General features: G+C 44.1%; 1 protein-coding gene and 1 pseudogene across 1 annotated transcript; one reads left to right on the top strand and one right to left on the bottom strand.

The window, feature by feature from the left end:
- Window positions 1-56198: 56198 nt before the first annotated feature.
- Window positions 56199-138945, top strand: LOC134577641 (phospholipase A2 inhibitor and Ly6/PLAUR domain-containing protein-like). Its single transcript, XM_063436501.1, has 5 exons — window positions 56199-56500; window positions 117361-117480; window positions 130579-130725; window positions 137068-137208; window positions 137354-138945. The coding sequence occupies exons 1-5, from the start codon at window positions 56449-56451 to the stop codon at window positions 137548-137550; spliced, it is 657 nt and encodes a 218-aa protein (XP_063292571.1). The 5' UTR covers window positions 56199-56448; the 3' UTR covers window positions 137551-138945.
- Window positions 135500-135618, bottom strand: LOC134578212 (5S ribosomal RNA; annotated as a pseudogene).
- Window positions 138946-144179: the final 5234 nt, after the last annotated feature.

Raw genomic sequence — 144179 nt, 5'->3', positions numbered from 1 at the left:
CAGTATATTATAAAGGGTTACAGTGAGTGTCTCTCTCAGTATATATTAAAGGGTTACAGTGAGTGTCTCTCTCAGTACATTATAATGGGTTGCAGTAAATATATCTACCAGTATATTATAAAGGGTTACAGTGAGTGCCTCTCTCAGTATATTATAAAGGGTTGCAGTAAATATCTCTCCCAGTATATTATAAAGGGTTGCAGTAAATATCTCTCACAGTATATTATAAAGGGTTACAGTGAGTGTCTCTCTCAGTACATTATAAAGGGTTGCAGTAAATATCTCTCTCAGTATATTATAAAGGGTTACAGTAAGTGTCTCTCTCAGTATATTATAAAGGGTTACAGTGAGTGTCTCTCCCAGTATATTATAAAGGGTTACAGTAAGTGTCTCTCTCAGTATATTATAAAGGGTTACAGTAAGTGTCTCTCTCAGTATATTATAAAGGGTTACAGTGAGTGTCTCTCTCAGTATATTATAAAGGGTTACAGTAAGTATCTCTCTCAGTATATTATAAAGGGTTACAGTGAGTGTCTCTCCCAGTATATTATAAAGGGTTGCAGTAAATATCTCTCTCAGTATATTATAAAGGGTTACAGTGAGTGTCTCTCTCAGTATATTATAAAGGGTTACAGTAAATATCTCTCTCAGTATATTATAAAGGGTTACAGTGAGTGTCTCTCTCAGTATATTATAAAGGGTTACAGTGAGTGTCTCTCTCAGTATATTATAAAGGGTTACAGTGAGTGTCTCTCTCAGTATATTATAAAGGGTTACAGTGAGTGTCTCTCCCAGTATATTATAAAGGGTTGCAGTAAATATCTCTCTCAGTATATTATAAAGGGTTACAGTGAGTGTCTCTCTCAGTATATTATAAAGGGTTACAGTAAATATCTCTCTCAGTATATTATAAAGGGTTACAGTGAGTCTCTCTCTCAGTATATTATAAAGGGTTGCAGTAAATATCTCTCCCAGTATATTATAAAGGGTTACAGTGAATGTCTCTCTCAGTACATTATAAAGGGTTGCAGTAAATATCTCTCCCAGTATATTATAAAGGGTTACAGTGAGTGTCTCTCTCAGTATATTATAAAGGGTTGCAGTAAATATCTCTCCCAGTATATTATAAAGGGTTACAATGAGTGTCTCTCTCAGTATATTATAAAGGGTTACAGTGAGTGTCTCTCTCAGTATATTATAAAGGGTTGCAGTAAATATCTCTCCCAGTATATTATAAAGGCTTACAGTGAGTGTCTCTCTCAGTACATTTTAAAGGGTTGCAGTAAATATCTCTCCCAGTATATTATAAAGGGTTACAGTAAATATCTCTCCCAGTATATTATAAAGGGTTACAGTGAGTGTCTCTCTCAGTACATTATAAAGGGTTGCAGTAAATATCTCTCCCAGTATATTATAAAGGGTTACAGTAAATATCTCTCCCAGTATATTATAAAGGGTTACAGTAAATATCTCTCTCAGTATATTATAAAGGGTTACACTGAGTGTCTCTCTCAGTATATTATAAAGGGTTGCAGTAAATATCTCTCTCAGTATATTATAAAGGGTTACAGTGAGTGTCTCTCTCAGTATATTATAAAGGGTTGCAGTAAATATCTCTCCCAGTATATTATAAAGGGTTACAGTAAATATCTTTCCCAGTATATTATAAAGGGTTACAGTGAGTGTCTCTCTCAGTACATTATAAAGGGTTGCAGTAAATATCTCTCCCAGTATATTATAAAGGGTTGCAGTAAATATCTCTCCCAGTATATTATAAAGGGTTGCAGTGAGTGTCTCTCTCAGTGTATTATAAAGGGTTGCAGTAAATATCTCTCCCAGTATATTATAAAGGGTTACAGTGAGTGTCTCTCTCAGTACATTATAAAGGGTTGCAGTAAATATCTCTCCCAGTATATTATAAAGGGTTACAGTGAGTGTCTCTCTCAGTATATTATAAAGGGTTGCAGTAAATATCTCTCCCAGTATATTATAAAGGGTTACAGTGAGTGTCTCTCTCAGTATATTATAAAGGGTTACAGTGAGTGTCTCTCTCAGTATATTATAAAGGGTTCCAGTAAATATATCTCCCAGTATATTATAAAGGGTTACAGTGAGTGTCTCTCTCAGTACATTATAAAGGGTTGCAGTAAATATCTCTCCCAGTATATTATAAAGGGTTGCAGTAAATATCTCTCCCAGTATATTATAAAGGGTTGCAGTAAATATCTCTCCCAGTATATTATAAAGGGTTACAGTGAGTGTCTCTCTCAGTATATTATAAAGGGTTACAGTGAGTGTCTCTCTCAGAATATTATAAAGGGTTACAGTGAGTGTCTCTCCCAGTATATTATAAAGGGTTGCAGTAAATATCTCTCCCAGCATATTATAAAGGGTTGCAGTAAATATCTCTCCCAGTATATTATAAAGGGTTACAGTGAGTGTCTCTCTCAGTATATTATAAAGGGTTACAGTGAGTGTCTCTCCCAGTATATTATAAAGGGTTGCAGTAAATATCTCTCTCAGTATATTATAAAGGGTTACAGTGAGTGTCTCTCTCAGTATATATTAAAGGGTTACAGTGAGTGTCTCTCTCAGTACATTATAATGGGTTGCAGTAAATATATCTACCAGTATATTATAAAGGGTTACAGTGAGTGCCTCTCTCAGTATATTATAAAGGGTTGCAGTAAATATCTCTCCCAGTATATTATAAAGGGTTGCAGTAAATATCTCTCACAGTATATTATAAAGGGTTACAGTGAGTGTCTCTCTCAGTACATTATAAAGGGTTGCAGTAAATATCTCTCTCAGTATATTATAAAGGGTTACAGTAAGTGTCTCTCTCAGTATATTATAAAGGGTTACAGTGAGTGTCTCTCCCAGTATATTATAAAGGGTTACAGTAAGTGTCTCTCTCAGTATATTATAAAGGGTTACAGTAAGTGTCTCTCTCAGTATATTATAAAGGGTTACAGTGAGTGTCTCTCTCAGTATATTATAAAGGGTTACAGTAAGTATCTCTCTCAGTATATTATAAAGGGTTACAGTGAGTGTCTCTCCCAGTATATTATAAAGGGTTGCAGTAAATATCTCTCTCAGTATATTATAAAGGGTTACAGTGAGTGTCTCTCTCAGTATATTATAAAGGGTTACAGTAAATATCTCTCTCAGTATATTATAAAGGGTTACAGTGAGTGTCTCTCTCAGTATATTATAAAGGGTTACAGTGAGTGTCTCTCTCAGTATATTATAAAGGGTTACAGTGAGTGTCTCTCTCAGTATATTATAAAGGGTTACAGCGAGTGTCTCTCCCAGTATATTATAAAGGGTTGCAGTAAATATCTATCTCAGTATATTATAAAGGGTTACAGTGAGTGTCTCTCTCAGTATATTATAAAGGGTTACAGTAAATATCTCTCCCAGTATATTATAAAGGGTTACAGTGAGTGTCTCTCTCAGTATATTATAAAGGGTTACAGTAAATATCTCTCAGTATATTATAAATGGTTACAGTAAGTGTCTCTCTCAGTACATTATAAAGGGTTGCAGTGAGTGTCTCTCTCAGTATATTATAAAGGGTTACAGTAAGTGTCTCTCTCAGTATATTATAAAGGGTTACAGTAAGTGTCTCTCTCAGTATATTATAAAGGGTTACAGTAAGTGTCTCTCTCAGTACATTATAAAGGGTTACAGTAAGTGTCTCTCTCAGTATATTATAAAGGGTTACAGTAAGTGTCTCTCTCAGTATATTATAAAGGGTTACAGTAAGTGTCTCTCTCAGTATATTATAAAGGGTTGCAGTAAATATCTCTCAGTATATTATAAAGGGTTGCAGTAAATATCTCTCCCAGTATATTATAAAGGGTTACAGTGAGTGTCTCTCTCAGTATATTTGAAGGGTTGCAGTAAATATCTCTCCCAGTATATTATAAAGGGTTACAGTGAGTGTCTCTCTCAGTACATTATAAAGGGTTACAGTAAGTGTCTCTCTCAGTATATTATAAAGGGTTACAGTAAGTGTCTCTCTCAGTATATTATAAAGTGTTACAGTAAATATCTATCCCAGTATATTATAAAGGGTTATAGTAAATATCTCTCACAGTATATTATAAAGGGTTGCAGTAAATATCTATCCCAGTATATTATAAAGGGTTGCAGTATATATCTATCCCAGTATATTATAAAGGGTTACAGTGAGTGTCTCTCTCAGTACATTATAAAGGGTTGCAGTAAGTATCTCTCTCAGTATATTATAAAGGGTTACACTAGATGGCTGTCTCAGAATATTTTAAAGGGTTACAGTAAATATCTCTCAGTATATTATAAAGGGTTACAGTAAATATCTCTCAGTATATTATAAAGGGTTGCAGTAAATATCTCTCCCAGTATATTATAAAGGGTTACAGTGAGTGTCTCTCTCAGTATATTTGAAGGGTTGCAGTAAATATCTCTCCCAGTATATTATAAAGGGTTACAGTGAGTGTCTCTCTCAGTACATTATAAAGGGTTACAGTAAGTGTCTCTCTCAGTATATTATAAAGGGTTGCAGTAAATATCTCTCCCAGTATATTATAAAGGGTTACAGTGAGTGTCTCAGTATATTATAAAGGGTTACAGTGAGTGTCTCTCCCAGTATATATTAAAGGGTTACAGTGAGTGTCTCTCTCAGTATATTATAAAGGGTTACAGTAAATATCTCTCTCAGTATATTATAAAGGGTTACAGTGAGTGTCTCTCTCAGTATATTATAAAGGGTTACAGTGAGTGTCTCTCTCAGTATATTATAAAGGGTTACAGTGAGTGTCTCTCTCAGTATATTATAAAGGGTTACAGCGAGTGTCTCTCCCAGTATATTATAAAGGGTTGCAGTAAATATCTATCTCAGTATATTATAAAGGGTTACAGTGAGTGTCTCTCTCAGTATATTATAAAGGGTTACAGTAAATATCTCTCCCAGTATATTATAAAGGGTTACAGTGAGTGTCTCTCTCAGTATATTATAAAGGGTTACAGTAAATATCTCTCAGTATATTATAAATGGTTACAGTAAGTGTCTCTCTCAGTACATTATAAAGGGTTGCAGTGAGTGTCTCTCTCAGTATATTATAAAGGGTTACAGTAAGTGTCTCTCTCAGTATATTATAAAGGGTTACAGTAAGTGTCTCTCTCAGTATATTATAAAGGGTTACAGTAAGTGTCTCTCTCAGTACATTATAAAGGGTTACAGTAAGTGTCTCTCTCAGTATATTATAAAGGGTTACAGTAAGTGTCTCTCTCAGTATATTATAAAGGGTTACAGTAAGTGTCTCTCTCAGTATATTATAAAGGGTTGCAGTAAATATCTCTCAGTATATTATAAAGGGTTGCAGTAAATATCTCTCCCAGTATATTATAAAGGGTTACAGTGAGTGTCTCTCTCAGTATATTTGAAGGGTTGCAGTAAATATCTCTCCCAGTATATTATAAAGGGTTACAGTGAGTGTCTCTCTCAGTACATTATAAAGGGTTACAGTAAGTGTCTCTCTCAGTATATTATAAAGGGTTACAGTAAGTGTCTCTCTCAGTATATTATAAAGTGTTACAGTAAATATCTATCCCAGTATATTATAAAGGGTTATAGTAAATATCTCTCACAGTATATTATAAAGGGTTGCAGTAAATATCTATCCCAGTATATTATAAAGGGTTGCAGTATATATCTATCCCAGTATATTATAAAGGGTTACAGTGAGTGTCTCTCTCAGTACATTATAAAGGGTTGCAGTAAGTATCTCTCTCAGTATATTATAAAGGGTTACACTAGATGGCTGTCTCAGAATATTTTAAAGGGTTACAGTAAATATCTCTCAGTATATTATAAAGGGTTACAGTAAATATCTCTCAGTATATTATAAAGGGTTGCAGTAAATATCTCTCCCAGTATATTATAAAGGGTTACAGTGAGTGTCTCTCTCAGTATATTTGAAGGGTTGCAGTAAATATCTCTCCCAGTATATTATAAAGGGTTACAGTGAGTGTCTCTCTCAGTACATTATAAAGGGTTACAGTAAGTGTCTCTCTCAGTATATTATAAAGGGTTACAGTAAGTGTCTCTCTCAGTATATTATAAAGTGTTACAGTAAATATCTATCCCAGTATATTATAAAGGGTTATAGTAAATATCTCTCACAGTATATTATAAAGGGTTGCAGTAAATATCTATCCCAGTATATTATAAAGGGTTGCAGTATATATCTCTCCCAGTATATTATAAAGGGTTACAGTGAGTGTCTCTCTCAGTATATTATAAAGGGTTGCAGTAATTATCTATCCCAGTATATTATAAAGGGTTGCAGTAAATATCTCTCCCAGTATATTATAAAGGGTTACAGTGAGTGTCTCTCTCAGTACATTATAAAGGGTTGCAGTAAGTATCTCTCTCAGTATATTATAAAGGGTTACACTAGATGGCTGTCTCAGAATATTTTAAAGGGTTACAGTAAATATCTCTCAGTATATTATAAAGGGTTACAGTAAATATCTCTCAGTATATTATAAAGGGTTACAGTAAATATCTCTCCCAGTATATTATAAAGGGTTACAGTGAGTGTCTCTCTCAGTATATTATAAAGGGTTGCAGTAAATATCTCTCCCAGTACATTATAAAGGGTTGCAGTAAATATCTCTCCCAGTATATTATAAAGGGTTACAGTAAGTGTCTCTCTCAGTACATTATAAAGGGTTACAGTAAGTGTCTCTCTCAGTATATTATAAAGGGTTACAGTAAATATCTCTCCCAGTACATTATAAAGGGTTATAGTAAATATCTCTCAGTATATTATAAAGGGTTACAGTGAGTGTCTCTCTCAGTATATTATAAAGGGTTGCAGTAAATATCTCTCCCAGTATATTATAAAGGGTTACAGTGAGTGTCTCTCTCAGTATATTATAAAGGGTTGCAGTAAATATCTCTCCCAGTATATTATAAAGGGTTACAGTGAGTGTCTCTCTCAGTATATTATAAAGGGTTATAGTAAATATCTCTCAGTATATTATAAAGGGTTACAGTGAGTGTCTCTCTCAGTATATTATAAAGGGTTGCAGTAAATATCTCTCCCAGTATATTATAAAGGGTTACAGTGAGTGTCTCTCTCAGTATATTATAAAGGGTTGCAGTAAATATCTCTCCCAGTATATTATAAAGGGTTACAGTGAGTGTCTCTCTCAGTATATTATAAAGGGTTACAGTGAGTGTCTCTCCCAGTATATCATAAAGGGTTGCAGTAAATATCTCTCTCAGTATATTATAAAGGGTTGCAGTAAATATCTCTCCCAGTACATTATAAAGGGTTGCAGTAAATATCTCTCCCAGTATATTATAAAGGGTTACAGTAAGTGTCTCTCTCAGTACATTATAAAGGGTTACAGTAAGTGTCTCTCTCAGTATATTATAAAGGGTTACAGTAAATATCTCTCCCAGTATATTATAAAGGGTTATAGTAAATATCTCTCAGTATATTATAAAGGGTTACAGTGAGTGTCTCTCTCAGTATATTATAAAGGGTTGCAGTAAATATCTCTCCCAGTATATTATAAAGGGTTACAGTGAGTGTCTCTCCCAGTATATTATAAAGGGTTACAGTGAGTGTCTCTCTCAGTATATTTGAAGGGTTGCAGTAAATATCTCTCCCAGTATATTATAAAGGGTTACAGTGAGTGTCTCTCTCAGTACATTATAAAGGGTTACAGTAAGTGTCTCTCTCAGTATATTATAAAGGGTTACAGTAAGTGTCTCTCTCAGTATATTATAAAGTGTTACAGTAAATATCTATCCCAGTATATTATAAAGGGTTATAGTAAATATCTCTCACAGTATATTATAAAGGGTTGCAGTAAATATCTATCCCAGTATATTATAAAGGGTTGCAGTATATATCTCTCCCAGTATATTATAAAGGGTTACAGTGAGTGTCTCTCTCAGTATATTATAAAGGGTTGCAGTAAATATCTATCCCAGTATATTATAAAGGGTTGCAGTAAATATCTCTCCCAGTATATTATAAAGGGTTACAGTGAGTGTCTCTCTCAGTACATTATAAAGGGTTGCAGTAAGTATCTCTCTCAGTATATTATAAAGGGTTACACTAGATGGCTGTCTCAGAATATTTTAAAGGGTTACAGTAAATATCTCTCAGTATATTATAAAGGGTTACAGTAAATATCTCTCAGTATATTATAAAGGGTTACAGTAAATATCTCTCCCAGTATATTATAAAGGGTTACAGTGAGTGTCTCTCTCAGTATATTATAAAGGGTTGCAGTAAATATCTCTCCCAGTACATTATAAAGGGTTGCAGTAAATATCTCTCCCAGTATATTATAAAGGGTTACAGTAAGTGTCTCTCTCAGTACATTATAAAGGGTTACAGTAAGTGTCTCTCTCAGTATATTATAAAGGGTTACAGTAAATATCTCTCCCAGTATATTATAAAGGGTTATAGTAAATATCTCTCAGTATATTATAAAGGGTTACAGTGAGTGTCTCTCTCAGTATATTATAAAGGGTTGCAGTAAATATCTCTCCCAGTATATTATAAAGGGTTACAGTGAGTGTCTCTCTCAGTATATTATAAAGGGTTGCAGTAAATATCTCTCCCAGTATATTATAAAGGGTTACAGTGAGTGTCTCTCTCAGTATATTATAAAGGGTTATAGTAAATATCTCTCAGTATATTATAAAGAGTTACAGTGAGTGTCTCTCTCAGTATATTATAAAGGGTTGCAGTAAATATCTCTCCCAGTATATTATAAAGGGTTACAGTGAGTGTCTCTCTCAGTATATTATAAAGGGTTGCAGTAAATATCTCTCCCAGTATATTATAAAGGGTTACAGTGAGTGTCTCTCTCAGTATATTATAAAGGGTTACAGTGAGTGTCTCTCCCAGTATATCATAAAGGGTTGCAGTAAATATCTCTCTCAGTATATTATAAAGGGTTACAGTGAGTGTCTCTCTCAGTATATATTAAAGGGTTACAGTGAGTGTCTCTCTCAGTACATTATAATGGGTTGCAGTAAATATCTCTCCCAGTATATTATAAAGGGTTACAGTGAGTGCCTCTCTCAGTATATTATAAAGGGTTGCAGTAAATATCTCTCCCAGTATATTATAAAGGGTTGCAGTAAATATCTCTCACAGTATATTATAAAGGGTTACAGTGAGTGTCTCTCTCAGTACATTATAAAGGGTTGCAGTAAATATCTCTCTCAGTATATTATAAAGTGTTACAGTAAGTGTCTCTCTCAGTATATTATAAAGGGTTACAGTGAGTGTCTCTCCCAGTATATTATAAAGGGTTACAGTGAGTGTCTCTCTCAGTATATTATAAAGGGTTACAGTAAGTGTCTCTCTCATTACTTTATAAAGGGTTACAGTAAATATCTCTCCCAGTATATTATAAAGGGTTACAGTGAGTGTCTCTCTCAGTATATTATAAAGGGTTGCAGTAAATATCTCTCCCAGTATATTATAAAGGGTTACAGTGAGTGTCTCTCTCAGTATATTATAAAGGGTTATAGTAAATATCTCTCAGTATATTATAAAGGGTTACAGTGAGTGTCTCTCTCAGTATATTATAAAGGGTTGCAGTAAATATCTCTCCCAGTATATTATAAAGGGTTACAGTGAGTGTCTCTCTCAGTATATTATAAAGGGTTGCAGTAAATATCTCTCCCAGTATATTATAAAGGGTTACAGTGAGTGTCTCTCTCAGTATATTATAAAGGGTTACAGTGAGTGTCTCTCCCAGTATATTATAAAGGGTTGCAGTAAATATCTCTCTCAGTATATTATAAAGGGTTACAGTGAGTGTCTCTCTCAGTATATATTAAAGGGTTACAGTGAGTGTCTCTCTCAGTACATTATAATGGGTTGCAGTAAATATCTCTCCCAGTATATTATAAAGGGTTACAGTGAGTGCCTCTCTCAGTATATTATAAAGGGTTGCAGTAAATATCTCTCCCAGTATATTATAAAGGGTTGCAGTAAATATCTCTCACAGTATATTATAAAGGGTTACAGTGAGTGTCTCTCTTAGTACATTATAAAGGGTTGCAGTAAATATCTCTCTCAGTATATTATAAAGGGTTACAGTAAGTGTCTCTCTCAGTATATTATAAAGGGTTACAGTGAGTGTCTCTCCCAGTATATTATAAAGGGTTACAGTGAGTGTCTCTCTCAGTATATTATAAAGGGTTACAGTAAGTGTCTCTCTCATTACTTTATAAAGGGTTACAGTTCGTTCTCTCCCAGTATATTATAAAGGGTTACAGTAAGTGTCTCTCTCAGTATATTATAAAGGGTTGCAGTATATATCTCTCCCAGTATATTATAAAGGGTTACAGTGAGTGTCTCTCTCAGTATATTATAAAGGGTTGCAGTAAATATCTGTCCAAGTATATTATAAAGGGTTACAGTGAGTGTCTCTCTCAATATATTATAAAGGGTTGCAGTAAATATATCTCCCGGTATATTATAAAGGGTTACAGTGAGTGTCACTCTCAGTATATTATAAAGGGTTGCAGTAAATATCTCTCCCAGTATATTATAAAGGGTCACAGTAAGTTTCTCTATCAGTACATTATAAAGGGTTACACTAAATGGCTGTCTCAGAATATTTTAAAGGGTTACAGTAAGTGGCTCCCTCGGTATATTATAAAGGGTTACAGTAAATATCTCTCAGTATATTATAAAGGATTACAGTAAGTGGCTCTCTCATTATATTAAAAAAAGGGTTATAGTTAGTGATGTCGCGAACATAAAATTTTCCGTTCGCGAACGACGAACGCGAATTTCCGCAAATGTTCGGGAACGGGCGAACCGGGCGAACCGCCATAGACTTCAATAGGCAGGCGAATTTTAAAACCCACAGGGACTCTTTCTGGCCACAATAGTGATGGAAAAGTTGTTTCAAGGGGACTAACACCTGGACTGTGGCATGCCGGAGGGGGATCCATGGCAAAACTCCCATGGAAAATTACATAGTTGATGCAGAGTCTGGTTTTAATCCATAAAGGGCATAAATCACCTAACATTCCTAAATTGTTGGTGGGGGCCATAAATCACAATGGGGGGGACCTACTGAGTGGTATTAATTAAAAATAATGAGGGGGGGACCTACTGAGTGGTGGGTGGGGGCCCTAAATAAAAAATACCCCCCCCAATCAAAGGTGACTAGGGGTCCCCAAGCCCCTAGTCACCCACTACCCTACCCCAAAGAAAGTTACCCCCTACCTACCCCCCTCACCCTAAACAATAGTGAGGGGGGAATACAATAACTAAAAACTGTAAAGAAAAATTCAACTTACCATGTGACATCTTCTTTTTTTCTAAAATCTTCATTTTTCAGCCCCAAAAAAGGCCAAATAAAAAGCCATCATACCCATCGAATTTAAAATAAAATAAAAAAAACCCGAGCGGGGGGGGCGGGGCCGGGCCGCCGAGCCGAGCGGTCGCAGGGAAGAACAGCTCCTGCTCAATATGCTCAAACTATACGATAAATCAAGAATTTAGCTAAATTCAGCGGCAAATAACCCCGACCTGCACAGTATATGGGCTACCGGGGCCGGGAAGAGGCTCGCTCCCGGAGTTCCAGTCCCCCGGAGGAAGGATCCCCTGCAGCATTCAGCGGGTACCTACCTGGCGGTGAGTGGGGCGGACGGCCGCCGCTCCACTATCCTGCCCAACGGAGCCCGGAACGCACATGGCACATCGACGGCCCCGGTCCTGTTCCCCCCCCTCTGGACCGGGTAAAATTACACATAGCACTGTGATTGGATGGATTTCAAGCCACCCAATCAGAGTGCTTTGTGTCATTTTACACAGCGTGGGAAAGTTCTTTGGAATTTTCCCACGCTGTGTAAAATTACAAAGAGCACTCTGATTGGCTTAAACCAGCCAATGAGAGTGTTCTTAGCCTAATTGCAGGGCGTGGCAAGGCTTTATAAGGCTCCCCTCGCCCTGCAGAGCTCAGTCTGCACGGAGCCCTCCATGGGTGAAGATGGATTAATTTTTTTAGCGTCGGGTTTTTTCTTTTTCGTCAGGATTATTTTTTGCGCTCAGCTTTTTTATTTTATTTTAAATTCGACGGGTATGATGGCTTTTTATTTGCCCTTTTTTGGGGCTGAAAAATGAAGATATTAGAAAAAAGAAGACGTCAAATGGTAAGTTGAATTTTTCTTTACAGGTTAGTTATTTTATTCCCCCCTCACTATTTTTTAGGGTGAGGGGGGTAGGTAGGGGGTAACTTTTTTGGGGGTGGGGGGTGGGTGACTAGGGGCTTAGGGACCCTTAGTCACCTTTGATTGGGGGGGGGTTATTTAGGGCCCCCACCCACCACTCAGGGGTGGGGGCCGGGAGGTACAGTAGGTCCCCCCTTATTGTTTTTTTTAGGGCCCCCACCCACCGCTCATAGGTGGGGGCCAGGGGGGAGGACAATTGGTCCCCCCTCTCATTATTTTTATGGCCCCCACCCACCGCGCAGGGGTGGGGGCAGGGGGGGGAGGACAGTAGGCCCCCCCCTCATTATTTTTATGGCCCCCACCCAACGCTCACGGGTGGGGACGGGGGGGAGGACACTAGGTCCCCCCATTGTGATTTATGGCCCCCACCCACCGCACAGGGGTGGGGGCCAGGGGTGAGGACAGTAGGTCTCCCCCCTCATTATTTTTATTCCCCTATATAACAATGTTTGGTATTTAGTGAATATTCTCCTGTATAACAATGTTTGGCATTTAGTGAATATTCCCCTATGTAACAATGTTTGGCATTTAGTGAATATTCCCCTGTATAACAATGTTTGGTATTTAGTGAATATTCCCCTGTATAACAATGTTTGGCATTTAGTGAATATTCCCCCGTATAACAATGTTTGGTATTTAGTGAATATTCCCCTATATAACAATGTTTGGTATTTAGTGAATATTCCCCTATTTAACAATGTTTGGTATTTAGTGAATATTCCCCTATATAACAATGTTCGGTACTTAGTGCATATTCCCCTATATAACAATGTTTGGCATTTAGTGAACAGTATTCACCACTTCTGGCCCTTTAAATACTATGGGGAAGGATTGGTACTTTTTATATGGCACTTCGGATGCAGCCGAAGTGCTGAAGGTGTCGAAGTGGCCGCCATTCGACAAAGGAACACGTGGCGGCGGTGATTTTAATTTAGTCGAACGCGGTCAGCGGTGTATGCTAAGAAATCCATGGAACTAAAATCGGCTACACAAATACACGAACACCGCTGACCTTTACCGTCTCCTCCACTTCGACGCTTCGGTTAAAGTAGAAGTGCATTCGACAATTCGAACACCATGTTACACTGTACTATTTGCACGAACGGGACCGTTCGTGCATTCGAATGGGACTTAGTAGTTTTTCTAAGTGAACTGCCTTTAACATCGTAAATTGACCGGCCGCACAGCCCAAATCTATGGAACTGTTTTGGGCAGGAAAATGTGCTTGCGGTCGGTCATAAAGGACTTCCGTCTAACTTTTTATCCACTGGAGGGATTGGTATGATTTTTGAGAGTGTTTATGTTTAAAGTATGCTGCGTTCAAATATGTAATTTCTATGGAGATTTGATGTATGGTTTTAAAGTTACAGTGTATGTGTAAAAACTGTATTTTTACTGTCTGTGATAATTATGTTAACCCATTGTGTAACATAATTATATCACAGGCAGAGGGGAGGATTTTGTGTGTAATTGCTGGGAGTGTTTTCTGTAATGTACGTGTATGATTAGTTGTTTTGTAAAACCCTATGGGTGGTCCTATCTAAGGGAAACCTGCATAAAAGAAGGTTCTTTTGGTGCCAATAAAACAGAATGACTTGACCCTCTAACTTGCAGCCTTGACTCATGTTTGTAGGGGACAGCTATAATCACTACAGGGATTGCTATGCTCTTCATACTCCCTTAGCTACTGAGCTCTTGTAAGAGCTCTTGTTCCTGATCCTGCTTTGCTCTACAGAAGGAAGAGGTTTACCTACTGGAACCTGGAGCCTGGTCGTAGGTCCAGGGTGGATAGCAGACGGCGAGATCCTAGCCCAGCAGCGGCGGTTCGTGGAGTCTGCAGTACTTATGGTGTCTACGCAGTAGTTATGGTGTCTACGGTGCTGATGAACCTTTGGTGAGCGCTAGGAGCATCCTTTCTACGGTCCAACTTCCAGCCAGCCTGGAGGCAACCGTAACAGTAAATATATCTCTCAGTATATTATAAAGGGTCACAGGAAATATCTATCTCAGTATATTATAAAGGGTTACAGTAAATATCTCTCAGTATATTAGTCAGGATATTTATATCGGCAGACATTTTGCACTATGATAGAATTTAAAAGTTTATACTGCCTGAATCACTCAGAACAGAGCAGACTCCATCTTGGATTTCAAGCTAACAAAGACACAAATTTCTATCCTTTCTGTGACTAACCTAGCCGGAGCTAAAGAATGCATTGTATATACAAACCAAGTGATAAGACATGAGAACGGGGGATGGAAGACTGTCTAAATGTTAATGGAATAGAAATAATTCTAAACCCAGACATTAGTGACAGAGAAGATTAGTAATTAATTTTACTTTCTAAATTTTACAAGATTCCCATTGTAAGTGAAAGGTGAGACTAAGTTTCTAACTGTCATTTTAGAAATTACAGCAGGAATTGGAGACACACTGTCTGAAGAAAATTCAAAGAAACTCTTTGAACTGACAGAAAACGTAAGTTATAGATAACCATAAAGATAAGCTAAATAACGTCAGAATAGCCACCAGGAAAAGTTAACTCTTTCCTGGATAAAAATGTTTAGTGGGACGAGACTGCCCTCTATAGACCAAATGGAAGGTAACCACACCTCCAGTTTTCTATTGGTCTATCACCTAGTGACGAACAGATATTTTTTCTCTTTAAAAAGTTAAGACAAAGGGAAGAGAGGGGCGAAGTCAAAGAGTCGGAGTTGAAGTGAGTTGGAGTTTGGGTTTCAGATTCGGCCATGCAGAGAAATCCATGACAGATATCCACTCCAGGGCACTCAGAATTTCTTACACACCAATCACACATCCATTTAGTTCCTGAGACTACCTACTCATCTGATGAGAATGTCGACTCAACTGGTAATTATACTGGTTTAATTTAATTAATCTAAATGTATTACAAATTTTCTAATAGCATGATATATGACTGGATAAATCACAATCAGATTTCGATATTTAGAAATCTTAGTTACTAAAGAATATATAGTTATAGCATCCCATTCTGCAGGTGGGAAAATAATAATTATATATTAATGTGGTTACAATCACGTTAGCATATTGTGTTATTTATCCAGGTGTATTAATTTGCGCTAAATTAAGACAAGATATCTTTTTAGGCAAGTTAAAATTCAGCTTATAGAATTTGGTAGATTTCTCTTAAAATGTTATGTTATTTAAAATTACATGAGAATAGATCTTATATGTCCAGAAAGTTCTAACCAGCATTGAAAGGGTTACTCAGTTATTCAGTTAACTGCTAGCTAAAGTTTTATGGCCTTACGCTGCAAGCTGTGTGAACGAAAGCTTTTCTGTGTGTGTAACTTTCACTTTCGTTCTCTGTGAAGCCCGTCATAAATCTTGTCTTGACAGCTAATGTTGTAGATTATATACTGTGTCAGCCATTGGAATGTATTGCCATTTGTATTGCATACTCATGTTATACTGAATATTCATTGATTATTATCACGCATGTTACATATTATTATTATTTAAATTATTACAATAAATTGTATCAATTTTTATAACAAATTGTGATTTTTATTTATATGGAATACATTTCACTTACATGATAACGATCTTTGGGATCTGAGAATTGAAATAGTGGGCAATTCTCAACTGTTTATTATTATTATTCCATAAATATCCCCACATATTATAAAGGGTTACATTAAGTGTCTCTCTCAGTACATTATAAATGGTTGCAGTAAATATATCTCCCAGTATATTATGAAGGGTTACAGTGAGTGGCTCTCTCAGTTTATTATAAAAGGTTACAGTAAGTGGCTCTCTGTACATTATAAATGGCTACAGTTAGTGGCTCTTTCAGTATATTTTAAAGGGTTACAGTAGGAGTTTTTCTCAGTGTATTATAAATGGTTACAGTAAGTGGCTCTCTCGGTATATTATAAAAGGTTGCAGTAAATGGCTCTCTCAGTATATTATAAAGGGTTACTGTAACGAACCTGGGTAACCCTGCTGGTCACCTCTGCTATCAATGAAAGAAGAGACCCATTTCCCCCACTAACTCGACGATACACAACAACCACTTTATTGGCCACACTTGGCTTTATACTTTCCTCATGCAAGAGGTGGATCACACACAACGACAATGTCCTCCACCACCCCGGTGTCACATAACGGAACCGGAACCCCAATCCCTCTGTCCCCTGTTCCTGCCACCCAGCCTCAGGGTTTACCACCTCCGGTGGCCAGGGGGTCTTCATCCCATGAGCTCTATACCTGGGACTCCCAGAGCGGGAAAGCTTCCCGCCTCTGTGTCTCCCAGCCACAGAAAGCCCGCCAAACCACCACTGTCCCCAAGAGAGAGTGTCCCCACCAATCTCAGGGACCCCCAGAGTGGCAACGGCCTCCGTTCGTGGGATCCCTGGTTGAAGTCAGGCAAGAGAAGCATCTCCCTTCGGGACACAAATCTCCCCCACCCAGGGAAGCACTCCTTAAATGGGTTAGCTCTCTGTGGGGTGTAGAGTGGGCACAAAGGTGGAGATGAGGGGTCCCAGGTCGTTTCACCTCAGCGGGTAGCCGATCCATGAGTAGCCTTCTACCACCCGGTCCCCGGTGCCCCAATCGACGTGGATATAGGCTGTGGGTAGGTTGTAAACGTGGCCCTCGGCCACTGGGACAGCCACTGTTCCTCCATTCTGGTAGGCTTCATGCTGGCTTTGGACGAGAGTCAGAGTGGCCCCAGTGTCTCGTAGCCCCTGGACCTCACATCCGTTCAATTTGACTGGCTGTCGATGGTGTGCCCTGTTGTCGTGGGCTGCCTGGATGGGGTTGGCCTTGTGTAGGATGGAGTATCTACCCTCACTGGGGGAGGTTGATCATGGGGATAGCCTGGTAAGAGTGGGCTGTGGCCCTTGGGGGTTGTCCAACTATGAGGCGAAGCCAGCCAGTGTTATTCAGCTTTGGGGATTCCTTCATGTAGTGGTCAGGCTGTCGGCAGTGGAAGCAGGGGGAGGTCGATGGGGCCACCCTCCTCTGGGGTGGGGGGGCCACAGCCAGTTTGCTTCAGGGTGATGGGTAGTTGACTGAGGCTGTGGGATGCAGGGGAGGTCGGTGGGCATCAGTGGCAGCTGGGCGCTGTGGACGTCGGATATTCATCGGCCTGCTGGGCTGCCTCCTTGAGGGTCTTGGGCTGTCGATCTCTCACCCATTCTTGTATGTCGATGGGGAGCCCATTATAAAAATGTTCCAGCATGAAAAGCTGGGTGATCTCTTCAGGGGACTTGGCTTGTCGGGAGTTGATCCAGTTCTGGGTGGCCCGTGTGATGCGGCATGCCCTGAACTTTCGGTGGTATTGTTCCATCCAGGGGTTAAAGAGTTAGCTGGAAGTCCTTTATGACCAATCGCAAGCAAATTTTCCTGCCCAAAACAGTTCCATAGATTTGGGCTGTGCAGTCGGTCAATTTCACACTGAAAATTCGTTCGTGCGTTCGAAGTCTCTGTGGCGGAAAACTCGGTGCAGAAGAAGGTAAGGATAAGCGGTGTTCGTTGAAATGTGTAGCCGATTTCAGTTCCATGGATTTGGCTACACATACTGCTGACCTCGTTCGAATGAACAAAGATGGCCGCCGCTACGTGTTCGTTTGTCGAATTGCGGCCACTTCGACTACTACGGCACTTCAGCTGCATCCGAAGTGCCAATTTAAAGTTGCAACACTGCTCCAAAGTAATTAAAGGGCCAGAAACAGCATTATAAAAATCCATTATGCCCAAATACAGTTCTTAAAGGGTCAGTAACAGTATAATATAAGTCCATAAGCCCCAACTCAGTTCCTTAAAGGGCAATACATCCCAGGGCCATAGTCGCAGGGCAGGAGGAAGGCAAACAGGCCCCTCCAAAAACCAGTGGCGAGGTTACTTTCGCCACACCCGTGAGGAACTTTTCCAGAGGCAAAAAACACAGTCAGGGACCGGGAAACCAGTGTTACATTGGTGGCAAGCAGTGGGATGTCGTCCTAGTGCGCGGAGAAGCAGCTCAGAGACACTGGTAATGCTATGGATTTACAATAGAGGGATAGAGCTAGCTATTGTGCAGCATCCCTATCTACAGCAATATGGAAGAGGTGTTCCATTGGAGATTGCAGGAGCTCCTGTCCCTGCAGGATGGGCCTATATCAGAAGGGGCTATGATGGACTACCGGGAGGCCACCAGAAAGGAACTTTGGGATGAAGCCCTGGAGGATGTGCAGCATCAGCGAGGTGAGAGGCTCCCCAGAGAAGAGCAGTGGCAAGAGAGGCAAGTGGCTCTACAAATGTCTTTCCTAGGAGAGCAGCCCCTGGACGAGTGGGTAACAGAGCTCAATAGACTGGTATGGAAGGAGATTTGGCTGGAGGACGCCTACCAGGCCCTCTGGTGGTATACAGTGCAGCATACCCCAGCACAGAGGAGTTCCGATTCTGGGACATCCTTGACTACCGGATGGGCATGCACGTTTGGACTGACGATGACGAGGTGAAACCAGACATGATGCATCTTGTAAAACATGGAGTGGGAACTGGAGCAGGCCTACCAATGCCGTCCTTCCTCCCCAGCGACAGTGTGAGTTCCAGGGAGCCGAAGGTGTCATCCTTCCTCCCCAGCAGCAGTGTGAGTTCCAGGGAGCCGAAGGTGTCGTCCTTGCTCCCAAACGGCAGTGTGAGTTCCAGGGAGCCGAAGGTGTCGTCCTTCCTCCCCGGCGGCAGTGTGAGTTCCAGGGAGCCGAAGGTGTCGTCCTTCCTCCCCAGCAGCAGTGTGAGTTCCAGGGAGCCGAAGGTGTCGTCCTTCCTCCCAGCGGCAGAGGGAGAGGAGACAACCGGTTTCTCTCCCCAGCGGCAGTGTGCTCCCCAGGGAGCCCAGCGGCAGAGTGAGTTCCAGGGAGAGAAGACAACCGGTCTTCCTCCCCAGCGGCAGCTTACCCCACAAAGGGGAGACACTAATCTCCCAGACGGTACAGATGGGACCGTGGTCTCTGCACCTGACCTACAGGGATGTTGGACAGCCTGTCCAGATCCCCAACTACCCTCGCAGGGACACCAGGAGGAGGGGGTAAGTACTATTCCCCTCCCTAGCCAAGGCCTAACCCGCTGCCCCAACAGAAGCGCTGACATCGGGGCAGAGCGCAGCGGGCCTCTGTCCCCCAAGTACCCGTTTGTTGTGGGGGGGCTCTTCTTGTACTTTGCTGTTGTGGGTGGGTTGTCAGACTAACTCAGGCACCGACCGACAGAAGGTCAAGTTACTGTTTAGTCTACCCCCCAAAGGGGAGATATGTGGCAAAAGTGACCACGCCACTGGTTTTTGGAGGAGCCTGTTTGCCAGCCTCCTGCCCTGCGACTATGGCGCTGGGATGTATTGCCATTTAAGGAACTGATTTGGGCATATTGTATTTTATTATGCTGCTGCTGGCCCTTTAAGAACCATCTGGGGACATACTGTGGAGTTAGTGGGTGGCCACCATTTCATGTATCAGAGGCACATGGTGAGAACAATGGATGAAGCACATGGTGAGAACAATGGATGGCGGCCATTTTAACTCACAGACGCTGTTTTCTACATAGTGCACAAAGACATCGTTCAGTAGTTTTAAACTACAGAACAGGGGACACATTTAACAGTAATTATTTTTCATATAGCCTGTATATGTTCTGCAGAATCTGCATTAAACTGTATCTTCCAAACTACTGAACGGATCTGGGTGAATTTTGGATATGTAGTTCACCCAGATCCCCCGGTTCCACATGTTATTGGGGTTATTGCATGTTTTGGGGTTCCTGTGATATGTTTTATAATACTGTATTTTCTTGCCTGTGATAATTAAGTTAGTCTATTGTGTTGAGATAATTGTATCACAGACAGAGGGGAGGATTTCTGATGTAATGCATGGGAGTGTTAGCTGTGTTGTAATGTGTTGATTGGTTGTTCTTCAAAACCCTGTGGGCAGTACTATGTTTTTAGAATGTGAATAAAAGAGGCTGTATGTGCCAGTACAGTCAGTTCTTCTTCCCCCTCAACACGTAGTTTTGTCTCGTGATTGGAGGGGACAGCTATACTCACTGGGGATTGCTATGCTCTGCATACTCCCCTGAGCTTTAATCACTTAGCTCTTTTAAGAGCTTGTTCCTGTTACCCTCTCCTGGAGGAGAGGTCTTCACCACACTGTCCTGGAGGACAGAAGTTGATCCAGGAAGAGACTCCAGTTAAGCTACGGCGGTTGTGGAGTCTCCGGTGGTTGTGGTGTCCGGTGCGGTGCTTGTGGTCCTCAGCGCAGGCTAGGAAGCATCCATCAACGGAAGGTACTCGGTTGGAGTACGGGGAGTTCCGTTACAACCAGGAACAACAATGCGACCACACAACTACTAAAGACAATACCCAAGAAAGTGCTCACACCATTAAGACACTAGAAAACCGACCTTGGCACTCTGGGAACACTGACCAGACCAAACCAGACCACATCAGACGACTCACATGACACAAGTCGGTTCCGTGGGTGCAGAGGTCTGAAGATCTAACCACCTCCTGCTCAGAGTCCTAACACTGACAGCTTAACCATGGGTTTCCAATTACCAAGTTTTTAAGAGTTGCCATACCTGTCGATCCCAAGAGACAGCTCATTCCTGTCATACCACCAGTAGTTATGTTATTATAGTCAGCTAATAAGTTGCTTACCAAACGTTGTTCATTTATCATAATTTATCATAACTAATTGAAAAGTTGGATGATGATGCAATAAACTCAATAAAATATAAATTGAAAAACAAAAAAAACTTCCACCTATCGCCCGAACTCCTGAACCAAATTGTGTGATTTTTTTAATATGTTTGTCCCCTAGTTATGCTTGTTCTGAAAATATATGTTTTATGAAGATTGGATGTATAATTGTGAAGTTATAAAAAGTGTATAAAAAAGCATATTTTTCGCTTGGAGATAATTGAGTTGATACAGTAATTAACTCAATTATCCCCGAAGCAGAGGGGAGGAATTTACTGTTGCCTCCTCCTCCTACTCCGCTTCCTCCTCCTCTACCACCACCTCATCCGGGCAGCATAACACCTTCACCACCAACTTCAGCACAGCCAGGGGGAAACTACAGCAGACTGTTTTAAAACTTATATGTTTGGGGGGAAAAAAAACACACCGTGCAGGAGCTGTGGACGGGCATGGAACAACAGACCGATGAGTGGTTGTTGCCACTGAGCCTCAAGCCCGGCCTGGTGGTGTGCGATAATGGGCGAAAATCTCGTAGCAGCTCTGGGCCTAGCCGGTTTGATGCACACCCCTTGCCTGGCGCATGTGCTGAATTTGGTTGTTCAGAAATTCATGAAAAACTACCCAGATACCCAGATATATCAGAGCTGCTGCAGAAAGGGCTTAATGATGAATGAGACCTCTCCCAGTTTTTGTAATCTAATTATTGTGAAGTTGGCTCATCCACCCTGCCTGTATATAGTTTACATCACTATTATTGTTTTTATTTGGTCACCTAATCATTGTTTATTTGTTTAGATCTCATATTGATATCCATTTGATTGATGGGGACACTGGACGTATGGACTTATGGTATAAACTGGATTGAAGGATGGAATCGGGATTCATTTGAAAGATTTGATACTGGATTCCCCCCTGCATAATCTGCGGAAACAAAGAATTTTAGCCTGTTTTGGGCTTTGTGTAATTGAGAATCTAGATTGTATAATTGTAATATACTTTGTTTCTTTAGGGATATGTACATACGTCTTTTGATGGTTAAATATCATTGCAATTTGAGAATATACTGAAGATTCCGAATGAATATGGTTTAATGATTAAGTAACAGAGACACAGGTTTTATACCCCATCGAGTAGTGGAGGGAATATATATATATATATATATATATATATATATATATATATATATATATATATATAGTTTTATATATGCACAATGACCGTTCTACATCTATGCACTTCGATATGTAGCCCATGGAGCAGCGTAGCTAAGGGGAGTGGGCCTTGACATTGCCAGGAGACAGGCCATCTAGGGGTCAGTGGTTAGGGATGGGCCTAAGGATATGGAGTGGGGTGGAGTTATAAGGGGAGTATAAGTAGTGGCCATTTTAGATCTAAGGATCACTTTTAATCTAAAGTTACACTTACCTGTTGTTGTAGCAGGATTTGTGTGGCTTTGTTTCTTCTTTTGTCTCCTCTGCAGGTTGTCAGCATGATGGAAGATTGGCTGGAAGGAGTCCGGGCTGCTGTGCAGGAGAGGGGTGTCGAGTGGCTGAGGGACCGTCTTGGAGATGCTCTGCCATCCGGTTCAGGAAGCTCCCAGGGTCAGAGGCCAGTTAGGAGGAAGAGGCCCCCGCAGAGATTGAGCCCCAGTGCGGTTCCAGGTTCCCGGCGTCCGAGGAGCCCCTCTGGAGGTCGTCTGGGCGGCAGTGAGGCTGCTGGCGAGAAGGCCGCAAGTGGAGGAGGTCGCCGGCGCCGTCGCAGTGTGGCCGCACGAACCCGCCATCAGGCAAGGCTGGGGCTACAGGCTGCGAATCGGATACTGCCGAACGTTCTGGGAGCGAATGTGGAGGTAGGAGTATTGGTGACCGGACGGAAACTGACGAACGTTCGGGAGATGAACGTGGAGGTAGGAGATCTGGCGAATGGGCGGAAACTGACGAACGTTCGGAAGACGAATGTGGAGGTAATACTACTGCCGAACGTTCAGGAGTTGGACAGGGAGCCATTTGGCTGCCGAACGTGGAGGCAGCAAAACTGCCAAACATTCGGTTCTTGTGTCCTCTTTTACAGGAAGGGAAGGAGAAGTGGCTGCTGGTGACAGGAGTTCAGAAAAGGGGCCATTACAAGTGCAGGCCAGCGGAAGAAGGAGGAGCGGTACGGCAGGCTTGGCAGAAGGTCCAGGGAACGCTGGAAGTGCTGTTGGATGAACAGGAACAACGGCTGCGCATCGCTCCGGTGAATCGCCCTCTGACGCTACTGCCCCTTCAGTTGCTAGTCCACGGGTTACCCCGGGAGTGGGTCCCAGTGCTGGCATGGCTGGTGACGACAGGGTGGCAGGTGGCAGGCAGGGGACTGCTAGGGCACAGAGGGGACCGGAAGGGTTTAGCACCATGAGACGCCATAGAGTGTCCCCAGTCAGCGGGCGGGAGTGCAGCGCTTCGCCAGGGTCTCCCATAAGACTAGGCCGGGGACGATGACAGGCTGGTCAGGAAGTTGGGGATGTATCCGAAGGGAGCGCCAGCGAGGGACAGCGCAGGAGGTCGGCACCCTCCAAAGGGATAGCGCGCAAGGCTATAGCGAAGGGTGCAAGGAGGCACAGGTCACGGAGCAGCCACCGGAGGGGGACGGACGGAGGCGACAGGGACCCCTGCGAGGTTGTCCTCACCCGGGGGCGGCGTAGGGTGCCCCCTGTCAGGATAAGGGGATGGAGGCAGCGGGACGATAGTTCCATGAGCGGGAGGGCGGACGGCTAGAGGGGAGATGGGTTACAGTTCCCAGGACGAGAGGGGACAGGGCAGGGTTTCCACGGCCAGCCTACCCAGGATGTCTTCTCCTTGCAGGTATCGAAGACGGTCACCCTCCAGGAGGGAGCGATCCCACGCAGTGAGGACATCAGGACGGTCGCCGGCAGGCAAGGTGGACCTGGCTGCAGGACAGGAGTTGTCAAGGTCGCCCGCAGATCGGGTGAGATCCAACGCCACTGGAATACAGCCCGGAGCAGCGGAATGCTTGGGGCAGGACATCCATAGCCGGACGGCAACCCCACGGCAGCATAGCGTAGTTGGGGATGGGGGCGCGACTCCTGCGGTGGAGACTCCCGGATTGGCAAGCGAGAGGGAGAATTTGCTTGGGGGGTCCCGGAGGCCGCGCGACAGAACGTGCATGTTTCTTTTGCAGGCCCTTCGGGCTGTCACCTCAAGCCTGAGGTGAAGGAGAGGATCTGGAAAGGGGAGTTCGTGGAGCTCTTTTCGCTTCTCCCCTTTGAGGAATACATTGACCTCAAGGAGGAGGATAAAAAGGATGTGAAAAAGGAGGAGGAGGAAAAGAAACGGCGGTATAGGAAGATCCCCAAAACGTTTGGGAACTGGCTAAGGGCGTTCTGCATCTTGGCCAGCGTGATGGGCGAGAAGGCGGCGGAGCGCTGTTCACAGCTCTTCTGTTACCTGGACGGGGTTTGGGAAGCATATCGGACATATGGGGGTCTAGCGTGGTGGCAGTACGACGAACAATTTCATCAGCGACTGGCCGCTAATCGGGGGATGCGGTGGGACCAGATGGGCCTACCGCTCTGGATAAAACTGATGATGGCGCAGAAAGCGTCTCCCTTTCAGACGGGGGCCGGCACGGCCGCTTCTACCGTTGTGTCGGCCAACCAGAAACGGGGCTACTGTTGGCTATACAATGAGGGGCAGTGCAAGTGGGGGGCCACCTGTCACTTCAAGCATGAGTGCTCCGGGTGTGGAGGCACTCACAGACTCCACAGGTGCTTTAAGAAAGGGAAGTCAGCCTCTGCAGCGGGGGGGCCCGGAGGTTCGGCCACGTCCCCTGCCACTGGGAGCAACGCCAGTGAAGGTCGGCGCAATGCTGCCTTGGCTAAACCACTACGCTAACCGGGAAGATGCTTGGTTGCTTGAGGAGGGGTTTTCCAAAGGGTTTATGATACCGTTTCGGGACCAGGAAGTGGCTCATCGGCTTCGAAACCTGAAGTCGGACGGGGAATTTCCAGAGGTGGTCAGGGAAAAGTTGCTTAAGGAGGTGCAGTTGGGCAGGGTGGCGGGGCCGTTCAGGGAGCCCCCCTTACTTAACTTGAGAGTATCACCATTTGGGGTGGTACCTAAGAAGGAGCCCGGCAAGTACCGCCTGATTCATCACCTGTCCTACCCCAAGGGGTCGTCTGTTAACGACGACATCGACAAGGCCCTTTGTTCGGTGTCGTACGCTTTGTTCGACCAGGTGGTGAGTCTGGTGCAGCGAGCAGGACGGGGGGCGTTGTTGGCGGCTTTTCGCCTTTTACCAATTCACCCGAAGTGCCATAACCCACTGGGTTGTCACTTCGAGGGGGAATACTACGTGGATTTATGTTTGCCCATGGGGTGCTCTATATCGTGCGGATACTTCGAGAAGTTTAGCACGTTTCTGGAATGGGTGGTGAAGCTGGAAGCGGGCACTAGGATGGTAGTCCATTACCTGGATGACTTCCTATGTGTCGGGCCTCCCGGATTGGAGGAATGCCGCAGGGGATTGAGGACATTGGAATGGGTGGCCCACGTTATCGGAGTCCCCCTGGCGGGTGACAAAACGGTGGGGCCTACGACGTGCTTGAGTTTCTTGGGCTTGGTAATCGACTCAATCAAAGGGGAGTGTAGGCTGCCGCAGGATAAGTTGCTGGCTCTGCGGCAGGCAGTGGCGGAGGTACGAGGAGCTAAGAAGGTCACGCTTCGGGCGCTTCAGTCACTGCTAGGCCAGCTAAACTTCGCCTGTCGGGTGATCCCAGTCGGCAGGGTCTTTAACAGGTTCCTAGCCAGGGCAACGGGGGGGTGGTGTTCCCGCACCACCATATTCGGGTCTCGGCCGCTATGAAGGCCGTTCTGGACGTCTGGGGGTAATTCTTACGGGATTTTAATGGGAAGGTGTTCTTTTGGGAGCCGGCAGCTTCGTCACAGGAGCTGGAGCTGTTCACGGACGCTTCGGGTAGCGTTGGTTTTCGGGGCTTACTTCTCGGGTCAATGGTGTGCGGGGACTTGGCCAGAGGAGTGGAGGATCAGCCCGCTGATCCGCAACTTGGCGTTCCTGGAGGTGTTCCCGTTAGTCGTAGCGCTGTCTCTATGGGGTCCGCAGTTGAGGGATAAGAAGGTTGTATTCTTTTCGGACAATATGGCAGTAGTTGACGCCGTGAATGGGCTGTCAGCGTCCTCTATCCTGGTGGTTCGGCTCCTTCGCCATTTTGTATTGTTCTGTATGAGTTTTAATATTGTTTTTCGGGCCCGCCACGTGCCTGGACTGTTGAATGTTATTGCCGATGCGTTCTCGTTCGCAGTGGGAGAGGTTTCGGCAAGCGGCACCTGGTGCGCGGGAGGAAGGGATGTCTTGCCCGGACGAGATGTGGCGGCTCGGGACATCATGCTTGGCGGACCGATCAGGGACTCCCTGGCGCCCGTAACATGGATGGCTTACAGTAAGGTGTGGGGGGAATGGGACGAGCTAGTGCAACAGTCCGGGGGTCAGCTCTCACGGGAGGCCCGGTTGGACACACTGTTGTGGCTCGTGTGTAGGTCGGTTACCACAGGGGTTTAGGCCGCGGTGATAGGACGGAAGCTGGCAGCGCTAGCTTTCTTGTTCAAATTTAAAGGATGGGAGGACGCCACAAAATATTTTCTGGTGAGGCAGGCGCTGAAAGGTTTAAGGAGGGGAAAAGTGTCAGTGGATTCCAGGAGGCCGGTGTCATTCGAGTTGCTACATCGGGTAGTCAGGGTCCTGCCCATGGTGTGTTTTTCGGAATACGAAGTTAAGTTGTTCTCCGTGGTTTTTAGTTTTGCATTTTTCGGGGCCTTTCGTGTCAGCGAGCTGGTCAGCAGCAACCGCCAAGGGGCGGGGAGGCTTCAGGCAGTGGATGTGGAGGTGTGGAGTGAAAAGGTGGTGATCAACCTGATGCAGTCCAAAACGGACACAATGGGGAAGGGGACCTTGGTTACGTTGAGGGAGCTCCCAGGCGGGGGCACGTGCCCGGTTAAGTGCGTCACGTCCTTCCAGGAAGTCCGGGCGACGACCAGGGGTTCATATTTTCAGCACGAGGACGGCTCTTCACTATCGAAGTTCCAGTTCCTCAGGGTTCTGCGGAAGGCATTGGAAAAGTTGGGAGTGGACCCAATACAATTTGGGACTCATTCCTTTCGGATTGGCGCGGCTATGGAAGCGGCGAGACTGGGTTTGGGTGATGATCGGGTAAAAAAGATCGGCAGGTGGGAATCCCTGAGGTTCAGGTCTTACGTTAGGCCAGACAAGTTGGTGTAAGGCCTATGGGTGGTTCAAGGGGAGTTGTTACTTTACTGTTGTGTTGTGGTTGGCTATGTTGCTTTATGTTTTGCAGGTTGGACGGCATGGGTGGTCGGCAACTCATATATATACTGGGCACATCGGAGAGCTGTTGTTCGACATCGGGGTCTACATCTGGGCTTTCCGAGTTCCAAGGTGCAGCTCTGGTGGTTTGGATACCGGGGTTGGGGTTGGAGTGCTATCTGTGTGGAAATGTCTTGTAAAATTCTGTTGGGTCAGGTTCCGGACATAGTGTTGCTTCATGCAGGAGGCAATGATGTGGGGTCATTGCCGCAGAAGGTATTGATCGAGAGTATGAAGAGGGAGTTAGTGCCAGGGGTTATGGTAGTGTGGTCGGAAATGGTTCCAAGGTTTTACTGGCGGCACGCGCGGGACCCCTCCGCGGTGGCGAAAATTAAGGGTAAGGTTAACAAAGTCATGGCGGCGTATGTGAAGCGGTTGGGGGGGGGGGGTGTAATTAGGCACAGGGAGTTGGAAGACATGCTTCCAAACTATTGTAGGCGAGACGGGGTCCACCTCTCCAAAGTGGGCTTAGAATTTTTGTTGCTAGGTTTCCAGGAGGGCCCCCAGGGGGCAATCTTTTCCCTGAGGGGGGGTGTCGCTCAGGAGCTCGAGGAGTCGAGCTCTGAGCTGTAGCAGGGGATGGAGAGTAAAGTTGGGGGGAGAAAAGAGTGAGATGGGGGAAAAGTTTGGAGTTCAGGGCTAATAGGTAGGCCTTTGGACTGGTTTGGTAGGTTCGAGCTCGTAGGTAGCTCCGAACCAGGGTGTGTAGGGGTGTCTCGGTATGCCTCTACCCTTGTGGTGCCCTTTGGTGGCAATGGATGGTCCCTTTGGTGGCAATGGTCATGTTTCAATGTTAAGTTAAAATGTTACAATGTTTGGGTATTATGTTACGTGGGGGTGGGTCATTGTCAAGGGGTTAAATTGCAAACTACTGTGGAATTCTGCAGGCCAACGTGGGCCTGATGTTGACAATGACCTTTATAATTTATGTTAATAATAAATAAAAGTTGTGATATACTTTTGCCAAAACCCTGGTGTCAGTGTCTTTTATTGTAATGGGTATTGGTGGGGGGGTTTGTGCTTATGCCGACAAGGCGACTGTGCACATGTCATGTACACATGTGTAGCCAGTTTGGATTTGACGGTGTCGTGTACCCCCTGGGATCTAAAATGGATACAGCAATTGTCTTCTAGGGATGTTTGCTTTATAATATCTTGGTCCGAGAATTTATTTTTTAAGGAATTTATCTCCTTAGAAATATTGTTATCTTGTGTTCCTATGCGACTATACATTAGAATATCTATGGGTGCCTGTATCTCACCAAATTATTTGTGTTGAACCATCTCTGTGGGTCAAGGCAACTTTTGATGTTTTCTTTACAACACAGTGACTTATTTGTTTATAGTCATTTCATCAGGGATTAAATCATATAGGTACTGTTAACTTTTGAGTTGGATGGGTTTACTATTATTATTGGCTAGATATAATATAGTCCAGCATACTGTGATGAAGATGTTTATTATTGCCCTGTTTTGGTTAAAACTTATGGGTATCTAATATATTAGATCATACAAATAAACAATAAACATAGTAAGTTTTCGTATGCTTTGTGGTGTTTGGTTCACTTTAATTATTGGTGGATGTGTTTCACTACCAATGGGTATATTGGTTGTGAATTAAGTATCCCTATCTTGTATTTCTTTTCACTTATTCGTAGTATACCTTTTGTTTTAAATCAATTGGCCATTTTGCTTGATCTTTGTGCTATTCTAGACTCCCGTTTGTTGTATTCTAATTTACAGCAATCGCGCATGTGCGCGATTAAATGCTTTGCATAATATACTATTTTGGGTTGTACCGGCATCCGTTCTCTGCAGCAATCGCGCATGCGCGTGATTTAATACTTTGCAAAACATGGTATTTTGGGTTGTACCGGCATCCGTTCTCTACATTATGCCTTGTGGTTATAATACCAATGCTAGTATTACCTGGTTAACCCTTTTTGAGGCGGAGGTTAGTTCCGCCTACTTATATAAATCTGTACTCTTCCTAATCAATTGTGCGGGCATATTATGGAGTAATGGCAGATTGCCATTAAGCAATATGGTGGAGTGGTGAGTGTCGATTGCGCATGCGTGTGGGTATCAATTTCACTCACTTATTTATTTTCAATCATTTACTGTGTATGAACAATTTATGGAGGAGTTTGTTTGGGATTATCTATGGGGTTTAGACAGGATCTTTATGCTGTGGGATATTGATGATAAGAATTTTTCGTTTTTATATTCAGAAGCCCCAAGGATTCCGACTTTTTATTTTTTGCCTAAAGTGCATAAGTCAATTATTCAGCCCCCTGGTAGACCGATTATCAGTGGGGTTGACTCACTTACATCAAAATTATCGGAATTTATAGACTTTTTTCTTCAAAAATATGCCCAGGGGGCGAAGTCGTATTTAAAAGACACTAAAAGTTTGTTACAAGAATTGGAGTGCCTCGAATGGAAGAAAAACTACATCTGGGTTACAGTTGATGTAACATCACTGTATACTGTCATTCGACATGACCTTGGGCTTGCAGCAGTTAAGTCAGCTTTAGATTTAGACTCAGAGATATCAACGGATTTTAGCAATTTTCTGTTGGACAGTATCTATTTTATTTTAACTCATAATTTTTTCTCTTTTAATGATGATTTTTTTTCTTCAGTTACAGGGAAGCGCCATGGGTACCAAGTTCGCGCCGAGTTATGCTAATATTTTTTTGGATTTTTGGGAAAACAATTTTATATGGAAGAATAACCCTTTCGGCGCGAACTTGGTACTCTGGAGGAGATATATAGACGATGTTCTTTTCATCTGGGACGGTACAGAAAGCAATTTAAAAGATTTTATTGATTATATTAATTGTAATCAATTCTTTTTAATTTTTTCCCCGACTTTTAGCTATGATGAAATAAATTTTTTAGACCTCACGATTTTTATTGAAGATGCTAAAATTAAGACTAAAACTTTTTTTAAGCCCACCGATGCTAATAGTTACATCAATACCGAAAGCAACCATCACCCTAATTGGCTTCGTGGGGTCCCACGAAGTCAATTTACAAGGATTAGGCGGAATTGTACTGATGAGGGAATTTTTTTAGATCAGGCCTCTTTTTTAAAGAATAAATTTTTACAAAAGGGGTATACAAATAATTTTATTAACAAGGAGATTACGCATTCTTTCAACAAAGATAGAGGGGATTTATTACTTAATAAAGATAGGAGGGCGCCATTGGTTAGAAATAAATTTGCCTTTTCTTTTAACACCCAATATAATGTTCATGCTAAACAAATTAAAAAAATACTAAATAAACACTGGCCTTTATTATTAGAAGATGATTTTTTAAAAACAGAACTTCCACCGGTTCCACAAATTATTTTTAAAAAAGGGAGGAGTTTTAAAAATGCATTGGCACCTAGCACTTTTAGGAACAAAGATAAGCAAGGAGACGAGAAACGTGGAGGTTTCTATACATGTGGTACCTGTAAGAGTTGTCATTATAAGAACAGTAAAAGCTATTATTTTAGTAGTTCAAGAACAAAGAAAAAATTTAAAATTCGGCAACATATCACTTGTAATTCCACACATGTGGTATACCTTCTGACATGCGGGTGTGGAACCCAATATGTCGGACGGACCATTAGGCCAGTGAAAAAGAGATTTTTAGAGCATTGTAACAATATTAAAAATAAGTTATTAACCCATTCAGTACCGGTTCACTGTATTAGGTGTCCAAATTTCAATCACGGTGCTTTTTCATGTGTTGGGATAGAAAAGGTGTGTCTGGATGAGAGGGGTGGAGATTTAGTATTAAAATTGAGACAGACAATGCCACGGGTAAACTTTATCTCCTATGGCCGATGCCCTTGTTGTTGGAAATCATACCAGACCCAATCATACCCTTATCTCTTTCTCTGTATACAGATAATTGATAGGCATATCAAATTTTTCCCCTCTTTGCATTTATATAATGACCCTGTCTGGTTAACTGTATTGACATTAAAACACACAGAATACGTTAGGCGGGACTAGTTTAAGGGTATCCTGCTTTCCCCGACTTAAATGGAAATAGTGGACGTAAGACTCCAAGAGGCTGTTGTTAGTCTTCTCTGGGAGGTTGCCCCTCTTGGTGTAGTGATACTACATCGTTTCTGTCAATTTCTAGTACCATCTGAAATTTACAGTGTAAGAGAGAAAAGAGGGACAAGGAGGAAACGGGAAGAACTAGGGAACTAGGTTCTTCTATATTTGTTATATGTTGTCTGTGGCTATTGGATCAATTTTGATCCAATTCTGTTTTATTATGGGTGATATATCTTTGTATTTGATTTGTTTTTTCTGTTTTTATTTTGGAGCATATGATATTTTGGAGAAACTCTTGATGATGGTAGCTGTCCAATTCTTTGACTTTAGACGTGGGGTCCAAGCACAACAAATACTTTTGAAAACTCCACATGAAAAATATGATTAAGTTTATGTCGTTAAATGTACAAGGCTTAAATACAAATAGAAAGAGGAGAAGATTGTATGCCTCGTTAGTGGAACATAATATACAACTGGCATTTATACAAAAAACTCATTGGTTAAAGGATCGTACCCAGAAATGGGGAGGGGACAAGTTTCCCACCATTGTTCATGCTTCATTAACGAATAATAAAAAAAGAGGGGTTGCAGTTATCTTTAATAGTAATCTCAATGTTGAAATTAAGTATATTGAACTGGATACAGAAGCTAGATTTATAATTATTGTCTGTGCCATTGATAATACGGTCTATACTTTAGTCAACGTGTATCTGCCGAATGTAGATCCTATGGCTACATTTTTGTCTATAATGAGCCAAGTTGATAAAGTGCACAAAGGCCATCTAATTATAGCTGGGGACTTTAACTGTGTCAGTGACCCTAAAATGGATAAGTTGTATACATTGGGCACTCTAACTGATAAAAGTTAAACTATTAAGCAGGCTAAAAAACTTCATACTATCTGCAAACAATACAATCTGCATGATATATGGAGAATATTGCATCCAACCGACAAAGATTACTCTCATCAATCTTGTGTACATGGATCATATTCTAGGATTGATTTTTGTCTATTGGATGCAAATTCGATTTCTTTATGCAACACAAGTGAAATTAAAGACAGTATTTGGTCAGATCATAGTTTTATATTAATGGAGCTCGGAAATAAATCTCCCCCAGTCCGAAATACTTGGAGACTGAATGATGCTCTTATTAAGGATCCAAAGAGCAAGGAGGAACTAACCCAATTATTAAAATATTTTTGGCAGGAGAACAGCTCCTCCGATACATCTCCAGCAAACAATTGGTGTACACATAAATCAGTTATGCGCGGATATTTAATTAAATTAGCCCACATTATGAAGATCAATACTGGAAAGACCTTAAGTGATCTGTATATTGAGTTTTATAATTTATCGAAACTTAATAAACAGAATCCCTCTGCAGAAATAAACACAAAGTTAAAAGGGTTACAAAAACAAATAAATCTAAAGGTTGAACAGAAAATTATAACAAATATTCATAAATTAAAACTAAATAATTACTATACGGGGAACAGAGCAAATAAAAATCTGTCTAAACGACTACAAAATTTCAATGCAAAAAATAGAGTCGAACAATTGACAGACGGTCAAAAGGTTTATTCGACCCCTTCTTCAATAGGGGAAAGATTTAACCAATTCTATGAGGATTTGTATAATTTAAAACTGTCCCCTAAGGTTAATGATATTAAAAAGTATTTACTTGACACGCAAATACCAAAAGTTACGTATCAGGACTCATTAAATTTAAATAAAACCATTTCGGAGGACGAAGTTCAGTTCCAAATAAACAGATTACCCATAAATAAAACCCCGGGTCCGGATGGTTTCACAAATTTATATTATAAACATATGCAGTCTCTATTGATTAAACCTCTAACGGATATGTTCAATCAAATAGCCATAAACGAGTCTTTTCCAACCGAACTACTACAAGCAAATATCATTCCTATACTAAAACAAAATAAAAGTAGTACCGATCCCAGCAATTACAGACCTATAGCGTTAATTAATGTAGACATGAAGCTATACGCGGCTATAATCGCGGAGAGAATCAAGTCGATAATTCCGACCCTGATCCATCCGGACCAGATTGGGTTTGTACCGGGTAGGTTAGCATCCAGTAATACTAGGAGAATAATAGATATTGTAGATTTGGCCAATAGAGACCAGTTGCCCCTCCTGGCCCTGTCTTTAGATGCCGAAAAAGCATTTGACAGGGTCGGGTGGGGTTACTTAGCTGAAGTTCTTACTGCTTTTGGGCTTACAGGTTGGATACACAATGCCATTATGGCTTTGTACTCTGCTCCTTCTGCACGCACTGTGGGCCCCAACATTACTGCAGGGTGGTTTGCTCTTAAAAATGGTACGCGACAAGGGTGCCCACTCTCTCCCTTGTTGTATATTTTGTCCATCGAGCCTTTGGCTATTAATATCAGGAACAATCCACGAATTAGAGGTGTTCAAATGGATACTCTGGATGTCAAAATATCTCTTTATGCGGACGATGCGTTACTTACGCTCTCCTCTCCAGAGTCGTCTCTGAAATCCTTAATGTCTGAAATTGACAGATATTCCATTATCTCAAATTTTAAATTAAATATTAATAAATCCACAGTAATGTTCATGAATATGAGCAGTGAACAAGTCACAACCCTAGCCGACACTTACAAATTTATATGGACAGATTCAGAAATAAACTATTTGGGACTAGTTATAACTGCTAACCCAGCTGGAATAATGGAGAGGAATATTTTTATTTGCATTCGCAACATGAATCTTAAACTTAAAAAATGGAGAAATTTAGAAACTTCATGGCAGGGCAAAATCAACATTATAAACTCATACATTTTACCTAAATGGCTATACTTGTTCTCCATGATACCACTTACAGTCCCTGTACCCTGGTTGGCAATGATCCAATCTAGTTTTAACAATTTTATCTGGAACTATAAAAAACCCAGAATTACTCAAAAGATCCTAACTAAAAAGTTGAGCAATGGCGGTCTAAATTTCCCTAGCATTGTATATAGTTACCAAGCGAATATTATTAGGCATATCTATCTTCTCCAGGATCCTAAACAGGTTTCTGAGCCCTGGTATATTATAGAATCCAAAGTGGCTCATTTGGACAAATTACAACATTCTTTGTGGACAACTACAAAGACTTCCCTTAAAAACTCTCCCCTAACTAGCTCGTTAATATTATCCCAGATGCTGGGAGAATGGCTAAATATTAAGGAAAAACTAAACATAAATAATTCCATACCGAAAACATGTACGCTTGACATATTGGAATTATTGATAGAAGATTTCTCGTTAAAGCACTGGAATAATGTTGACAAACTGAGGATTGCAGACATAATGCAGGGAGATAAGATCGTACCTTTCCAAAGCATTATAGATACTTGCCATATTCCAGGCGGAGAAATCTTTACTTATCTTCGCTTAAAAAATTTCATCCACAAAAATGTTATTAATTCATCTAATATATTTGCAAAGAAATTGGAATTTATTTTTCGAAGCCAAGCCATCAGAAAGATTTCGTCTGTGGCAGCGTCCTTGTTGGAGCTGCTTAAAGAATCCCCTCACAGATTGATTAAAAGGTGGGAACTAGAATTGGATTTGCAGATTTCTGTAGAGGAGTGGAACTCCTCTCTAACTATGGTAAATAAATACATACACTGCCTTAACCTGTCTGAGTGCCATTTTAAAGTTTTATATAGATGGTATTATACTCCAGCCAGACTGGCCAGAATATATGATTCTACTGATCCAACGTGTTGGAGATGTGGAAGTCAGCCAGGTACTTATACACATATATGGTGGACCTGTCCTGCGGTTAAATACTTGTGGATATGGGCGTTTAATATCTTTACTGCCATGACGTTAAATAGAATTGAGGAAAATGCCGCTGCGGCCCTCTTACATCTAAACCTGACTTTCAATTCCCAGAAGGATGTTTGTTTTGCCATTCATTGCCTAGTCGCTGTTAAAATTATTATTGCGCGACATTGGAAATCATCAAAGCCGTTTGACAAGCGACTATTGATTGACCAGATCATGTTCCAAATGTCAATGGAATATGCGCTGATCAACAATTCGACTTTTATGTCGAAGAAGCAACAATGGTACAAAGATTGGTTAAAAAAATACAAGGGCTTATTTGGACACTCTTCTAGCTAGATAGTTCATTATATTTGTGAAGTATTTGTTGGCCTTACTAAGGGATAAATCAAACAGAATATAAAATAGATGTGGATCTAAATATATGATTATGTGCTCTAAATTATCTGCTCCAAAATTTGGTGATGGTTTTTTCTTTAATTTATTGTATTTTTGTTATTTATGCTGGTTCATATGGGATCACTGTGACACTATCTTTCTGTACAATGCCAAATAATGTGTAATAATTTATTCAAATAATTTATTCAAATATTCATTTATTTGTTTGTTACACTGTATATGAATTGAATCTTTTAAGACCCAGCATAATTGTCTTTTACTGTGAAAAAGGAAAATGTTTCAATAAAAATTTATTAAAAAAAAAAAAAATTGAGACAGAGAGAAGGATATTGGATCCATACCCTAAGAACAATGCAACCTGATGGTATGAACGTAGATTTCGATATGGCATGTTTTTTGTGACTGTTTATTTAAATTTTAGCATGAGGGCTTAAAGGTGTCCGATTGAAGAATTTTAGATATATTATTGAGATGTGTTTTTATTTTGATATTACCTTTTTTTATTTTTTACATACATTGTCATTTTTAATGTTATTTATTCAGTATATATTTTTTTGTTTTGATCTATACTTATTTAATTCATGTTTATAATTGATGTGTCTATATAAGTTTCCATTTAACTAACTCAATACATGTTTGGTTTGTCCTGATGGGAGTGCCTGTGCATCCCAGTTTAGGAGTCCTATTGATCTCTTCCTTTTGAAATGGAACGCATGTGCGTTCCAAGGAGAGTAGCTGCCCCTTCCGGATCAAGTGGAACGCATATGCGTTCCACATATAGACTCACTTCGCCCGGAAGTGACGAGACGCAAGTGTCCGGAATGAGAACCGGCGACTGTTTCCGGAATTATGGAGAGTGAGGCTTGGGACGCAAGCGCTTTCAAGAAGCGCGAAAAACGAAGAAAGAGGAAGAAACCCGGATGGATGAAATTACTTTCAGGTGGACTTACTTGGAAGCTTTGTTTTTTGATTGGTTTAAAATTTGTTTGGCAGGGTATTTAAATGTATGTGTTTGTATACTGTGTATTGTTGCCACAAGCCCCTGACGAAGTCTTCCAGACGAAACGCGTAGGGTGGCAAGCTTTATTTCACTTTTAATAATTTTTTTATTGTGGACCCTTTCTCATCCAATTTTTGTCTCTTAATCCTGGCTGTTTCATCTGTACCTGGTAGCTGACAGTGGATGTATATATTGATGGGCCTTTTTAACTTCTTGATTTTGTAAGTGTACACAATAAAGCATTTCTTGGAATATTATACAGTTACACACTATGTCCTTTTTCTGTGCTTTGTTTCAAGTACCTATCTTCATATACAAGAAGAAAAGAAGCACTCGAAGAAGACTGAGTATACCCTGCCTTTTTAACATCTATGTTTGTGAGTGTTTTATAGTTCCCCTTTTTTACGTTTTTTAGCGCTTTTTTGTCTGCACTATTGGTCTCCCTTTGTATTTTTAGGTCGTGCTATTTATGGTTTTATGTATAAGATATAGAAGACATTGAGGAGTCTTCGCACTTCCTATTTCTGGGTATTTATATTAATTTTATATTTTACCTTAGTAATAGCCACAGAGGGTTTTTTGTTTTGCATTCTATAGTGCAAATCACTTTTTTTTTATGCTGTGGGATATCTTGTACATTTATGTCTGGAATTATGTGAGTGAAACCGGCTTTGGAGGTGATGATGTCACTTCCAGTCTCAGACTTTCACATTATTATTGATGGCCATCAGCTGTGGGTATAGCTATATAAAAGGTTCCTTGATAAGTGTTTGCTATAGACACCCTTGATAAAGGCTACCAGGAGGAGCCGAAACATTGGGGGGTTTGTTTATTTGATTCATGTTTCTGCCCGATTAGGCTTGTGAATTGCGGTAAATATTTATTGTGGCGAAACCGACCTCGCCACGTGTCCTTGGAGGGGGCTGCTTGCCCGCCTCTTGCCTTTGGACTATGGACCTGACTTTATGTGAATGTGTTAACCCAGATAGCTATGCCATGGAGCCCATTCGTGTAGTTAAAGACTTCGGCTCCATGGCAATTGAACTGTGTGAATAGGATCTGAGCGCTATTCGGTGTTATGTGCGCTCAGAATCCAGCTATCTGGGGATATGTGACATGTCTGTGTTTTATGTATAAAATGTGACTTTTTGTATTTTATAGTATTTTAATGCTTTGTGCTCACCATGTGCATAATGGAGTCTTGTCTCTGTCCTAGGAGATAATTGAATTACTTCTCAATTATCTCCAGGATAGAAGACTCTGAAAACCGGTCTGGGCCAGATAGCCATGTGCCAGCCAGGGCCCAAAATATATTTTACTAACTTCTGAACCCCTGGTCTGATTCATGCCATTTTTTTGATATATTGTTCCCCTGAATGGATTGATTGTGAATATGTAATTTTTATATGAATTGGATGTATGGTTTTAGAGTTATGAATGTTGGTTAAAAAGTATGTTTTAAACTGTATGTATAATTGGATTACCTCTCAGGCTAAGGGGAAGGAATCTGTGGGATGTAACCATTGTGTGATTGGTGTATTGTAAATCCCTCCCTTGCATGGGAGAATCCTTTATATACCGTGTGTGAATAAATCTTGAGCTCAGGTTCTTCTTGATCCCTCAAAACGTAGCCTTGTCTCGTTATTGGAGTGAGCTGTTATAATCACACTGGGGATTGCTATGCTCTGCGTACTCCCCTGAGCTTGAATCACTTAGCTCTTTTAAGAGCTGTTCCTGTTACGCTCTCCTTGGAGGAGGATTCTTCCCCACACAGTCCTGGATGCTGGAGGTTCATACAGGGTGGAAGGAAGAGGTCTTTCCCACACTGTCCTGGATGACAGAAGCTGATCCAGGGTGGAAGGAAGACGGCGAGACTCCAGTCAAGCTACGGCGGTTGCGGAGTCTGCGGTGGTTGTGGTGTCCGGTGCGGTGCTTGTGGTCCTCGGCACAAGCTAGGAAGCGTCCATTAACGGAAGGATCCGTTACATTTATTATTGTTTATTATTTGTAGTCTGTATTGTGTCACTGACTGTTGTACTAGTATTGTATACTTATTAGTAATTTAATAAATGTAGATATAGATTTCTTATTTTTTTTTGGTGTGCATTCTTTTCTGACTTAACAAAGAAATTATATAGGCATCTCTTGAGAGGAAAAAAAAAGAGAGGAGTTGCTATTATCTTCTCAAAATCTCTTAATGAAGAGATAATATACACAGAGGTAGATAACGAAGGAAGATGTAAAATCCTAGTTTGTAAGATAGACTCTGTAAAATACACTTTTGTAAATCTCTATCTGCCAAATGTATCACCAACAAAGTATCTAAAAAAGATAATAGAGTAGAAAAAGTTAAAATGGGAATGTTAGTTATTACAGGGGACTTTAATTGTGTCCCGGATACGGTATTAGATAAAAAAAACCTAAAGATAATAGAAAAATAAGTAACCAATTAAAGAAACAATATAACTTTCTAAGAAATATTATGAAAGAAAATAACTTGTTTGATATATGGCAAGTCTATCATGTAAAAGAAAATGGATTTACACATCGTTCCAGAGTACACCATTCGTTATCTAGAGCTGATCTGGTTTGGGGAGAGAATAGTTAGGAGAACAAATACAGAAAATTATAATAAAGGACAATCCATGGGCGGTCATGGCTATAAATTGTTTGATATAAAAGATTTTTTTAAAATATATAAACCTTTTAAAACTTGGTATCTGGATTCTTGTTTAGTTCTTCTTGTTTTTTTCTGGTTTTCTATTCTATGTCTGGTTTTCTTTATGCTGGGTTTTCTGGGTTTATTTCTTTATTCCGTTTCTGGAATTCCCAGTCTCCTGGATTCCTTTAAAATGTTCTACTTTCTGTCCTTCTCGAGTTCTGGGTTCTTCTAGTTTTGTCTTGTTTTCTTGTTTGGTGCATATTCTAGTCTTACCTTGTTTCTAGTACTGGATACATCTCAGTTTATCATCTAGCTCCTGGCATCCACTTAAGTTGCATTAGGGTTCTGGGATGTGGCCGCCCAAATGCTGGTGCTCAACATCAGGGGGCATGTTGTTACCCTGCACCAGGCCCTGATAGTCCATTTCCACGCTGAGACTCCTATCATCATCATCATCATCATCATCATCATCAATCAGCACACAGGGGTCCCGGTCTTCGGGCCACCACCCGTGACAAAAACAATGAAATGATCTTAAAGATAAAATTAACTAAATAGAAATGGAACAAATTAATAAAAATTTAGAGAAAATGAAAATGAATTTTTACCATGATAACAACAAAATAACGAAATGGTTAACTAATAAGCTTAAAAGGAAAGCAGGGAAAAATAGGATAACATGTATCAAAAAAGACCAGACAATATATAGAAACCCCGAAACTATGGCAAAGAATTTCCAAACGTATTATGAAGAGCTATGTAATATACCAAAACAACCTGAGGGACATCAAATATCCAAATAGTTAAAGGACATAGAATTTCCTAAAATAACACAGGAACAAAATAACATCATGAATGTTCCTCTTACTAAAGCAGAATTTAAACAGGTAATTGAAAAATTTGAAAATTTTAAGACTCGTGGGCGGAGCCTGAACATCAAGCTGAAAGGTCACACGCCAAGCGAGCTCCTGCATTAGCCGGCAATTTTCGGGGTCATACCCCCGTTTGCAGCCTGAATCCAAGCACCCACACTTGTCCCCCCAACTCGGGGACAAGCCGCTGAACATATAAACATAGGACTTGGGCACCTGAGACGCACAGGACCCGCAGAGGCGATTTGAGGCCTACAAGCCACCAGGTGGCGGGAAGGGCAGCCGACTTCCCTGCTCTCTTGGATACTAACAAGCATTACCTCAGACCCCCCCTCCCCCCTCTGGACCAGCGGGGGTCATCCCGGTCCCAGCTAGACCAGCCAAATCAGACCTTGTGGACGAAAAGAGTCACTTACCTGCAAGTAACGGAACCCTCCACAATGACGGGCAAGCATCCCACAGCAGAGCTAATACTCCCACTGACCAGCAGTGGCCTCAACTTCTCAATCGAACGCTCCCTGGAGAGACTGGAAGCGGCCAAACTGGAGACACGAGCAGTGGTTACAGCCTCCAGCAAGCGACTGACGGTCATCGAAAGACACCGCACAGCGGGAGCAGGCCCCCTCTGGACTAAGAAGGCAAGCAAATACCCACTGGCAAGCCCTCACACTCACCCAAACCAAACACCCGCCAGGGCAACACACCGCAGACCAAGCAACGTCCCGCGGTTCAGCACATCAATAAGCACCTGCAGCTTAAACAGGAGCGGGGAGATCGGCAACAACCCCAACGGAGCCCAGAAACCAAGGGGTAACCCCCCACCTGATCCCTCAAGATGGCGTATATCGCTCCAGAAGGGAACCAGGGCAATCGACCACAAGACTCCCATTGCAGCTCCCACACCACCCTTACCCACCCCTGTGGACGCATTCTCGGAAAACCCAGTGGCCCCCTCACAGGGTGGGAATTGGTTAAAGAGGACTATGACTCACCCGGACTGCCTGCCCAACACCGGTCCACTCCCAGCTTGGCTTACAAATGGTGGACTCTCGTGGCACATTTTACTGCACTCCGGATAGCCCTATGTTTCTGACCTCCCTGGCACCCTGTCTTACTGTGACCCGCCAAAATTGGGAACAGCGACCAGTGCAAAAAGTTCCATATGCTTACTCGGCTTGTTTTCTTTATCTTTTGCTTTTTCTCTTGTTCCCCACCTCTCGATCAAATGATATATGCATCACCTGCTATGCCCCGTGGTGGACTGCCATTAACCCACGCATCCACAGTTTGACCCCAAGTCTAGTCATTAATTTACAGGACTGCAATGTTACATTAGAATTATCTCAGAAAGCCAGACCAGCATCACTGCATAGTTACTCAGGTAGAGTCAGCCCGTATATATATGCATTATAACTAGCATAACTCACAGTTAAACCAGTTTTCCTATCTTTGTTTGTGTTAACGCAGCATGACTTAGCATAACCTCACTGTAACGGATCACCTGGCACCCTGACTTGGTACCTCCGTTAATGGATGCTCCTAGTGCTTCCTGAGGACTCCAAGCACTCTGGCAGACACCACAATCACCGAATCCGAGAAACATATATAAATCCTCTCAAGCATATGAATGCTGTAGACCATTGAATAGGAACCATACGAATAGGCTTGTACTCCTAGCAGTCAACTGGAACAGCATGCAAGAAATCCTTCCCCCCAATAATGAGACGACACATCACTTTGAGGGTAAAACAGGAACTCTGGACTGGCTCATCCAGCCTGGCTTTTATTTCCAACTCACACATACAGGCCACACCCAGGGGGAGGCATAAAAGAACCAATGACATAGATGTTACCTCCCACACATCCCCTCCCCTTAGTGTGACACATAATCCCATTATGCATACAGTGTAAAATATACTTTTACACAACTTTCATAACTTTAAAACCATACATCACATTCACATAAAAATACATATCCACAATCAATCCATTCAGGGGAACAACATATTAAAAAAATGGCATGAATCCGACCAGGGGTTCAAAAGTTACTAAAAGTATCTTTTGTTCCTTTCTGGCTGGCAGAAAAACATCCCCACAATGCACCCTGGTTTCCTCCCTTCTGCCCTGGAGTTAATTGGAGAAGTAATCCAATTACCCAGGACTAAAGGCAGACTCCATTAACCACATGGTTGCAAAACGACATAAAACACTTTAAAATACATAAAGTCACATTTACACATAACACACAGACATTTCACCTATCCCCAGATAGCTGGGATCTGCACGCACAAAACTACCGAATAGCGCGCAGATCCTACTCACACAGTACAATTGCCATGGAGCTAAAGTCTTTCCCATAGTCTTTCATTATATGAATAGGCTCCATGGTATGGCTATCTGGGGTATCACATTCCCATAAAGTCTGGTCCATAGTCCAAAGGCAAGAGGCGGGCAATCAGCCCCCTCCAAGGACACGTGGCGAGGTCGGTTTCGCCACACTCACCTACTGAGATTTTAACACAACCAAAACAGCTTATTCATGCAACAACTAACTCCTGATTATTATGTCACAATATAAAAAATGTGCACTGTATTCCCATGCCATGCCTTAGTTAAATGATACTAACTTTTAAATCGTGAGCACATGCTGTTGGGGCATGGCAATGTATTTGTTATCGCTTTTTCTTAATGCACTCAAAAATAAAGAATTTAAAAAAAAAAAAAACATTTTAAGACTCCTGGCCCAGTCTGACTAACAGATTTCATAAGGTTTATAAGGATATATTATTGGAAAATCTAGAAAATAGTGATGTACCGAACTGTCCGCTGGCGAACAGTTCCTGGCGAAATTAGCGTGTTCGCGTTCGCCGCGGCGGGCGGACACATGCGCAGTTCGATCCGCCCCCTATTCGTCATCATTGGGCAAACTTTGACCCTGTGCCTCTCGGTCAGCAGACACATTACAGCCAATCAGCAGCACTCCCTCCCTTCCACACCCTCCAACCTCCCTCCCAGCATCAATTTTCGATTCATTCTGAAGCTGCATGCTTAGTGAGAGGAGGGAAAGTTTAGCTGCTGTTGATTACATAGGGAAATTGATAGCTAGGCTAGGGTATTCAGTGTCCACTACAATCCTGAAGGACTCATCTGATCTCTGCTGTAAGGACAGCACCCCAAAAAGCCCTTTTTAGGGCTAGAACATCAGGCTGCTTTTTTTTTTTTTTTTTTTTCCTGTGTAATGTAATTGCAGGTGCCTGCCTGCCAGCTTCTGTGTGAGGTTCACATTGGATACTGTGCCTATTTGCGCAGTGCCACCACTCATATCTGTTTTAACAATTGGTTAAGCTTTCGATTTAAAAGAAATAATTTTTTTTCACTGTAATAGAAGAGCAGTTAGTTGTCTGCAAGCGTCTGTGTTTCAGGCCTACTTCAGCGTGTGCTCTGCAGATCTGTGCCAGCGTGCTTTGACAGTTGGCAATCATATCTGGTGTCTCTTTAGCGTGCTTTTACAACCAAAAATTTGTTTCCACTGTAATAGAAGAGCAGTTGCCTGCCTGCCACCTTCTGTGTGAGGTTCACATTGGATACTGTGCCTATTTGCCCAGTGCCACCACTCATATCTGTTTTAACAATAGGTTAAGCTTTACATTTAAAATAAATAAAAAAAATTCACTGTAATAGAAGAGCAGTTGCCTGCCTGCAAGCATCTTGGTGTCAGGCCTACTTCAGCGTGTGCTCTGCAGACCTGTGCCAGCGTGCTTTGACAGTTGCCACTCATATCTTGTGTCTCTATAGCGTGCTTTTACAACCAAAATTAGTTTTTCACTGTTATAGATTGAATAGCAGTTACTTGTCTTCAAGCGGGTGTCTCAGGCCTACAGTGTGTGCTCTGCAGCACTGTTCCAGTGCACATTGCCAATCATATCTGGTGTCTCTATAGCGTGCTTTTAAAAACAAAATTTGTTTTTCACTGTTATAGATTGAATAGCAGTTACTTGTCTTCAAGCGGGTGTCTCAGGCCTACAGTGTGTGCTCTGCAGAACTGTTCCAGTGCACATTGCCAATCATATCTGGTCTCACAGTAGCTTGCACGCATAGTACCATAAATCCCCCAAAAAATGACAGGCAGAGGCAGGCCACCCCGCAGGGGCCGTCGTGGTCGTGGTGCTGTGATTCCCTTTTGCCCTAGAATAATGCCCAGTTTTCAGAAGCCACGTACCCTGAACTTGAAAAGTTCTGAGGACTTAGTTGACTGGCTAACACAGGACACCCAATCTTGTACAGCCTCCGCTCGGAACCTTGACGCACCATCCTCCTCCAGCTTAGCTTCAGGCACCTCTCAAGATAGCACTCACCCGCCTGCCGCCACCACCAAAACTAGCACCACAGCCGCTTTACTTGGTATGTCAGAGGAGTTATTCACACACCCGTTTGAAGAAATGAGTGATGCGCAACCATTATTGCTAGAGGATTCTAAAGAGTCCTATATTGTTATTTGTCGTCACTACCTTCCCGCGTCGGGAAGATTTCTTGCACAGGGCGCCCAAAGGCCTAAGGCTGGCCCTGCGCATGGGTCAGTGGCTCTGCACCAGACTTCCCTCCAATTGATCAAAGTTAAAGGATTTCAAGTGGACTGATTACAATTACAGGGCCTCTAAAGAGTCCTGTATTGTTATTTGTCGTCACTACCTTCCCGCGTCGGGAAGATTTCTTGCACAGGGCGCCCAAAGGCCTAAGGCTGGCCCTGCGCATGGGTCAGTGGCTCTGCACCAGACTTCCCTCCAATTGATCAAAGTTAAAGGATTTCAAGTGGGCTGATTACAATTACAGGGCCTCTAAAGAGTCCTGTATTGTTATTTGTCGTCACTACCTTCCCGCGTCGGGAGTGGGTCATTTGCGCCCCTGCTGCCTTCCTTGCATGTGGTAGCTGTTTGTCAGGGATTTGTCAATCCATATCTGCCAAGTGACCCTATGTAGGGGGAACAGTCCCTATTCTGCTCTGTGTCAGTGTGTATCAGGGATCATTAGGATAGGTGTCAATCCATATCTGCCAAGAGTCAGGATCGGGACAGGGATCCAACACGCAGAGTACAAACAGTAGCCAGATACGTATACCGGACCTTAGAATGGCCGGACTAACGTAAGTAGTACAGTAGAGAATAGTCAAAGACAAGCCGAGGTCGAGGGTAACAGAAGACAGGTAAGCGAAAGCCAAGCCGAATCAAGGGTAACAGAGATAAGCAGAATAGAGCAAACAAGCCGGGTCAAAACCAAAAGGGAAAACTAGAAAACACGAGCACTGAGTGACTAGAACAAGCTAGAACCACGACAGGGCAATGAGCTAATGAAAGAAGCACTGTTAAATGCCCTGTTCAGATAAGTAGACACACCTCCGACGAGTCCTGATTGGTCCTGAACCAATTGAGTGACAGGTCGTTCCGGGTTGACGTCCTGACGTCGACCTCCGGGCGTCATGCTATAAAAGGGAGTCACTCCCTCGCGGCCGGCTTTGCATGACCGGATGGACCGCGAGGAAGAGGGAAATCAGGCCGTCCGGATGGATGGACGACTAAGTCTCTACCTCTCTCGGAGGTAGAGACCTCAGGTACCCTGACAGTACCCCCCCTCTCAGATACGCCCACCTGGCGGAAGTAACCAGGACGAGAAGGGAAGCGAGAGTGAAATGCCCTGCGGAGACAGGGAGCATGAACATCCTCCTGAGGTACCCAACTTCTCTCCTCAGGACCATATCCTCTCCAATCGACCAGATATTGTACTTTCCCCCGGGAGATTCGAGAATCGACGATGGAATTGACCTCATACTCCTCCTGACCCTCCACCTGAACAGGGCGAGGAGGGGCGATCGTGGAGGAGAATCTGTTACAAACTAGTGGTTTCAGCAACGAAACATGGAACGAGTTAGGAATGCGTAAGGTAGTAGGCAAAGCTAGACGATACGCAACTGGGTTAATTTGAGCCAACACCCTGTAAGGTCCAATATACCGAGGAGCGAACTTCATGGAAGGCACTTTTAACCGAATGTTTCTAGTACTTAGCCATACTCTATCGCCTGGAACAAACACCGGTGCTGCCCTTCTACGTTTGTCAGCGTGTTTCTTCACCAGCATAGAATTGTGCAGAAGAATTTGTCGAGTCTGGTCCCACAACTTCCTCAAATTGGCAACATGGACATCAACCGACGGTACCCCTTGGGAAGAAGACTCCGAAGGAAGAATGGAAGGATGAAAGCCATAATTCATGAAGAAGGGGCTAGAATGCGTAGAATCACAAACGAGATTGTTGTGTGCAAACTCCGCCCAAGGAATCAAACCGACCCAATCGTCCTGGTGTTCAGAAACGAAACAACGTAGATATTGTTCAACCTTTTGGTTGGTGCGTTCAGCAGCTCCATTGGACTGAGGATGGTAGGCAGAAGAAAAATTCAATTTGATGCCTAGTTGAGAGCAGAAGGATTTCCAAAAACGGGAAACAAATTGGGAACCTCTGTCTGATACAATTTGGGAAGGTATCCCATGTAAACGGAAGATCTCCCTAGCGAATATCTCTGCTAATTCGGGCGAAGATGGGAGTTTAGGTAAGGGAATGAAGTGAGCCATCTTAGTAAATCTGTCCACCACAGTGAGGATAACAGTCTGCTTTTTAGAGATAGGCAAATCAACAATGAAGTCCATAGCCAAACAGGACCATGGCTTTTCAGGAACCTCTAAAGGGTGCAGAAATCCGCATGGGAGCGAATGAGGTAGCTTAGTCTTGGTACAAACTTCACACGCCCCGATGAATTCTTTAATATCTTTACGTAAATCAGGCCACCAGAAATCTTTAGAGATCAAAGCATACGTCTTGCGAATGCCAGGATGCCCAGCCACCTTGCTGTTATGGAAACAGCGTAACACTTCTAGTTGGAGAGTGGCGGGAACGAAGTGTCGATCCCCAGGAGTCTGTTTGGGCGCAAGATGCTGTAATTTCATTATCTCAGTAAGCAACGGAGAGTGAATCCTGAGATTCGTGTTAGCGATGATGTTACCCTCAGGAACTATCGAGGAAAGGACTGGCTCAGTTATAGTGAACGGTTCATATTGACGAGACAAAGCATCGGCTTTAGAGTTCTTAGAACCAGGTCTGTAAGTAAGTGCATAATTAAAGTGAGTAAGGAACAAGGACCAACGAGCTTGCCTGGCGGACAGGCGCTTAGCCTCCCCAATATAAGACAAGTTCTTATGATCCGTTAGAATAGTAACAGGGTGTAATGTCCCTTCTAGTAAATGTCTCCACTCCTTTAAAGCCTTAATGACCGCTAACAGTTCCCTATCACCGATGTCATATCTGCTTTCAGGCCCAGATAATTTCTTAGAGAAGAACCCACAAGGGTGTAACGGTTTGTCCACCCCTAACCTTTGAGACAGAACAGCACCAACTCCCGTTTCAGAGGCATCGACCTCGAGTAAGAACGGCAGAGTCGTATCAGGGTGGACTAGAATGGAAGCAGAGGCAAAAAGTTCTTTGAGAGTCTTGAACGCAACAAGAGCCTCCGTAGACCAAGTCTTAGTATCAGCCCCTTGTTTGGTCATATTGGTAATAGGCGAGATGATAGAAGAGTATCCCTTAATGAAGCGCCTATAATAGTTGGAAAAACCAATAAACCTCTGAATAGCCTTGAGTCCTTTAGGCAACGGCCAATCTAAAATAGACTGGAGTTTGTCAGGGTCCATTTTAAAACCTTCCCCAGAAATCACGTAGCCAAGAAAGTCTATCTGCGACTGGTCAAAGCTGCATTTCTCCAATTTACAGTATAGACCATGTTGCAGAAGTTTGTGTAGTACCTTTCTGACTTGTCTATGGTGAGTCTCAATCTCCCTAGAGTGTATCAGTATGTCGTCCAGGTAGACAATAACACAATCATGTTGAAACTCCCTAAGTACCTCATTAATCAAATCCTGAAACACTGCAGGAGCATTGCAAAGTCCAAATGGCATAACTGTGTATTCATAATGGCCATACCGAGTATTGAACGCCGTCATCCACTCGTGTCCATGCTGGATTCTCACCAAATTATATGCCCCTCTGAGATCTAATTTGGTGAAGATTTTGGAGCCCTTAAGATGATCAAACAACTCGGTAATCAATGGGATAGGATAGGCATTTCTGATAGCTATTTTATTCAAACCTCGGTAATCAATACAAGGCCTCAGCGTGCCATCCTTCTTTTTAACGAAGAAAAACCCAGCCCCGGCAGGGGAAGAAGACCTCCTAATGAATCCTTTCTCTAAATTCTCACGGATATATTCCTCTAGAACAGAGTTCTCCTGAACAGATAAAGGATATACATTACCCCTCGGAGGCATAGTACCAGGTAGAAGCTTAATTTTACAATCAAATGACCTGTGTGGAGGTAATGAATCGGCATTCTTCTTGTCGAATACTGCCTTTAAGTCTTGGTACAGGGGCGGTATCTGTCTCTCTGTGGACTGAGTAGAACTACCTGGTGTATTAATATTGGCCAATGGAGAAACCCTGCGTAAACACTTCTCCTGGCAGCTCAGACCCCACGAGAGTATCTCCCCTAATTCCCAATCGATAATAGGGTTATGTCTCTTCAACCATAGATACCCCAGAACTATGGGAACAGAAGGGGACGAAATGAGCATGAGAGATAAATTCTCCACGTGTAGCAGGGGCGTATTAGCCGCGAGGCAAACAAGGCATTTGCCTTGGGCGGCATTTTTCAGGGGGCGGCAAAAAAAGCCGCCCCCAAATGCCCAGGGCAAATGCCTTGTTAGCCTTGCGGCTAACAAGGCATGCTGGGCGGCCGGCGGGCTGCTGGGCAGTGCGGGTAGGTAGGCGGCCGGCGAGGGAGCACTTCCTCTGAGCGGTCTGCTCAGCTCCCTCGCGCGCCGCAGAGTGAGGCTGGGAGCCGGAATATGACGTCATATTCCGGCTCCGCCTCCCAGCCTCACTCTGCGGCGCGCGAGGGAGCTGAGCAGACCGCTCAGAGGAAGTGCTCCCTCGCCGGCCGCCCACCTACCCGCACTGCCCAGCAGCCACTGGACCACCAGGGAGACAGATACCCCCCTCAGCATTCCCAAAGGTAAGGAGGCTGGGGGGGTTAAATGTAAAAAAAATAATGTATTAAATATGTGAGTGAGTGAGTGTGTTTGTATGTCTGTTAGTGTGTGTGTATGTCTGTTAGTGTGTCTGTGTGTGTGTGTGTCTGTTAGTGTGTGTATGTCTGTAAGTGTGTGTGTGTATGTCTGTTATTGTGTGGGTATGTCTGTTATTGTGTGTGTGTGTGTGTCTGTTAGTGTTTGTGTGTGTGTGTGTCTGTAAGTGTGTGTCTGTTAGTGTGTGTTTTAGTGTGTGCGTATGTCAGTGTGTGTGTGTGTTAGTGTGTGTGTCTGTAAGTGTGTGTGTGTATGTTAGTGTGTGTGTGTATCTGCTAGTGAGTGTGTGTGTCTGTTAGTGAGTGTGTGCGTATTTGTCAGTGAATGTGTGTGTGAGGCGGGACGGGGGAAGGGTTGGGTGGGGGTGGCGCGGGCGGGGGGAGGGTTGGGTGGGGGTGGCGCGGGCGGGGGGGGAGGGTTGAGTGGGGGTGGCGTGGGCGGGAGGGGGGCGCCTGAGTTTTGTCCTGCCTAGGGCAGCACAAAACCAGGATACACCACTGACGTGTAGGATACCAACATTTAAGTTAATGGGTATGGTCTCACGAAAGATAACAGGGTCCAGTAATGGTCTACCATCTATGGCCTCAACGGCCAAGGGTGTCTCCCTTAACTGGGATGGGATATTGTGTCTAGTAGCAAAGGCTTGGTCGATAAAATTCTCAGCAGCTCCGGAATCTATCAAGGCCATAGCCTTTACCACTTCCTTCTCCCAGGTTAAGGAAACTGGTAGCAGAAGCCTGTGATCTTTATAATTAGGAGTAGAGGACAAAATAGAAACACCCAAGGCCTGTCCTCTAGAGAAACTTAGGTGCGAGCGTTTCCCGAGCGGTTAGGACAGTTCGAGAGTAAATGACCTCTGGATCCACAGTACATACATAACCCCTCCTTTCTCCTGTACTGTCTCTCCTCCTCAGAGAGGCGGGTATAGCCTACCTGCATAGGTTCAGGGAGCAATGAGACCGTGGAGTCAGGACTTAGAAATGCGGGAGCTAACCTAAAGGAAGGTCTCCGGTTCCTCTCTCGAGTGTTCTGTCTCTCTCTTAAACGTTCATCTATGCGAGAAATGAACGAAATTAAATCCTCTAAATTCTCAGGAAGTTCTCTAGTAGCAATATCGTCAAGGATTACATCTGATAGCCCATTCAAAAATACGTCCATATACGCCTGCTCATTCCACATGACCTCTGACGCCAGAGACCTGAACTCTAGTGCATAATCCACAAGTGTTCGGTTCTCCTGTCTCAGGCGTAACAGTAATCTGGCTGCATTAACCTTTCTACCTGGAGGGTCAAAAGTTCTTCTAAAAGCATCTACAAATGCGTTATAGTTATATACTAACGGGTTATCGTTCTCCCACAGTGGATTGGCCCATCTCAGAGCCCTCTCAATGAGTAAGGTGATAATAAATCCCACCTTTGCCCTATCCGTAGGATAGGAGCGAGGTTGCAATTCAAAGTGGATACTAATTTGGTTTAAAAAAACACGACACTTCTCAGGAGCACCCCCATAACGTACTGGTGGGGTAATGCGAGAAGAAGCACCTACAGTGGCTACCTCTAGGCCTGAACCTACAGGAGAGATAGGAGTAGTACGTAACTCTTCTGGTGGATTATTGGCACGAGATAATAACGCCTGTAGTGCTAGCGCCATCTGACCCATTCTGTGATCCATGGCTTCAAACCTAGGATCAGGAGAACCAAGCTGACTGTTTGTACTTGCAGGATCCATTGGCCCTGTCGTAAAGTCAGGATCGGGACAGGGATCCAACACGCAGAGTACAAACAGTAGCCAGATACGTATACCGGACCTTAGAATGGCCGGACTAACGTAAGTAGAACAGTAGAGAATAGTCAAAGACAAGACAAGGTCGAGGGTAACAGAAGACAGGTAAGCGAAAGCCAAGCCGAATCAAGGGTAACAGAGATAAGCAGAATAGAGCAAACAAGCCGGGTCAAAACCAAAAGGGAAAACTAGAAAACACGAGCACTGAGTGACTAGAACAAGCTAGAACCACGACAGGGCAATGAGCTAATGAAAGAAGCACTGTTAAATGCCCTGTTCAGATAAGTAGACACACCTCCGACGAGTCCTGATTGGTCCTGAACCAATTGAGTGACAGGTCGTTCCGGGTTGACGTCCTGACGTCGACCTCCGGGCGTCATGCTATAAAAGGGAGTCACTCCCTCGCGGCCGGCTTTGCATGACCGGATGGACCGCGAGGAAGAGGGAAATCAGGCCGTCCGGATGGATGGACGACTAAGTCTCTACCTCTCTCGGAGGTAGAGACCTCAGGTACCCTGACACCAAGTGACCCTATGTAGGGGGAACAGTCTCTATTCTGCTCTGTGTCAGTGTGTATCAGGGATCATTAGGATAGGTGTCAATCCATATCTGGCAAGTGACCCTATGTAGGAGGAACAGTCCCTATTCTGCTCTGTGTCACTGTGTATCAGGAATCATTAGGATAGGTGTCAATCCATATCTGCCAAGTGACTCTATGTAGGGGGAACAGTCTCTATTCTGCTCTGTGTCAGTGTGTATCAGGGATCATTAGGACAGGTGTCAATCCATATCTGGCAAGTGATCCTATGTAGGAGGAACAGTCCCTATTCTGCTCTGTGTCACTGTGTATCAGGGATCATTAGGATAGGTGTCAATCCATATCTGCCAAGTGACCCTATGTAGGGGGAACAGTCTCTATTCTGCTCTGTGTCAGTGTGTATCAGGGATCATTAGGATAGGTGTCAATCCATATCTGCCAAGTGACCCTATGTAGGAGGAACAGTCCCTATTCTGCTCTGTGTCACTGTGTATCAGGGATCATTAGGATAGGTGTCAATCCATATCTGCCAAGTGACCCTATGTAGGGGGAACAGTCTCTATTCTGCTCTGTGTCAGTGTGTATCAGGGATCATTAGGATAGGTGTCAATCCATATCTGCCAAGTGACCCTATGTAGGAGGAACAGTCCCTATTCTGCTCTGTGTCAGTGTGTATCAGGGATCATTAGGATAGGTGTCAATCCATATCTGCCAAGTGACCCTATGTAGGGGGAACAGTCTCTATTCTGCTCTGTGTCAGTGTGTATCAGGGCTGGGCTTTGAGGACAGGTGTCAATGTTAGGTGATTTCTGCCCTTTATGGATTAAAAGCAGACTCTGCATCAACTGTGCAATTTTCCATGGGAGTTTTGCCATGGATCCCCCTCCGGCATGCCACAGTCCAGGTGTTAGTCCCCTTGAAACAACTTTTCCATCACTTTTGTGGCCAGAAAGAGTCCCTGTTGTTTTTAAAATTCGCCTGCCCATTGAAGTCAATGGCGGTTCGCGCGGTTCGCCGGTTCGCGAACATTTGCGGAAGTTCGCGTTCGCCGTTCGCGAACCGAAAATTCCGGGTTCGCAACAACACTACTAGTAAATGCTTTTAAATGCTTTTAATGAGAGTGTGGAAAAGGGTTCCAGGCCAAAAGAAATGTTATATGCTAATATATTACCGATCTTAAAAAAGGATAAGGACCCTCAAGAACTTAAAGGACCACTGTAGTGCCAGGAAAACAAACTCGTTTTCCTGGCACTATAGTGTTAATAGGTACACCTACCTTTCTCCAGCACCGGCGCTGGGGACTCTCCTCCCTCTTCCGATGAATGTGAATGCGCGGCAAGAGCCACGCGCACATTCAGTCAGTCCACTAGAGGCTGGATTAAAACCTAGATGGACTGCAAGAAAAACAGGTGGTGTTCTGGGAACATAGGACTTGTGTGCCTTATTGCATTGAAATTCCACTGAATAAAGGGCTCCCAGGAATCCAGGACTGGACTTTTAGTAAGCAACAACTGGTGGGCCCAAATCTTATGGTGCCCTGATAGCTGTCCTCACCTTAATGAAGTCTGTAGCATATGTAAGTGGCCTCAGGGAAAAAAGGACCTCGCAATCCAACTTGAAAGCGACATACTTTGACCTAATCCCAGAAAACTTTTCAGGTAGAGCAACCAGCGGTTCAGTGAGTTCAGGATCACAGTTTACTCTCCCTTTAAGGGAAGCCAGTTTATGCTGTAACACATGCATAGCCTGGCTAAGCTGGGAGACTTGCTGGGTCAAGGCTGCAATGGTGTTCCTTAACTCTGCAGACTCCATGTGGTCAGATCGTTATGTCAGGGATCTTACCTTGAGGAGGAGTACGACATGCAGAGTTAAAGCACCCTTTGCAATTTAACACAAACCAAGGAGACTCAAGGTAGAAATCTCCAAGGTTGTGAGACAGTGCACTGGGGCTGTAAAGAGACAGTGCTTCCAGAAACGTAGCACAGGCAAGGATAATCCAAAAGAGTAGTCGTGGATGTAATCAAAAGTCAGGACGGGCGGCAGGCAGGCAGAAACGGGAGATGGGCAGAGATTCAAACCAGGAGTCAGGCGTACATAGAGTTTCCACAAACAGGAAAAAACTATTTGACAATGAGGCTGAAGCAAGGCAGAGTTTAAATAGGTGGATAATTGCCATTTAATCTGGAAACCAGGAAGAGGTGTACAGCGATCCAGGAGTAGAGACTCAGACATAACAGGATACATGGAGAAACATAAAACAACTAAGATGCGTGGCGTTACAGCTAAGGTCACTGACTGGGATGCAGAGAACCCATCTTCAAACCCAGCCAGGCCCAAGTCCACATGTGGTATAGCAGCAGGCATGATGAAGATCATGACAGCTCATTAGAATGTTCTTACCTTGACCTGATGCCAAAACTGCAAGGGAACTGGCCGCCAGTTCATATAGACTAACGCCATCAAGGGGGAGCATTTGTGAACTGCTTACCACACAGTTCGGTTCCCGAACGTGACCTCTCCAGTGCCCATTGGAATGTTCACACCAATTAATTAGAACATTAACAACTTAAGTGTAAAAGCACAAGGGAAGTAATTAATGAGTGCTTCCCTGAGTGGCTGTCGCTTGCATAGACGAATGCCAACCAGGGGGAGCATTCGTATCCCGAAAGGAGACGCTTCCCTTGCCTGGTTTTACACAGGGATCCCACGAATGGAGGCTGTTCTTGACAGGTTCAATTATGGGGGTCCTTGGGATTGGGTGGGCTGTAACCAGGTTTGCACACATCTCAGAATGGATTTTGTCCCATTCCTTTTTGCAGATCCTTTCCAAGTCATTAACCTTGTTAAGGTTTTCAAAGCTGACATTTGGCAACTCAAACCTTTAGCTCCCTCCAAAGATTTTCTAAGAGATTAAGGTCTTGAGACTGGCTAGGCCACTCTAGGACCTTAATGTGCTTCTTCTTGAGACACTTTTTTTGTTGCCTTGGCTCTGTTTTGGGTCATAGTCATGCTGGAATACCCATCTACGACCCATTTTCAATGACCCATGGTGCATGGCCCTGTCCATCGTCCCTTTGATGCGGTGCAGTTGTCCTGTCACCCTTAGCAGAAAAACACCCCCACAGCATAATGTTTCCAGCTCCATGTTTGACGGTGGGGATGGTGTTCCTGGAGTCATAGTCAGAATCCCTCCTCCTCCGACACTGTGAGTTGAGTTGATGCCAAAGAGCTCGATTTTGGTCTCGTCTGACCACAACACTTTCACCCAGTTCTCCTCTAAATCAATCAGATGTTCATTGGCAAACTTCAGATGGGCCTGGTTTCTTGAGCAGGGGGACCTTGCGGGTGCTGCAGGATTTCAGTCCTTCACGACGTAGTGTGTTATCAATTGTTTTCTTGGTGACTATGGTCCCAGTTGCCTTGAGATCATTAACAAGATCCTCCAATGTAGATCTGGGCTGATTCCTAACTGTTCTCATGATCATTGAAACTCCACGAGTTGAGCTCTTGCATGGAGCACCATACCAAGGGAGATTGACAGTTATTTTGTGTTTCTTCCATTTGCGAATAATCGCACCAACTGTTGTCACCTTCTCACCAAGCTGCTTGGCGATGGTCTTGTAGCCCATTCCAGCCTTGTGTAGGTCTAAAATCTTGTCCCTGACATCCTTGGACAGCTCTTTGGTCTTGGCCATGGTGGAGAGTTTGGAATCTGATTGATTGATTGCTTCTGTGGACAGGTGTCTTTTATACAGGTAACGAGCTGAGATTAGGAGCACTCCCTTTAAGAGAGTGCTTCTAATCTCAGCTCGTTACCTGTATAAAAGACACCGGGGAGCCAGAATTCTTGCTGATTTATAGGGTTTTAAATACTTATTTTACTCATTCACATGCAAATCAATTTATAACTTTTTTGACATGCGTTTTTATTTGTTGTTTTTTTTTTTTTTTTTGTTATTCTGTCTCTCACTGTTAAAATACACCTACCATTAAAATTATAAACTTATCATTTCTTTGTCAGTGGGCAAACGTTCAAAATAAGCAGGGGATCAAATACTTTTTTTTTCCTCACTGTATATGCAAATGCATGTCTGCTTAAAATAAATCTTCTCTTTTGTTTATTTTGAAGCCTCTAAGAGTGCCTTCACATTGGACTAATAGTTTTTAATTTAAAGTTTTTTTTCCCTCCTCAATATCTGCACACTATGCTGGTGCCACACATTATAGGTCTGGTACAGAATTTTATTCAGGGCTGCTCTTCATTCCCAGTCTGACCCTGGACCCCAGGGTTTGGTCTTATAATGAATGCAATAGGTAGAGATACTGCACAGCAATCAGTTAAGTGTTCCCTCTAAGGTGAATGGAGATTCGAAGAGGACCTCTCAAATATAATGCGTGTTATTCACTGAAGTGAGAACTGTCCGGTATTCAAAGTGATTTCAAATGGAAGACAAAATAGAAATGACTATGAATTTTTCTAATTCAGCTACTTTGGCATAAATCTTGAAAAGAAGTGACTGCAACATTGTGATCATCAGCTTATTGATGTATTCATTTTGTCCAATTATGGCAGAGGTTTCCTGGTTTCTAGAATCTGGCTCCTTCTAGTTGTCTGCAACGTGTTTTTTCACAGCATCAGTTAGTACCCACCCTGCTTGTGTGATCTCACTGCCACAGACTGGCTCATTCTCCTGGAAGAAGGCTGCGTACATCTCACACTGCATCCCTGTACACAATGGAATCCTTCCTACTTTTTATTTGCATCCTTTCATCTTTACTATCTAGGGGTAAGTCTGCATCTCAAGGCGTCAGCTCTTACTAAATTCAAACATGACTAACCAGGCATAACCAGCAAAGAACACACTTAATCACTAGTTCACTACTGCAGCATCATGCTGCATAGACCAGCAGATACTGTAACCTGTAAATATTCCATTCAATTAACTAGACTATTATTTTCATAACTGGTACCTATGTATTCAGTTTATAGAATGACAAATGTCACTGTAGTTATTATTATTATTATTACTATTATTGTTATTATTAATAATTATAATTATTATTTATCATTATTATTATTTTATTACTGTTATAATTATTGTTATTCTTATTATTTGAGAAAGCTCAGTGGGCTAATGCATCATCAGTAGAATCTGTTCAGCCCTTGAGTTGCATGTTTAAATCCCGGCAGGGTTGACCCATCCCTTCATCCTTCCGAGGTAGATAAAATGAGTACCAACCCCTGGATGTTGGGCTAAGGTAACATCCCCAGGACGTACTTGCAAACCAGAGTAAGCTGAATGTTCCTTTCCTGGTTACATACTTTGTTATTATTATTACACAGCAGCCTTGTCAGTAGTGTAGCTCTGTTAATACCTCGTAATATTTCTACTCAGATCTAGCCTTTCTCTGGCCTATTTTCCAAGCCTCTGCAGATTTCTGGCTGACTGCATTCCAACACTGAGAGGTAGATGTTTGCAGTTTGCTTGCACAATGCAGCATACACAGAAAGCGTACATCTTCTAACTCATTCTCAGATTTGAAACAAATCCATCTTTGATTTGCTACTGGTTCAGACTCCGAGCTGCAAACATTGTAAGAATTTCTCATTTTTTACTGACAGTCTGTTCAGGAGTTTTGAAGTGCAGAACAATTAATGCTTTTCATTTTAATTTAGACACTATGACAGCATACACTCTGAATCTAGAACATTACTTTCAGTGATTATCTTAATAACACAAATGTTTAAAGTTTGATGAACTGAACAGTACTTTCCTCTCCAGCTATATTACTGTCCTACTGTACAGAGCTACAGAATATGTTGCCATTTTACAAGTAATAGTAATTGCCAAGTGAATTGGTTTCCCCTATTAATGCGGCAAACACCCTGTATGGCAACAAACATGTTAATCCTGCCCTATTGCATGCACGTTAGCCTTTACCCTTTGAAGGCAAGCCCTGGATACTCTAATAATAGCAATCTATGCACAGAAAATTGTCAGATTAGTGACATGTTTAAAAATAATAAATAAAACTGCCCATTTATTTTAAGCTGTTTGGCCCTAAATTATGCAAATTGGTAGCCAGTAAATTGACCCTTTAATATAACTTAAATGTGTGTAGCGGGCCATGGGTAACCCAGCTTTTTTTTCCCGCTATTAATGAAGTAAGAGACCCATTTACCCCAGTAACCAGATGACACACAGTGCCAGGGGTACAACAACAACTTTATTGGCCACACTTGGCTTTATACTCTCCCCTTGTAAGGGGTGGTTCACTCATACAGACAATATCCCCTCCCAGGGTCCTCCCCCTTCCCAGCGTTCGTATAACAGAACCGGACCCCAGTTCCTTTGTCCCTTGTTCCTGCCACTCAGTGTCCCCTCCCAAGGTCCTCCCCTTCCTAGGGGCCCTTGCATGTGACAGGATCTCCAGTCCCTTTGTCCCCAGTTCCTGCCATCCAAATACAGGGTTTCCCACTTCGCATGGCAGGAGGTCTTCTTCCCGGGACCCTCTATATCTGGGAGTCCCAGCGCTGAAAAGATTCCTGCCTCCTGGGCTTCAAGGCCTAGAAAGCCCGCCAAACCACCATTGTCCTCAAGAGAGTGTACCCACCAATCTCAGGGATCCCCCCAACTGTTTCACCCAGGGATCCCACGAATGGAGGCAGCATTCGAGTTCCAAACGAGGATGTTTCCCTTGCCTGGTTTCACCCAGGGATCCCACGAATGGAGGCAGTTACCATTCGTGGGATCCCTGGGTGAAACCAGGCAAGGGAAACATCCTCGTTTGGAACTCGAATGCTGCCCCTGGTTGCCATCTGTCTATACGAATGGCGGCCACCCAGGGAAGAACTCATTAATTACTTCCCTTGCAGTTTCACACTTATGTTGCAAGTTGCCAATGTTCTAATTAATTGGTGTGAACATTCCAAGGGGCACTGGGGAGGTCCCCGCTCGGGAGCGGAACGAGGTGGGAGCAATCCGCGAATCCTAACGAACGGGCTGCCACCCAGTGTTGGCACGCGCCGAGGCTTCTCTCATTGACTAGGTGTGAACATTATAATGAGGTATGAACGTTCTAAACAAACATTGTAAATGGGGTATCGAGGTGGTCCCCGTTCGGGAGGCGAACAGAACTGATTTGTATGGAGACTCCCAAACAGGGAGTAGGTAAAACATAAGAATACACGCAATATAGGGGAAAACCATGGGGACTGTCACACAGCAATTCACTAGCAGGTAGTGGTCCCACCACTCAGCTCCCCCTTAACCACAAGCCGGCATACACAGTCTGATCCCAACGGATAGGCTTGGGGAGGTCCGGGGGAGTACTCACTGTGGTTGTCCGAGAGCGCGTTATTGATTCTAGTTATTCTGGTTATTTGACTTTGGCATTGTTTTTGACTTCCCTGTTTTCTGGCATCCCTGACCCCTGACTTTTCCTTATCATTGTGTCTCTTTCTGCATCCCTTGACCTTGGCTATTCCTGACTATTCTTTGGTACGTTAGTCCGGCCATTCTAAGGTGCAGTATACGTTACCTACCAGTCCTCTGTGTTACACAATTCTACATGCTGGTTCATACTGTAATCCTGACCGTAACAGGCATCGGACTCGGTACCTGAGCACGGGCCGATCACATAGGTAGTGTCCTCTTTCTGTTCTACTACCCGGTATGGGCCCTATCAGGCCGCCTGCAGCCTGTCATGTCGGATGGGTTTCTGTACCAAAACCTTCTGCCCAACCTGAATGCTACGGCTCCATGTGCACTGGTGCCTCTGGGCTGCCTGGAGGTTCTCCCTTACTAGATGAGTTCCTCCAGTCGGTCCCTAAACTCCAGCACATATGGAATGATGGTATCTTCCTGATCCCCAGCCCCTCCCAGTGTTCCTGAACTTGGTCTAAATGCTCCCTCACTCTCCGCCCAAATATTAGCTTGAACAGGGAAACCCCAGTAGATTCTTGGGGCACCTCCAGATAAGCGATCAGGAGATGGGTCAGGAATTTCTCCCAATCCTTGTGAGTCACTTCAAAGGTGCGGAGTAGTGATGTACCGAACTGTTCGCTGGCGAATAGCCACCGCGGGCCAACACATGGGCGGTTCAATCCGCCCCCTATTCGTCATCATTGAGCAAACTTTGACCCTGTGCCTCACGGTCAGCAGACACATTCCAGCAAATCAGCAGCAGACCCTCCCTTCCACACCCTCCCAACTCCCTCCCAGCATCCATTTTAGATTCATTCTGAAGCTGCATGCTTAGTGAGAGGAGTGAAAGTGTAGCTGCTGCTGATTAGATAGGGAAATTGATAGCTAGACTAGGGTATTCAGTGTCCACTACAATCCTGAAGGACTCAACTGATCTCTGCTCTAAGAACAGCACCCCAAAAAGCCTTTTTTAGGGCTAGAACATCAGTCTGCTTTTTTTTTTTGTGTAATGTAATTGCAGTTGCCTGCCTGCCAGCTTCTGTGTCAGACTCACAGTGCATACTGTGCCCATTTGCCCAGTGCCACCACTCACTCACTGCTGGTGTCACAATAGCTTAAGCTTGACATTTAAAAATAAAACATATTTTTTCACTGTAATAGATTGAAGAAGAGCAGTTAGTTGCCTGCCAGCTTCTGTGTCAGGCTCACAGTGGATACTGTGCCCATTTGCCCAGTCAGTGCCACCAATCATATCTGGTGTCTCTATAGCGTGCTTTTACAAAGAAAAAAAGTTTTCCAGTGTAAGCTATTAGCAGTCAGTGTCCTTAAAGCGGGTGTGTCAGGCCTTCCTTCAGCGTGTGCCCTGCAGACCCCTGCCAGTGTACTTTGACAGTTGCCACTCATATCTGGTGTCTCTATAGCGTGCTTTTACAAAGAAAAAAAGTTTTCCAGTGTACGCTAATAGCAGTCAGTGTCCTTAAAGCGGGTGTGTCAGGCCTTCCTTCAGCGTGTGCCCTGCAGACCCCTGCCAGTGTACTTTGACAGTTGACACTCATATCTGGTGTCTCTACAGCGTACTTTTACAAAGCAAAAAGTTTTCCAGTGTAAGCTAATAGCAGTCAGTGTCCTTAAAGCGGGTGTGTCAGGCCTTCCTTCAGCGTGTGCCCTGCAGACCCCTGCCAGTGTACTTTGACAGATGCCACTCATATCTGGTGTCTCTGTAGCGTGCTTTTACAAAGCAAAAAAGTTTTCCAGTGTAAGCTAATAGCAGTCAGTGTCCTTAAAGCGGGTGTGTCAGGCCTTCCTTCAGCGTGTGCCCTGCAGACCCCTGCCAGTGTACTTTGACAGTTGCCACTCATATCTGGTGTCTCTATAGCATGATTTTACAAAGCAAAAAAGTTTTCCAGTGTAAGCTAATAGCAGTCAGTGTCCTTAAAGCAAGGTGTGTCAGGCCTTCCTTCACCGTGTGCCCTGCAGACCCCTGCCAGTGTACTTTGACAGTTGCCACTCATATCTGGTGTCTCTATAGCATGATTTTACAAAGCAAACAAGTTTTCCAGTGTAAGCTAATAGCAGTCAGTGTCCTTAAAGCAAGGTGTGTCAGGCCTTCCTTCAGCGTGTGCCCTGCAGACCCCTGCCAGTGTACTTTGACAGTTGCCACTCATATCTGGTGTCTCTGTAGCGTACTTTTACATAGCAAAAAAGTTTTCCAGTGTAAGCTAATAGCAGTCAGTGTCCTTAAAGTGGGTGTTTCAGGCCTTCAGCGTGTGCCCTGCAGATTCCTGCCAGTGTACTTTGACAATTGCCACTCATATCTGGTGTCTCTATAGCGTGCTTTTACAAAGCAAAAAAGTTTTCCAGTGTAAGCTAATAGCAGTCAGTGTCCTTTAAGCGGGTGTGTCAGGCCTTCCTTCAGCGTGTGCCCTGCAGACCACTGCCAGTTGTGACAGAGTCTATGGGAGGGTAATAGAAGGAAGGTATCTAGGACCCAGAATCCTCCATAGTCTATACTCATTCACGTGCCCAATTAGCAACTGCTGAGGCTTTAATTAGCAGTTCTCAGAGCAGAAAGAGTCAGATACAATCTGACCTGCAGAGAGAGAGCAGGTCTGTGCAGAGCAGCATCTAAACAATGTGCTAAAGGTTGGTGAAACCAATGCTTATTTTTTTCTTTCAGCCACTTGGTAAATACCACACACACCACACTTGCAGGCCTCTGTTTCAAACAACCAGTCTCAGTTTGCAGAGTCGCAGTACCTTAGGCCTCTATACCCACAGACCGTATAAATGTGCTTTAAATGCCCGCATTCTCCACCATCTTGTGACCTTTATGGGCAAAGCAACACAGTCCTCTAGGGTAACAGGCATAGAACAACAGTCTCTGGTGCAAAAATGGTGTGGTTTATTTATAGCGTGCACAAAAATCCATACAGCAATCAGTTTGTTCAAAAACTGCAGCACAACAGAAAGGAAAATCTACAAAATAAATCCTAGCTCAAATTTGAGCACTAACTAAACATAAAGAAATGTCCCTTACTAACCAGGGTAATAAACTACACAAATCAAAAAATAAGCATTGGTTTCACCAACCTTTAGCACATTGTTTAGATGCTGCTCTGCACAGACCTGCTCTCTCTCTGCAGGTCAGATTGTATCTGACTCTTTCTGCTCTGAGACCTGCTAATTAAAGCCTCAGCAGTTGCTAATTGGGCAGGTGAATGAGTATAGACTTTGGAGGATTCTGGGTCCTAGATACCTTCCTTCTATTACCCTCCCATAGACTCTGTCACACAGTGTACTTTGACAGTTGCCACTCATATCTGGTGTCTCTGTAGCGTGCTTTTACAAAGCAAAAAAGTTTTCCAGTGTAAGCTAATAGCAGTCAGTGTCCTTAAAGCGGGTGTTTCAAGCCTTCAGCGTGTGCCCTGCAGACCCCTGCCAGTGTACTTTGACAGTTGCCACTCATATCTGGTGTCTCTATAGCGTGCTTTTACAAAGAAAAAAAGTTTTCCAGTGTAAGCTAATAGCAGTCAGTGTCCTTAAAGCGGGTGTGTTAGGCCTTCCTTCAGCGTGTGCCCTGCAGACCCCTGCCAGTGTACTTTGACAGTTGCCACTCATATCTGGTGTCTCTATAGCGTGCTTTTACAAAGCAAAAAAGTTTTCCAGTGTAAGCTCATTGCAGTCAGTGTCCTTAAAGCGGGTGTGTCAGGCCTTCTTTCAGCGTGTGCCCTGCAGACCCCTGCCAGTGTACTTTGACAGTTGCCACTCATATCTGGTGTCTCTATAGCGTGCTTTTACAAAGAAAAAAAGTTTTCCAGTGTAAGCTAATAGCAGTTAGTGTCCGTAAAGCGGGTGTGTCAGGCCTTCCTTCAGCGTGTGCCCTGCAGACCCCTGACAGTGTACTTTGACAGTTGCCACTCATATCTGGTGTCTCTATAGCGTGCTTTTACAAAGCAAAAAAGTTTTCCAGTGTAAGCTAATAGCAGTCAGTGTCCTTTAAGCGGGTGTGTCAGGCCTTCCTTCAGCGTGTGCCCTGCAGACCACTGCCAGTTGTGACAGAGTCTATGGGAGGGTAATAGAAGGAAGGTATCTAGGACCCAGAATCCTCCATAGTCTATACTCATTCACGTGCCCAATTAGCAACTGCTGAGGCTTTAATTAGCAGTTCTCAGAGCAGAAAGAGTCAGATACAATCTGACCTGCAGAGAGAGAGCAGGTCTGTGCAGAGCAGCATCTAAACAATGTGCTAAAGGTTGGTGAAACCAATGCTTATTTTTTTCTTTCAGCCACTTGGTAAATACCACACACACCACACCTGCAGGCCTCTGTTTCAAACAACCAGTCTCAGTTTGCAGAGTCGCAGTACCTTAGGCCTCTATACCCACAGACCGTATAAATGTGCTTTAAATGCCCGCATTCTCCACCATCTTGTGACCTTTATGGGCAAAGCAACACAGTCCTCTAGGGTAACAGGCATAGAACAACAGTCTCTGGTGCAAAAATGGTGTGGTTTATTTATAGCGTGCACAAAAATCCATACAGCAATCAGTTTGTTCAAAAACTGCAGCACAACAGAAAGGAAAATCTACAAAATAAATCCTAGCTCAAATTTGAGCACTAACTAAACATAAAGAAATGTCCCTTACTAACCAGGGTAATAAACTACACAAATCAAAAAATAAGCATTGGTTTCACCAACCTTTAGCACATTGTTTAGATGCTGCTCTGCACAGACCTGCTCTCTCTCTGCAGGTCAGATTGTATCTGACTCTTTCTGCTCTGAGACCTGCTAATTAAAGCCTCAGCAGTTGCTAATTGGGCAGGTGAATGAGTATAGACTTTGGAGGATTCTGGGTCCTAGATACCTTCCTTCTATTACCCTCCCATAGACTCTGTCACACAGTGTACTTTGACAGTTGCCACTCATATCTGGTGTCTCTGTAGCGTGCTTTTACAAAGCAAAAAAGTTTTCCAGTGTAAGCTAATAGCAGTCAGTGTCCTTAAAGCGGGTGTTTCAAGCCTTCAGCGTGTGCCCTGCAGACCCCTGCCAGTGTACTTTGACAGTTGCCACTCATATCTGGTGTCTCTATAGCGTGCTTTTACAAAGAAAAAAAGTTTTCCAGTGTAAGCTAATAGCAGTCAGTGTCCTTAAAGCGGGTGTGTTAGGCCTTCCTTCAGCGTGTGCCCTGCAGACCCCTGCCAGTGTACTTTGACAGTTGCCACTCATATCTGGTGTCTCTATAGCATGATTTTACAAAGCAAAAAAGTTTTCCAGTGTAAGCTAATAGCAGTCAGTGTCCTTAAAGCAAGGTGTGTCAGGCCTTCCTTCAGCGTGTGCCCTGCAGACCCCTGCCAGTGTACTTTGACAGTTGCCACTCATATCTGGTGTCTCTGTAGCGTGCTTTTACAAAGCAAAAAAGTTTTCCAGTGTAAGCTAATAGCAGTCAGTGTCCTTAAAGCGGGTGTTTCAAGCCTTCAGCGTGTGCCCTGCAGACCCCTGCCAGTGTACTTTGACAGTTGCCACTCATATCTGGTGTCTCTATAGCGTGCTTTTACAAAGAAAAAAAGTTTTCCAGTGTAAGCTAATAGCAGTCAGTGTCCTTAAAGCGGGTGTGTTAGGCCTTCCTTCAGCGTGTGCCCTGCAGACCCCTGCCAGTGTACTTTGACAGTTGCCACTCATATCTGGTGTCTCTATAGCGTGCTTTTACAAAGCAAAAAAGTTTTCCAGTGTAAGCTCATTGCAGTCAGTGTCCTTAAAGCGGGTGTGTCAGGCCTTCTTTCAGCGTGTGCCCTGCAGACCCCTGCCAGTGTACTTTGACAGTTGCCACTCATATCTGGTGTCTCTATAGCGTGCTTTTACAAAGAAAAAAAGTTTTCCAGTGTAAGCTAATAGCAGTTAGTGTCCTTAAAGCGGGTGTGTCAGGCCTTCCTTCAGCGTGTGCCCTGCAGACCCCTGACAGTGTACTTTGACAGTTGCCACTCATATCTGGTGTCTCTATAGCGTGCTTTTACAAAGCAAAAAAGTTTTCCAGTGTAAGCTAATAGCAGTCAGTGTCCTTAAAGTGGGTGTGTCAGGCCTTCCTTCAGCGTGTGCCCTGCAGACCCCTGCCAGTGTACTTTGACAGTTGCCACTCATATCTGGTGTCTCTGTAGCGTGCTTTTACAAAGCAAAAAAGTTTTCCAGTGTAAGATAATAGCAGTCAGTGTCCTTAAAGTGGGTGTTTCAGGCCTTCAGCATGTGCCCTGCAGACCCCTGCCAGTGGACTTTGACAGTTGCCACTCATATCTGGTGTCTCTGTAGCGTGCTTTTACAAAGCAAAAAAGTTTTCCAGTGTAAGCTAATAGCAGTCAGTGTCCTTAAAGCGGGTGTGTCAGGCCTTCTTTCAGCGTGTGCCCTGCAGACCCCTGCCAGTGTACTTTGACAGTTGCCACTCATATCTGGTGTCTCTATAGCGTGCTTTTACAAAGAAAAAAAGTTTTCCAGTGTAAGCTAATAGCAGTTAGTGTCCTTAAAGCGGGTGTGTCAGGCCTTCCTTCAGTGTGTGCCCTGCAGACCCCTGACAGTGTACTTTGACAGTTGCCACTCATATCTGGTGTCTCTATAGCGTGCTTTTACAAAGCAAAAAAGTTTTCCAGTGTAAGCTAATAGCAGTCAGTGTCCTTAAAGTGGGTGTGTCAGGCCTTCCTTCAGCGTGTGCCCTGCAGACCCCTGCCAGTGTACTTTGACAGTTGCCACTCATATCTGGTGTCTCTGTAGCGTGCTTTTACAAAGCAAAAAAGTTTTCCAGTGTAAGATAATAGCAGTCAGTGTCCTTAAAGTGGGTGTTTCAGGCCTTCAGCATGTGCCCTGCAGACCCCTGCCAGTGGACTTTGACAGTTGCCACTCATATCTGGTGTCTCTGTAGCGTGCTTTTACAAAGCAAAAAAGTTTTCCAGTGTAAGCTAATAGCAGTCAGTGTCCTTAAAGCGGGTGTTTCAGGCCTTCAGCGTGTGCCCTGCAGACCCCTGCCAGTGTACTTTGACAGTTGCCACTCATATCTGGTGTCTCTGTAGCGTGCTTTTACAAAGAAAAAAAGTTTTCCAGTGTAAGCTAATAGCAGTCAGTGTCCTTAAAGCGGGTGTGTCAGGCCTTCCTTCAGCGTGTGCCCTGCAGACCCCTGCCAGTGTACTTTGACAGTTGCCACACATATCTGGTGTCTCTATAGCGTGCTTTTACAAAGCAAAAAAGTTTTCCAGTGTAAGCTAATAGCAGTCTGTGTCCTTAAAGCGGGTGTGTCAGGCCTTCTTTCAGCGTGTGCCCTGCAGACCCCTGCCAGTGTACTTTGACAGTTGCCACTCATATCTGGTGTCTCTATAGCGTGCTTTTACAAAGCAAAAAAGTTTTCCAGTGTAACCTAATAGCAGTCAGTGTCCTTAAAGCGGGTGTGTCAGGCCTTGCTTCAGCGTGTGCCCTGCAGACCCCTGCCAGTGTACTTTGACAGTTGCCACTCATATCTGGTGTCTCTATAGCGTGCTTTTACAAAGAAAAAAAGTTTTCCAGTGTAAGCTAATAGCAGTCAGTGTCCTTAAAGCGGGTGTGTCAGGCCTTCCTTCAGCGTGTGCCCTGCAGACCCCTGCCAGTGTACTTTGACAGTTGCCACTCATATCTGGTGTCTCTATAGCGTACTTTTACAAACCAAAAAAGTTTTCCAGTGTAAGCTCATAGCAGTCAGTGTCCTTAAAGCGGGTGTGTCAGGCCTTGCTTCAGCGTGTGCCCTGCAGACCCCTGCCAGTGTACTTTGACAGATGCCACTCATATCTGGTGTCTCTGTAGCGTGCTTTTACAAAGCAAAAAAGTTTTCCAGTGTAACCTAATAGCAGTCAGTGTCCTTAAAGCGGGTGTGTCAGGCCTTGCTTCAGCGTGTGCCCTGCAGACCCCTGCCAGTGTACTTTGACAGTTGCCACTCATATCTGGTGTCTCTATAGCGTGCTTTTACAAAGAAAAAAAGTTTTCCAGTGTAAGCTAATAGCAGTCAGTGTCCTTAAAGCGGGTGTGTCAGGCCTTCCTTCAGCGTGTGCCCTGCAGACCCCTGCCAGTGTACTTTGACAGTTGCCACTCATATCTGGTGTCTCTATAGCGTGCTTTTACAAAGCAAAAAAGTTTTCCAGTGTAACCTAATAGCAGTCAGTGTCCTTAAAGCGGGTGTGTCAGGCCTTGCTTCAGCGTGTGCCCTGCAGACCCCTGCCAGTGTACTTTGACAGTTGCCACTCATATCTGGTGTCTCTATAGCGTGCTTTTACAAAGAAAAAAAGTTTTCCAGTGTAAGCTAATAGCAGTCAGTGTCCTTAAAGCGGGTGTGTCAGGCCTTCCTTCAGCGTGTGCCCTGCAGACCCCTGCCAGTGTACTTTGACAGTTGCCACTCATATCTGGTGTCTCTATAGCGTACTTTTACAAACCAAAAAAGTTTTCCAGTGTAAGCTAATAGCAGTCAGTGTCCTTAAAGCGGGTGTGTCAGGCCTTCCTTCAGCGTGTGCCCTGCAGACCCCTGCCAGTGTACTTTGACAGTTGCCACTCATATCTGGTGTCTCTGTAGCGTACTTTTACATAGCAAAAAAGTTTTCCAGTGTAAGCTAATAGCAGTCAGTGTCCTTAAAGTGGGTGTTTCAGGCCTTCAGCGTGTGCCCTGCAGATTCCTGCCAGTGTACTTTGACAATTGCCACTCATATCTGGTGTCTCTATAGCGTGCTTTTACAAAGCAAAAAAGTTTTCCAGTGTAAGCTAATAGCAGTCAGTGTCCTTTAAGCGGGTGTGTCAGGCCTTCCTTCAGCGTGTGCCCTGCAGACCACTGCCAGTTGTGACAGAGTCTATGGGAGGGTAATAGAAGGAAGGTATCTAGGACCCAGAATCCTCCATAGTCTATACTCATTCACGTGCCCAATTAGCAACTGCTGAGGCTTTAATTAGCAGTTCTCAGAGCAGAAAGAGTCAGATACAATCTGACCTGCAGAGAGAGAGCAGGTCTGTGCAGAGCAGCATCTAAACAATGTGCTAAAGGTTGGTGAAACCAATGCTTATTTTTTTCTTTCAGCCACTTGGTAAATACCACACACACCACACTTGCAGGCCTCTGTTTCAAACAACCAGTCTCAGTTTGCAGAGTCGCAGTACCTTAGGCCTCTATACCCACAGACCGTATAAATGTGCTTTAAATGCCCGCATTCTCCACCATCTTGTGACCTTTATGGGCAAAGCAACACAGTCCTCTAGGGTAACAGGCATAGAACAACAGTCTCTGGTGCAAAAATGGTGTGGTTTATTTATAGCGTGCACAAAAATCCATACAGCAATCAGTTTGTTCAAAAACTGCAGCACAACAGAAAGGAAAATCTACAAAATAAATCCTAGCTCAAATTTGAGCACTAACTAAACATAAAGAAATGTCCCTTACTAACCAGGGTAATAAACTACACAAATCAAAAAATAAGCATTGGTTTCACCAACCTTTAGCACATTGTTTAGATGCTGCTCTGCACAGACCTGCTCTCTCTCTGCAGGTCAGATTGTATCTGACTCTTTCTGCTCTGAGACCTGCTAATTAAAGCCTCAGCAGTTGCTAATTGGGCAGGTGAATGAGTATAGACTTTGGAGGATTCTGGGTCCTAGATACCTTCCTTCTATTACCCTCCCATAGACTCTGTCACACAGTGTACTTTGACAGTTGCCACTCATATCTGGTGTCTCTGTAGCGTGCTTTTACAAAGCAAAAAAGTTTTCCAGTGTAAGCTAATAGCAGTCAGTGTCCTTAAAGCGGGTGTTTCAAGCCTTCAGCGTGTGCCCTGCAGACCCCTGCCAGTGTACTTTGACAGTTGCCACTCATATCTGGTGTCTCTATAGCGTGCTTTTACAAAGAAAAAAAGTTTTCCAGTGTAAGCTAATAGCAGTCAGTGTCCTTAAAGCGGGTGTGTTAGGCCTTCCTTCAGCGTGTGCCCTGCAGACCCCTGCCAGTGTACTTTGACAGTTGCCACTCATATCTGGTGTCTCTATAGCATGATTTTACAAAGCAAAAAAGTTTTCCAGTGTAAGCTAATAGCAGTCAGTGTCCTTAAAGCAAGGTGTGTCAGGCCTTCCTTCAGCGTGTGCCCTGCAGACCCCTGCCAGTGTACTTTGACAGTTGCCACTCATATCTGGTGTCTCTGTAGCGTGCTTTTACAAAGCAAAAAAGTTTTCCAGTGTAAGCTAATAGCAGTCAGTGTCCTTAAAGCGGGTGTTTCAAGCCTTCAGCGTGTGCCCTGCAGACCCCTGCCAGTGTACTTTGACAGTTGCCACTCATATCTGGTGTCTCTATAGCGTGCTTTTACAAAGAAAAAAAGTTTTCCAGTGTAAGCTAATAGCAGTCAGTGTCCTTAAAGCGGGTGTGTTAGGCCTTCCTTCAGCGTGTGCCCTGCAGACCCCTGCCAGTGTACTTTGACAGTTGCCACTCATATCTGGTGTCTCTATAGCGTGCTTTTACAAAGCAAAAAAGTTTTCCAGTGTAAGCTCATTGCAGTCAGTGTCCTTAAAGCGGGTGTGTCAGGCCTTCTTTCAGCGTGTGCCCTGCAGACCCCTGCCAGTGTACTTTGACAGTTGCCACTCATATCTGGTGTCTCTATAGCGTGCTTTTACAAAGAAAAAAAGTTTTCCAGTGTAAGCTAATAGCAGTTAGTGTCCTTAAAGCGGGTGTGTCAGGCCTTCCTTCAGCGTGTGCCCTGCAGACCCCTGACAGTGTACTTTGACAGTTGCCACTCATATCTGGTGTCTCTATAGCGTGCTTTTACAAAGCAAAAAAGTTTTCCAGTGTAAGCTAATAGCAGTCAGTGTCCTTAAAGTGGGTGTGTCAGGCCTTCCTTCAGCGTGTGCCCTGCAGACCCCTGCCAGTGTACTTTGACAGTTGCCACTCATATCTGGTGTCTCTGTAGCGTGCTTTTACAAAGCAAAAAAGTTTTCCAGTGTAAGATAATAGCAGTCAGTGTCCTTAAAGTGGGTGTTTCAGGCCTTCAGCATGTGCCCTGCAGACCCCTGCCAGTGGACTTTGACAGTTGCCACTCATATCTGGTGTCTCTGTAGCGTGCTTTTACAAAGCAAAAAAGTTTTCCAGTGTAAGCTAATAGCAGTCAGTGTCCTTAAAGCGGGTGTGTCAGGCCTTCTTTCAGCGTGTGCCCTGCAGACCCCTGCCAGTGTACTTTGACAGTTGCCACTCATATCTGGTGTCTCTATAGCGTGCTTTTACAAAGAAAAAAAGTTTTCCAGTGTAAGCTAATAGCAGTTAGTGTCCTTAAAGCGGGTGTGTCAGGCCTTCCTTCAGCGTGTGCCCTGCAGACCCCTGACAGTGTACTTTGACAGTTGCCACTCATATCTGGTGTCTCTATAGCGTGCTTTTACAAAGCAAAAAAGTTTTCCAGTGTAAGCTAATAGCAGTCAGTGTCCTTAAAGTGGGTGTGTCAGGCCTTCCTTCAGCGTGTGCCCTGCAGACCCCTGCCAGTGTACTTTGACAGTTGCCACTCATATCTGGTGTCTCTGTAGCGTGCTTTTACAAAGCAAAAAAGTTTTCCAGTGTAAGATAATAGCAGTCAGTGTCCTTAAAGTGGGTGTTTCAGGCCTTCAGCATGTGCCCTGCAGACCCCTGCCAGTGGACTTTGACAGTTGCCACTCATATCTGGTGTCTCTGTAGCGTGCTTTTACAAAGCAAAAAAGTTTTCCAGTGTAAGCTAATAGCAGTCAGTGTCCTTAAAGCGGGTGTTTCAGGCCTTCAGCGTGTGCCCTGCAGACCCCTGCCAGTGTACTTTGACAGTTGCCACTCATATCTGGTGTCTCTGTAGCGTGCTTTTACAAAGAAAAAAAGTTTTCCAGTGTAAGCTAATAGCAGTCAGTGTCCTTAAAGCGGGTGTGTCAGGCCTTCCTTCAGCGTGTGCCCTGCAGACCCCTGCCAGTGTACTTTGACAGTTGCCACACATATCTGGTGTCTCTATAGCGTGCTTTTACAAAGCAAAAAAGTTTTCCAGTGTAAGCTAATAGCAGTCTGTGTCCTTAAAGCGGGTGTGTCAGGCCTTCTTTCAGCGTGTGCCCTGCAGACCCCTGCCAGTGTACTTTGACAGTTGCCACTCATATCTGGTGTCTCTATAGCGTGCTTTTACAAAGCAAAAAAGTTTTCCAGTGTAACCTAATAGCAGTCAGTGTCCTTAAAGCGGGTGTGTCAGGCCTTGCTTCAGCGTGTGCCCTGCAGACCCCTGCCAGTGTACTTTGACAGTTGCCACTCATATCTGGTGTCTCTATAGCGTGCTTTTACAAAGAAAAAAAGTTTTCCAGTGTAAGCTAATAGCAGTCAGTGTCCTTAAAGCGGGTGTGTCAGGCCTTCCTTCAGCGTGTGCCCTGCAGACCCCTGCCAGTGTACTTTGACAGTTGCCACTCATATCTGGTGTCTCTATAGCGTACTTTTACAAACCAAAAAAGTTTTCCAGTGTAAGCTCATAGCAGTCAGTGTCCTTAAAGCGGGTGTGTCAGGCCTTGCTTCAGCGTGTGCCCTGCAGACCCCTGCCAGTGTACTTTGACAGATGCCACTCATATCTGGTGTCTCTGTAGCGTGCTTTTACAAAGCAAAAAAGTTTTCCAGTGTAAGATAATAGCAGTCAGTGTCCTTAAAGTGGGTGTTTCAGGCCTTCAGCGTGTGCCCTGCAGACCCCTGCCAGTGGACTTTGACAGTTGCCACTCATATCTGGTGTCTCTATAGCGTGCTTTTACAAAGAAAAAAAGTTTTCCAGTGTAAGCTAATAGCAGTCAGTGTCCTCAACGCGGGTGTGTCAGGCCTTCCTTCAGCGTGTGCCCTGCAGACCCCTGCCAGTGTACTTTGACAGTTGCCACTCATATCTGGTGTCTCTATAGCGTGCTTTTACAAAGCAAAAAAGTTTTCCAGTGTAAGCTAATAGCAGTCAGTGTCCTTAAAGTGGGTGTGTCAGGCCTTTCTTCAGCTTGTGCCCTGCAGACCCCTGCCAGTGTACTTTGACAGTTGCCACTCATATCTGGTGTCTCTATAGCGTGCTTTTACAAAGAAAAAAAGTTTTCCAGTGTAAGCTAATAGCAGTCAGTGTCCTTAAAGCGGGTGTGTCAGGCCTTCCTTCAGCATGTGCCCTGCAGACCCCTGACAGTGTACTTTGACAGTTGCCACTCATATCTGGTGTCTCTATAGCGTGCTTTTACAAAGCAAAAAAGTTTTCCAGTGTAAGCTAATAGCAGTCAGTGTCCTTAAAGCGGGTGTGTCAGGCCTTCCTTCAGCGTGTGCCCTGCAGACCCCTGCCAGTGTACTTTGACAGTTGCCACTCATATCTGGTGTCTCTGTAGCGTGCTTTTACAAAGAAAAAAAGTTTTCCAGTGTAAGCTAATAACAGTCAGTGTCTTTAAAGCGGGTGTGTCAGGCCTTCCTTCAGCGTGTGCCCTGCAGACCCCTGCCAGTGTACTTTGACAGTTGCCACTCATATCTGGTGTCTCTGTAGCGTGCTTTTACAAAGCAAAAAAGTTTTCCAGTGTAAGCTAATAGCAGTCAGTGTCCTTAAAGCGGGTGTTTCAGGCCTTCAGCGTGTGCCCTGCAGACCCCTGCCAGTGTACTTTGACAGTTGCCACTCATATCTGGTGTCTCTATAGCGTGCTTTTACAAAGCAAAAAAGTTTTCCAGTGTAAGCTAATAGCAGTCAGTGTCCTTAAAGCGGGTGTGTCAGGCCTTCAGCGTGTGCTCTGCAGACCTCTGCCAGTGCACATTGCCACTCATATCTGGTGTCACAATAGCGTGCATTTAAAAACAAAAAACTTTTAATCGGAACATCTTCAAATGCACACGTCTGAATAGCAAGGAATTCGGCAGTGATATGCTACCCGCAAACAAGGGCGGTCAAAAAACAAAAACAGAAACAAGACAACGCGACACAATAAAAGAAATTAGGGTTTATAATACCTGTTCCAGCATTCTCGTAACTGCTAACATCAACCCAAAAGATTCTCCCCTGAAAACGAAGAGACACGCTGCATCCCAACACAGATACCATGACGCTTAACGTCTTCTCCTTAAACACCAAGGGGCTGAATACACCCCATAAACGGAGACTAGCTCTCACAGAAGCGAAAAAACATAATGCCCATATTGTATTTTACCAAGAAACACACTTTCAAACAAACAAACATCCAAAATTCCTCTCCAAACACTTCCCCTTGGGATTTCATAGCACTTACAAAACAAAAAAAAGGGGGGTATCAATTTTAATAAGTAAAACAGTGCCCTTCCAGCTAGTCAAATTAATCAAAGACAAAGAAGGTAGATATCTCATTTTACAATGTATTATAAATAACGTTCAAATGACCTTGGTAAACATGTACGGCCCTCACAATGACCAACACACATTCCTAGATAACGTCCTCACCTTAGCCGAAGCCCACAAATACGGGGATATCATACTAGGGGGGGACACTAACTGTCTTTTGGATCCCGTACTAGACACTACATCTACAGGCATAGTTGACAAACGAACAACTAAGAAAAGAATACGGTCCTCATCCTTGATAGATCAGACACTTATAAATCACGGAGTTTTAGATGTATGGAGAACGCTCAATCCAACAGCTAGAGACTATACTTTCCACTCAGTAACTCACAACTCATACTCTCGCATAGATAGATTTTTTCTACCGGCCACGATGTTATCCAAGGTAGTAGCATCTGACATTGGAGTAATAACGTGGTCGGATCATGCTCCCACTACGCTAGCAATTCTGACGCAACATCCTATTCAGGGTAAAAGAACATGGCGCCTCAACGACACTTTGTTAGTAGATCATAAACTAGTAACCCAAATCAAAGGAGAACTTGAAACCTACTTTGAGATCAACGATGATGGAGTGGTAGGGGCTGAAAGTCTATGGCAAGCACATAAAGCAGTTCTCAGAGGCCAATTCATCAAATACTCAAGCTACAACAAGAAACAGAGACTGCTGCAATATACAAACATACTCACGGAACTGCACGACCTAGCACGCATAAATAAACAGACTCCTTCCCACGACACGACCACAAGAATCCTCCAACTACAAACGCAACTGAATGACCTTGAAACGGCCAAGACCACCTTCTATCTCACGAAAATGAAACACAAATTTTTTAAAGAAGGCAACAGAGCTGGCAAGATTTTGGCCGCACAACTCAAGACTAGATTAGAAACCACAAGAATAGCTTATCTTCAATCGACAGGCGGTAGTAAATTGACGAATCCACAGAGCATAGTAGATGAGTTCAGCAAATATTATAGTAAGCTATATAACTTAGGCATGGAAGATCCTTCCTCCCAACCCAAGAAAGAAGACATTGATGACTTTTTACGAGATGTCAACCTACCTCAGATAACAAAGGAGGATTGCCTGCGCCTAATTCAACCTATCACAGTAGAGGAAACACTCCAAACTATAGCTCAACTACCAACACATAAATCACCGGGACCAGATGGTTTCTCAAACCTATACTATCGCACCTTTGGAAATGTCCTAGCTCCATATATGACTAATTTATTTAACCACTGCTTTGGCACGGGAAACATGCCATCCGACATGCTCCAAGCGCATATTTCGACACTTCCGAAGCCAGGAAAGCCCCCCACTCAATGCTCTAATTTCAGGCCTATATCGTTGCTTAATTGCGATACGAAGATCTACGCTAAGATTATAGCGAATAGACTAGCGCCAATCCTCCCCAGAATTGTGCACACGGACCAGTCAGGTTTTATTAGAGGTCGACAAGGTTGTGACAACACTAGGAAGATAGTAAACATCTTATCACACATGGAGACACACAACTCGGAAGGCCTTCTACTGGCGTTAGATGCGGAGAAGGCCTTCGACCGCCTAAATTGGTCGTATATGACAACAGTCCTAGAAAAATACGAATTCCCACAAGAATTTATAAGGGGTGTAATGGCACTCTATGGCAGCCCGACCGCACAAGTCTCTAATGGGGGTTTTATATCCACTCCATTCAGCCTTACCAACGGCACGCGGCAAGGTTGCCCGTTATCCCCATTATTATTTATTTTATCACTAGAGCCCCTAGCACACATAATTAGAAATGACCCGATGATCGAGGGCATCCAGATACACACGCACAACTATCGTTTAGCGATGTTTGCAGATGACATCTTTCTATCCCTCAGCCATCCGGAATCTTCGTTGCCCAGACTTATGAGTTTGCTGCACAAATATGGTCTAGTTTCGTTCTACAAGTTAAACACAACGAAAACACAAGCTTTACCGATCAACATACCACTGCACCGCCTGCAAGCTTTACAGACCACCTACCACTACGATTGGAGGCGCGACTATGTCACTTATCTAGGAATCAAACTAGCTCTACACGAACAAAAAATGGTCTCATTAAACTACACTCCGCTGGCCAACATGTGCAACTCAAGCTTTCAGTCATGGAAATCAATTCGCATCTCTTGGATGGGCAGAATTCAAACCATCAAGATGATGATACTACCGAAAATTCTTTATGTATTTAGGATGCTACAGCTGCAGATCCCACTGTTGTGGTTTCAAAATATGCAAAAAACACTCAACAGATTCATATGGGGTAAAGCGAAACCGCGCTTACCACTTTCTCTATTGCAATTGACTCCTAGAGACGGAGGGGTAGGCCTGCCTAAGCTGCTCACATATTATAGGGCAGCCATCTTAGAAACAGCAGTCCGACTCCATGCACAGAACAACACATACCAATGGGTGGATATGGAAGGAGAGAAGATGCATCCACACTCTCCGGAAAATACTCTGTGGACACCTAAGCCATATCGTCAACAGAGAATCTCACTTAACCCCACAACTGCACAAACGTTGCGAGTCTGGGATCTGGTCCACACAGACTTAACTAAACGCAAACGCTTTGACTCCCGTGCTCCCCTATTGGCGTTAGAAGCGATTTCTCCCTGGCTTTCAATGAAGCTGTGGACAGAAAAAGGAATACAGCATATCGAAGATCTATGCGATGGGACCCAGATACTACCATTCCCCGACATTCAAAAGAGGTATAAAATCCCGAACTCTTTTATCTTTTCGTACCTTCAGCTAAAGAGTATAATCAACACGAAAGTAGAGTTCCCACACATAGGGCATAACTCTAGACAACTCTGCAAGGCGAATCTTATCAATAGATGCCAGAGAAACCCGACAAAACCAAAAACTCTATCTCTGTGTTATCAAACACTGCTAGAATGTCGCTCTCCGCAACTCTTCAACTATACTTCACAATGGGAAAGAGAGGGTATACCCAAACTCACAGATGAACAATGGCTCAAATCGCTAGATGCCCTGAGAGGCATTACAACCTGCTTCTCCCACGTTGAAGCTCACAAGAAAATGGTGTTTCGATGGTACCTAACGCCACACCGCTTACATAAGATATACCCAACGGTTGGAGCCAACTGTTGGAGATGCCAGAAAACATTAGGGAACATGACTCACATATGGTGGGATTGTGAGCTTATTAGGCCGTTGTGGGCACATGTTCAAACATTGATCACTGTAGGCGCTGGACAATGCCCCACGCTCACTCCCAAAACCGGCTTGCTACTTTTATTTTCAGATGATTGGCCTCAACATTCCAAACAACTGGCTACCATAATTATTTTAGCAGCTAGAAATCTACTGGCACTCAATTAGAAGACCACGTATTGCCCGACAAACAAGGAACTCACACGGAAAGTTTTTCAGTATTACAGATATGAAGTACTCTCCTCGGAGTCCCATTTCAGGACTGCAAAACTAGAATCCTTATGGAAACCGTGGTTGGAAGCCACACAGGAGGCTAACCCCGAAAAGAAAACAAACCCGGCAGGTACAGATGGGGTCCCTCGGGACACATCGAGACATTTCAGAACACCCAGCTAGAACCACCTAAAGGAATATTACGCAGACGTCAAAATCGTTTGTCTCAAAACCTTACCCTCTTAATACTCTACACCAAGCCGTGGCTGCAGACCACCTTGCGAAGATGGTGTTAAAGCTCAGAGTTGTGGTCTCCCCTCCTTTCCTCTCCCCCCCCCCCCCTCCCCTTGGTCAAGTAGATAAATTGATCCTATACACAGAGTATAGTGCACTTTCCAGGTTGATGTAACGAGCTTCAGACTAGAATTGATACTGACTTTGATTGATTGTACCATGTAAACTGTACCATGTAAAGCGATTGATCATATTGTGTTCCCCCCCCCTATTTCCTTTCTGTATCCCATTCTTTACCTTACAGAAAAATAAAACATTATAGTTAAAAAAAAAAAAAAAAAAAACTTTTTTCACTGTTATAGATTCAATAGCAGTTAGTTGTCTTCAAGCGGGTGTGTCAGGCCTACAGCGTGTACTCTGCAGACCTCTGCCATTCAGGGCCGGACTGGGGATACAAAGCAGCCCTGGAAAAAAAAATTATGCCAGCCCCATAAGTCATTGCGCCATATATTGTCGCATGTAATATGTAAGGCTATGTCTTGCCACCCCAGATAATAGAGTTATGTTATATATATATATATATATATATATATATATATATATATATATATATATTGCTTTTTCTAATATAATATATTGGTCCTTTCAGAGTAAAACATTTAATTATACAGTAAGCATACTCACATGCAGACACAGACAATCTCACTGACACACACAAGCTCATTGATACACAGCCTCATAGACAAACAATTTCACTAATATACATCAGCTCATTGACATAAAAACACAAGCTCACTCACTAGCAGGCGCACACACACACAGCTTAATGTAGTGGTTCTGGTGTCTATAGCCTGTCCCTGCAGGCTTTTGAATGTAAACACTGACTTTGCAGAGAAAAGGCAGTGTTTACATTGCTTCCTAGTGACACCTCTAGTGACAGACACTCAGACGGTCACTAGAGGCGCTTCCTGTGTCAGTGCGGATTGGCTGAGATCATCAAGCTTGATGATCTCAGTCATAGAGGCAGAGACCAGCACGACGTTGGAAAAAAAAAAAAGGTGAGTAAAACACTTTTTAAAAACACACACAGACACCACGACTGACACACACATACACACACCACGACTGACACACACACACACACCATGACAGACAAAGACACACACACACACCATGACAGACACACACCATGATACAGACACACCGTGACACAGACAGACACACAGCATGACACATACAGACACACACACACAGCGTAACACAGACACACACACAGCGTAACACAGACAGACAGACACACAGCATGACACAGACAGACACACAGCATGACACAGACAGACACACACACACACAGCATGACACAGACAGACACACACACACTGCATGACACAGACAGACACACACACACTGCATGACACAGACAGACACACAGCATGACACAGACAGACACACACACACTGCATGACACAGACAGATACACAGCATGACACAGACACACACACACCGCATGACACAGACAGACACACACACACACCACATGACACAGACACACACACAGCATGACACAGACAGACACACACACACCATGACAGACACACACACACACCATGACAGACACACACACACACCATGACAGACACACACCATGATACAGACACAGCATGACACAGACAGACACACAGCATGACACAGACACACACACACCGCATGACACAGACACACAAACAGCATGACACAGACAGACACACACACACCATGACAGACATACACACACACCATGACAGACACACACCATGATACAGACACAGCATGACACAGACAGACACACAGCATGATACAGACACACACACACAGCATGACACAGACATAAACACAGCATGATACAGACACACACAGCATGACACAGACACACACACACAGCATGACGCAGACACACACACACAGCATGATGCAGACACACACACACAGCATGACGCAGACACAAACAGCATGACACAGACACACACACACAGCATGACGCAGACACACACACACAGCATGACGCAGACACACACACACAGCATGACGCAGACACACACAGCATGACACAGACAGACAGACACACACACACACACAGCATGACACAGACACATACACACACACCATGACAGACAGACACAAACACACACAGCATGACACACACACACACTTCCACTGACATACATATTTTTTAGTACCTGTGGGCAGGGGCGTACCTAGAGCATTTGGCACCCGGGGCGGACCCTGAGTGTGGCAACCCCCCCCCCCCCCCCATAATAAAAATGTAAGAAAACACCCACATATTTTTTCAATGTTTTCAATAATATTTATTGCACAAATTTGTAAACTGCTTGTAAAATTTGTAAAATGCGCCAGTTTTGTAGAAGGGGGAAGACCAGTGCTTTTGTAGAAAGGGGCTGGTGAGAACTTTCTAGAAAACTCCTGCCCTGCCCCTTTCTACAAAGCCCCTTGTCTCGCCCTTCATATAAAAACCCTGCACCCCGATCACATAAATTTCAGACACTCCCTACACATAAAATCCCTGCACCCCGATCGCATAAATTTCATTCACTCCCTACACATAAAAATCCTGCACACCCCCTTAATAAAAAACCCTGCACACCCCCTTAATAAAAAACAAAAACGTGCACAACCCCTCTTAATAACAAAAAACCTGCACACCCCCTTATAAAAACCCTGCACACCCCCTTAACAAAAAACAAAAATCTGCAGTGCACACCCTCCCTTAATAAATAGAATACTGCAACCCCCTTAATCAAAAAAACCCTGCACCCCCATTATGTAAACCTCCCCCTTTAATTCTTTAATCCACAGCCCCTTTAATTAATCCACACACCCCTTAATTAATACACCCCCCTTAATAAATCCTCACCCCCCCTTAATTAATACACCCCCCTTAATTAATCCTCACTCCCCCTTAATTAATACACCCCCTTGATTAATCAACACACCCCTTAATTAATACACCCCCCTTAATTAATCCACACACCCCTTAATTATTACACCCCCTTAATTAATCCTCACTCCCCCTTAATACACCCCCCTTAATTAATCCACACCCCCCTTAATTAATCCACACCCCCTTAATTAATACATCCCCCTTAATTAATCCACTCACCCCTTAATTAATCCACTCACCCCTTAATTAATCATCACTCCCCCTTAATACACCCCCTTAATTAATAGACCCCCCTTAATTAACCCACACCCCCATTAATACACCCCCCTTAATTAATACACCCCCCTTAATTATTCCACTCACCCCTTAATTAATCCTCACTCCCCCTTAATACACCACACTTAATTAATACTCACTCCCCCCTTAATTAATACACCCCCCTTAATTAATCCACACCCCCCTTAATTAATACACCCCCTTAATACAACCCCCTTAATTAATCCACACCCCCCTTAATTAATACTCACTCCCGCCTTAATTAATCAATACACCCCCCTTAATTAATACACCCCCCTTAATTAATACTCACTCCCCCCTTAATTAATCCACACCCCCCTTAATTAATACACCCCCCTTAATTAATACTCACTCCCCCCTTAATTAATACACCCCCTTAATTAATCCACCCCCCCTTAATTAATACACCCCCCTTAATTAACACACCCCCTTAATTAATACACCCCCCTTAATTAATACACCCCCCTTAATTAATACTCACTCCCCCCTTAATTAATACACCCCCTTAATTAATACACCCCCTTAATTAATACTCACTCCCCCTTAATTAATACACCCACTTAATGAATACACCCCCCTTAATTAACACACCCTTAATTAATACACCCCCTTAATTAATACTCACTCCCCCCTTAATTAATCCACACCCCCCTTAATTAATACACCCCCCTTAATTAATACTCACTCCCCCCTAATTAATCCACACCCCCCTTAATTAATACACACCCCTTAATTAACACACACCCCTTAATTAATACACCCCCCTTAATTAATACACCCCCCTTAATTAATACACCCCCTTAATTAATTATCACTCCCCCTTAATTAATACACCCTCCTTAATTAATACACCCCCCTTAATTAATACTCACTCCCCCCTTAATTAATACACCCCCTTAATTAATACACCCCCTTAATTAATACTCACTCCCCCCTTAATTAATACACCCCCTTAATTAATACTCACTCCCCCCTTAATTAATACACCCTCCTTAATTAATACACCCCCTTAATTAATACTCACTCCCCCCTTAATTAATACACCCCCCTTAATTAATACACCCCCCCCCCTTAATTAAACCTCCCTCCCCTTTAATTCTTTAATTAATCCATTATCCACCCCCCTTTAATTAATTTAGCCCCATCACATAAAATGACTACTTACATTTTATTGAAGTAGTACGCCACTGCCTGTGGGTGGGCAGACTGGTAGCTGTGCTGGCGGCTGCAGGAAGAACTTGAAAGGCGGCCGCAGGGGAAACTTTTCATGAGGCCGGGAGCAGGCTCTTCTGGGGGAGCAGGCTGTTCTGTCTCTGCTCCCCCTCCCTCGCGCGCTAGAAAGACCGGGGCCGGAATATGACGTCATATTCCGGCTCCGGTCTCATTAAGCTGCGAGGGAGGGGGAGCAGAGACAGAACAGCCTGCTCCCCCAGAAGAGCCTGCTCCCGGCCTCATGAAAAGCTTCCCCTGCGGCCGCCTTTCAAGTTCTCCCTGCGGCCGCAGGTCACCCCGGCCCCAGTTGCCGACGGCCCACCGGGAAATTTCCCGGTATCCCGGTGGGCCAGTCCGGCCCTGCTGCCATTGCACATTGCCACTCATATCTGGTCTCACAGTAGCTTGCACGCATAGTACCACTAATCCCCCAAAAAATGACAGGCAGAGGCAGGCCACCCCGCAGGGGCCATCGTGGTCGTGGTGCTGTGATTCCCTTTGGCCCTAGAATAATGCCCAGTTTTCAGAGGCCACGTACCCTGAACTTGAAAAGTTCTGAGGACATAGTTGACTGGCTAACACAGGACACCCAATCTTCTACAGCTTCCGCTCGGAACTTTGACGCACCATCCTCCTCCAGCTTAGCTTCAGGCACCTCTCAAGATACCACTCACCCGCCTGCCGCCACCACCAAAACTAGCACCACAGCCGCTTTACTTGGTATGTCAGAGGAGTTATTCACACATCCGTTTGAAGAAATGAGTGATGCGCAACCATTATTGCCAGAGGATGTAGATAACAGGGATATGTCTCAGGCAGGCAGCATTACACACATGGACGTACGGTGTGATGATGATGATGTTGTACCCGCTGCTGCTTCCTTTGCTGAGTTGTCAGATACAAGTGAAGCGGTTGATGATGACGATGCGTCCATGGATGTCACGTGGGTGCCTGCTCGGCAAGAAGAAGAACAGGGCGAAAGTTCAGATGGGGAGACAGAGAGGAGGAGGAGATGAGTTGGAAGCAGGGGGAGGTCGTCGCAAGGAGCTAGTGGCACAGTCAGACAGCCATTGCAGAGCTCAGCAGTGTGGAATTTTTTTTGTGTGTCTGCCTCTGACAACAGCGATGCCATTTGCAACCTGTGCCAAAAGAAACTGAGTCGCGGGAAGTCCAACACCCACCTAGGTACAACTGCTTTGCGTAGGCACATGATCTCACATCACAAACGCCTATGGGATCAACACATGAGTACAAGCAGCACGCCTACTCTAAGCCGCCATCCTCCTCCTGGTCCAGCATCTTCAGCCACGTCAACCACTGCTGTCCTCCTTGCCCCCTCTCAACCATCCGCCACTCCGTCTCCCGCCTTGAGCAGTTCCCGCTCATCTGCCCACAGTCATGTGTCTGTCAAGGACATGTTTGAGCGTAAGAAGCCAATGTCAGAAAGTCACCCCCTTGCCCAGCGTCTGACAGCTGGCTTGTCCGAACTATTAGCCAGCCAGCTTTTTCCATACAAGCTGGTGGAGTCTGAGGCGTTCAAAAAATGTTTAGCTATTGGGACACCGCAGTGGAAGGTACCCGGCAGAAATTTATTTTCACAAAAGGCAATCCCCAACCTGTACTTGATTGTGCAAAAGGAAGTAATGGCATGTCTGGCACACAGTGTTGGGGCAAGGGTCCATCTGACCACTGATACCTGGTCTGCAAAGCATGGTCAGGGCAGGTATATCACCTACACTGCGCATTGGGTAAACCTGCTGACTGCTGCCAAGCATGGAATGCATGGCTCTGCAGAGGAGTAGGTGACACCGCCACGACTTGCAGGCAGTCCTGCTGCCACCTCCTCTACTCCTCCTACTCCATCCTCTTCCATAACCTCCTCGGCTGAGTCCTCTTCTGCTGCTGCGTCTTGCTCCACATCAACGGCACCCCCCCAGCTCCCCAGGTACTATTCCACATCCCGGATACGGCAGTGTCACGCCGTCTTGGGTTTGACTTGCTTGAAAGCAGAGAGTCACACCGGACAAGCACTCCTGTCTGCCCTGAACGCACAGGTGGAAAAGTGGCTGACTCCGCAGCAACTGGATATCGGCAAAGTGGTTTGTGACAACGGAAAAAAATTGTTAGCGGCATTGAAGTTGGGCAAGTTGACCCATGTGCCGTGCATGGTACATGTGTGTAATCTGATCGTACAACGCTTTGAGGATAAGTACACAGGCATACAGGACGTCCTGAAGCAGGCCAGGAAGGTGTGTGGCCATTTCAGGCGTTCCTACACGGCCATGGCTCACTTTGCCGATATCCAGCGGCGAAACAACATGCCAGTGAGGCGCTTGATTTGCGACAGCCCGACACGTTGGAATTCAACACTCCTAATGTTCGACCGCCTGCTCCAACAAGCAAAAGCTGTTAATTAATATTTGTATGACCGGGGTGCTAGGACAGCCTCTGGGGAGCTGGGAATTTTTTTGCCACGTTACTGGACGCTCATGCGCAATGCCTGTAGGCTCATGCGTCCTTTTGAGGAGGTGACAAACCTAGTCAGTCGCACCGAAGGCACCATCAGCGACATCATACCATTTGTTTTCTTCCTTGAGCGTGCCCTGCGAAGAGTGCTGGATCAGGCCGTAGATGAGCGTGAAGAGGAAGAGGAAGAGTTGTGGTCACCATCACCACCAGAAACAGCCTTATCAGCATCGCTTGCTGGACCTGCGGCAACGCTGGAAGAGGATTGTGAGGAAGAGGAGTCAGAGGAGGAATGTGGCTTTGAGGAGGAGGAGGAAGACCAACCACAACAGGCATCCCAGGGTGCTCGTTGTCACCTATCTGGTACCCGTGGTGTTGTACGTGGCTGCGGGGAAGAACCTACCTTCATTGACATCAGTGAGGAGGAGGAACGGGAAATGAGTAGCTCGGCATCCAACCTTGTGCAAATGGGGTCTTTCATGCTGTCATGCCTGTTGAGGGACCCTCGTATAAAAAGGCGGAAGGAGAACGACCTGTACTGGGTGTCCACGCTACTAGACCCCTGGTATAAGCAGAAAGTGGCGGAAATGTTACCGAATTACAACAAGTCGGAAAGGATGCAGCATTTGCAAAATAAATGAAAAAGTATGCTTTACACAGCGTATAAGGGTGATGTCACAGCACAACGGGAATCTAACAGGGGGAAAGGTGGAAGTCATCCTCCTCCTCCCACGACCACGCCGGCAAGGACAGGACGCTTTAAAGACGTGTTGTTGATGGAGGACATGCGGACCTTTTTAAGTCCTGTGCATCGCCACAGCCCTTCGGGATCCACCCTCAGAGAGTGACTCGACTGACAGGTAGCAGACTACCTAGCCTTAACTGCAGATATCGACACTCTGAGGAGCGATGAACCCCTTGACTACTGGGTGTGCAGGCTTGACCTGTGGCCTGAGCTATCCCAATTTGCAATAGAACTTCTGGCCTGCCCCGCTTCAAGTGTCCTGTCAGAAAGGACCTTCAGTGCAGCAGGAGGTATTGTCACTGAGAAGAGAAGTCGCCTAGGTCAAAAAAGTCTAGATTACCTCACCTTTATTAAGATGAATGAGGGATGGATCCCGATTAAAAAAGGCCTGATGAGATGAGCTGCCTTGGGCTAAAAATGGTCCACACGCTGCTGTATTTTAGCTCTGAATGCCGGTTGACTTGCGTGGATACTAAATAACTTTATTCCTTGGTGGTCCAGTGGGCTCAATGGTTCCGGTCCGGTGGGCTCACTGGTGCCGGTCCGGTGGGCTCCATGGTGGTCCAGTCAGGGCCGGTGCAAGGATTTTTGCCGCCCTAGGCAAAAAAAAATTTGCCGCCCCCCCCCATATGTCCTGCCCACCATGTGACATCACAATGCCCCGCCCATATGCTCTGCCATATGGGCCAACGCCAGTCTTCACAAAGTGTCTTTTATCTGAAAAGACTGTGTTTACATTAAAAAGCCTACAGGCACAGGCTATAGACACCAGAACAACTACATTATGCTGTAGTGCTTCTGGTGACTACAGTATCCATTTAATGTGAGGTAAATTAGAGATTAGTGCCACTAATAATATATTGGATTGCCTACTTACCACCAGATGAGGACAAGAGGCTGATGATGGGCTCAGTCTGGCTCCACAGGTCTGGTGTAGAAGAGGCTCTCTGGAGACTGTTTTTAACAGTGCTCACAACAATTAACGAACAGGAAGCAGCTCCATTTTTTAGGGCCCCTTACACAGCTCAAGGTCTGGGCCCCCAGGGGGCATACGCCTACAATGCCCACCCATAAATCCACCTACATGGCCCATACATGAGTTGGGGATGTTTTATGTGTGCAATTTGTGTAAGGGATGTAGTGTGTTTATAGGGGATGTAGTGTGTGTTTGCGTGTAAGGAATGGATTGTATGTTTCTGTGTGTGTATGTGTAAGGGGTGCAAGGTTTGTTTCTGTGTATGTAATTGAATGCAGTGTGTGTCTGTAAGGGGTGCATTAATTATGTAAGAGAACATAAGGGATGCATTGTGTGTTTCGGGTGTGTCTGTGTGTGAGTAGAAATGCATTGTATGTTTCTGTGTGTGTGGGGGGGATGCATTGTGTATGTGTGTAGTGAAAAAGAGAGGGTTTGTGGGGTAGGATAGGGACTGAGAGGGGAACAGCTCTTTATTTTTTTTTTAAAAAATTCATAGTGCTCTCCCCTCCGGTCAATTATTGATTTCCCCTTCCCTTCTGTCCCTCCGTGTTCTCCCCGTCTGTCACTTAATGCTCTCCCTTGACCCCCTGTCCCTCTGCAGTCCCCCCTTGGTGGTCTTCTCACTCCCAAACCCCTTAGTGGTCCTCCCTCTCCCAAACCCCTTAGTAGACCTTCCCCTTCTCCCCCCACCCCCTTAGTGGTAATCTCCCCCCCCCTAGTGGTCCTTACCCTCCTCCCCTCTCCTTAGTAGTCCTTCCTCCTTACCCCCCTTTGGTGGTCCTTCCCCCCCTGAGTGGTCCTCCCTCTCCCAAACCCCTAGTGGACCTCCCCACCCCCGTTCCCCCTGTGTTCCTTCACCCCCCTCCCCTAGTGGTCCTTACCCTCCTCTCCCCTAGTGGTCCTTACTTCCCCCTCCCCTCCCCTAGTGGTCCTTACCCTCCCCTCCCCTAGCGCTCTGCGCTTCCCTCCTGCCGGTCACTCAAACCCGGCCGCCCTCCATGCAGCAGTGCTGCGCCGCCTGAGGCTTGTAAAAGCGCTCAGGCGGCGTTGCATGAGGAGGCGCAGCGGGGACAGGGATCTGGCGCCCCCTGATAAGTTGCGCCCTAGGTGGCTGCCTAGGTCGCCTTACAGGTGGCGCCGGCCCTGGGTCCAGTGGCCATTACATTCGGTCTGCAGCTCCGCAGAGCTGCAGACCATGAATCTTGCGAGACAAAGAAATCCTGATGCGCGTTTCAGTGCTCAGAGAGGCATCTTTGTTTTTTCTCCCCTGACGAAGGTGCCTCTCTGAGCACTGAAAAGCGCGTCGGGATTTCTTTATTTTAATCACTTCCCTATGCACTAATTTATTTTTCCACTTAGTTATTTGAATTTTTCTTTCTCTCTTGGAGGAGAGTCGTTTATTTGGGGATCGGGGGATGTGTTCCTACTACCTAAGGGACTCCACTAAATCAAGGGATACTTGCAGGGACATTCTATTTAATCGGCACCCATGAAGGTGTTATAGGGAGAGTGTATCAGTTTGTCAGCATATTGTAGCAATACTAGAGGGTACAATTATATGGATAGAATTTATGCTGTATGGGTGTTTACATTTTTGAGTTGATAATCCTTACTGTGACTGACTATCCACAAGTATCTATATAGACGTGATCAATTGAGCAACACTCTGGCTGCACAGGCGCTCATGCAGCAATCTATGGATAGCTTAGTCAATCGACTCACTACCTACAGGTAATCAGCTAACATCTAGACAGGCATGAGCAATAGAGTTGCTCCTAATTTAAATAGATGCATATGTCTAATCTGATGGTCAGTACAGCTGCCTACTTCACCATTTAGCTCTTATCCCTACTTTAGAAACAATTCGATTAATTTAGAATCTGTGAACGTATTCAGTCCTTGTCTTGGTCTTTATAGTGTTTTATTATCTCCTCATACTGAGATAGATTTTACATCGATAACAACCAATATTGTTTGTAGCTATAATTAACTCCACTAAGATGTGTTTGTATCTATTCTTTCAAAGTGTTGTGCTAATAGTTTGCAGGGTATTATGCTGCATCATTTTATATTGAGAGGTTAAGATTCTGTACCTTTCACTATACACTACCCACCGCTCAGGGGTGGGGGCCGGGGGAGAGGACAATAGGTCCCCCCCCTTATTGTAATTTAGGGCCCCCACCCGCCGCTCAGGGGTGGGGGCCGGGGGGAGGACAATAGCCCCCCCTTATTTTACTTTAGGGCCCCCACCCGCCGTGCAGGGTTGGGGGTGAAATAGGTCCCCCCTTCAGGTTAAAAGCCCCCACTTGTGCAGCACGGGTGGGGCCTCGGGACGGGGGATATTTTTTTTTGTTTTTTGTTTTTTACAGGGAGCAGCCTGTGGTAGACATGCCCCTACTCGCAGTATAGCGAGTAGGGGCAAAATTTACTAACACTAAGTAATTTTTACTTAGTATTAGTAAATTGGCTGAAAGACCAATTTAGGTCTTTCAGCCTTTTGGTAGATAGCTCCCTAATAACGTGGGAATTAGGGAGTTATCTACTTACTCATTCCCATCCATTGACTGGCTAAGTAACTTACATTTTATATGAATGTGTTACTTGATTGTTGTAAGTATTGCAAATGCTTACAGCTGAATCCTGGCTATGTTTGTATACTTTTTATTTAAACTGCTATACAGTGTAACATTCTTCATTTTTCCACTGGGTATATTAGTACTTCAGCAATTCTGTGCTTCGGAACTTCGGCAACTTCGGAACTTCTGCAATTTCGGAAATTCGGAACTTCGGCAATTCGGCAATTTAGCTATTCGGACATTCGGAAGTATCCAAATGTCCGAATTGCCCGAAATTCGTACGAATTGACATTTGGAACGAAACGAATTGCACATGTCTACAAAACATTATATGTTTGTTTTGTCTCTTGGACCATAATAAAATATATCTGACTCTGCACCCTCCACTGTGTAGCCGGTGGCTCTATACTTCAGGATGCATCTGGTGTCAGCTTTAAATCTGTGCTGTCTGCGTGTGAATCCGCTATAAAGTCTAGGATCCACATATTTATAAAGTAACAATTTTAAACAAAATCAAGACCAATTGCATCTGGTAGCATGTACATTTGCAAATTATTATTCATTTGCATTTTGCAAGTAATCAAAAGCAATCACTATTATTTGCCCTTTGGCAGCGCTGATAGCCAGCAAATAAATAGTATTTAAAAAGCCTCAGTGTTTGCTAGCCAGTAGCCCCAATAAAACGTTAATCAATGAATATATAGATAAGCATAATCCTATAGGAATCAATATGACAGACCTCTATGTATGTTTTAATATTACAAAGAAATGTGAAAACAAAGATACATACTAATAATGGGACATAAATAAGTTACAAAATGGTAGATGTAACTGAGCTTCCTGTACCCCGGTTGGGTACCTACGCCAACGGATGCTCCTAGTGCTCACCAAGGACTCCAAGCACTCCACCAGACACTATCAGCACCACAGTCCCCACATCTTCTCGCCGTCTCCTACCCACCCTGGACCTACGACAAGGCTCCAGGTTCCAGTGGGAAAACGTCTCTTCCTCCAGAGAGTCAAGCAGGAACAGCTCTTACAAGAGCTAGTGATTATCCAAGGGAGTATGATGATCATAGCAATCCCTTGTAGTGATATAGCAAGTCCCCCCCCCCCCCATTCTAAGAGACAAGACTCTAGATTGAGAGTGAAGTAGAACAGAAGGTTTAATGGTACAGGTTGGCTTTATATAAAATTCCTCAGGCCAGAGACACACCCCCTGGACCTGATGGAGCACCGCCTTACAAACTGTACAGACCAATAAGAACAATATAACAATGTCTGACACTCCCACATACAGCACACAATCCCTCCCCTATGCCTGTGATATAATTAAGGTAGATAATGTACTAACTCAATTATCCCCAGGCAGGAAAACCACACATTTATAAAAAGTCCAATAATTACCCCAAAACATAACACATCCCCTGATAGCCCTGATCTGCGTGAACAACATATCCAAAAATCACCCAGATCAGAGCAGGGGTTCAGGAAATTCCTGGAAATCTCTTTTGACCGACCGCACGCATGGTTGCATGCCCAAAACAGTTCCAGAGAATCAGGGCTTGCAGACGGTCTAGTTCGGTAGTTTGCAAACTAACAAACAAACGAACAAACTACCGAACGGAGTCAATAGTCTTACCTGGAGCTTGTTCCCTTCATCCAGACAAATGATCTCACCGAACAGTGCCCTTCTAAGCTGAATAGAAATGAACACAGGCGATGATGGAAGTCCAGCGGTGTTCGGGAGTTTCTGTATCCGATTTCATTTCCATGAGATTTATGCCCAATAGGTGTTAACAAGCTCCAGGGTGGTCTCAAAAGTGGGAATGGGAAAGAAGAAAGGGAAGGTTTAGCTCCCTACAAGAACAATTCTCCATTAGTACGTGGATAAAGAATATATATTTAATTTTAGTGTGTTCCTTTACCAATTTAGTTTATGGACACCCCTTTTAAACAAGAGAAAATAGAAAATAACAAGCGATTAAGATTATCAGTATTCCAGAGCCAGGGCAATCTCCCCTCCACCTACTCTAAGATCATAATAATTGGCAATCTCTGTAAAATCCAATGCACTGAACCCAATCCCAGCAATATTTGAAGGTCTTTTGATGAAGAGCTTTTAATTGCTGATTGGCTAAAATCGAATGAAAGTCCAATGTTTCACACTCCTAAACCCTAGGAACTTTGCACTTGCTGGGGACCGGAACGACCAAGGTAAGTGTAAAACATTTCTGTCGGCATGGCTGCTTAGTTTATGTGCGGCAATGCCGACGAAAGAGACGTAAGCCACGACAGTACCTCCCACTTGAAAACCACCCACCGGACGGGCAGCCCCAGGTTTGTGAGGAAACATGGCATGGAATGAACAAACCAGGCGACCAGCATTAACTTCAGCAGCAGGCACGCAAGAACTATCCTCAGGTCCATAACCCTTCCAATTCACCAAATATTGCAACAAACCCCATGAAAATCTGGAATCAACTAATGAGCGGAGTTCGTATTCCTCCTGACCAGCAACAACCACAGGAGGAGGAGGAACCAATGGAGTGGTGTATCTGCTACAGATCAAAGGTTTAAGTAACGGAACATGGAAGGAATTGGGTATACGGGGACTAGCCGGTAGAGCAAGAGAATAAGACACAGGATAAATCTGATGTAAAACACGAAAAGGACTGATAAATCTGGGGACAAATTTCATAATAAGTACCTTAAGTTTGATTTGACTTGTGGAAAACCAAACCCTGTTACCAATTTGGTTGGCACAGGTTGGCACCTCGCAACTCATCAGCCTGAAATTGAAACGTGCAGTAGCCGATTTTAACGCAGTATGGGTCTGAATCCACGTATTTCGTACACAGGCCAAAAGAACATCCAAGGCTGGAATAGTGGTTCCAGAGAATACAGTAGGCAAGATAGTGGGATGACATCCATAAGTGACAAAGAATGGACTAAGACCAGGGGACTCATGGATAGCATTAATTCTAGCAAATTCTGCCCATGGCAGAAGATCAGACCAGTTTGCTTGATTGCTATCAATAAAACACCTCAAATACGATTCCAAGGATTCTCTCACCTCTGATGCTCGCCTTCAAGATTTCTCGAGGGCTGCACCGTTCCTGTGGAACTCGCTTCCCTCCTCCGTTAGATGCTCATTCAGTCTCCACTCCTTCAAAAAATCGTTAAAAACCCACTTCTTCATAAAAGCGTATCAATTAAACTGTTAATAGCTCCTGACTGATTCCTCTTCTACAACTGTCACTAGTCTAATACTATCCTTACCTTTTTGTGTCCCTCTAGCATGTAAGCTCATTGAGCAGGGCCCTCAACCCCTCTGTTCCTGTGTGTCCAATTTGTCTGGTTACAACTACATGTCTGTTCGTCCACCCATTGTAAAGCACTGCGGAATTTGATGGCGCTTTATAAATACCATAATAATAATAATAATAATAATAATTAGCTCTTTCAGCTGCCCCATTAGTTTGAGGATGGTAAGAAGAGGAGAAAGACAATTCATACATGAACAAGTTCTTGAGAAGAAGGCAATTTTTTGAGTGGGATGAAATGGGCTGTGGCGGCCACCCCGAGAGGATGAGGGGTTTCGCCGCCTGAGCTGTTCTTTTCCCCCTATTCAGAGTGATGCTTTCCGATTTCCCAGGATAGTATAGCTCTTACAAGAGCTAGTGATTATAGCAGGTATAGCTGGCCCCTACAATCATGAGATGAGGGTAAGCAGGAACTGATTTATTGGTAGCCACACTGGCCTTTTATGCAAGTCCCCATGCAAGGGGCACTCCCACATGGACCTTGTTGGGAACTACAGTATAAAGTCACAGACCAATGACAATGGTGTTCAAATGCATGACACTCCCATATACAATCATACAATCTCTCCCTTCTGCCTGGGAGATAATTGAGACAGATACTGTATTAACTCAATTATCTCATTATCTCTAGGTGAAATAGAACACAATTTACAGGTAATCCGAAAGTACCCCAAAACTCACATAATCCCTACACAAGGTATATCTCCTGATAGCCCCGATCTGGGGGAGCAGCATATTTAAAAATCACCCAGATCGGTTCAAGGGTCTAAGATTTTTTTGGAAGTCTTGTTTCTGACCGACCGCACACGAGGCTCCTGCCCAAAATAGTTCTATAAATTCAGGCTGTGCGGTCGGTCTCTTTCGGGAACTCCAAACACAATGAAATACCGAAAGGAATAGTTCGTGGGAAGGCTAGTTGTGTGCCCCTCGTTCAGGAGTTTGGTTTCACTGAACGCCACTTTCTTAGGATGAATGTGAATGCACATAAGTGGGAGTGGAAGTCTCAGCGGTGTTCGGGCTGTCGAGTGTCCGATAATAGTTCCATACACTCGATGACCAAACCCCGCTGGAGGATCCATTTGAAAACCAGGGGCCGAAATTATATAGCCTAAGAATTGTAACTCTGTCTAAACAAACATGCATTTCTCAAGTTTGCAATACTCACATTTTTGAGTAAAGTTTGCAACACTTGTTTTACATGCCCATGGTGAGTAGGAAGAACAGGAGAATAAATAAGTATAATTTTTGTAGGCTTGGCCATTTATAAAGAGGCAAAATTATATTTTCATACCGAGAATTTATGCCCTTATTTATACATGACAAAACCTTACTGGCCTTAGCAACTGCAGGTTGAAATTGCATATTGCTGCCTAATTTGTTGTCTATAACAATTCCCAAATCCTTCTCATGTGTGGCTATCCCTAGTTCACTACCATTTAGGGTGTAAATTGCTTGTGCATTCTTAACCCCGAAGTGCATAACTTTTCATTTCTCTGTTAAATTTCATCTGCCATTTTAGTGCCCAGTCCCCCAATCTATCCAAATCCTTCTGCAGCAAGGCAATATCCTGCTCACATTTTATTACTTTACAAAGTTTTGTGTCATCTGCAAACACTGATACATGGCTTTCAATGCCCATTTCAAGATCATTTATAAATACGTTAAATAGAAGCGGCCCCAAAACAGAACCCTGAGGGACACCACTTACCACTTTTGTCCAGCTTGAAGATTTACCATTAACGACAACTCGTTGTACTCTATCTTTAAGCCAATGTTCTACCCAAGAACAAGAATATTCATCTAGACCAATTTCTTTTAGTTTGAAGACTAACCTATTGTGAGGAACCGTATCAAATGCCTTGGCAAAATCCAAGTAGATCACATCCACTGCAACACCCTGATCTATACTTCTACTCACTTCTTCGTAGAATGCAATTAGGTTAGTTTGACATGACCTATGTTTCATAAAACCATGCTGATTATTGCTAATAAAGTTCTTCCCAATGAATTCCTGAATATTATCCCTTAATAGCCGTTCAAATATTTTCCCAGTCCCAGAAGTTAAGCTCATAGGTCTATAATTTTCAGGCAAGGATTTTGAACCCTTTTTAAATATAGGAACAACATCTGCCTTCCTCCAATCCTCTGGTACAATACCTGAAACAAAAGAATCTTGAAAAATTAAATACAGAGGTTCACTTATTTCCCCACTTAGCTCCTTAAGTACTCGTGGGTGGATACCGTCAGGCCCCGGAGCTTTATTTACAATAATTTTCTTTAATAGCTGTAGCACCTTGTCTCAAGTTATCCAATCACAAGTTATCTGCAAGTTTGTTGCAGCAATCATTTGCTTATCTCTTGCCATAGGATCCTCAATTATATATACTGAAGAAAAATTGTTATTTAAAATGTCTGCCTTTTCCTGGTCTTCATTAACTAACATACCCATCTCTGTTTTCAGTGTACCTACACTTTCATTTTTTGTTTTTTTAGAATTGATGTACTTGAAAAAAAAATTGGGATTGGTTTTGCATTCTTTGGCTATCAATTTCTCATTTTCTAGTTTAGCCACTTTGATTGCCTTTTTGCAAGTATTATTGACTTCCTTATATCTTATATAGTATGCCTCTGATTTGTCCGATGTAAATGCTTTAAATGCCCTTTTCTTATTTTTTTTTTTATTTTTTATTTTTGTAGTGCATAGATAGAACACCAACAGGCAAGAGGTACCCCAAAGGCAGTCCTCTAGCTTTTCCCACGCGAAACAAGCGGGGCCCAAGTTTAACATGCACAGTTTTATATTTTAAACAGATTTAAGCATATTCAAGATTATGGTCTAAGAGTATAGGCAGTTGTAGCATTGTAGCTTCGGCTATACAAAAAAAAGTTATACCCTGTACGTGTTTGGTCATAGCTTTAGTTGAGTTAAAGTTTGGTCATCACATTTTGTACACTCGTGAAATTAACAGGCTAATAGGCGTTGTTTGTGTAATGCAACATGCTAGGGGGATTGAGCCTAACGCAGAATTTAACTATGTGTTGGTTGGTGACAGGTAAAGAGATCGTGTAGGTGGTACACATAAGTTATAAAGGTTCAACATGTGATTTAGGATATTGGCAGGTATGCCAGCAGTATCAATGCAAAGGACAATACAAAAACGGTAATTGCAGTCAGAGGATGCAAATCGCTTGCTCGGTAAAGTAAGAGATTCTCCTCTAATTTGCCCCTGACTGTCTGTCAGCTGGTATGGTTACCGCAATTGTCCCTTGCTTGGTGTTAACAGTCCCGTGGGTTGCTCAGCCGATGCCCTGCGTAGGGAGGCTGCAGGGGTGCAGGTGCCACTTGTGCCACAGGGGTGCAGGTGCCACTTGCTGGCGCTGCAGGGGTTAAAATCCTCGGCTGCTTGTGCCGCCGGGCCCCCTCGGGGACTCGTGTGTGATCTTCACCGTTCCGGTCGGTCTTGTCACCCCGAGTGGAAGTACTGGAGCTGGTGTGCCGCTTGGAGAGGCGCCCCGGTGCTCTGCTGCGCGGTTCCCTGGATTGTAGCTGGAACGGGTAGGGGTTGAGATGTTCCGTATCGAGCGCCAGCTCCCATTCCAAGTGAGCGGTCCCGCTCTCAGGAGTGTGGGGGCAAGCACTGGTGCCTGGGCTGCATGGCTTCCTTACCCGCTTGAGGTTTCGCTGGTGTGTGTGTGGCCCAGTGATCTTCCTGGACGTCTGTGGTGGATGCCTGTAATGGCGGCGTCTGCTTGCTGGGCGAATCCACGTGGCCACTGTTTTCACCGCAAGGTGGAAGGGTATCCCGCGGTTGTGCATCATAGTCCATAGGCCCTCACATAGCCTATCGAAGTCCCCCAAGGGGTCTGTGGGTGGTCGGGCGTGTATGCCCCGCTTCTTAGGCCCTTGCTGGGTGGCCATCTTAGGCTGCTTTGCAGGCTGCTTTGCAGTGGCTTGTTGCGTCCGTGTAAGTTGCGTATCGGGTAACTGAGCACCGGTATCGGGACAATGTCGATAGACCACTGGTGCTTCGGTGGTGAACCCAGCGGGGACCGGGATTTCCCCCACCGGTCCAAAGGGGGGGGGGGTGACAGGGCGCCAAGGAGGTCTATTCAGGGTGTTCGGCACCCGCCTGGAGATCGGCCGCCTCTCCTAGGCCGGAGGCCTGCTACCCGGGAGGTAACTCGGTCAGATTGCAGACTATGCTGGTCCTTGCGGAGAGTTTTGGGCTACTTAATGTCTCCTCTTGGTTACTTGTGGTCTGTGCTTGGTTTAGAGCATTTTGCAGGTGTTTATTCCCGTTGATTTAGCTATTTCACGCTTTTTCTTTGCAGGAGCTCCAAGCAAACACGTCTGGCCTGTTTGAGAGTCAGGCCCCGCCCCCCCTTTTCTTATTTTTAATCTCTTGTTTTACTTCTCTACCAAGCCACATTGCTTTTAATTAGTTTCTTTTATATTTATTACCCAATGGTACGTACTGAGAAATGTACCTTTTTAATATTTGTTTGAATAGTTTCCATTTTTCCTCAGTGTTTAAAATTTTTTAATTAATGAATTAAATAAATTGAACCCCTGAGGGTAAAAAAAATAAGTTAACCCTAAGGTGTTAAAAAAAAAAAAAAATTGGATCGCAGTATAGTACTGTGATCTGTATTTTGATCACTGTAGGAAGTGATCAACTGGCAGGGAAGGGGTTAATTTTTATTCGGAATGGGTAAGGAGGGTGGGATTTTTTTTACTTTTAAAAATCTTTTTATTAAAATTTTTTTTCACTTTTTTAAACTCTTTTTAAACTTTTTTTTAACGTTAACCCCTAGCTAGCCTAACACCAAATTCCCCAATTCCCCACTAACTTCCACCCACCCCAGCTAGCTAAATATATTATTTAAATATATTTAAATTAATTATTAAAATAAAATTAACCCCTGAGGGTTTCAAAAAATAAAAGTTGACCCAGGGGTTAAAAAAAATATCAGATCACAGTAAAATGTATACCCTGCCAATTGATCACTGTAGTCAGTGATCAATTGGCAGGGAAGGGGTTAATTTTTATTTAAAATGGGTAAAGGGGGATGAGATTTTAATTAAACTTTATTTAATTTTTTTACAGGGAGAAGATCATCACTGATCCGTCTCCCTGCACTTCACACTGAACCGGGAAGCGCAGGGAGGCAGATCATGAGTCCCTGCAGCCCAAGTGCTCACTCTGACAATCTGGGGTTAACTTTACCGCATGAGGGACCTGGTCCGTCATCCGGTGTTAACCGTTTCCCTGCCATGATGGACCAGGTCTGTCATCCGGCGTGAAGGGGTTAAGGGGAAAGTTAAGAATATTCACACAAAAATAAAGAAAAAGAAAATAGAAAGAAATTAAAGAGAAATGCAAATTAGATAAAAAATTTGCAAAGTAGAAGATTGGGTAAGAAAGTTGGGCACAAATAAAAGAAAATTACCCATTGTAACAGATCACCTGGCACCCTGACTGGGCACCTCCGCCAACAGATGCTTCCTAGCTGATGCCGAGGACCATAAGCACCACACCGGACACCAGAAACACCGCAGACTCCACAACCGCCGTAGCTTAGCTGGAATCTTCCTCCCACCATGGACCAACCTCTGACATCCAGGACCGTGTGGTAAAGACCTCTCCTACTCCAGAGAGCATAGCAGGAACAGCTCTTAGAAGAGCTAGTGATTAGCACCCAGGGGAGTATAAAGAGTATAGCAATCCCAAGTGTGAAAATAGCAGTTTCGCTCCAATCACGAGACGAGGCTATGTGTAGAGGGTTAAACAGGAACTCCATTTTAATGGAGGCACACTGACCTTTTATGCAGGTTTCCCAACAAGGGTGACGCCCAAGTGCGCGGCCGCACACAAGGCTCCTGCCCAAAATAGTTCCACGAATTCAGCTGGTGCAGCCGGTCTCTTTTGTGCAGTTAAAAATGTCGAACAATAGTTCAAATAATCATTCGTGCGTAAGGTAGTTGTGTGCCTCTTCATTCGTACGTTGTTTCTACCAAATGCCGCCTCCTTCGGATGAATTAACACAAATCTAAGTGGTCATGGAAGTCTCAGCGGTGTTCGGGCCATTGAGTGTCCGAAAATAGTTCCAGACACTCTACGACCAAACCCCGGATGCATTCGACAAAACAAGATGGTCGTGCATACGAATCGATGGCCACTCAGTGAACCACTTAGAACGTTGGGGTTGCGGTTTGGCATAGTGTCTGTAACGGATCACCTGGCACCCCGACTGGGTACCTTCTGTTGACGGATGCTCCTAGCACTTCCTGAGGGCTCCAAGCACTCCACCAGAGACCATAATCACCGCAGACCCCACGAACCGCTGCAGCTTGGTTGGGGTCTTGCCGTCTTCCTCCTACTCTGGGCCCAAGATCAGGGACCAGCTTCCAGTAGGTGGACCTCTCCTAAATCCAGAGAGCAGGAACAGGAACAAGCTCTTACAAGAGCTTACTCTGGGGAGTATAGTGATTACAGCAATCCCCAAAGTGTAGGTAGTTCTCCAATCCCCAAAACATGAGCCGAAACTTCATGAAGAGTAGAACAAGTCTGTTTAATGAGCACAAAGGCATTTCTTTTATACACATTTTCCCCACAAGGTTGCCACCCACGTGGACCTTGTGGAGCACAGGACACAAAGGACACAAACCAATCAACACAGTATTGTACAGTTAGACACTCCCAGCTAATGTACACAAACCCTCCCCTCTTCCTGTGATACAATTACCAAACACAATGGACTAACTCAATTACCACAGGCAAAAAATATCCATTTTACCCAAAGTCCAGAAACACCCCAAAAACAACAACATTTCCCCAAAATTTACTTATTTGACACTGTGATGAAAGCACCTTCGTCACTGGGATTTGGAGAGGCCTGCTTGCCACCAAGACTATGGGCCCTGCAAAAAGACAGGCTAAAAAGTGACTTCCATGGAAAAATGTGCCTCTTCCCCTCCCCCTTTTTCCTGTCCATTGTTCTCCAGCAGGGCATTGTCCCAGGAACACTGCCAGACCAGTTGAAACTGGCTGCTTTGTCCCTGCTCAATCTCTCATCAGCCCTTGCTATTGTTTAACCCCATGGCGATCCAACTGTATTTGTGAGATCTGAGCGCTTTTCGGACATATTGAGCACTCAGATCCAAGCTATCTGGGGATATGTTGGACATATAGGTTAAACATTGTATTGTAGGAGTTATGTATTTTTGTGTGTTTTTCGTAACAGTTTTTGGACTTAGAGACATTTACTGGAGATAATTGGCTTACCACAGCCACTTAAGCCAATTATCTCCAGGATAGAGGAGAATATAGACCGGCCGCACAGCCTAAATCTTTGGAACTGTTTTGGGCATGAAAGCCATGCTTGCGGTCGGCCAAATGTGACTTCCACAAAACATTTGAAACCCTGCTCTGATCTCGGTGATTTTTGGATATGTTGTTCACCCAGATCAGGGCTATCCATGGATGTATACTTGTATGTGGTGTTATGTGGTGAATGTGGGGGTATGTGGTGTTTTCTGTGTTTTGTGAAAAAGGTGTGTTTTCTGCCTGTGGGTAATTGAGTTAGTCCATTGTGTTTGTTAATTGTATCACAGGCAGAGGGGAGGTTTTGTGTACATTTTCTGGAAATGACTAACTGTACAAGAGTGTTTTGATTGGCTTTGTAACTTTGGGTCCTGTGTACCACAAGGTCCACATGGGTGGTAACCTTGTGGGAAAACTTGTATAAAAGAGAAAATAAAACCTCAGTTCATTCTGTTCCTGCTTAACCCTCAATACGTAGCCTCATCTCATTATTGTAGGGAATTGCTATATTCACACTGGGGATTGCTATACTTTGTATACTCCCCTGAGCTATAATTACTTAGCTCTTTTAAGAGCTGTTCCTGATACGCTCTCCTGGAGTAGAGGTCTTCCCCACACGGTCCTGGAGGACAGAGGTTGATCCAGGGTGGAAGGAAGACGGCGAGACTCCAGTTAAGCTACGGCGGTTGTGGAATATGCAGTGGTTGTGATGTCCGGTGCGGTGCTTATGGTCCTCGGCGTCGGTTTGGAAGCGTCCGTCAACGGAGGTGCCCAGTCTGGGTGCCAGGTGATCCGTTACAGCAGGGTATGTGCAGAGTTCTGGGCAGATAATAAAATACATTTGCATGTACAGATCTGTGACCTCCATTCACATATTAATTCCTCTTTAAACAAACCATGTACCTAACAGAATCTTCCTGTCTGTTTTTTTTTTTTTTTTTATCATTCTTTATTTATTGGATTTGTGTGTATGTATATATACATATCAATATTCGGGAGAGGGGGTACAGAAAAGAAAAAAAGGGGGGGTATAACAGTTGCATCCGTACAGATTTGTACCGTCGCAGGGTACACTTTAGAAGATTGTAGCACAATGGTATACAGTGGTAGTTTGACATTGATTAGCAGTCAGGAGTCAATGCATTCTCTCTTGGTCGATTGTGGGCCAGTATTTGTGTATACCTGTATCGTCGTGGTGGGAGGCTGCCTTTAGGGTGGGGAGGGTGGGGGTCTGGTCGGGTCGTGTGTCCAGCTGGGGTTAGAAGGCCTTGTCTCGTCGGGGACGCTGCTTAGCTCCAGTCTGTCGTGTCCATCGGGGTTGGTTTGTTCAAAGTTGCGTCCTTGGGCGTGCCCGTTTGTTCACCGAGTTGGTGGTGTGTATTGAGGGTGTCGGGGACGTGTACTGAGGGCAGTCCTGCTGTTAATCCTAGTGTTGGGTCCGTCGGTCTCCCGTCATGTGTGGAGGGCTCCGTGTGGTCTCTGTCGTGTTCTATCTGTTGGGCCTCAGCAATAATCCTCTCATTTTGGGTTCGGTGTTGTGTGTGTTGGTAGAGTGGTCGTCCGTGCGTCTCCCTGGTCTGTGGGTGTGCTTTGCGTCTGGTTGTGTTATGGATGGCTAGGATGGTGGGGTTAGGTAGGTTGGCTGATGTTACCGCAGGTGGCCTAGTTTGGGTGAGTTAGGGTACAGGACGGGGTTACAGCCTGTGGTCCGCCCGGGACACTGCGCCCCCATGCTCGAACCCGGGGAGGGCCGAGGGTGTGTGATGTTGAGTATGAGGGTCGTGGCCTGTGCAGTGATCGTGTGTTAGCGGCTCAGGCTTCAATCGTGGTGTCGATTGATTCCCTGTCTGTGTATACATGTCACCAGGGGATGGTCGTGTCCCCCTCTAACCATGGGTCCCATACTTTGTGGAATTGTTTAGGGGTGTCTCGGAATTGTGCAGTCAGTTTGTCCATCTGCGAGCTCTCTATTATTTTTTGTGTGATCATTTCTTGCAGTGGGATACGGGACGTGGACCAGAGTTCCGCAATGGCTCTGCGGGTAGCTAGTGCGATTCGGGCTATTAGTTTGTTTTCTGATCTCGTGAATGGGTCTATGGGTTTGGATAGCAACAGGGCCCAAGGGTCCACCGGGCACGGTTTGTGTAACAATTTGGTGATTAATTGGGTGGCGCTTTGCCACAGCAGTCGGAGTTTCGGGCACGTCCGCCAGCAGTGTAGGAACGTCCCCATCTCCCCGCATTGTTTCCAGCATGTGTTAGATTGTGTCTGGTGCATGGAGGTCAGGCGTTGTGGTGTGAGGTACCACCGAAACAGCATTTTATATGCTTGCTCTGAGTGTGTTACGCATATGGACACGAAGGCTGTTGCCTCCCAGATGTCAGACCAGTCCGTTGTTTCAGTCGGTGGGCCTAGGTCTCTCTCCCACGCTGATATATATGGGAGGGAGCGTTGTGTGGGGTGGTTAGTGATGATCATGTATAGGTCTGAAATTTGGCCTTTTCTGTTTGGATGGGTCGTGCATTCGCGTTCGAATTTGGTGGGCGGGGCTGTCCCCGCTTGCTTGATACTCGGTATAGCCACGAAGCTACGCAGTTGGATGTACCTAAAATAGTTGAACGTTGTTAGGGAAGAGGAGTCGTTAATATCTGCGAATTGGATGGTTTCGGTGCCCTGATAGAGGTGTCCTATTCTGGAGATATCTCTTTGCTCGAAGTTGGCGAAGTGCTTGGGTGTGAGTCCTGGGGGGAACAGTTTGTTCCTCCAGATCGGGGTCATCTGGGATAGGAAAGAGGAGAGATCGTATTTGTCTTTCGTGTTATCCCACAGGTCCAGTGCGTGGTTAATCGCGGGAGCCGTCGGCGGTGGTAGGGGCCTATGAGGTCTGGGTGTCCACATGTACAGGGACGGATGGTCTAGTCCAAAGATCAGGTGTTCTAGGTCCACCCATCTTTTCTTTCCAGGTGGTACATGCCAGTGCTGGATCTGGGCCAGGTGTGCTGCCGTATGGTAGTGTAAGAAGTTCAGTAGGCCCAGACCTCCTGTTTTCTTGGGCACGTATAGCGTGTTCCTTCGTACCCTTGGTTTATGTCCGTTCCATATGAACGTGTCGATAGCCGATTGGAGGGTTTTGAAGTCTGGTTTATGTAGTGGGATTGGGAGGGTTTGGAAGAGGTAGAGGAACCTAGGGAGGAGATTCATTTTAATGGAGGTCACATGTCCCATCCATGATATTCCCAGGGGTTTCCATTTGATCAGGTCTTCATGTGCTTTAAGGAGTATAGGGGTGTAGTTCTTGGAATATAGGGAGGAGACATCCGCTGGCAATTGGATCCCGAAGTAGGAAATAGCCAAGCGGCAGATCCTAAGTGGGAATGTTTGGCGTATCCTTTCTAGGCTCGCGGAGTCTAGCTGTACGGGAAAGAGTTCAGATTTGTTTAAGTTGAGCTTATAGCCCGAGATGTCGGAGTATTCTTGTACAATGGTTAGGAACTGCCCTAATGAGTGTTCCGTGTTGGTTAGAGTCAGGAATATATCATCGGCGTATGCCGAGATCTTAAATGTTTCCCCCTTACCGTGATCCCCTCCACCTCCATGCTGGCGTGCACTGCCTGGAGTAGGGGCTCCAGGGAGAGGGCAAACAGTAGGGGAGACAAAGGGCACCCCTGACGCGTGCCGTTGGTGATGGGGAAGCACAGGGGTGGTATGTTGGGTAGTAGGAGTGCTCCTTGAGGGGCGTGGTACACCGCCTGTAAGAATGAGGTGAATTCCGGTGGCAATCCTATGTGTGTTAGGGTTCGGTGTAAAAATGGCCATGTTAGGCGATCGAAAGCCTTTTCGGCATCGAGTGATATCACTGCAGTTGGGATTTGTCTGTGGTTGGCGAGCCAGATAAGGTCCACGGCTCGTCGGGTGTTGTCAGCGGCCTGTCTATGGGGGATAAATCCCACCTGATCTGGGTGTATAAGGGATCCCAGGTACGGGTTCAGTCTATTCGCCATGACCTTAGTCATGAGTTTAAGGTCTACGTTGAGTAGAGAGATCGGCCTGTAGTGAGAGGGATCTAGGTGGTCTTTTCCGGGTGTGGGTAGGAGGCAGATATTTGCGCCAGTCATGTCCGGTGGGAGGGTTTCTCCCCTTAACGTGGCGTTGAATACCTTGCACAGGTGGGGAAGTAGTAGAGGGCTGAATTCCTTATAATATAAGCCTGAGTAGCCATCTGGGCCCGGGCTCTTGTTGGGCTTGAAGGATCCGAGGGCCGACGCCATCTCTTCCACCATCAATTCTTGCCCCATTGAGGCCTTAGCCTCCTGGGTCATCATGTGTAGGGATGCATTATTTAGGAATCTATCTGTAACGGATCGCCTGGCACCCCGACTTGGTACCTCCGTTAAAGGATGCTCCTAGTGCTTCCTGAGGACTCCAAGCACTCTGGCAGACACCATAATCACCGAATCCAAGAAACCTTTAAATTCTCCCAAGCGTATGAATGCTGTAGACCATTGAATAGGAACCATACGAATAGGCTTGTACCCCTAGCAGTCAACTGGAACAGCATACAATAAATCCTTCCCCCAATAATGAGACGACACATCACTTTGAGGTTAAAACAGGAACTCTGGACTGTCTCATCCAGCCTGGCTTTTATTACACTAATCCACATACAGGCCACACCCAGGGGGAGGCATAAAATAACCAATCACATACATGGTTCAGCCCACACATCCCCTCGCCTCAGATAACATTAAACTCAATTATCCGGTACACTTTTTCAGCCAAGTTCTGGATGTACCCCAAAACCCGGGGGTACACCTTTAAATCCAGCATCGCTGGATAGCCCTTATTCATAGGGACAACATATTCAAAATTCAAGTAATTCGGATGAATGGTTCGTGAGATATGGGGTTCCAAAGATTTGACCGACCGCATGGGTAAAGTATCCGAAAACAGTTCCATGCATTTTGGCCCTGCGGTCGGTCACAAACAAGGGAATGAAAACAGGCGAATTGCCTGTGTTATAGAGCCTGGAGAGGGTTTGAATGAATTCCCTTGTTTATGGGGTTCTTTCTACCGAACGGCGGGTCATTCGGTAGTTTCCATACGAATTTCTGGAAGTATGGAGGTCTCAGCGGTGTTTGCCTAGTCAAGTGTCCGATTTTAGTTCCAGACACTCGACGGCAAAACACCGCTGTTCGGTAGTTTAAGATGGCCGCCGCCACGTGTTTGTTTCCCGAATGGCGGCCACCCAGAGGACAAAGACCACACTGCACTGATTGCCAATTACCTGTTTGCAACATTGTTGCAAACGGTAATTGGAGGCACACTCATTCCTGGGTGGTCTGGTTGTTTGGTAGTTTCACTCAATATACTGAATGGAGTGATTCTACCGAACAATCAGAATGCTGCATACAAATCACCCAGGATAAACTTAACACATCTATAAATACATATATAATATTACAGGCAGTACACTTGAATATGCTTCACAGTCTTAAAGGGACAGTAGTCCCAAAAGTCCCAATATGTCCATAGATGCTGTTAAAAGGGCCAGTAGCAGCAATATACAGTACAATATGCCCCAAATAACCCAGGGGCCATAGTCAGTAGGTAGGAGGCTAGCAAACAGGCTTCTCCAGGGCCCAGTGGCGAGGTTGGTTTCGCCACACTATCTATACGGGTGTGCAGGGAATCTAGGTTGTTTTGGGAGTGTCGGGTGTGGTTGAGGTCGGTATAGTACTCTTGGAAAATGCTACCTATTCGCATTGGGCAATTGCTAGTGTCGCCTTCTGTGGTGCGTATAACTGATATCCGTTTGGCTTCAATTCGTTGCTTGAGGCGGTGGGCCAGCTTTGTGTCCGCCTTGTTCCCTTTTACATAAAATGTGCATTTTAGCCACATTAAGGCTTTAGCAGTGTCTTTCTGCATAAGGCTTTTGAGTAGGTCCCTAAGTGCTGTCAGTTTAGTTAGCGTGGTGGGGTGTGGGTTCTTTTTGTGTAGGGTTTCTAGGTGACGGAGTTCCGTCATCGCGTCGGTGATTTGCTGCTGTGAGCGTTTTTTCTTATGTGAGGCTAAGCTGATGAGGGTGCCTCTGATGACCGCTTTATGTGCGGCCCATATTGTCGTGGGTGCGGTGTCTGTCCGTGTGTTTAGGTCAAAATAGTCTTTTAACTCTAAGGGACCCCTTGTGGGGTTGCGAATATGGGGAGAAGGGTATGCCTACTCGTCTGGTGATGGGTTCCCTGGTGTTTGCGCACCCTGCATCATGCGGGGTAGTGTCTAGTGCGTGTTAAATATAGCAGGGCAAGCATGGGTCGTAAATTTCTCGAATGTCCCCTCCCAGGGGGGAGTCCCTTGCCTTGATACCGGAGAAACTGACGGAAGCCAAGCACAGAGAGATGGACACAGGTTTCTTCAGGAAGGAAGAGATTCTTTATTGGATCACCGATCGGGACTCAGAGGGACTAGCGTCACCAAAATACAGCAAAGTCTGAGTACTGAATACATAGAGTACATTCCTTATATAGCACTGTAGCTCCTCCCACAATTAACTACACCCACACATACCCTTAACCTATTTAATAAATAGAGTCTAAACTCATCCATCCGGTCTAACCACGTGGCTCATCTGATACAAAGGAGAGGGACGCGTAATTCCAGTTCTTACATTCCTGCACCTGGTCAGTACAGTGATAACAGTATCTTAGCTACGTGTAATTAACTAACTGATACTACAAACACATATACATACATATGCCTTGTGGCAATCTTAGCCTGCTAAACTTGTATTTTACTGGAATTACATCACATTCCCCCCTTTGATGCCTCTGATATTTCACAATTACTTGAGGCATCACTTAACCTTGGTTTGCATATACCTCAGGTTACCATGAACCAGACCAGACTTATCTTATGATGTGAATCTTTTAACACTCATCTTCCTGCATTGGTTCTCCTTGATCTAGAGCCTTATACTTATATATCGCCATTATCTGTGCAGCAGCCTTCCTCTCTGCTATACTTCCTATCAGGCTTTGCACAGACCTAACTACTAAGGGTATAAGACACGGTAGGAGTAGACACAACAGTAAAATCAGTAGGACTCCACCTACCACTGCCTTAAGCCCTCCAAACCACTCATACCAGCTACCAAACCAACTACTTGGATTGTACCCTTTCCATACCTGAGTAGGCACATGCACTAGTTTAACCATATGGCTAGTAAGCTCAGCTATTGCTTGCCCTTCGTCATCTATTTGAAGACAGCAATTGCTCAGGTTAAACTTCCCACATACACCTCCCTCTACTGCCAAAAGGTAATCCAAGGCTAATCTATTTTGGTACACTGCTGTCCTCATCCTGGTATTATGCTTCGCTAGAAGATTGAGTGCTTGTGAGGTCTCATTAGTAATAATCTCAACCACCGCCTGTAATCTTATAATACGGTTGAGCATATAAATTGGGGTTCTATAACCAAAGGTACCATCTTCTGCCCACGTGGCTGGCCCATAATAATCCATGACACGCTGGGGAGGCCATTCATTATCTTCCCAGGTGCCTATCTCTAAGGGTCCCCTTTTCTTCCTATGATTCACATCATACACTTTAACACCTAAAGTCTCACCTGTTTCAATCGGTAACAAGAAGAAGGATGGTTTGAGCATACCCAACACACATGCCCCTTCCCAGTCCTGTGGCAACTCCGAATAGGCTTTCTTACCACAGATCCAGTACAAATTTGCTGGGGCTCTCCAGGTAGATGTGATGGATAAATCAAACCACACATCCTTTAAACTGGCATATCTAGCAAACGGGTTAGATGGTTCTGAGACATTTGAAGCCGACCACCAAGTTGTATTTTTAGTATCATCATCATAAGCTTTTTGCCCTAGACAAGTTAATTCTCCTACAGAAGTATTATACATTATTCCTTTCCTTGCTATGCAAACATAACCTATGATGGAGGTCTTTAATCTCCACTCAGATTTACCTCTAACACTCAAATGATAATCGGCTTGTGTAGATATTAGTTGGTCAACTGCCTCAGAACCGGACATTACCTCCTTTGCTTCCCAAGGCCATTGGTCTCCCATGTTAGTACCTCCACACACATAGCAGTTGGTAACATTAAGACTACCGGCAATACTTTCAGCTAGGTCAATGAACAGGTTTTTAGCGTTATGGGGGATCTTATTATCTATACTCATCTCTTCATAAAAGGAATGGTATACTTGATGAGTCTGGGAGGATACCGTATCAGTCTCTATTCCTATAAACAATAATGTCCCAGGATCTAAACCCGTCCCGTATATCTGAAACCCAAATAAATTTCCATACTTATCTAGGAACTTGTCGGGGTTATTAATAAGTATATGGACTGGGTTGCATTCCATAGACTTACAATAAGGGCTAGTCGGCAACTTAGTCACTATCATGTCTTTATCTACTGTCTGTCCCCAAGTCGCCCACCCCACACAAGACCAATATGGACAAAAGTTATAGTCTTTATTTGGGCATCTAGGACTCACATATTTATTTTTACTACTGGGACAAATATATTTATCATTAGACCCATACGTCCTCTCCCATCTAAGATCCCCACATACATTCCACGGTTTTCTACCACTTGATATCGCCTTACATGCATCAAATAGCAGAACACCCGAAGAATGTACGGATTCTAACACCGTCTTATTAATTAGGGTCCCCTGAGGATCTCCATTCCTGAGAGTCAACCAAATTGTACGAGGTTGATACTCTGGACTGAAGCACTTAGGTTCTCCTACTCCTAAATGGCACACACTATAGTCTATATTTAGGTATCTACATCTTGATACCTCTCCTTTACATTCGTATTGTGAATGCCAAATTAGGGTTTGGGAAATATGGTTACCTGTTCTCGTAGTCTTAATGCATACCTCACAGCTAGGAGTGTCGGTACCTCTACCTTCCTGAATATAAAAACACATATAAATAAACACAATCAAAAGCACATCTTTCGCCGTCATCCTCAGTCTTCGTCCGTGCGATGGAACCTCAGCTTCCAGGATGTGAGGGCTGCAGGGAATGGAGTTCTGCTCGTCTTCACAGGTGTCCCTTCGAGACTTTCCTGGCTTATACACTATGTGTTGGTAAGCGGACAGGCTTTATTATGGCCTTCTCACTCACACCTGTAACAATAAAATTTGTAATCCACAATAATTCCTCGTTACTCCGACTGAGTAGTGCGTTTCAACCGGATCTTGCAGGGATTCTCTGGATCTGCTGTAATTTGCCAAGAATCGACTGCTGCTGGTTTAACCCTGGAGTGATGTATCCACGGAGTTACTTCGGCTACTTTTATCGCTGTAGGGGTAGACAAAAGAACAACATAAGGACCTCTCCACTTGGGCCCTAACGGTACATTATTCCACTCTTTAATCCACACTTGGTCTCCTGGATGATAACTATGAACAGGGGGATAAATATTCACAGGTAATCTATCTTGTACCCATTTCTGTACCTCCTCCATAGTCTTACCCAACTCTACAACCTGCTGCCGGGTAATTCCTTCTCCCAACTGACTCAAGTCCCCCCTTAAGTTACCAAGTACGGGAGGTGGTCGCCCATACATGATTTCAAAAGGAGAGAGGCCCATCCTTCTGGTAGGGGTACTGCGGATTCGCAATAAAGCTATGGGTAAGAGAACGTTCCACTTAAGTTGGGTTTCCTGACACATTTTAGCCAACTGGTTCTTTATAGTTCTATTCATTCTCTCTACCTTACCAGAACTCTGGGGTCTATATGCAGTATGAAGCCTCCACTTTATACCAAGCATATGAGTCAGTTGTTGTAGGCACTGATGAACAAAAGCTGGACCATTGTCCGATCCTATAGAACAGGGTAGTCCATATCGGGGTATTATTTCTCGTAGCAGGAATCTTACAACTTCTCCTGCTTTCTCTGTACGAGTAGGACATGCTTCTACCCAGCCTGAATAGGTGCACACAATTACCAACAGGTAACGATGTCCACCCGATTTAGGCATTACTGTAAAGTCTATTTGTAGATCGGACATGGGGAGTCCCCCCATAAACTGGACTCCTGGTGGCTTTACTGGTCCTTGTCTTGCATTATTCTTAGCACACGTTACACATCTGCGTACAATGGCCTGAGTCAAGTTGGACAATCTTGGTATGTAGAAATGTTTCCTGAGAGATTCTTCAGTACTGTCTCTCCCAGAATGTGTCCCGTTGTGATAATTTTGGACAATTTCTACCGCTAGTGATGCTGGTATGACTATTCTTCCATCTTCTAGCTGATACCACTTGTTCTCCAAATACTTTCCCGGTTCAGTCTTTAACCACTCCTCTTCTTGAGCTGTATAAACTGGAGTCCATTGGGACAGTGGAGTTGGTATAAGAGCAGCTATATGCCCCACATACTCCTGTCTTCCTGATTCAGCAGCACGCTTAGCTGCACTATCTGCCATCCGATTTCCCTTGGTTACATCACCATCTCCTCTCAGATGCGCTCGACAATGTATGATACCGACTTCTTTCGGCTCCCACACTGCTTCCAATAGTTGTAGGATTTCAGCTGCGTACTTGATTTCTTTGCCTTCTGAATTCAGTAGTCCTCTTTCTTTATACAAAGCTCCGTGGGCATGAGTGGTTAAAAACGCATACTTAGAGTCCGTATAGATATTTACTCTTAAACCTTCAGCCAATTGTAACGCTCGTGTTAGTGCTATTAATTCTGCCTTTTGTGCTGATGTTCCTTTCGCCAGTGGCCGAGCTTCTATCACCTTGTCTATTGTTGTCACTGCATATCCTGCATAGCGGATCCCTTCTTTCACATAACTACTGCCGTCGGTGTAATATTGAACATCGGGGTTCTGGATGGGAAAATCACGAAGATCTGGTCTACTTGAAAATACTTCATCCATTACTTCCAAACAATCATGTTGACTTTCAGTAGGTTGCGGCAAAAGGGTAGCTGGATTTAAGGTGTTTACAGTCTCTAAATGCACTCTTGGGTTTTCACACAACATTGCTTGATACTTGGTCATACGGCTGTTACTAAACCAATGATTTCCTTTGTAATCCAACAACGTCTGTACTGCATGTGGGACTCGTACATAAAGTTCTTGACCCAGAGTGAGTTTATCGGCTTCAGCTACTAGCAGGGCGGCTGCAGCTACGGCTCTTAGACAAGGTGGAAGTCCGCTGGCCACTGCATCCAGTTGCTTAGACATGTAGGCAACAGGTCTTTGCCATGATCCCAAGTACTGTGTCAATACTCCCACAGCCATTCTTCTTTGCTCGTGTACATATAAGTAGAATGGTCGTGTGTGATCAGGTAGACCTAATGCTGGGGCACTCATCAAAGCCTTCTTCACATCTTCAAATGCCGTTTGCTGTTCTTGGGTCCATAAGAAGGGGTCGTGCTCTGTACCTTTGATGGCTGCGTACAGAGGTTTTGCCAGTATCGCATAGCTGGGAATCCATATCCTACAGAAGCCTGCTGCCCCCAAGAATTCTCGCACTTGTCTTCTATTCTTGGGTATTGGTATTTGGCAGACAGCTTCTTTTCTCTCTGGCCCCATAATCCTTTGACCTTCAGAGATATGGAATCCCAGATACTTGACAGTTGGCAAACACAACTGAGCCTTCTTCCTGGACACCTTGTATCCTGCCTTCCAGAGAATATGTAGTAGATCGTGCGTTGCTTGCTGACATTTTTCTTTTGTAACTGCTGCTATCAACAAGTCATCTACATATTGTAACAATACACATTCTCCTGGGATAGACTCGAAATCCAGTAGATCTTGACTTAGAGCTGAACCAAATAGGGTAGGTGAATTTTTAAACCCTTGGGGCAGTCTTGTCCAAGTCATTTGGCGTTTTGAGCCCGTTACAGCGTTCTCCCATTGGAAAGCGAAAATACATTGGCTTTCTGCGGCAATTCGGAGGCAAAAGAAGGCATCTTTGAGATCTAAGACTGTGAAGTAAGTAGCCCCGCCCGGAATTAAAGCAAGCAGGTTATATGGATTGGGTACAACTGGATGTATGCTAACAACCGCATCATTGACTGCTCTTAAGTCCTGTACAGGTCGATACTCATCTGTACCGGGCTTTTGAACAGGCAGCAATGGGGTGTTCCAGGGGGAAGTACAGAATTTTAGGATACCATACCGTATGAACTTATCCAGATAGGATTGGATGTTCTTCTTAGCCTTCTGCGGAATGTGATATTGTCTTAGGCTCACTGGATAAACCCCATGTTTCAGTTCAATTTTTATTGGTGGAATATTGCGGGCCAGTCCTGGTGGGTTGTTCTCTGCCCAAACTCCTGGTATGTTAAACAATGTCTCATCACTCCTAGGGTTTTGGCTAGTCAACACTGTATAAAGTCGCCACTCTTCTTCCTTTGGTACGGATAAAGTCATAATACCTGAAGGTCCATTAAACTTTAAGGATGTTGTTCCATTTGGTAGGAACGTAATCTGCGCTTGTAATTTTGATAGCATATCACGTCCCAGCAATTGGACTGGACATTCAGGCATATAAAGGAATTGGTGTTTTACTACGTGGCCTCCCAATGTACAGAGTCGACTTTTAAGAACCGGTTTTTCAGCACTTCTTCCAGTTGCTCCTATCACAGTAATAGTCCTTCCAGATGGAGGAGCAACTAGATTAGTCACCACTGAATGTTCAGCACCAGTGTCGATCATGAACGCACTCCTTTTCCCCCCTATTGATACATCGACCATAGGCTCCGCTCGACCAAGGGGGATGGAGCCCGGTCGGTATCAATAGTCCTCCATGACAGTGTCAGCCAATCCTACAAAGTCCCTACCTTCTCTATCGCGGGACCTTTGCGCTGCTGGAATATACCTGTCTTCCCTAACACTTCCTCTGTTCCCATTACTCCCTCTATAACCATTACTCCCTCCGGGGCCTCCTCTACCTCTCGCTCTACCTCTAAAGTTTCCGTAGCCTGCCCTGGGTTGGTCTCTCTCGTACTGCTCTCTTTGCGGACATTCGTTCCTCCAATGCCCTTCTTCCTTGCAATACGCGCATTGATCCCTACTCAAAGGCTCCCTACTCCATCTATTATTGCCTCTATCTGGGCCCCGTTTATCTACGCCTGCGATCGCTACCGCTAGCATATCAGCCTTTTTACGCATCTTGCGCTCTTCCTCTTTCTTACTTTCTGTATCCCTGTTCATATAGACCTTATTTGCTACCTCCATTAGTTGGGTGATGGACATACCTGCAAACCCTTCTAACTTTTGTAGCTTGCGCTTAATATCTCCGTATGCTTGGCTGACAAAGGCGGAGTTAACCATTCGGGAATTGTCTGCGTCTTCCGGATTAAAGGGGGTATACAAGCGGTATGCCTCCAATAATCGGTCATAAAAGACACTGGGCGCTTCATCGCTTTTCTGGATCACCTCAACTGTCTTCGACATGTTAATGGCTTTCTTTCCTCCGGCTTTCATGCCAGCAATTATAGCGTCTCTATAGGCTCTGAGTTGAACCATATCAGCACCATTTACGTTCCAATCGGGATCGGTGTTGGGATAGTGTGTCGCGGCCCATGCTGCTGGATTGGCTTGGTTCAAAGCACGGGCTCTATCCTCTAATGCTTTAATGGCTGCTTGATTTATTCTTGTCCTTTCCTCATTGTTAAATAAAGTCATTAGTAACTGCTGGCAATCAGCCCATGTCGGATTATGCGTCTGTACTATTGAGGTGAACAGATCAGTCATAGCTTGTGGTTTCTCAGTATACGAGGAATTATGGGTCTTCCAGTTTAAAAGATCGGTTGTGGTAAATGGGACATATACGAAGACTGGGTCAGCGTGTGCCATTTGACCTGCGGCATCGATATAAGCTGACCCGGGATTCAGACGAAGAGGCATCTGATAGTGCTTTAATTGTTGGGCACCAGTCAACTGTCGGGTTTGGATGGGGCTACGTAGAGAGGCGTCAGTCATGGGTTCCGGTCGGGGAGAGATAGGGTATGGGGATGTGGGAGGTCGGTTTTGGGAAAAGGTCGTAAATAAAACACTTCGAGCCGAGCTAGATGAAGCTTGACCGGAAGTCTGAAGTGGCGCCAAATCAGGATATTCGTTTCTAATGGGGGTGGATTCTGGTTCCGGAAGGGGAGATTTAGTACGAGGGGGGGTGGATCCTGTACTGGAGGAGGAAGCGGAAGTGGATGAGGGTAATGAGGGGAGGGGTGCAGGACTTCCTGCGTTAGCGTCACTTCTTCTTAACGGAAAGTAAGGGGGCGGCAAAGGGATCTCGGACTCAGGGGGCGTGTCCAAAATGGGCCTAACACCAGTCCTAGTGGACGAGCAAGTCCTAGCTACCATGAGGCGACACTGCTCCTCGTGGCATGTCTGGAGCCATTTTGGCGAGTCATTTACGGCCTGTCTCCAACAGTCAATATAAGGAAACTGGCCGTAAAGTTCAGGCCTACCCGATACAGCCACGTGTAAGCGCTGTACCAGAGTTGGATCCAAACTGCCACGTGGCGGCCATGCCGCAACCAAAGTAGGCCACTCCCTAGTACACAAAGTGACCAAACGTACAGGAGACATCTTTACCCCAAAATCACAAACTTTGAATCCCTTTTTAAAATTCTTAACCATACATCCTAAGGGATCCGGAATCGTTGACTGCGACGCACCCATACTTAACAATGGAACGTCGTCGACAACGAATACTATACACGCGTACTATTCAACAGTCACACCCGTTTCCTCTGGCAACAGCACCACGTGGTACGGTTACCAAGTGAAACGTACACAATAACAATAAACACTCAGGGAATTCCCGTACACACACAGCTGTTACACCAGTCACTATATAATCAATATTATGCCCTTTGGCGTAACTATACAGTCACCCACGCTATAATTCTCTATATACGAATTACCCGTCTATAACACACCCCAGTAACATCGTCTTTTACAAATAGCGGTTACAGTACGGTTAGCATAGGTCAAAGCACAAGTTAAGGTCACAATACAATTATTAGTGGTTATGGTGTTAAACATGCAATGGACGACAATGATTAGTACTTATTATATAATGTCAGTAAATATACAGGGTTATGGTACCGTGCACTATAATACAGCAACACACTATTAACACTCTCGCTAGACGGCTGAGCTCGCGCTATCTAACAAGATATACACTTTACTAAAACAATCGTTAACACATTTACAATTCCCAACTAAACTATTGGCCAGTACCTTGAATGGACTACCTAAAACTATATACACCCGTTTTGGTTAGCCACACTGCCCAATCACCACATATATAGCGAGCTAGAGAACCGAATTTACACAGGCGCCTCTTAGTCGCACTATCAAAAGTCTAGTGGGTTCCAAATTTACACGCCTTCCCACTTAGCCCAGATAGGATGAGAACTAGCGAACCGAATTTACACAGGCGCCGCTTAGTCTCCCGGTCCCTCCGACCTAGCGAACGTAATATACACCCTAGAACGCTAGTCTAGACAAGACACCGGTGTCCGGCTAGGGCTATTTACACCAGGACCCCGCCTGACTAACCAAATCAAACGGTCTGACTAAAGAGCGTTCGATCGAGCGGTGCGCCTTCGCTCCTTCCCTCCGACAGAGGGGGCAGATACACAGATTCAAAACCCCTTTGGGCCTACCGCACAATCGGTATACCCCTAGTGGGTCCTGCCGTCTAAAACAGCAGTTGTCTTACCTCCTCGTTCCTGAACCTGAGTTCACACTCATCGACGGGGACACCCCAGCACTTCTCACGTAGAGGCCGATGATCTCCTGGACAACAGACCAGTGGCGCCGAGACGAAGGGAGGTCCACGCAGAAGTTCAGGGGTGCAGCCGTAGAGAACGTGGGCAAAGATAGACCGTCTCACGCCTCTGCCTCTCAGCTACCGTTGAACGATGAGCTTCCCGGCCAATGCACCAAATGATACCGGAGAAACTGACGGAAGCCAAGCACAGAGAGATGGACACAGGTTTCTTCAGGAAGGAAGAGATTCTTTATTGGATCACCGATCGGGACTCAGAGGGACTAGCGTCACCAAAATACAGCAAAGTCTGAGTACTGAATACATAGAGTACATTCCTTATATAGCACTGTAGCTCCTCCCACAATTAACTACACCCACACATACCCTTAACCTATTTAATAAATAGAGTCTAAACTCATCCATCCGGTCTAACCACGTGGCTCATCTGATACAAAGGAGAGGGACGCGTAATTCCAGTTCTTACATTCCTGCACCTGGTCAGTACAGTGATAACAGTATCTTAGCTACGTGTAATTAACTAACTGATACTACAAACACATATACATACATATGCCTTGTGGCAATCTTAGCCTGCTAAACTTGTATTTTACTGGAATTACATCACAGCCTGTCCATTCTTGGGTGTCCCCAATGTTACCTGTTCCTAGCGATGGGGTCAGTGGTATAGAGTGTCAGCATGAGCGATGGCCCGTGCCTGCGCCCCATGGAGTGTGTGGGGTTTGCAGAGCCTTGCGTCTTAGGTTGCTAAGTAGGTTAAGCATGTACTGACTTCTTCGGTTGTGGGTGAGGGTCTGTGCTAAAGGGTTAGGTGATCGTGAATATCGTAGTGGTTAAATATATAAATATTATTTTTTTTTGGGGGGGGGGGAGTGGTGTGAGTAGCTATCAGGGTCAGCGGAGCAGGGTGTCCCTATATTAGGAGCAAGTGTTGCACGCAAGAAGTCTAGGATAGGCCCAGCGGGGCCATTGCGGCTTCCCAATTGGTATATAGTGTTAAGAGTAAGGCCAAAACTGGGGTTCAAGCGTGTCCCTCCAATCTGTCATAAGATCATGGGCTAAGCATATATGGTCAGGGTAAAGTCATATCTTATCTGGTTCTTGATGGCAATCAGTCGGATAGAGCGCTGTCTTCTGGTGAGTGTGTCCATAGTCTCGGCGGTCTCGAGGATGTGTCTCAAATTGTCCTGGTGGCTTGTCGCGGGTGAGGGTTGTGGTGAGAGTAGCAGTTTGTTCCATAATGCCACATTAATTTAGTCGTGGTTAGTTGGTGGTTGGAGGGCGAGATCCTCTGGAAGCTGGGGTCCCAATTGGGTTTGGATGTGGGCCTCTGGGTGCTGGCCTTCCGATGGGTCGCCTGTCTGTCGGTTCCGCAGTGAAGTTGATGGCGGGTAGGCCCAGGCGTTCCACGAATTCAGTGGCCTCCAAAATATTGTGCAGGGTGTGGGTTCTGTCGTTCTGTCTGACCTGCAGCTTGAAGGGATGTCCCCAGGTATACCTTATATGTCTTCTGGCTAGTTCCAGGGTGAGGGGCCTTAGTTCCCTCCTTTTGCGTAGCGTGCTTGTGGCAAAATCTTGGTAGACGGATACCTGATGCCCCTCTATCTGCAGTGGGGTGTCTCTAGCCGCTCTCATGAGTGCTTCCTTGATGTGGAAGTAATGCATGCGAATAATAATGTCCCTGGGCTGGACTGCATTGGGGAGGGGGGCTTTGAGGGCCCTGTGTGCCCTGTCTAGCAGGAGCTCTGCTGGTGAGGCTTCAGGTAGCAGGCCGCAAAACAATTCTCGCAGCGTGGAGGCTAGCGTGTCAATCCCAACCGTCTCTGGCACCCCGCGAATCCATATGTTATTACGGGGGGAACGGTTATTGAGGTCTTCTTGGGCCTCTTCTAGTTGGCGTACCTGCTCTTGTAGGGCAGCAATGGCGTTCTCGTTTGTCTGGGTCCGTGAGGAGGTGCGGTCTAATTGATCCTCAATGGCGGTGGTTCTATGTGTCAGATCATTGAGGCTTGCAGTGATAGGTGCCAGGTGCCTAGTGAACTCAGCTGCCATATTCGTTTTTATCTCCTGTAATAGGTGCTGGAGGTCGTCCTTTGTGAGGGGTGTTGTGGCTGCCATGCGGCTTGTGTCACTTGCCGCTGAGTCGGAATCCTCATCGCGGCCATCTTCCCCACGTGTGGAGCTCTCCGCCCTGTGGGCGCGGAATATCGGCACCACCTCTGTGCAGTGCTTGGTTTTCCTGCCTCCTCCCATGTCGGGTCGGTCAGGGGTCTTTGTGGGGGTGTTGTGGACCGGTTGGGGAGTGATTCCGTCGGGTATACTTGCTGTTAGAAGCTATGTAGATGCCTGCCGGTACGGAGCTCTAGAAGAAAGCAGCTGGAAGTCAGGCGCCGCCCCTCCCTGTCTGTTTTTTAACCATAGTTTTAAACTTATTTTATCACATGTTCTAAGGTTCTGAGCATAACACAAAGCAATGTTTACAATCAATTTGAATGGTCTTTTGACTTTCTTAACCAACATATTATTGTTCAGGTGATAGAATTAGAGCTAATAGTTTGGAACTTTTTCTCCTCCAGGTTACTCCCTCTCCTGTATACATTGTCTGGCTGAAGGCGAACTTTCCTGCACTGGTGATGAAAAAAAATGTCCGTCTGATACTTATGTGTGTGCTTCTACATCCACGATCAGCATAATTGGTAATGTAAACTCAAGTAGATATTTTTAGTGATTAATTTATTATAAAATATTGATTGTTCCAGTGAATTTATTTACCCTGTTTAAATTTTTAGAATATGTTTTAATGCACAAATGTATGATATTTAATGCAAATGGGAGTATATCTAAAGATCTAAAAATCTAACACATTAGATAAGTAGCTAGAGAGACCACCCAAGGAGTCCAGTGCTAGAAAATCTGTAAGAAATAAAAGAAGAAATACAGAAAAAATGCTAACAATAGCAAACAAAACACCAACCTGGAGCCACTAAAGTGAAAACAATCAATAGAAACTATTCAATGAAAAGCAAAACAGTCTATATAAGGTGCTTAACAGAGATAATGGTAGTTTTAATTGTGATACCAGCAGCTATTGCACACTTAATGGATATCCCAAGAGATCCACTAAAACAAAGTGTAACGGATCGCCTGGCACCCCGACTTGGTACCTCCGTTAAAGGATGCTCCTAGCGCTTCCTGAGGCCTCCAAGCACTCTAGCCGACACCACAATCACCGAATCAGAGAAGCGTATAAATCCTCTCAAGCCTCTGAATGCTGTAGACAGTTGAATAGGAACCATACGAATAGGTTTTCAATCCTAGCAGTCAAACTGGAACAGCATACAATAAATCCTCCCCCAATAATGAGACGACACTTCACTTTGAGGGTAAAACAGGAACTCTGGACTGGCTCATCCAGCCTGGCTTTTATTTCCAACTCACACATACAGGCCACACCCAGGGGGAGGCATAAAAGAACCAATGACATAGATGTTACCTCCCACACATCCCCTCCCCTTAGTGTGACACATAATCCCATTATGCATACAGTGTAAAATATACTTTTACACAACTTTCATAACTTTAAAACCATACATCACATTCACATAAAAATACATATCCACAATCAATCCATTCAGGGGAACAACATATTAAAAAATGGCATGAATCCTACCAGGGGTTCAAAAGTTACTAAAAGTATCTTTTGTTCCTTTCTGGCTGGCAGAAAAACATCCCCACAATGCACCCTGGTTTCCTCCCTTCTGCCCTGGAGTTAATTGGAGAAGTAATCCAATTACCCAGGACTAAAGGCAGACTCCATTAACCACATGGTTGCAAAACGACATAAAACACTTTAAAATACATAAAGTCACATTTACACATAACACACAGACATTTCACCTATCCCCAGATAGCTGGGATCTGCACGCACAAAACTACCGAATAGCGCGCAGATCCTACTCACACAGTACAATTGCCATGGAGCTAAAGTCTTTCCCATAGTCTTTCATTATATGAATAGGCTCCATGGTATGGCTATCTGGGGTATCACATTCCCATAAAGTCTGGTCCATAGTCCAAAGGCAAGAGGCGGGCAATCAGCCCCCTCCAAGGACACGTGGCGAGGTCGGTTTCGCCACACTTCTCCCCTTTACCCCCCAGACTAACAGGGTACTTGACCTCCTGCCGGTCAGTGCCCTTGTTAGTCCAGCAGCCCACCCACAAGACAGAAACAGCAGAGCAGCCCACCCACAATAAACAGTTACTACACCTGGGTGAGGGAGAATCTTGTCCAGGTTCAGGTGCCTCACCACGGCTGTGTGGGGGACTGGTAGGCTGCCTTGGTAGGTTGCTGAGGGGGCAGAGACCAGCGGTACTCTGTCCTGTTGCCAGCACTACCACGGGAGTAGTCTGGTTGGAGCCTGGTTGCTGGAGACCGACTGTCTCCCCTTTAAATACACCGCTCTGCTGCTGGAGACCGACTGTCTCCCCTTGAGTTACACAGCTCTGCTGCTGGAGACCGACTGTCTCCCCTTTAGTTACACAGCTCTGCTGCTGGAGACCGACTGTCTCCCCTTTAAATACACCGCTCTGCTGCTGGAGACCGACTGTCTCCCCTTGAGTTACACCGCTCTGCTGCTGGAGACCGACTGTCTCCCCTTGAGTTACACAACTCTGCTGCTGGAGACCGACTGTCTCCCCTTTAGTTACACAGCTCTGCTGCTGGAGACAGACTGTCTCCCCTTTGGCTAAACAGCCCTGTTGTGGGGGGGCAGGACCGACCGTCCCTACCCCCTGTGCTGGAAGTGCAGAGACCACGGTCCCATCTGCACAGGTGTGGGGCTTACAGTCTCCCCCTGGTACATTAAGCTGCCGCTGGGGAGAGGTGGTAACCAGCTCCTCTCCCATTAGAACACTCTGCCGCTGGGGAATGGAGACTGAGCTCTCTATTCCCTGTACATTAATGACCCGCCGCTGGGGAGAGGTGGTAACAATCTCCTCTCCCATGCATACTTCCCGTCTCTGCGGAGGGAGACCGACTGTCTCTCCTCCTAGCACAGAGTCCTGCTGTGGGGGAAAGGGGGCTGGGCTCTCTATTCCCTGCTGGATACTCTGCCGCTGGGGAATGGAGACTGGGCTCCCAATTCCCAACAAATCACACTGCCGCTGGGGAGGGAGGACGGCTCCTTCAGCTCCCTGTAACTTGGGCGCAGAGACCACGATCCCATCTGCGCTGGTGTGGGGCTTACGGTCTCCCCTTGGTGGGTTAGGCTGCCGCTGGAGAGAGGGTGTAACAAGCTCCTCTCTCTGAACTGTAACCTGCCGCTGGGGATCTGGGCCGACTGCCCAGCATCCCTGTAGGGCCGGTAGAGAGACCTCGATCCCATCTCCACCTGCCATCTGTGGGTCTTCCCAGGACCAATCCGTGAGGCCCCTCAACATTTGTGAGTAAGGGCCACCTGCTTCCCCACCTGGCAACACTGGCTGCTGCTGGGGATCTGGGCCGGCTGCCCAGCATCCCGGTGGGCCCGGTGGAGAGACCTTGGTCCCATCTCTACCTGCCTGTTGTGGTTCCTCACAGGACCAGTCTATGAGGACCCCCACTTCGGGTTCCTCCCGCCGCCTCAGGGAAAGACGGCTAACCTCCTCGGATGCAGCCTCTACTCGGCTGCTGTAACGCTCCTGCTGCTGAGCATACTTCCTCTCTTTTGCCAACCGGAATTCTCGGTCCAGCCTTGTGTTTCGCTCGGCCATGACCTGGTTCCAGATCACCCGGCGTGTCTCCATGGGTATATCATCCCCATACTCGGCCACTCGCTGCCTCACCTCGGCCAGCCAATCATCTCCAGAGCCAGAACCTTCCATACTTGTCTGCTCCCAGGGGCGCTGCACGACTGCTAGCGTTGCCCTCAATTTGTAAATCCAACCAGTGTCTCTGAGCTGCTTTACCTCACACTAGGACGCCATCCCACCGCTTGCCACCAATGTAACGGATCGCCTGGCACCCCGACTTGGTACCTCCGTTAAAGGATGCTCCTAGCGCTTCCTGAGGCCTCCAAGCACTCTAGCCGACACCACAATCACCGAATCAGAGAAGCGTATAAATCCTCTCAAGCCTCTGAATGCTGTAGACAGTTGAATAGGAACCATACGAATAGGTTTTCAATCCTAGCAGTCAAACTGGAACAGCATACAATAAATCCTCCCCCAATAATGAGACGACACTTCACTTTGAGGGTAAAACAGGAACTCTGGACTGGCTCATCCAGCCTGGCTTTTATTTCCAACTCACACATACAGGCCACACCCAGGGGGAGGCATAAAAGAACCAATGACATAGATGTTACCTCCCACACATCCCCTCCCCTTAGTGTGACACATAATCCCATTATGCATACAGTGTAAAATATACTTTTACACAACTTTCATAACTTTAAAACCATACATCACATTCACATAAAAATACATATCCACAATCAATCCATTCAGGGGAACAACATATTAAAAAATGGCATGAATCCTACCAGGGGTTCAAAAGTTACTAAAAGTATCTTTTGTTCCTTTCTGGCTGGCAGAAAAACATCCCCACAATGCACCCTGGTTTCCTCCCTTCTGCCCTGGAGTTAATTGGAGAAGTAATCCAATTACCCAGGACTAAAGGCAGACTCCATTAACCACATGGTTGCAAAACGACATAAAACACTTTAAAATACATAAAGTCACATTTACACATAACACACAGACATTTCACCTATCCCCAGATAGCTGGGATCTGCACGCACAAAACTACCGAATAGCGCGCAGATCCTACTCACACAGTACAATTGCCATGGAGCTAAAGTCTTTCCCATAGTCTTTCATTATATGAATAGGCTCCATGGTATGGCTATCTGGGGTATCACATTCCCATAAAGTCTGGTCCATAGTCCAAAGGCAAGAGGCGGGCAATCAGCCCCCTCCAAGGACACGTGGCGAGGTCGGTTTCGCCACACTTCTCCCCTTTACCCCCCAGACTAACAGGGTACTTGACCTCCTGCCGGTCAGTGCCCTTGTTAGTCCAGCAGCCCACCCACAAGACAGAAACAGCAGAGCAGCCCACCCACAATAAACAGTTACTACACCTGGGTGAGGGAGAATCTTGTCCAGGTTCAGGTGCCTCACCACGGCTGTGTGGGGGACTGGTAGGCTGCCTTGGTAGGTTGCTGAGGGGGCAGAGACCAGCGGTACTCTGTCCTGTTGCCAGCACTACCACGGGAGTAGTCTGGTTGGAGCCTGGTTGCTGGAGACCGACTGTCTCCCCTTTAAATACACCGCTCTGCTGCTGGAGACCGACTGTCTCCCCTTGAGTTACACCGCTCTGCTGCTGGAGACCGACTGTCTCCCCTTGAGTTACACAGCTCTGCTGCTGGAGACCGACTGTCTCCCCTTTAGTTACACAGCTCTGCTGCTGGAGACCGACTGTCTCCCCTTTAAATACACCGCTCTGCTGCTGGAGACCGACTGTCTCCCCTTGAGTTACACCGCTCTGCTGCTGGAGACCGACTGTCTCCCCTTGAGTTACACAACTCTGCTGCTGGAGACCGACTGTCTCCCCTTTAGTTACACAGCTCTGCTGCTGGAGACAGACTGTCTCCCCTTTGGCTAAACAGCCCTGTTGTGGGGGGGCAGGACCGACCGTCCCTACCCCCTGTGCTGGAAGTGCAGAGACCATGGTCCCATCTGCACAGGTGTGGGGCTTACAGTCTCCCCCTGGTACATTAAGCTGCCGCTGGGGAGAGGTGGTAACCAGCTCCTCTCCCATTAGAACACTCTGCCGCTGGGGAATGGAGACTGGGCTCTCTATTCCCTGTACATTAATGATCCGCCGCTGGGGAGAGGTGGTAACAATCTCCTCTCCCATGCATACTTCCCGTCTCTGCGGAGGGAGACCGACTGTCTCTCCTCCTAGCACAGAGTCCTGCTGTGGGGGAAAGGGGGCTGGGCTCTCTATTCCCTGCTGGATACTCTGCCGCTGGGGAATGGAGACTGGGCTCCCAATTCCCAACAAATCACACTGCCGCTGGGGAGGGAGGACGGCTCCTTCAGCTCCCTGTAACTTGGGCGCAGAGACCACGATCCCATCTGCGCTGGTGTGGGGCTTACGGTCTCCCCTTGGTGGGTTAGGCTGCCGCTGGAGAGAGGGTGTAACAAGCTCCTCTCTCTGAACTGTAACCTGCCGCTGGGGATCTGGGCCGACTGCCCAGCATCCCTGTAGGGCCGGTAGAGAGACCTCGATCCCATCTCCACCTGCCATCTGTGGGTCTTCCCAGGACCAATCCGTGAGGCCCCTCAACATTTGTGAGTAAGGGCCACCTGCTTCCCCACCTGGCAACACTGGCTGCTGCTGGGGATCTGGGCCGGCTGCCCAGCATCCCGGTGGGCCCGGTGGAGAGACCTTGGTCCCATCTCTACCTGCCTGTTGTGGTTCCTCACAGGACCAGTCTATGAGGACCCCCACTTCGGGTTCCTCCCGCCGCCTCAGGGAAAGACGGCTAACCTCCTCGGATGCAGCCTCTACTCGGCTGCTGTAACGCTCCTGCTGCTGAGCATACTTCCTCTCTTTTGCCAACCGGAATTCTCGGTCCAGCCTTGTGTTTCGCTCGGCCATGACCTGGTTCCAGATCACCCGGCGTGTCTCCATGGGTATATCATCCCCATACTCGGCCACTCGCTGCCTCACCTCGGCCAGCCAATCATCTCCAGAGCCAGAACCTTCCATACTTGTCTGCTCCCAGGGGCGCTGCACGACTGCTAGCGTTGCCCTCAATTTGTAAATCCAACCAGTGTCTCTGAGCTGCTTTACCTCACACTAGGACGCCATCCCACCGCTTGCCACCAATGTAACGGATCGCCTGGCACCCCGACTTGGTACCTCCGTTAAAGGATGCTCCTAGCGCTTCCTGAGGCCTCCAAGCACTCTAGCCGACACCACAATCACCGAATCAGAGAAGCGTATAAATCCTCTCAAGCCTCTGAATGCTGTAGACAGTTGAATAGGAACCATACGAATAGGTTTTCAATCCTAGCAGTCAAACTGGAACAGCATACAATAAATCCTCCCCCAATAATGAGACGACACTTCACTTTGAGGGTAAAACAGGAACTCTGGACTGGCTCATCCAGCCTGGCTTTTATTTCCAACTCACACATACAGGCCACACCCAGGGGGAGGCATAAAAGAACCAATGACATAGATGTTACCTCCCACACATCCCCTCCCCTTAGTGTGACACATAATCCCATTATGCATACAGTGTAAAATATACTTTTACACAACTTTCATAACTTTAAAACCATACATCACATTCACATAAAAATACATATCCACAATCAATCCATTCAGGGGAACAACATATTAAAAAATGGCATGAATCCTACCAGGGGTTCAAAAGTTACTAAAAGTATCTTTTGTTCCTTTCTGGCTGGCAGAAAAACATCCCCACAATGCACCCTGGTTTCCTCCCTTCTGCCCTGGAGTTAATTGGAGAAGTAATCCAATTACCCAGGACTAAAGGCAGACTCCATTAACCACATGGTTGCAAAACGACATAAAACACTTTAAAATACATAAAGTCACATTTACACATAACACACAGACATTTCACCTATCCCCAGATAGCTGGGATCTGCACGCACAAAACTACCGAATAGCGCGCAGATCCTACTCACACAGTACAATTGCCATGGAGCTAAAGTCTTTCCCATAGTCTTTCATTATATGAATAGGCTCCATGGTATGGCTATCTGGGGTATCACATTCCCATAAAGTCTGGTCCATAGTCCAAAGGCAAGAGGCGGGCAATCAGCCCCCTCCAAGGACACGTGGCGAGGTCGGTTTCGCCACACAAAGAATATAGAAAAAAGGCGAATTCAGTGTTTAGGTGATCAACCCCACCACCCAGCACACAGAGTCCAAAAGTGCAGCGCTTTAAATATATTTACACTTACTCCTTGGTATATATAGGGGATTTTTCCACATGCAGAAAACAAAAATGTATATAATAGTGTAAAATTGTATATTACTTTAAAGGTGTGTACTAGAGTGAGTATATAGAAAAACTCACATTTTTTTAGAGCCTTATCCAATATTGGCTCTAAACAAGAGGAGAGTCTGGGCCTTTTAGGTGGCACCAGAATACCTTCAGCAGAAAAAGAAGCAATCTAGGTGTGGCTATTTAGGCAAATTAGTGTATATTTGATATAAAATTCCCTGCTCACCTTATTTGGAGCCTGTTAGATAACTGGCTCCAAAATTTCCACTTAGTGTCAAATTCCTAGGGTGACACTTCCCTGTTGGAACCGGAGTAGTATGTTCAAGATGAAGGTAAAAAGGGACTTTGAATTAAGAACTATGATTTATTACAAATAAAACAAAATAGTAAATAAAATCAGCATAAAAATACAAGTTAATAAGCAAAGAGTGCTTCTTATAAGTCCTTCTTTGGGTCCAAGACGCATTTCGCCGGTAAGGGCTTTCTCAATTGGTGTGGTCCTCCAAGTTTCCCGGTTCCAATTTGAGTGCTTAGGAGACTCCTTCTTTCTTCATGCTCAACCAATCTGAAGAGACCTCTCTCCAGCTGTTGTTCGGCGTCCTCATGATGAGAAGGTTCATTTCCCGGTCGTTCATGAAACCGGAAGTGATGTCAGGTTCCATTCCTTCACGTCACTACATTACCCATATTGCTCCTCTCTGCATTTCAGCGATACCTCATATCCGGTTTGTTCGTTTTTATTAATTATTCTCACATACATTTAATTAGTCCATGAGTTATATAGGAGCTAGGAAAGAAAAGGGTATAAGAAGAGTTTACAAACATAATGTTAATAAAAAAAATATTTGCAACGTACTTCATAAAAAGCTTCACTATTTATAATCCCAAAGCTTTTTATATTTGAGATACAAAATGTACACACAATTAATCCTAGTTCAAAGTTTCATTAGATATTACTACTAAAAATGATACTCCAAAGCAGCAGCTGTTGAGTAAATAAATGTATGCATATACACAGAGTATTTATTAAACATATATAAACAAATAAAATCAATTAAGTATGGATACAATAATAAAAAATGTATCACCACGAAAATATGTCCAGATCAAAGTTCAAAGATACACAGTGTGGGGCCCCCAACACTAATACAAAGTGTGTATCAATAGAAAACCAGAAGATGTGAACATAAAAATTAAAAGTATAAAAAATGAATATCAAAATGAACGGTACCCAGACACATATATCATCCCTGGGGGAGGGAGCTCTTAAACCCGCCAAACAACCAGGTCTAGGTTGAGGGTGCTGCTGTGAGTAATCTCCTCGGGTTAAAAAAACTCCAGGAGTAAGCTAGAGCAGCTTACCCTATCCACCCAACCTTCGTGTGAGGTTAGAGGAGCACGCCAACTCCCTACCACGAGATAAGATGTGTATAAGGATCCGAGCACAACAGCTGCCGAAAATCACTCCCGGACCGTAAATTAAACCGGGCTGAAAACACCAAGGAGACGGAAAACAGATTGTCTACGCGTTTCGTCCCCTTTTGAGGACTCTCAAGATAAGGATCTGCTATCCACAAACTGGGTATATATACCCTACATGTAGAAAAAGTGGCCATAAAACTTAAATTGAAGTTATGTGGTACAACTATGGGGACCATATTTGCACCCAGCTATTCCAATCTTTTTATGACTTTTTGGGAACATTCTTTTATTTACAACAATAATAGCTGGAGTGCAAATCTGGTCTCAAACCATATATAGATTACATTTTCTTCATCTGGAAAGGGAACAAGACAGAACTGCAAGATTTTTTAACCTTTTTAAATTCTAACAACTGGGGTCACAATTTCTGAGAATAAGAAGGAACTGCTCAGATCTTTACATTTTTAATACCCAAGTCAATAAGTTAAAGGATCAATTTATAGCCAAAGCTTATGAACCTCTTATGTTGGACAATTCTATAAAATAAATTGAAAGATTAGATCGTACTTCCCTCCTTAAGTATAAAACAAAAGTAAAGAATGGGACAGATCCCAAAATTCCTTTTATATGTCATTTTGATCAAAATAATAAACAGACTAAAAAAATGTTGTCAAAATATTGACCAATATTAAAAAAAGACCCAATTCTGTATAGTATCTTACCAAATCAATCAAAAATCATATACAGAAGTAAAACCAACTTAAAACAAACTTTAGTTAAAAAACATAAAAAAGGATACACAGAATCCTTTCTTTCAAAAAAAATGTTTTTATAGGTGTGGCTTATGTCTAGCCTGTAGAAATACTAGGAGTGAGAAAATACAGAGACATTTAAAGACCCTCATAACAAAAATAAAGTCTATAAATTAAATTAAAGAAATGACTACTTGCTTTTCAAAAAATGTCATATATCTGCTTAACTGTACGTGTCAACTATGGTATGTAGGAAGAACCAAATGTTCCCTACATGTAAGATTAAATGCCCAAATGCCCATATAAGGAATATCAAAAACGGATATGAGAAACACAGTGTTTCGAGACACTTTAAAGAAATACATGACTGTGATCCATAATTTTTTAATTTGATAGCTATACAAAAAGTTAAACCAAATTGGAGAGGTGATGACATAATACATTGTTTAGGAAGATGTGAAATGAGACACCACCGGCTATTTACCTAAGGTTGTTTTGACACTTTCTACATAGCCATTTCACCGCCAACCTCTGCTAAATATTGGAGTAAAATTGTGTTTTTGGGGGGGTTTTGGCACACAAACTTATAACAAAGAACTTCTCATGTGTATTTTATAAAGTTGGTGTGTGCTATTCCTGTACAACGTTTTATTTTGTGTTCAGTTACTTCTGCTGAGTACAACGGTACCCCCATTGTATGTATTTGGCACTATTTTGTGAAGCTACAGTGCCATATAGGAGACCTATCCTTTTCAGTATTCACAGTCGAATTTTGAGAGACGGATTTAATGAGCCTATGCTTCCATTTGCGGTATTATAGTAGTTTGACTGTTCAAAAAAACCCCACAAAGGCCTACTATTTGTAAAACTAGACATTCCAACATTCCAGGGTATCTCATAAGGTGCATATTGTGCCTTAGCATGCCCCCATTTTTTCACCAATATATGCCAAAGTATGTGGTAAAAAATAATTTTGGGCCTTTTTTTAAATACGGATAGCATTTTTGCTGGGCATTTTGTATATTTCATATGTGCCACTAAGTTCAAAACCCCAAATTATGTTTAGCCAAGTCTTCTGAGTAAAAAGACACCCCCAATGAATGTCTTTGGCACTATTTCGTGAAGCTACAGTGCCATATAGGAGACCAAGCCATATCAGTTTTTACCGAACTTTGAATTTTGACGCTGGGCCTATGTGCAATTTCCAAGCATCTTCGCAGGTTTTAAATTCAAACTACCCCACAAAGGCCTACCATTTCTTAAAGTAGACACCCCAGGGTATTTCAAAAGGCATATTTTGAACCTTAGCGTGGGATCATTTTTCCGCTAGCTTGTACCAAGTGTAGTGGTAATAAGCGTTGTTTTTTGCCTTTTTGACACACAAAGTGAGTTTGCACAGTATATTTTGCAAACCTTATGTGTGCTACCACTGTATAATACTTCATATGTTGCTCAGCTATGTCGGCTGAGTACAGCAATACCCCTGTATGTACCTTTGCCAGGTATATGTGGACATCGGAGGGGCACATTTGGGACACAGCCATTCCATATTTTTTTTCCAACTTTACATTTTTATGCTGTGCCCATGTCCCATTTTAGAGTATTTTACCAGGCTATATAATCCAAATACCCCATAAATCCATACCATTTCTTAAAGAAGACATCCCAGGGTATTTCAAAAGGCATATTTTGAACCTTAGCGTGGAATAATTTTTCTGCTATCTTGTACCAAGTGTAGTGGTAATGAGCATTTTTAAATGTATTTTTTTTTACCTTTTTAAACTTTTTTTACTTTTAAAAACTAGTTTTTAAACTTTTGTTTTGCTTATTAATTTTTTTAAACTTTCCTAAACTTTCTTAAAACCTTTTTTACCGATTTAACATTTTTCTAAGCTTTTTTTTTTACAGTTAACCCCTAACTAGCAGCAAGCAGCACTAACAGTAAATTCCCCATTTTCCCAGGCAGACCGGAGCACCATTAACCCCGCTATCGCCGCGATTGTGGCGATCTGGGGTTAATTTTAATGCGTGACAAACAAGGTCCGTCACTCGTCGTTATGGCAATCCCCTGAGTGACAGACCTTGTCTGTCACTCGTCGTTAAGGGGTTAAAGTTTTTGTGAGAGTGTTTATATTTTGAGGATTTAGAAGGAGATGGTGGAGATAAGCTGGAAAGGTACAAGTGGAGTGCATGGGATGAATAAAAAGGTGGTATTTTAGAGTTCCAAGAGCGGGATGAGGGGTTAAAAGGCCAGGAGTGTGATGGTTTAGCAGGTGATGAGTGTTTGAGAGACATAATTAGTGTGTTTGGGCTGTCAGGTAATTTGTCCTATCTATAAATGTAATGAGATACCTGGGGTGGGCGGGAAGCCATCCAAAAGAGTTACCTCTGCATAAGGCTTGTACCTGAGGGTCTTGGGAACTGGTTGCTGTGGTGTTTGGGACCCAGGCTGCAAGAAAGAATCTGGGTTAGATCAAACAGCAAATTAAAGGAGGGTAAGACACAGATATTGAGGTGAGAAATGGCAGTTAAAGGAAAACTAAATAAACAGAAGAGAAAGTATTTGAGATTTAAAGATATGAGGATAGGTCATAAATGGTGAACCATAAATTAACAAAACTATCAGCAATAACTCTAAACTAACAAAAATAGGGTGTTACAGATATCCCCTCTGTCGGATATATACAGTTACTTTTGCTACACTTTGTTACTTTGTGCTACACGAACTCATTCTGCAAGTCGTTCGTATATACGAATGATCGACCACCCGGCCCTTGGCGTGTGCCACTAGTTAACCTCGTTGACCTCGAAACCGCCGAAAGAACTAACGAACAGCAGAGTTGCATAAGGAGTATTGGGAGCTAGTTGCTGTTGTTTGGGACCCAGGCTCTGCATAAGGCTTGTAGCTGAGAGTCTTGGGAGCTAGTTGTTGTTGTGTTTGGGACCCAGGCTCTGCATAAGGCTTGCAGCTGGGAGTATTGGGAGCTAGTTGCTGTTGTGTATGAGACCCAGGCTGCAAGAAATAAATTTTTCATTTCTATCTTAACACAAAATGTCTGCCAGTGAAAATATACTGACAGGACAGAACTCCAAACAGGGTAATTTTCCCTAATGGTGTCCACACACTGGCTTAATTGCCTGCATAGACATCATTCACATTTACGTTACTCCTGTATTCCCCATCAAGCACAACACACACTTGCTGGAGGCATAGCACTGTAACGAAGAGCAAGAGAGACACATATGAGACTTTGAAAATTTATGGTCAGGTGAGGGAATGATATAGAACTATAAAAATTATATTATATTGCATTTAATTAAACTCTTTACATATTCTATCATTTGTGAGTCAGAAAATATGTATGAAATCTTCTGAACTTTAATTTAACCCTACTTGTGTGTAACATGGCAATTATAATTTCTGCTTGTATATCATATCAATACATTCAGGTGGTCAAATGAGAAGACAATCTGGATTGGGTTTTCAATTTAATTTTTAATACATCTGAACAATATGAACTGTTATTATATTGTATAGCTGCAAAAAAATATATTCTTTTAAACTCGTAATTTTTCTGCATTTTACTTTTAGAGGGAGTAGCACGGAAAACTTTTTCAAGGTCTTGTGAAAAACGGAGCTCTTGTGGAATTTCTGGAACCATCGGTTACCTGAAAGGAAAAGTGAAAACTGCAACCTCCTGTTGTTTCACAGATGGCTGTACTCCTTCCAGTCCTGCATGTGAGTGATAATATCTTGTGTATATATAAAACACACACTTACACTTCTCTACAATGTAAAAAGTTACCTGTGCTCTTTCCCAAATCCCTACGTATATTTAAACAAATGGAGGTTTTTAGTTACCTCCAATGGTCATGAGTGGGTATGCCCACCTGCCACGCCAAGGCAGACCTCTTAGGTGGGTACTAACTCTAACCATTCACCTGGTTTCCTTGAGCTTCTGGCAAAGATATCTCTAATGAGACAGAAAGGGGTATTTTTTTTTTTTTTTTACATACATCCCTACATGCTTATTAACCCTTAATAGGGAACACATGGAAGTTTGAGCACAGGACTTGTTTTTTGTATTTGTATTCACTTTTATATCACACAGCTAGGTTACAATGCTGCTACCCACCTAAGAGGTCTGCGATGACGTGGCAGGTGGGCATTCCCTCTGATGGCCATTGGAGGTAACTAAAAACCTCCATTTGTTTAAATATACATAGGGATTTGGGAAAGAGCACAGGTAACCTTTTTTTCTTTGGTTTTTACTGTATGTATTTGGGCTGATGTGTACTATGGTCGTTGCTGCCGCCCAGGAGTAATAGGAGTTTGAGCGCAGGACTACAATGTATTTTTGGATTGATTTCCCATTTTCACAGAGGTACTTAACCCTGCGTATGAATATACAGAATGGACACATAGAAACTCTCTTTTCTGACGACAATGGTTCTGCCACAAACAAAGCAGCATTGTTAAGAACCAGTATCAAAGGGGCACTATAGTCACCAAAACAACTTTAACTTAATGAAGCAGCTTTGGTGTATAGAACATGCCCCTGCAGCCTCACTGCGCAATCCTCTGCCATTTAGGACTTAAATCCCTTTGTTTATAAACCCTAGTCACACCTCCCTGCATGTGACTTGCACAGCCTTCCATAAACACTTCCTGTAAAGAGTCATCTAAAGTTTATCCTTCCTTTATTGTAAGTTCTGTTTAATTTAGATATTCTTATTCTCTGCTTTGTTAATAGCATGCTAGATCCTGCAAGAGCCTCCTGTATGTGATTAAAGTTCAATTTACAGAGAAAGAGATACAATTGTTTAAGGTAAATTACATCTGACTGAAGGTGAAACCTGTTTAATATTTTCATGCAGGCTGTGTCAATCAGAGTCAGGGGAGGTGTGACAAGGGTTGCATAAACAGAAACTAAGTGATTTAACTCCTCAATGACAGTGAATTGAGCAGTGAAACCTGTGAAGCATGATCTATACACAAAAACTGCTTCATTAAGCATAACGCTGTTTAGGTGACTATAGTGTTCCTTTAACCCCTTAAGACCGCAGGACGTTCTATGCCGTCCTTATTTATATAGCTCTAAACGCCGCAGGACGGCATAGAACGTCCTGTGATCTTTTGTACTTACCCGGTCGCCGGCGATCGCGGTATGGGGGACTTACCTGGGAGCCCAGGGAGTCCCCCTCTGTCCTCTTCGGCCCCCCAGGGCCATGTGATCGCGAGGTCCTTGCAAGGACCTCGCGATCACATGGACGGCATAGCCGTCCAAGTCAATGCCAGCAGGGGGAGTGCCTGTAATGACTCCCCCTGCTGTCTTAAAAATAAAAAGTTAAAACAGTGTAAAAATAACATTATATATACTTAGATCATATATATATATATATATATATATATATATATATATTTATTATATATATGATCTAAGTATATATATATATATATACATACACACACATACACATATACACATAAATATACATACACTGTCTACGTGTATTTTAATATTAATATATACATAATTATATATATATTATCAAAATACACGTACAATGATATTGATTAAATATATATATAATTTTCATTATATATATATATATATATATATAAATAAAAAATAAATACATATATAAATACTTCAAAAATAAAATAAAAAAAATAAAAAATAAATAGAAAAATATATAAACATGCGTAATTTCGTTCTAACTGTATTTTAAAATTAATATATATATATTGATATCAAAATACATGTAGAACGAAATATATATATCTATATACATAAGTATATACGTATATATCACTAAATATATACCTATATATAAATAAAATAATAAAACAAATTATATACATATATATATATATACACACACACACACACACACACACATATATATATATATATATATATATATATAATAATTCTACGTATATATTTATGTAATAATTTTACATAATTAGGTCATTTTATTAATTACAATTTGCAGGACCTGCCTGACAACCCAGGCCGAAAGTTCAGGGAATTAAATTTTCTAGCACTATATTTAACCCTGTAACTTTCCAAGACACCATAAAACCTGTACATGGGGGGTACTGTTTTCCTCGGAAGACTTCGCTAAACACAAATATTAGTGTTTCAAAACAGTAAAGTATATTACAACGACGATATCGTCAGTGACAGTGACATTTTTTGCATTTTTCACACACAAATGGCACTTACACTGACGATATAATTGTTGTGATACGTTTTACTGTTTTGAAACACTAATATTTGTGTTCATCGAAGTCTCCCAAATATAACAGTACCCCTCATGTACAGGTTTTATGGTGTTTTCAAAAGTTACAGAGTCAAATATAAGGTTTGCGTTTGAGTTTTTTCACATTAAAATTCACCAGGTTGCCTTTGAGACCGTATGGTAGCCCAGGAATGAAAATTATCCCCATGATGGGATACCATTTGCAATAGTAGACAACCCAGGGTATTGCAAATTTGGTATGTTCAGTTTTTTAGTAGCCACTTAGTCACAAACACTGGCCAAAATTTGCATTCAAATTAGTTTTTTGCATTTTCAAATATTAACACTAACTTTGGCCAGTGTTTGTAACCAAGTGGCTACTAAAAAAGACTGGACATACTCCATTTGCAATACCTTGGGTTGTCTACTTTTGCAAATGGTATGCCATCATGGGGGTAATTCTTATTCCTGGGCTACAATGTGGTCTCAAAGGCAACGTAACCAATCTGGCAAATTTCAATGTGAAAAAACTGAAATATGTAACATGCTATATTTGACCCTATAACTTCCCAAAACACCATAAAACCTGTGCATAGGGGGTACTGTTTTACACGTGAGACATCGCTGAATACAACTATGTGTATTGTATTGCAGTAAAAGCAAACAGTATTTTGACATTCACAGTTAAAATGTCACGCAGAACTAAAACAATTAAAAAAATTCTTATTTTCTCCCATTTTTTAAATATTTTTTTCATATTAAATTATGTTCCATACCTAAATATTTGATGTTAAACGAAAGCCCTGTTTCCCCTGAATAAAATGATATATAATAAGGGGGGGGTGCATTTAATATGAAAGAGGAGAATTACGGTTGGACAGACATATAGCGCAAATGCCAGGTTTTGTTTACGTTTTTTTTTATCACAACTTGTACATTTGGCTGCGGTTTTAAGGGGTTAAACACGATTAAAACATAGGCAACAATTAAAAAGGACAAGGAATGAGTTGCAAAAAAGGTATCTCACCACTGCTAGTTATAATGTTCAATGACTCTTGAGCTGCTGGTAGGGTGAAGGTGATGAGTGGAAGTATAGCAGGAGAAAAGAACCTGGTTCATTTGGAGACTTAGGTCACTGGAACATACCATGAAAGTGAAGAGCACAGTCTGATTAGGGTGGTCCATTAGTAGAGACATCCTTTTCTTTTTCTTAAATTCTCCTTGTGTGGGAAGATAAGTGTGTAGGAGCACAGTGATGTTCTTATGAAATCATCCAAGTGCCATAGTGGTTATGTAGTGGTTATGTTGCCAGGAGTGTTTTGACCATTTAAGAATGGTTTACAACTTACCTGGATTCTGCTGTGTACCTGTATTTGCCTCACCAAGTCTCTGATATTTCATTGATCATATTGACAGTTCCACTCTCTGAAGTGGGAGAGCAGGAACTAAAGTTTTGTTCTCCCTTCATGTCTTTCAGAATAGCTTTTTTTTCTATCTTCCCATTGTCAGCCTTAGAAAGAGATTAACTTGATCACCATAAGTTAATTTTTTTATGCACTTTTCATATCATATCAAACCACCTATCTCAACTTTACTGAATTGGGACGAGGGGAGCACTTGGTCAACCCCTAAAGTACTTCATCAAAGTGAATGCTGAAATGGCTTTAGGGGTCAGGAGCAGCCTCGAATTGCCAGCATAGTTGGAGGACCTTGATGCCCTGACAAGAAAGATCAAAGGATCTACTTTGCTGACCCAAGCAGGGCAACACATTTACAAAAAGGGCACTCTTTCTGACCCCCAGGGATTTGTGTGTTCCATCCATGGCCCAAGGTATGGAGGGGGAATGAGTGCTTTATGTTGCTAATAATTATTCAATTACTAAAGCCCCTATCCCACCCCTATACACACAAAGACAGCAAGATATGTGAACACAACCAGCAAATAGGATAGGGGACAATCTGCTAAATACAAATAAAATAAAACAACATAGCGTATAACTGTGTGGAGACTGGCACTGATATGTATTCACAATTGGTCACTCACAAATTTGTGGACATAAAACAGCCTTGAGTGATATATTTTTCCTTCAGTGTCCAGAGTGTTGTCCCTCCTCACAAATTCATCAATCCAAAGATGTATATATCTCAAGAAAGGGAAAATATATACAAAAAAATGTAGTGCACTTCCAGAGTATGAATAAAAAAAGTATTTAATAACTTACATTCAAGTTTAAAACAAACAGCATACCACCATAAAGCGTCCCTGCTTACAGCACCTGAGGTTCCTAGTTGGTCTCCCATACAAGTACTAACCAGGCCCGAGTCTGGATGGCTTCCGAGATCTGACGAGATCAAGCATTTTCAGACTGGTATGGCCCCTATACACACCTACTAACCCCCTATAAACACACTACACCCACAATATTCCCATACATACTATACCCACAAAACATATACTAGACCCCTACCTGCACACACTATACCCTTATACATACAAACTATACCCCCTGCACACATGAAAACTAAAGCCCATGTAGAAATACAAGCGTGCACACACACACACACACACACACACACTACAGTTCCTATATACACAGTGCAACAACAGTACAATCAAACACACTGCAGCCCCTATACAAACACAATACACTCCCAGAGACACACAACCAACAGTCCATATACTCATACAATATTGCCTCTACCAACACACACAAATGTACATACCATACATTACCTAGATGTCATAAGTCAAGTCACGTATTTGTGCTGATCTATAAACCTTTTCAGCATAAAATATAAAAGGATCTCAAAGAGCTAGGTTCCTTGACAAACTTATCAGAGCAGGGAATGGATGAATTTGTGGATACTCATAACACCTAGCTGAGAAATGCATGTCTGTAGCTGAATAAGTTACAGCATTCTGACGTAAGGTGATAGGACTCGAAGAGCATTCTAGATGTAACTCTGAACATTCAAGCCATTCCAGAAATGTTCTCTATATGAATTCAATCAATAACTTCAGAAAGTGCTCTGAAGTATCTTAAAATAAGCCCCAGAGATTTTCTAGGAAGATCTCACTGACTTCCATGACATGTATCCACTAAAAATAATCCAATGGATGATTCCACAAACGTTTCTTATTTCATACAAAGGCTTCACAAATTGTAGTCTAAACCTCAGATATCTCTAGAATTATCCTCTCTCCAGATCTCTCTGCTCTTGTAATTCAACAAAGATAAGAACATTCTAGTTTTACCTCTGCACTACAGATTGCCAAACATCCAAAATAAGTGGTGTGATATATCCAGTAAGTTTGGTCATGATTTTCACTCTCCACCAAAATATGAACCTAAATCAGGTCCGATAGTGTGAAGTAGTTCCAGATACAATCTAGATGGTCTAGATACAATATGGTCCTCAAATGCTGTCAGCAAATATCCATAATTTTTCATTTGACATAGATGGTTTATTATAACTTGTTTATTTAGCAGCATCATTAGTAAGAATTATGTGCTCTTCATTTATATCAGACTCATCTAGGATAAAAATAATTCAGGTTTGTGTCTTGACAATGTAAACAATTAAGGAGATATATATATATATATATATATATATATATATATATATATATTATTGTGATAAGGCATAAATGAAATATAGCATTAGAATGCAGGGGGGAAAAAAGCTGTCTGGTTTATTTATTATGGTCAGCTAAACTCATTCCAAAATATTCTTTGAATGTAGGTCTCTTTGTCTATCTAGCCAAAGGTCCAAAGATTACAATTATCTGTGTCCTCATTATGACGTTCCGCCTCTCTGTTTGTAATTTAAGTGCCAAGTGATAGTACACAGAGGGTTGGTCTGACCTGTTCCAGTTGCACCTCGTTAGACTCTGCCTGGTGTCATACACTGGAAACCATTGAATGCACTGGGGACGAGAGACGATGCATTTTCAAAGCTACAACCATCTCAGGTACTTCCTTTTCAACTTTCCATTATTCTATTTAAAGTAAAATAGTCACTACACAGTTTATGTGTGCATTGTATTTGCTAATCTATAAAAAGATTTTTAAAAAATAAATGAATAATTACTTTAATGTATTACATTGGTTTTTCAGGTCCCAAGTACAGCAGATCAGCAGTCAGAGGTTGTGCCACGAAAACTCTTTGTGACACTGGAAGCCAGAGCCAAGATTTTGGAAACGGAATAAAAGTGAATACAGACGTTACTTGTACGAGTGACAGCACTGATCTACAGCTAAACCTGCTCCTTCTGACAATGGTGTCATTATTATTAGCAAACCTAATGCATTGAACCTAATATCTATGTATTTCTGTGTGTACCTATATATGTATGGATGTACGTATGTGTGTTTGTGCGTCAAACACAAAAGAGCATGTGTTAAGCATTGATGTGCAATGCATGGGATATTCTTTCAATAATATATAATGTTCAGTAACAGTAATTCTGAATCATAAATGTATCATAGGATTCAGGAATTTACTGTATTAAATGTGGTTTGTCAGTTTGTATTAGGACAAGAGAACAGATATTACATGTAAAGTGAATTGACAGAACTATGGCAGAACTACACATCATCAATAAACTTACAGAAATGATCTAAGAGTAGCATCTGTTCGTATAAATAAAGAATGGTGATACCAATTCTTGAAATTACTGGGGTCATACCAGCACAAAAAACTCTAATTCACTACAAAGGCAAAAAGAAATGGGGGCTCAATATAAGTTGTAGGATGTACTTATTCAATGTCTAAATTAGAGAGTATAGAGAGAATGGCAGAAGAAAAATGAGAGGGGTGTGAATCAGATGTATAGGACAGAACAGGTAGGGACTTCCAATGTGAATGAAGATCCCTTAACAAAAAAAGACAAACTTGCATTAAATTCTAGACAATGCCGGAGTGGATTAGGATTTGTTTTTACCTTAGGCAGTTCCTCTAGATTTTCTTTTAAGAAAATACTTGCTTCTTCTGTGTCTTCATAGACCATCCAAAAAGAATGTTTTCTTAAATTAATTTCAAATTATTTTGTTTGTAATAATCAAATACTGTATGACTAATAAACATATCCTGTTTTATCAGTACCCATAAAGGACTACCGAAAATGGGACTTAAAGTATGGTTGACAAAACACGTATACCTGTATGTCATAAATAAGACTTTAGCCAAAATGTATGCAACAAACCAGCATGTGTCAGGCCTAGAATATGTATGATATAGAAACAAATTTGAAGGGTGAGGTAGATGGCACATTAGTGAAATGTTGGGTAAGCTATGGAAGAACAGAATATGCAATATATAGAGGTTAAAAATTTAGCCCAAGAAATGCAAACAATAAGTAAAGTTTTTTTTAGCATATCCACTTAGAATTCAGCATTCAAAGGTGTGACATATGTATGGTCATTTGTTGACAATAACAGCAGAGTAAATGGGACATAAAAAAGGATTGTTTTGTAATGTTTCCTATTTTTAAAGACAATATTGCTAGGCATGTGCATGAGGAAAAGTTTTGGTTCGGTTCGGCATTCCGAAATTCGGGATTTTCGAAATTCGGGACTTCGGCACTTCAGCACTTCGGAACTTCGACACTTCGGAATGTCACCTGTCAGTCTCTTCATTTACCTGTCAGAGCACTCTGATTGGATGGCTTAAACCCACCAATCAGAGTGCTCTGAGCCTAATTGCAGGGCGGGGCAAGGCTTTATAAGCCTTCCTCCGCCCTGCAGAGCTCAGTCTGCGCGGAGCCCTCGCCGAGTGAAGAAGGATTTTTTTTTTGCGCTCGTTTTTTTTTTTTATAATTGAATCGGTTATTATGGTTTTTTATTTGGCCTTTTTTGGTGCTAAAAAAAGAAGATTTTAGAAGAAAGAAAACATCGAATGGTAAGTTGTTTTTTTTTTACAGGTACTTAATAAAAGGTCCCCCCTCTTTATTTTTAGGGTGAGGGGGATAGGTAGGGGGATAATTTTTATTGGGGGGGAGGGGGTGACTATGGGTTTGGGGACCCCTAGTCATCTGGGGGGACAACATTTTTTTTAGGGCCCCCACCCGCCGTTAGGGGTGGGGGCCAGGAGGGAGGACATAAGGTTCCCCTCCCATATTTTACTGTAAGGCCCCCACCCACCGCTCAGGGGTGGGGACCAGGAGGAAGGACATTAGGTCCCCCCTTATTAGTATTTAGGGCCCCCACCCACCACTCAGGGGTGGGGGCCAGGGGGAAGGACATTAGGTCCCCCTCCTTATTTTACTGTAGGGCCCCCTCCCACTGCTCAGGGGTGGGGGCCAGGGGGAGGACATTAGCCCCCCCCCCACTTATTTTACTGTAGGGCCCCCACCCACCGCTCAGGGGTGGGGGCCAGGGGGGGGACATTAGGTCCCCCCCCCTTATTCTGATTTAGGGCCCCCACCCACCGCTCAGGGGTGGGGGCCCGGGGGGAGGACAATAGGTCCCCCCCCATTATTTTACATTAGGGCCCCCACCAGCTGCTCAGGGGTGGGGGCCGGGCAATAGGTTTTTTTTTGTTTTTTACAGTGAGCAGCCACAGGCTGCTCACTGTTTACTAGACATGCCCTTACTCGCGGTATAGCGAGTAGGGGCATAATTTACTAATATTAAGTAATCTTTACTTAATATTAGTAAATTTGGCTGAAAGACCAATTTAGGTCTTTCAGCCTTTTAGTAGATAGCTCCCTAATACCGTGGGAATTAGGGAGTTATCTACTTATTCATTCCTGTCATTACATTGACTGGCCAAGTAACTTACATTTTATATGAATGTATGTTACTTGATTGTTGTAAGTGTTGCAAATGCTTACAGCTGAATCCTGGCTATGTTTGTATACTTTTTATTTAAAATTGTTTAGAATGTAACATTCTTCTTTCACTGTGTATAAGTATATTAGTACTGTGCTTCGGAACTTCGGCAACTTCGGAAATTCTGTAATTTCGGAACTTCGGGACCTCGGCAAATCGGACATTCAGAAGTACCCGAATGTCCGAATTGCCCGAAATTCGTCCGAATTCATATTCGGACCGAAACGAATTGCACATGTCTAAATATTGCTGAGGTGACAAACTGCAGGGTTAAATCTTGCCATAATGGTGGGGTCACACTGGACATGTGCAAAGTTGGATGCTTCTAATGTGAAGCATTAAACACGATGCTTCCCTATGATCAAATTTAGTGTTTGGTGATGCTGAACATGAAAATGATGAGGTGTTTAGAGTAGTTTAGAAGCTGTTAGTTTGAGACAAAACTAGACACAGAACGTGTGCTTCTCAGTGAATGTGAATGTCCCTTCTCAAGGGATAAACTGCTAATCTTAGAAATTGTATGTTATCTTCAAATTGCACATTTTAGGGCAAAGTATTTTGCGTTACCTTGTCTGTTCCCCATAATTCATGGCTTAGTGAATCTGATAGGCCAATTAGTACATGTTATTTTAGTAATGTACCCTTGGGGCTTACAAGGATGGAAGGAAAGTGTGTTAATGAGTATGTATTTTTTTTGTAATACCATACCAACTAGCAGTGCCTGCATGTCACATTCCCCTGAGGGATCCTTCACTACCACTCAGGGCTAATCCCAGAACTACATAAACGCTTTCATTAACCATGATGTCTTGAGATTTTGAAAATGGACAGTAATATATAGTTATTGCAGTGAATACAGTTAATAATATGCATTATTATAAAGCCACTGTCTGGTTCACCAGATCATTTTGACTGATGGTGATCTAGTACTAATGGACAGAATATGTCCTTGTTTACATTGCAAATATAGCACATGCATTCTCTAAATAAATGACTAAAACAGAAGGTAGGTGTCTTTAGTTGTGGTTTGTACTGGGTATGTGAAAATAAAAAAGGAAATTAGATATCAATGTCTGTAGCGGACCTCGGGTAACCCGACTCGTTACCACTGCTAATTCCCTTCTTTCAGTCGGACAGGAACCACTTACAATGTAAAGAGACCCATTTTCCCCCCAGTAACTGGACAAGACCTAGTTCTGGAGGTACAAAATGATTTTATTGGCCACACACTGCTTTTATTCATACCCCGTGCAAGGGGTGGATCTGTAACGGCTTACCTTGGTTGGGAGTCTGTAGCGCAGATATATGCTCACCCTTGCAATTAAACACAAGCCAAGGTGGTCAGGTAAGAACTCACCTGGCCTGTGAGTCTGTGCACGGGGGCTGTGCAGGTTAATGCTCCAAGTTGCAGTACAGAAATGGATAAACCAGGAGAATAGTCGTGGGTAAGCCAGAGGTCAGTAGGTGCCAGAAATCAGGAAAAACTAGTAGAGAGCCGAGGTCAGAGGATGCCAGAGGTCAGGGTACAACGAAATAACAATCCAAGGTCAGGAGAACACTGGAACACAAATCAGCAATACTCGAACCAGAGTCAATGAACTGACACTGCCCTCAGGGAGAGGCAGTGTCTTATACCTGGCTGATTGGTGATCAGCCACAGGTGTGCTGAGAATGTTGGAGCAGCCACAGAATAATGTACAGCCCCTAGTGCTGGATACAAGGCAAGATTATACTTCAGGCAATTTCTAGAGCTGTATAGTGGCTCAGAGGCACGAGAGCAGGTCCAGCATTGCAGAGTACCCAGGTTCAAGTCCCTCATTGGGCACTTCTGGGCTGACCTCGTCTGGATGTCGCGGTGAGAACTGTGACAGGATCACACAGACATATGAAGACACATCCCTCAATCCTCCCCCTCCCTGAGGTCCCAGTGCGGGAAGGGACTCAGTTCCCTTTGCCCCCAAAGCCTGCCACTAAATCCCCGGGTTCCCCACACCAACCGCCAGGGTTCTTCTTCACAAGAGCCTCTGTGCCTGGGAGTCTAGGTGTGGGAAAAAGGGACCGTCTGTATCGGAGCTCCCTATACCCCGGCTGGGTACCTCTGCCAGAGGGGTTGCATCCTAGCTGGAACTATGAAACGGATGGGGAAACTAGCTCTTTTAGTCCACTGCATCCCATGCAAGCTGGAACAGCAGACAAAGGTTAAATCTTCTTTCCCCCCAGTAACCAGACGACACACAATTTTGGAGGTTAAACCACTGACAACCTTTATTGAAAGCAGGCTTCTTTTATGCACAGACCCCTGCAGGGGGTCTCCATTCAGTACTATTCCAGGCAGGAGGGGGTTGGGTTACAGATAGCTATCTCCCCCACTGGGAGATACCAACAGTGCACAGGGACACACATTAAAACATATTCCATACAGGGGGGTAACCTTTGGGGCTCACTGCCCCGGGAAGAGAAAAGGTAACATAGATAAAACCTACATCACAAGATAGCCACGGGTCCCATCTGGGATCCCTGCCCAAAAACGGGGCAATCGGATGTACAGAGCCAAGAAATCATCGTCTAAAGATCTGGGACTGGGATCTGTACATCCCCAAAATTAGTTCCATAAAGTTGCTTGGTTTAGTCCGGCGAATTCAAACTTTGTGCCCAAACCAAGCAACAACCAATTAGCTGAAAGGGAGGAGAGGAGTTTCACAGCCCTATCAGGCGAAAGGGCATAAAACTCGATTACATCGATCGGCGCTCGGGAGGAGAGGGGTTTTTCTCCCATTTAAGAGGGAGGGCGCAAAATCCCATTTCAATGGGCGCTCCTTCTCTGATTGGTAGCCTCACAGCTCCAGGAATTCCCTGCTGTCTCTTGCCTCTCTCTCCGTTAGTTACCTCCATGCAGGAGATTTGAGTTTCATGCACTTGACAGCCAAACACCACTCTATGTGTTCGCAGCTAAAGATGGCCGCCGCCACGTGTTCGCACATACGAACGACGGCCACCCAGCTAACCACTTAGAACATTGCGGTTAACGAGGTCAATAAGGTTAAAAAGCAGCACATATCTCTCACTGGTGGTCCAAGAGTTCCGTAGTTGGTTCGGTACATGAACACAATACTCCTAATTCGTTTGGTAAGCCCCATCTACCGAACCATATACGTCTAAAGGCACAAACAGAGCCTGTTTAACGTGCAGGGGCCAAGGTCTAATGCAGGGGCCATGGTCCTGAGGTAGGAGGCTCCTCCAAGAGCCAGTGGCGAGGTTACTTTTGCCACAGGTGTTATGGAAGTTTGTCGAGAAAGACTTCTGTTCTAGAGTGAGATGGATAAGGGGCACTTCTCGTTCTCTTACCAGGAATGTGCAACATTGCCTTTTACCCAGGATGGAACCTATGTCACTTCCTGTTACATGCACTGGAATGCACGGCTCTTCCTGTTACCAGCAATGGAATGCACAGGACACACTTCCTGTTCTCCCCCTCTGGAACTTATTGCACTTTCGGTTTTCCTCTCCCTGGAACAAATGCTCTGTTATATGCAAAAATGTTCCGCTTAATTCCCAACCTGCAGATGGATTTTATGCCCCCCTGTAACAGATCACCTGGCACCCCAGCTGAGTACCTCCATTAATTTAACGGATGCTTCCTAGCTGACGTCGAGGACTATAAGCACCGCACCGGACACCACAACAACCGCAGACTCCACAACCGCCGTAGCTTAACTGGAATCTCGTCTTCCTTCCACCCTGGATCAACCTCTGACATCCAGGACCATGTGGGAGAGACCTCTCCTCCAGGACAGCATAACAGGAGCAGCTCTTAAAAGAGCTAAGTGATTAGAGCCAAGGGGAGTATACAAAGTATAGCAATCCCCAGTGTGATTATAGCAGTTCCCCTCCAAAAATCACCCAGATCAGAGCAGGGGTTCTTGAAATTCCTGGAAGTCATTTTTGACCGACCACAAGGATGGCTTCATGCCCAAAATAGTTCCAGGGAATTAGGCTGTGCGGCCAGTCTATTTTCAATGTTAAAAGTGCACTATAGTACAAGGAACGGTGGGGTCAGACAATAGCAAGGGCTGATGGGAGATTGAGGAGGGACAAAGCAGCCATGTTTAAA

The sequence above is a fragment of the Pelobates fuscus genome, chromosome 11 (assembly GCF_036172605.1).
Source record: "Pelobates fuscus isolate aPelFus1 chromosome 11, aPelFus1.pri, whole genome shotgun sequence".
NCBI classification, from domain to species: Eukaryota; Metazoa; Chordata; class Amphibia; order Anura; family Pelobatidae; genus Pelobates; species Pelobates fuscus.
Note: the sequence above shows the minus strand (reverse complement) of the source record. Positions and strands in the feature narration are given on the sequence as shown.

What these genes read in the sequence shown, in the direction of transcription:
- LOC134577641 (XM_063436501.1), top strand. Translation starts at nt 56,449, where the DNA reads ATGGAATCCTTCCTACTTTTTATTTGCATCCTTTCATCTTTACTATCT. An exon ending in TTCATCTTTACTATCTAGGG is followed by an intron (nt 56,501 to 117,360) that starts GTAAGTCTGCAT and finishes TTTCTCCTCCAG; the next exon opens with GTTACTCCCTCTCCTGTATA. An exon ending in TACTCCTTCCAGTCCTGCAT is followed by an intron (nt 130,726 to 137,067) that starts GTGAGTGATAAT and finishes TTGTAATTTAAG; the next exon opens with TGCCAAGTGATAGTACACAG.